Source organism: Strigops habroptila, chromosome Z (assembly GCF_004027225.2).
Source record: "Strigops habroptila isolate Jane chromosome Z, bStrHab1.2.pri, whole genome shotgun sequence".
Lineage (NCBI taxonomy): Eukaryota > Metazoa > Chordata > Aves > Psittaciformes > Psittacidae > Strigops > Strigops habroptila.
The window spans coordinates 42,146,925-42,268,820 of NC_044302.2; the positions used below are offsets into that span (position 1 = coordinate 42,146,925).

General features: G+C 42.8%; 2 protein-coding genes and 1 long non-coding RNA gene across 9 annotated transcripts; 2 read left to right on the forward strand and 1 right to left on the reverse strand.

Annotated features, from left to right (window-relative positions):
• The first annotated feature begins 14,713 nt into the window (after positions 1-14,713).
• On the forward strand, positions 14,714-112,902 carry DGKQ (diacylglycerol kinase theta). 7 transcript variants are annotated; one of them, XR_003995173.1, is made up of 24 exons: positions 14,716-14,946; positions 49,609-49,688; positions 59,536-59,635; positions 63,354-63,439; positions 64,479-64,604; positions 66,005-66,158; positions 68,911-68,994; positions 78,520-78,620; positions 80,130-80,353; positions 81,197-81,287; positions 83,470-83,524; positions 84,353-84,414; positions 84,634-84,784; positions 85,638-85,676; positions 87,329-87,444; positions 94,143-94,294; positions 95,666-95,814; positions 96,389-96,570; positions 98,063-98,163; positions 100,668-100,814; positions 102,055-102,166; positions 103,987-104,139; positions 105,278-108,411; positions 110,250-112,902. XR_003995173.1 is itself a non-coding variant. In XM_030512954.1 (23 exons), the coding sequence occupies exons 1-23, from the start codon at positions 14,739-14,741 to the stop codon at positions 105,368-105,370; spliced, it is 2,751 nt and encodes a 916-aa protein (XP_030368814.1). In that variant the 5' UTR covers positions 14,714-14,738; the 3' UTR covers positions 105,371-112,902. The 7 variants fall into 7 exon arrangements, 3 of the variants coding, with proteins under 3 accessions (XP_030368814.1, XP_030368813.1, XP_030368815.1); XR_003995174.1 differs by having other exon boundaries at positions 105,278-108,383; XR_003995172.1 differs by having other exon boundaries at positions 105,278-107,692; positions 108,298-112,902.
• Positions 23,362-24,836, forward strand: LOC115619932. The gene is made up of 2 exons (XR_003995176.1): positions 23,362-23,595; positions 24,532-24,836. It is a non-coding gene; the product is annotated as an uncharacterized LOC115619932 (long non-coding RNA).
• On the reverse strand, positions 108,276-121,149 carry LOC115619931 (tudor domain-containing protein 7-like). Its single transcript, XM_030512956.1, has 4 exons — positions 120,876-121,149; positions 119,912-120,125; positions 113,988-114,289; positions 108,276-108,338 (listed from the first exon to the last, which is right to left on the reverse strand). The coding sequence occupies exons 1-3, from the start codon at positions 121,105-121,107 to the stop codon at positions 114,250-114,252; spliced, it is 486 nt and encodes a 161-aa protein (XP_030368816.1). The 5' UTR covers positions 121,108-121,149; the 3' UTR covers positions 108,276-108,338; positions 113,988-114,249.
• Positions 121,150-121,896: the final 747 nt, after the last annotated feature.

A 121,896-nucleotide genomic window follows, 5' to 3' on the forward strand; every position in this document is an offset into this window, starting at 1 on the left:
CTTTTTTGTTCCCAAGCTGCATTTTCATTTGAAATTGATTTCTTTTTAAGGACTGAAAGAGAAGTAAAGAAAACACACACATGCACTCATAGTTTGTCTCCAGTAGAAATGTGTGTATGCATTTTGATCACCTGAGATCAGGTGAAAAGACAAATCCTTCAAGTCATATGTTTCTTGGATAATTTGTTTTTTTAAAATGGTGTGGGTACAAACTCTAAAACTTGGTACAATTAGATGATACTTTAAACATAAATATGTTTTCTCTTAGGGAAGGAACAGTTAAAGAAAGAGTGTGTGGAGCTGAGTAGTCACCTGTAGTACATACCCAAGGCAATATGATAAACAGGTCACAGTCTCTTTGCTTCTGCAGTTAGACTTCTGGCAAGACAGATATCAAGAAAAGCTTTCTAAACCTGTGACGACCTGTCTGCTTCTTTGGTTGTGTACAAACAGGAAAACGCAAAAGCAAATGTTAACAAAAGCAAAATGTATCTACAGTTGTGCACTGCTGTGTTCAGTCTACAGTTCTGCAAAGTCCTCAGGAAATTTCAGTGGTCCCAAGAACAAGAGCCTCTGGCTGTGCTTCCTTGCACAGTGCAGACTGCCCTCAGCCTTGTTGTGTGTTTCTGCACAGTGCAGTTCAGCGATGCTCAGGGGTGTACAGAGGGACACCAGAGGTAACTTAGGTGCCTGATACCTTCTAGCTGGGTTTCCCATTCAGAGCTGGCTTGGATGTTTCTCTGCAGTGCTGCCTCGTGCCATATAGGCATACACTGGTATGCCTGGCTTCACATCTGTCAAAAGGAGGTAATAGTACTTACTGAAGCATGGATTGTCCTGGGGATAACCATGAAGCCATTGGATACCACAGTGCGGGGAACTAAATGAACAGAGGAATAAATTTAGATGCTTAATGTAAGATGCATTTATAAATACAACCCTGTGGACCCAAACAAAAATAAACTAAGACACCGGTATAAAACTCAACTATGAAAGTAGAATATTCTAGCCACAATTTTTACCTTTTCTCGTCCCAGAAATCCCACTCATCCATATATTCTCTTAAGAAGCTTTGGAGTGTTTACTAAAATGGAGCACTACATGATAGCAGATAGTTCATACAAGTTAACAGCAAGAGATAAGTGTTTTGTTGCCTTCTTTGGGACCTTAGGAAAAAATCAGACGGTATCTGAAATGTTAACTTAATGGACAATAGTTTTTTCCATCCATAGGGGAACACAGGCACCATGTGTGTATTTTTGCTTTTATTAATAGCATCTGATAGCAGTTATAATGCTTGTCCTTGGCTTGCCTTGACATATCATACTGACTTCACTTATTACAGAATGTTACTTTAGTTTTCCAAGGTGAAATGTTCACAGAGCAGAAACTGGTGAGGAAAATATGCCCAAAACAGTTAGATCTACCTTTATTTTTAAAGTTCTGTTCAGAAGAGCTTGCAGCAATTTTTGCTGATGCATAAATTGACCTAGACAGTAAATTATATATGACCTTACAGGTATCTGAAGTAGCCTTGCTTGAGAATTTTTAGTAGAGCATTATTAAATGTCAGAGTAATTTACACAAGCATAAGCTAGTTTATGCTTTAGCATTCTCTTTCCCTCTTTCTCTCCACCATGCCATCTGAGAAACACAGAAGCTTTAAAAATATTTTACATATATCTCTTTTTCTTTCTTTTATCATAGAGGTTCATCTTATTTTATTTATCACACTCAGAAAATCTAATCAAATGTGAGACTATAGTGTAGCTCACAAAGGCCTGATCCAGCAGAGCACTTAAGTACCTGCATAAGTTCATCATGATGACATTTTCCATTGCTCATTTACTGGCATTTAAAGGAAATTTTCCATTGCTTGGTGTCTGGGCATTTAGAAGAAATTATCAGCCAAAATGGGTGAGCCATTTAGAAGAATTAGGTCAGGCAATGGACAGGCTACAAGTCACAGAGGTCTGTAGGGAGCCCTGGAGGTTCAGGCCCCTTACAGAAAGCTGGAGATTGCCACTGAGAGGGCTTTCTAATGGGTATTTATTATAATGTAGGCTTAATTCCACAGCTGTTCTCCAGTGCTCAGGGTGAACTGTATTGAGGAGATGAGTGATGGTTGTCCAAGGCTGTGGAGACCACTGTTTGTAGAACTTATGCCTTAAATCTTAGCTGAGCCAGTTAGCTTCAGGGCACTGCTGCCTGGAGGCAGCTCAACAGCTTCTTCTTCTTCTGGAACAGGTACAGTAATCTGGGCATCTCTGCACTGTGCTAGCTCGCACTGGGTAGGCTTGCACCAAGGAATGACCAGGAGGAGTCTTGAAGCAGTCATCCCCCATCCACTCACTTATTGCTGCATTTGCCTTGTTGCCAAGGAGCTTCCAGAGCTTTTCACCGTTTTTCACTCCTGTCCATACTATTGTATGTAGATAGTGGGTGATCTTCCCAGCTGAGGTGCACCCTCTTCTACCTTATTGTTTATACATGAAGAGGCGATTTAAATAAGGGCAGGATCAAAACTTGTTCATAGAAATTAAAGCAGCAAGGTTTTCTTTTTTCTTTTCCTTTCCTTTCCTTTGTTTTTTGTTTTGGTTTTTTTTTTTTTAATCTGATGATCCTGCTGTATTACAGCTTGAGGCTATCGATGAATAAGAAATAGGTTTTCTGTTCTGCTCTTTTAGTTTCTGGAATCTTTTTTTATACCTTATAGGAAAACAAGTCATAGGGTTCTTTAAAGAACAGGAAAGAATAGGTTTTCAGCTTGGAAAGCCTGACAAATATTAATCTACTATATATCCTGTAGATTATTTCTTTCATCAGCGACAAAAACTTGACAAAGTCAAGGTATTTGAGACCTTGACTTACCAAAACTCTCACAGGCTATAGTGTAAATCAGTGGAGTATTTTGTGAGCTACCAAACACAAAGCAGTGGATGGCCAGAGAAGACGGCTTTTTGGTCAGGCATTCTGGAGAAGAAAATAGGCACTGCTTATTTATTTAAAGTAGGCTTAACTGTTGATTGATACAAAAGGGCTTCTACAGATATGTAGCAAACAAAAGACAGACCAGGGATAATGTGTGCCCTCTCTGGAAGCTATTGGGAGAACTGGCTACCCTGGATTTGGAGAAGGCTGAGGTTCTCAGTGACTTCTTTGCCTCAGTCTTCACTGGCAAGTGCTCTGACCACACCGCCCAAGTCTTGGAAAGCAGATGCAGGGACTGTGAGAATGAAGACCTTAGGCCCACTGTAGGAGAGGATCAGGCTCAAGACCATCTTAGGAACCTGAATGCGCACAAGTCCATGGGACCTGATGAAATCCATCCGCGGGTCCTGAAGGAGCTGGTGAATGAAGTTGCTAAGTCACTGTCCATCATATTTGAAAGATCATGGCAACCAGGGGAAGTTCCCAACAACTGGAAAAAGGGAAATATAACCCCATTTTCAAGAAGTGGAATACAGAAGACCAGGGAACTACAGACCAGTCAGTATCACCTCTGTGCCTGGCAGGGTCATGGAGCAGATTCTATTCTCCTGGAAACCATGCAGAGGCACGTGAAAAACAATGAGGTGGTTGGTGACAGCCAACATGGCTTCACTAAGGGGAAATCCTGTCTGACAATTTGGTGTCCTTCTATGATGGGGCTACAGAACTGATGGACAGGGGCAGAGCAGTTGACGTCATCCACCTGGACTTGTGCAAAGTGTTCAACATCGTCCCGCATGACATTCTTGTCTCTAAACTGGAGAGACATCAATTGGATGGATGGACCACTTGGTGGATAAAGAACTGGCTGGATGGCCGCACGCAAAGAGTTGTGGTCAATGGCTCAATGTCCCACTGGAGACCAGTAACAAGTGGTGTCCCTCAGTGGTCAGTGTTGGGACCGACCCTGTTCAATGTCTTTGCTGGCAACATGGACAGTGGGATTGAGTGTACTCTCAGCAAGTTTCCTGATGGTGGTTCGGTTAATAGGCTGGAGGGAAGGGATGGCATCCAGAGGGACCTTGACACGCTTGAGAGGTGGGCCAGTGCCAACCTCATGAAGTTCAACCAAGCCAAGTGCAAGGTCCTACACCTGGGTCGGGGCAATCCCAGGCACAGCTACAGGTTGGGCAGAGAAGAGATTCAGAGCAGCCCTGAGGAGAAGGACTTGGGGGTGTTGGTTGATGAGAAACTGAACATGAGCCGGCTTCAGTGTGCGCTCGCAGCCCAGAAACCAACCATATGCTGGGCTGCATCAAAAGAAGCGTGACCAGCAGGTCAAAGGAGGTGATCCTGCCCCTCTACTCTGCTCTTGTGAGACCTCACTTGGAGTATTGTGTACAGTCCTGGTGTCCTCAACATGATGAGGACATGGAGCTGTTGGAGCGAGTCCAGAGGAGGGCCACGAGGATGATAAGAGGGCTGGAGCACCTCCCATATGAAGACAGGCGGAGAAAGTTGGGGCTGTTCAGCCTGGAGAAGAGAAGCTGTGTGGAGGCCTCATAGCAGCCTTCCAGTATCTGAAGGGGGCCTACAAGGGTGCTGGAGAGGGACTCTTCATTAGGGACTGTAGTGGTAGGACAAGGGGGAACGGCTTCAAACTTAAACAGGGGAAGTTCAGGTTAGATATAAGGAAGAAGTTCTTTATAGTGAGGGTGGTGAGGCACTGGAATGGGTTGCCCAAAGAAGTGGTAAATGCTCCATCCCTGGCAGTGTTCAAGGCCAGGTTGGGCAGAGCCTTGGGCGACATGGTTTACTGCGAGGCGTCCTTGTCCATGGCAGGGGAGTTGGAACTAGATGATCTTAAGGTCCTTTCCAACCCAAACCATTCTATGATTCTATGATTCTATAATTGTGTGGATTTAGCCAAAGCGATGTGCTGCTTTCGCAAGTGAATAAAAGCATACACACTTGAAAAATCCTGTGCCTTTTCCTCTTAAGGAACACTGGTTTTCAAAGCAAACATCAGTTACTCCCAAAGTCAGGGAGAAGAGGGAACCTTTGTGGCCTACCTTTAGCAATGCTACTGAAAGCAGTGCCGTCTCTGGGCTTACATGCTGTATTAACCTAAGTTGGTGGAGGCCTAAATGTTTCATCAAATGTTTCTTTCTGCAGCTCCAGATACAGGTAAACAATTGCTGATTCTGCCCTTCCAAGTACCATAAAGTATTTTGTGAGTTAATATGTGGAGCAAATTGTCATGCGGAGTTGAGTGTAACTGAGGTAATTTTTACCAACAGAGGTGATGGCCACACCTCAAATTTCAGAATGATTTCTGCTTTGCAGAGAAGCATTACTATAAAATCTAAATTTGTTGAACATGCTAACTTGAGTGTTCTGAATCAACTGGGATGGAATTTCTAATGGTGTCACTGGTAGAAATTACATAAAAGCAGTTTGACATAAAGTATGAAGGTATTACATAGAACATACAGGTGATGTTAGAACAGTTGTGGTCATTTGCAGTCAAGATAATTCTGAAGTCAATTGCAATAAGATGATTTATAAAAACAAACATGAATGAAGAGTCTAAGAACAAGCCACAAGGAATGCTTTGAGAATAAAAGCAGGTTAGAAAAAGAGGAAACTGGGCCAGAAAGACAATGTGTTGAAATTCAAGACAGGCATTGTTAGTGAGTAGGAAACCATAAGTAAATAATGCTATTATCATAAAAACATGGATTAACTTCTGGATAGATTCTGCAAGGGTTAATACATTAGCCATAAATGATGGGAAAAGGCTCAGTATAATTAATTCAGCAAATATTGAACTATTTTTGCACTGGCTAAATACTTGAAGTCTGGAGGTCAACTTGATCAGATGCACACTGCTGCAGCTGCTCAGCTTTTAGTGGAGCTGTTGTTACTTACATCAACTGAGGCATACTGTCAATTTTCACTTTTATAGGCTGCTCAGACAACACTTTAAGTCTGCACTGAGGTACTTACTGTGCAAAATAATGTGCAAAACTTACTGTAAGCCTCTGGGAGGAGAACAGTGCCTGGTCTCTGGGGCAAAAAGCTGACTTTCCCACTGCCTCTGCACACCAGCAGTGGTCAAACAGCACAAGACTTTGGTAAGCAGAAAGGACAGTGTTCTTCCTGTATTCCTGCTTGCTAATTGCTGAAGTGAAAAAACATCTGGACATGTCTTACTACTTTAGTGAAGGCTCTGCATTAACATATGTCCTCTGGAGTCCTTGTGGATAGTAATTGTACTTAAATGGAGCAGTTAAAGTCTTGCTCTAATAACAAATAAAAGCTACTACATTACTGATGAAAGCTACAAGAACAGCAGCAGGGAGTATTTAACTTTCCTTGTGTGTCATTCATCTATGTGCATATTTAATCCACCTGCTGACATTAATTTCAGTGCTTATTTAGGCCTTATTTGCAAATATTGCCTGTTCTTTCCTCAAATGTCTCTACTAGTACTTTGCTTTTTTATTTCTCAATTTTCCTGCAGAAACTTAACATTCTGAATATAACAGCATTCACAATTCAAGAATATTCCACTTAATTTCTTCCAAGGCTTCTTGACCAGACCAAATCACTTATGATATGGAGCAGTCAGGATGGGTGTTTCTCTGACATATATTTTTCTGCCTCTGAGAACAGAGAATAATGCATCATGAAGGATATAACCTGACTCCTAGCAACAGTGAGAGCACACACACTATTGCCTGGGGTGCTGGCTGCCCTGCACACTTTGAAAGTTTCTAGTTTACATCTCACACCAGGCGCTGCAATACTACTTCTGTTTAGAAAGTTGTCTTTTTTTGCCCCTTTGCAAATAGCCCAAATCTTTCCATACAACTAACCCTTCATTAAGATCTACTTTAGTGGTTGCAATAACGAACAGCACACCTGCTGAACATATAGCAGCTGAGGATAACATAGTGAAGAAGCCAGAGGTCGGAGTTTCTTTTTATCCTGTTCCTTAGCACAATATTTAGATGCCACAAGAGTGGGTAATCCTCTGCTACTGCTTTGTGTGCAAATAGTACCTCCATTGTTGATCTTTCAGTGAACAGACTGCCTCATTCACCACAGACCTTAATCAAAAGCTGTGGTTGTGCCAAGAGCAATCTACCTAATGGGACTTACTGTGAAATGTTAATTTGAATGCTACCAGCCTTTTGATGCTTCATTTCTGTCAGTGAAATCCCATTCGGTTTTTTGTTGTGTTGTTTTTGGTTTGGTTTTTTTTTTTAATGCAATATCTTAATGACCACACCACTGAAAATCAATTTACTCAACACTGATATTTTCAGTCATGCTCCCTACGCTAGCAGCTCCTGAGCAGCCAGATTTAATTGTGTGGTACTTTCACTTACTAAGGCTAAGTCTCTTTTTAAATGTCCACATCCTAAAAGCATTTACTACTGGCCTGATGCAGCTCTTGTTGTAATATTTGCCTTTTAGGAGATTGTGTTAATGTGTTACTTGGAGAGTAATGCTCAAAGGGGCTATTCCACATACAGTCCCATCTGGATGATCTTATTGCACACTAAAAATTACACTGGCAGTAATTAGTTTAATCCATTTGCAGAGAAAATTTACCTAAGATACAGAATCCTAGTTCTGGAGTAAGCATTCACATGACAATCAGTGGAGGAGTATCTGCTGTGAATCTGCTGTTACTTTAACACTGTTATTTCACATTCTTTTTCCTCTGGCTACACCCCTAGGCAAATGGCAAGCTGTCCTAAGATTCTACCCTGAAGTCTGCCTTCGCAACCTGAATGTAATACTAACATATTGAAAGGAAGCATTGAAGGATGTTTTTTTTCCATAGGAAACTAATTTAGGATTAAATTGGCGAACCACAGCAAGGAGTTAATGTGTCTTTGATCTTTGAAACTCTTGTTAATGAATAATTGTGAAGATGCATTCAAGTATTTGTTGGTAAATTGAGCCTCTTAAGCTTTTAGAAGCCAAAAGTCTTGCCAGGAGCAGCATCTTGGGTCAGTGCAGTGGTTTGTAAGGAAATTCCTGGGCTGAAAGGCAACAGCTCTGTTTTGGTGGTCTCTGAGGGAAAGCCAGGCTGGACTACAGTGCTTAGACTTAATGATGCTAGTGGGCTGCGGTGGGAAACCGCAGGGTCCATGCCTTTTCTGTTGCATAACGAGCCTTGTGCCCACTGATACCTGTGAGTGGGTCACTGGGCTAGGGCTGTGCAGATGAGCTCTCAGCTCCTCTTCTGGGACCATCACAGCTTTGGTGCTGGAGGTGCTGGTGCGCGCCCTCATGCTGCAATGTGCAGGTACAGGATCTCTGTTAACTTAGCTGTGGACCGTGATTTGATGTTGGGTGGTCATTTCCCCTGGCCCCTGGGGAATTTAAGGACATCAGCCCCCGCAGGGATAAGTGCCACTGCCACACTGCCTTCCCTGCTTGACCCTCTGAGATGTCACACCATTGCCTGAGGCACTGGCTGCCCTGCATACCTTGAAAGTTTTTATTTTACATGCATGACCGCCGGCTGGTCCTTTCCAGCTGTGTCACAGAGCACGCAAGCAGGTTTTCAATAGCTCTACTTGCAGCATGAATTGGAAAAATCACAGTGTTCCTAGAATCTTGAACTGAGTTACACATTGGGAAGTTTTGTCTGCATAAGAAGGTGATAGAGCAGGTTAGTAGCCCTGCTGGGAGAAAGCAAGAATTGCTTTAATACCATAGTTGGATCTAAATTCGAGGTTGTCCTTGCTCTGAGCTCCAGAGAGCCCTCTTCTGTGAGAAACACAGCTTTATTAAATGGTGTTTTATATACTAGGTTTCTGATACATGATTAGATTGTAGAAGAGAAGATGCAATGTGGTTTTAACAACATCAGACCTGTGTTACATGGAAAATTTTTTTGGGTGTGCAGAACTCTCCAAACCTAAACAACAATCTGCCATTCCATATGTGGGTGTTTCTGCATGTTTTGAAGTTCAGAATGCACTGAGTTAGCTACTCCATAAGAATTGCTTACGTGTTCCCTAGGTTCAGAGACAAAACATGATTAAATAAACTAACAATCCTTTGCAATAAATAAATTAAACCCTAGTTGGGTTTGGGTTTTGGTTTGTTGTTGTTTTGTTTGGGCCTTTTTTCCCCAGAGAAATCATTCCTTAAGTCTGAAAAAATTCCTTTTGTTGTCAGGAAGTTATTTGTGCTAAAATGCAGGAGCTGGAAATAAGCTATTAAAAGTTAAAAATCAGTGTATTTGGAGCTAAAATAGCTTGCCTGTCATATCATCATATTTGCTAGCTGACTGGATATAACACTTCAGCCTCTTGACCTTCCTATGTTGCTACACATAAGGTTTTTTTCTTTCAGCTCTGCTATGATTATTATTTACAAGCCTCAGATTTGTTAGCAGAACCAGAGAAGATCCTGAGACAGCAAGAAGTGTAAATGCTAAAATATGAGTTTTGCAGTTATGTCTCTCTGTGATGTGTCTCCACCTTTTTCTTAAATACTTACTAGTGTTGACTATAATGATTTCGTTAAGATGCAGCTATATTAATTGATGTTATCTCTGTAGGGTTTTTTACCCACAGGACGTATATGTATTTAGACTGAAGCACTTTCTTTTGATCTAAGTCTCTGTATCCATTTGTGGAATGGTATATTTTATATATAAATATTAATATATAATACATGATTTATTTTCTGGAGTTCAAGGGGATAGGCGCTCTAATTTCCCTCTTTATTTTTTTTTTAAGCTTGTGTAGTCTAATATGTTCTTTATTATAAACTTTATCCAAAAAGGTATAATCTCTTAATCTGGCTATATAAAGAATCAAATCGAATATTGAAAGACATATCAGCTATTTTACTGCATAACTTGAAACTGAGCCAGCACTTTGTGTTGGCTATCCATATCTGGGCTTTTGCTTCTCTTATTCAGGGGTAATTGTTAGTGCTTTTAACCAACAAGTCTGGACTTAATTTATTTCTATTGTGACCAGAGCAATTTTTTAAAAGCCTTTCCCCCCCCCTCCCCGTCCAGGAAGTAAGATGTAGAGCTCCTAGAAAGCAAAAAGAAAACTAATTAAATGCTAAGTACTTATTAATACTTTTTTGTAGTGCCGGTATGAGAAATTGCATTTCTCTTTTGCTTTCCATTGATGGCCAGAGAATGCACAAATGTGATCTGATACTTTCCTTGTCTCTTCAGTTGTGAGATTTTGGCAAAAAAACCTACCCCCAAACAGTATCCCACTTAAATGAACATCAAAATTTGCTTTTGGTTCAGACATCAATAACTTAAATTATGAAGAGGCAAAAAGGGTACAAATCTGAAACTTCTTTTGCCTAGGAAGCTCATACTTCTTGAGCCATTTCTACCAGATTATCCCTCAATTTTCAACTACTGATGCACTTGTTTAAACAAACCCACCCACCCTGATAGCCCTCTCTTCCTTGTGGCTGCCAACCAGGACACATTCAAAGCCCTGCCTGTGTTTTAAATTCTTCATTCTTAACTGTGGCTTCTTAAAGCTGCAGTTTATTTTAATTTTTCCTTTTCTACCTCCACATGTACTTTATGTCATGCCTCTCTCACAGTGCCTAGTGGTAGGGAAAGAAACATGCTTAGAGTGAAAAAAGCCTTCTCTAGAATCTTCTCTATTTCAGTCTGTGCCCATTGCCTCTTACCTTTTCACTGGTCACCACTGAGAATAGCATGCCTCCTTCTGCTTTCCACCCTCTACTCCTGTATTTATACACCCTTACTCCTCCCGGTGCGTGGGTCAGACCTGATTGTTTATTGTCAGCTTTTTGCAGCTTGCTTACAAATAAATTGCTTCATGAAAGAGTTGAATAACTGGTTTTCATCGTACTGAGTGTCAAGAAAGCACTGATACAATTTACTGTATTACTTAAAGGATAAAAATATGTGATGTGATATATATGTGACAGCACATAAAAGTAATTTAATCCTGTACATAAACTGGGGGTAATGTACCAGAACTTGCAGTTCTCAGTGGTATTAAAGGCTTTTTATCTGTTACAGTATGTCTTCTCCGTAGACTACAAGAAGGTTACAAAATATTCAGAAGATCCAAGGTGTAAATGTTGCTCGATTTACAGAATGCACCTCTACCAAACCAAAAATTAGGGTTTTCCTGAATTGTCTGCCCTACTGTTGTATTACTTGAGTTTGATGAGGTTATAGCATACCAAGTCCTGAAAAATACTTATCTGGGTATAACACTATGTTATAGTGTTATACCTATAACATAGTATAGGTAACATATACCTATAACATAGTATAGCCTCTGTAAATAATCTTTTCAGAGGCATTACACTTTGACCCTTTTTACTGATCTGGTCAAAACATTTTAGAATTTTGAATTTTAGAATTTTGCCTGTTTTCATCTGTGTGGCACTTCTTTCTTCTAAGAAGTTGTAGTTTGTTCCCCTTTATTCTATCTTTCAATTATCAGTCTGCAAAGCAAGAATTTCTGAATGATCAAAACCCCCTTCGTATTCACTGCAGCTTGGAGGTTTATGCACATCTTTTGAAACAGGCCATTGAGATACGACGGATATCTCATGATTTTATATATACTTATTCATATATTTATATATAGAAAGACTGGAAGAGCTGCCAAGCCTTTAACAAAGGCAATCCTTTGATCTCTACCAGCTCTTTATTTTATGATTGAAGCATAAAGGTAGAAATTACTTCTTCACATATTCAAGGGTATCTGTAGTTCATGCTAGAGTAGATGGGAATGTTGGTTCTGAATCAAAGCCTTACTGGAATTCCACAAAATCTTTTAAACTGAAATGCTTCAGAACATTTATCCATGAGAATATATAATTTTTTTAGGATTACCCAAGATGTTTTTTCCCCATAATGTGCTTTTACTGTTCATGATATCCGGTTATCTGAAACAAGTTCCAAAGAAGATCTGAATATAAGTTGAGTATTGACTACAGTTTCTGGTGGATGACCCCCTTCACATAGCCTGACCCAGACAATCTATCACAGTTTTACCACACTGAGCTGCCAGCCCTGAACAAGGATGAATGTCTCAAAGAACAAATCTGGCTAAGAGCACAGAATTCCATCTAAAAAAACCGCTGGCACTTCTCATCTAATTATAACTTTTGTCATAATGTAGTCGAACTCGGCTTGTTTGAAAGCACCGAAGTAGACTACATGGGAGTTAAGGCAAGCAGATAGCATGGCAACTGTACTATTGTTAGTCTCGGTTTCCTGTTCTCCATGTTCAACAGGGCTTTAAATATACCTGTGGTCTCTGAATTCTGTGAACATTTGTACTCTAACCTGGTGCACACAGAAATAAAACTCAAGGAACTGTATCAGCTCATACCAACTGACAACATAGCCAGATTGCTAAGAGAGATGGTCTTGGTGTGTGTGTTGAGGTCCATTCACATTTGAAATGTCTGAGAGTAACATTTTGAATCCTAGGATCGTGGGATAATTCAGGCTCGAAGGGACCTCAAGAGGTCACCTAGACTAATTGTCCTGCTCAAAGCCACGTCACCCTTGAGGTCAGACCAAGTTGGTCATAGCTTAGCCAGTCATGTCTTGAAAACTTCAAACGATGGAGATGGTGTAAGTTCTGCCCTTTGTCTCCTGTCCTTCCAGCATACACCACTGTAAAGAGCCTTGCTCCACCTTCTTGAAAACTTCTGTGTTGTTACTAGGGGGCTACTATGAGGTCCCCCTGAAGCTGTCTCTTCTTCAGGCAGAGCAAGTCCCACTCCCTCAACCTCTCCTCAAAGGATAAGTGCTCCAGCACTTTGACCATCCTGGTGGCACTCAACTGAACTTGGTCCATTTGTCATTGTGCTTCCTCTATTGGGGGCCAAAACTGGATGCAATACTCTAGTGAGCACTAAGGAGGGAGAGATAATCCCTTCTCCCAGCCTACTGCCTGCGCTTCTGGGCAGCCCAGGATGCTATTGAACTGGTCGTTGCCAGCTTCTCATTTTTCACGATGAGAGCCATTGGAAGAATCTCCCTGGCGAAGTGATGGACTCCCTAGTGCTGGACACTTTTAAGATTTGACTGGACAGGGTGCTGGGACATCTAGTCTAGGTCATGCTTTGCCTAGAAAAGTTGGACCAGATGATCCTTGAGGTCCTTTCCAACCTGACATTCTATGATTCTACGTGCCTAGAAGTGTGTTCCAAGAGGCCTTGTTTTATGATCTCCACAAAGACCAAAGTGAGGTTGAGTTTGTGGGAGATGGGACCTGTCATTATGGGCTTTGGCTCATTCAGCATGCATGCACTCATTTGTGCATTCAGCAGGCACAGATCTTCAAAGGAAGGGGTTTCACTCTGCTTTCCTCTTCTCCATCCTCTTGTATGGAGCTCCATAAAGCCCTATAGTATTTTAGGTATGTTTGCAGGACCAATTAGAAATACTTCAAAGCATTTGTATCTAACTGCTCACTCTTCCTCCAACTAAAAAAGGGGCATACCAAGCTTGCTTTAGTCTCTTAAGTGATTTTTTTTCTGTTTCAACTGGTCAAATCTTTCTTACTCCTGATCATAAATAAGTTCATGTTAACAGCACAGAAAGGACATGTAAAGTGAGATTAGTGGAAACTAGAAGATGCTAAGAAATTTTAGAAGGACTTCAGTGCTGGTCTGCAGGACAACGGGATGGTTTATTAAGCCTTTCACCAAAATACAAACAAATGGGAGTCAGCGATGAAAATTTAAACTGCTTTTTTCTTGTCTCTTGTGGCTTAATGAACACACCTATGTGTGTTGTTTGATAGAACAGTTTGGGTTGGAAGGGACCTTCAAAGGTCGTCTGGTCTAAATTCCAAACAGCTCATATTCTCACTTAATACAAAACTAAGAACTAGGACCTAAGTGGAGATGTGGATAGCATGCATCTATAAATCCAAAGGCATAGCCTCTTCTCATTCCAATCTGCTCCAGCCATGGTACTTTGCATGTTGTAATAACAGTCAATGAACAGGCAGAGGAGGAAACATCCTGGTGTCTAAATGTTTTCAAAACTAGAAAGAAGGTGAAGGGAACATAAAGGACAAAAGTGTTGTAGAGGGGAGAAGACTGCTGGGCAGAACCCTTAATCTTTTCTCATAGAGGCAGAGATGTTGAGAGTAGAAAGTAAAATCACGGCAAACCATCTTCTCCCAGTGCATCGTGAGAAAACTTGAGATGGAGCTTTGTGCGCTCCAGAACTGCAAGGGCCTGGGGCCGTGAGACTGCCCAGCGCAACGCCACGGTAAGAACCTGGACGTCTTTTCAAGCTTCACAGGGCTAACCTGCAAACCGAACCCGCTGCTGTTTGCGATGAAACCCTCTCACAGGCATCTTTTTCTGCCTTGCCTCGACGTTTCCTGCTGCGGGCCTGTCACCACCCAAGGCCCGGCACTGCGGTGTGCGCACCTCCCCGTGGTGCATTCCACCGGCACCGCCGCGGCGGACCCGGCCTTCCAATGCCCGGCCACCTACTTCTCAGTCTCCCGCGGGGTAATTCGCTCCCAGAGGAGCGGTCACCTCAGCGGCAACGCCCGGGCAGCGGCAGCCCGGCGGTGCCCCGCGGGACGGCCGCGGGCGGCAGCGAGCGCCTCCGGACGGGCTGCGCGGGGCCGCGGTGCGGCCGGCAGGGGGCAGCGCAGCGCCGCCCGCCGAGGCCCTCATGGGCGCCGCCCCCGCCCGCCCCTAGCCGCCGCCGCCGCCTCGGGCGGAAGCGAGGGCGAGTGGCGGCCGGTGCCGCGCCGCGAGGAGTGGGCATGGCGGACGGGACGCGTTCGGTGCGCGGTTGCAGCCCGGCCTCCAGCCCGGTGCTGGGCGGCCGGGTACGCGCTGCGGCGGCGGCGGCGGCGGGGGGGAGCAGCAGCCCGCCGGGCCACGGCTTCCGCAGGGTGACCCTCACCAAGCCCACCTTCTGCCACTACTGCACCGACTTCATCTGGGGGCTGGCCGGCTACCAGTGCGAGGGTGAGGGGCGGCGGCGGGGAGCCGGGCGGGACGGAGGGACGGAGGGAGGGCTGCCGGACGGGGACGGGGACGGGGGGACAGGCCGGGCGCCGCCGTGCTGGCGGGCGGGTGTCGTTCGTGCGGGACCGGTTGGGTACGACCGCTGCGTCCTGGGCGAGATGGGGGGGGAATGTCCGAAAATACTGCTGGTAAAAATGGTAGTAATAGTAGCGAATAATATGAAAAGAGCCTGATAATAACAAAATAGCACATTCTGCTAAACTAATCTGACAATAGTAGTACTAAAAATCTAGTAATAATGGTAAATTGTAATAATGGCTAACGACAACTGATGCTAAAAATTCTGTTAGTAGATTACTATTAGTAACAAATGCTAATAATAAATTCTAACAGTACTAGTCACAAGCCTAACAATAATAAGTTATAATAGTAATATCTAACAGTGATAATGATTAAACTTCTGCTAATAATGATTAAAAATTGTAACAATAATAATGAAAGATTGAGGTGTGCCTGCCTGCTCCTGTGTGGTGACATGGGTGTTTGCTGTGATCCAGCACTGCCCTTGCCCATCTCAAGGTTTCCCTTATCTGCTGAAATGGTGCGGAGGAGCCGCAAGGTGCATGGGGTTTGAACCTTTTAAACCCAGGAGGGGAGAAGGGCTTGCTGGGTCTCCTTGCTGGCCCTGACGGCAGCAGAGGTTCCTGGGGACGATGAAATTATGGCTTGTTCTGACACAGCAAAACCAAGCGGTGTCATAGGGACAAGAGGGTTCTCACTGGGGAGTTTTGGGTTGTTTCCTGAAAGACACCTTGATGTCTTCCTGGGCATATGCAGCTCACCTGGCTTGGGTTCCCTCTGCAAGACCACGTCTGGAGGAGCTGGGCTGTACAAGAGCCTCATTGTTCAGGTGGTGTTCAGGTTCTACAAACAAGGCTGTGTTTGTAGAACAAGTGCCCTGCAGTTCTTAAAATAGCTCTTGTCTTTTGTCATCGTCGTGAGTGAAGAGGGTGCGGGATTAAGTTGGGTGGAAGTCATGTTCCTGTGTGGTGCTAAAAAAGTCTGGCAGCAACAGTTTTAAGTTTGCTTAAAACTTTGGCTGAGCGGTGTGGTGTTCTGTCTGTGTAGCACAAAGCCACTGCCTGCCCTAATAGCAAAAAGGCCCCAAATTCGAGTGAAGATTTCTTACTTTGTCAAAACACACAAGGCTAGTCTTTTGCAGTCTTTTATTACATTACTGCCTTAAAAAAAGCAAATCACTGGAGTCACAAAAGTCGGCATTAAGGTGCCAGTTTTGTTACTTGAAGGGCTGAGTGGCTTTGGTATGTTAACAAGTAAGAATTGCCGAGGTGAGTATCTCCAGAGAGGACGCGTTTAACACCGGAGCGGGGGGAAGCACAGCGTCCAGGAGCCTCAGTTCGGAGCGGCAAGAGCGACCGAGGGAGCCTCAAGTCCTCGACAGGACTTGCCCAGGAGCCGGCAGCTCTGCTCACGCGAGCAGCTGACTCACAGGGGGCGGCGCCAGGAGTGACGGTAACAGCCCTCAGTGAGTAAAAACCCACCCCAGGCAGCGCGGCGACCAGGACGTGGCGCGGCAGTTTGCGCGGCAGTTGGCGCAGGCAGGGTGAGCGGGCAGCGAGCGGGATGGTGAGCACTCGCCTCAGGCCCAGGGACCGCTCTGGGAGCTCTGCCCCGGCGGTGGTCAGCGTAGGCACCCAGACAGAGCCAATGAGAGGGGAGGCTGCGGCGCAGACCTCGGAGTGTAGAAGGTCCCTCGACTGGTCTCTTGAGGCGAGGGTGCGCAGTGGACAGGGCTGCACTCGGTGCGCCCTGGTGGAGGTCCTCCTGCAGCAGGTGGCTGAGCTGCGGGAGGCTGTTGGAGAGCTAAAAGATGCCAGGGAAGCTGAGAGGAAGCTGGGCTGCTTGCTCCAGGCCCAAACTGTGCAGGGGCTGCAAACATCCAGCACTGCTCACATAGGAAAGAAGGAGGGCAGCAACCCAGGAAGCTGGGAATTAGTAATGAGAAAAAACATCAAAAAAAGGCGGAAGAGGACTATTAACAACAAGGGGCTTCCTCCTAAATCTGATGTCCCCACCCAGAACTGCTTCACAGTTCTGCAGGGGGCTAATGAGAAAGCACCCACCACACCTAGTGAGTATCCTGCTGATGCACCAGTAAAGAGGATCACTACTGGTGCCTCCAGGAAAAAGCGGAGGGTCATAGTAGTAGGGGACTCTACTTTGAAAGGCACAGAGGCACTCATCTGCCAGCCTGATCCAGTCTCAAGGGAGGTGTGTTGCCTGCCAGGGGCTCGGATCAGGGATGTTGCTGAGAGGCTGCCTGCTCTAGTAAGTCCTGCTGACTATTACCCCCTTCTAGTGGTCCATGTGGGTGCTAGAGATATAGATAGGAGTAGCCTGGAGAACATTAAGAAGGACTACAGAGCCCTGGGAGAGGTGGTTAGGGGCTCTGGAGCTCAGATAGTTTTTTCATCGATTCTCCAGGACAAAGGGGAGGACCTTAAAAAAGCTAGGCGTGTTTGGCAGGTTAATAAATGGTTAGAATGGTGGTGCCATAGTCAGGGGTTTGGCTGTTTAGAACATGGGGCTCCATTTGGGAGGCCAGATCTACTGGAGGCTGGTGGAGCTGGTCTGACAAAGAAGGGGAAGAGCTGTTTTGGTAGGAGGCTTGCCAGGCTGGTCAAGAAAGCTTTAAACTAGATGGGTTGGGGGAGGGGAGCATTGATCCATCCCAACACTCCTGGTCAGTTGCCAGCACCTGTAGAAGTGCTTGGAGCGATGTAGAGATGTTCCAGCTGCCCCAGCCATTGAGTCGGCTGCATTTGGAGCTCGGCTAAGGTGCCTCTATACAAACGCCGTAGTATGGGGAACAAGCAAGAGGAATTAGAGATGTGTGCAAGGCTGCAGGAATATGATGTCATTGGTATCACAGAAACATGGTGGGATGGCTCCTATGACTGGAGTGTCGGAATGGAAGGTTACAGGCTGTTTAGAAAATACAGGCCAGGAAGACGGGGAGGGGGCGTTGCTATCTATGTCAGTGATAGGCTAGAGAGTATGGAACTCTGTCTGGGGACGGGTGATGAGGTAACAGAGTGTTTGTGTGTCAGGATCAAAGGGAAAACAGCAATGGGGGACATTACGGTGGGGATCTGTTACAGGCCGCCTGGTCAAGAGGACTCTGTGGATGAAGCGCTCTACAGACAGATAGGAGCAGCCTCACGCTCGCAGGCCCTGGTCCTCATGGGGGACTTCAACCATCCTGACATCTGTTGGAGGGACGGTACGGCCCGGCACAAGCAAGCCAGGAGGTTCCTCGATTGTGTGGAAGACAACTTCCTCTTTCAAGCAGTAGAGGAGCCGACAAGGAGAGGTGCCATGCTTGACCTCGTGCTCACCAACAGGGAGGGACTGGTTGGAAATGTGATGCTCCAGGGCAGCCTTGGCTCTAGTGATCACGAGATGATTGAGTTTGAGATCCTCAGGACAGTGAGAAGAGCCTGCAGCAAGCTCACTGCCCTGGACTTCAAGAAAGCAGACTTTGGCCTCTTCAGGAACCTCCTTAGTAAGGTTTCATGGGATACAGTCCTAGAGGGCAGGAGGGCCCAAGACTGCTGGTCGATATTCAAGGATCACCTGCTACGTGCTCAAGAGTGTTGCATCCCGACTAGAAGAAAGTGCAGCAGGAGGGCCAGGCGACCTCCATGGATGGACAAGGAGCTACTGAGGAAACTTAGAGGGGAAAAAAGAAGCTTATAGAAGGTGGAAGCGAGGACAGGCGGCCTGGGAAGAATATAGGAGCATTGCCTGGGAAGCTAGGGACCAGGTTAGGAAAGCTAAGGCCCAGCTAGAATTAAGTTTGGCAAGAGATGTAAAAGATAACAGGAAAGGATTCTATAGATACGTAGCAAATAAAAGACAGACTAGGGACCATGTGGGCCCTCTCCAGAAGCTATCAGGAGAACTGGCTACCATGGATTTGGAGAAGGCTGAGGTTCTTAATGACTTCTTTGCCTCAGTCTTCACCAGCAAATGCTCTGACCACACCACCCAAGTCTTGGAAAGCAGGGCCAGGGACTGTGAGAATGAAGACCTTAGGCTCACTGCAGGAGAGGATCAGGTTCGAGACCATCTTAAGAACCTGAACGTGCACAAGTCCATGGGACCTGATGAAATCCATCCACGGGTCCTGAAGGAGCTGGCGAATGAAGTTGCTAAACCACTGTCCATCATATTTGAAAAATCCTGGCAGTCAGCTGAAGTTCCCGATGACTGGAAGAAGGGTAATATAATCCCCATTTTCAAGAAGGGAAATAGGGAAGACCCAGGGAACTACAGACCAGTCAGTATCACCTCTGTGCCTGGCAAAATCTTGGAGCAGATTCTCCTGGAAAACATGCTAAGGCACATGAAAAACAACGAGGTGGTTGGTGACAGCCAACATGGCTTCACTAAGGGGAAATCCTGCCTGACCAATTTGGTGGCCTTCTATGATGGAGCCACGGAACTGATGGACAGGGGCAGAGCAGTTGACGTCATCTACCTGGACTTGTGCAAAGCGTTCGACACTGTCCCGCATGACATCCTTGTCTCTAAATTGGAGAGACATCAATTTGACAGATGGACCACTCGGTGGATAAAGAACTGGCTCGATGGCCACATGCAAAGAGTTGTGGTAAATGGCGCGATGTCCAGTTGGAAATCTGTAATGAGTGGTGTCCCTCAGGGATCGGTGTTGGGACCGGTCCTGTTCAACATCTTTGTCAGCGACATGGACAGTGGGATTGAGTGCGCCCTCAGCAAGTTTGCTGACGACACCAAGCTGTGTGGTTCGGTTGATAGGCTGGAGGGAATGGATGCCATCCAGAGGGACCTTGACACGCTTGAGAGGTGGGCCGATGCCAACCTTATGAGGTTTAACCAAGCCAAGTGCAAGGTCCTACACCTGGGTTGGGGCAATCCCAGGCACAGCTACAGGCTGGGTGGAGAAGAGATTCAGAGCAGCCCTGCAGAAAAGGACTTGGGGGTGTTGGTTGACGAGAAGCTTAACATGAGCCGGCAGTGTGCGCTTGCAGCCCAGAAAGCCAACCGTATCCTGGGCTGCATCAAAAGAAGTGTGACCAGCAGGTCAAAGGAGGTGATCCTGCCCCTCTACTCTGCTCTCGTGAGACCTCACTTGGAGTACTGTGTACAGTTCTGGTGTCCTCAACATAAAAAGGACATGGAGCTGTTGGAGCGACTCCAGAGGAGGGCCACGAGGATGATAAGAGGGCTGGAGCACCTCCCGTATGAAGACAGGCTGAGAGAGTTGGGGCTGTTCAGCCTGGAGAAGAGAAGGCTGCGTGGTGACCTCATAGCAGCCTTCCAGTATCTGAAGGGGGTCTACAAGGATGCTGGGGAGGGACTCTTCCTTAGGGACTATAGTGGTAGGACAAGGGGTAATGGCTTCAAACTTAAACAGGGGAAGTTTAGATTAGATATAAGGAAGAAGTTCTTTACAGTGCGGGTGGTGAAGCATTGGAATGGGTTGCCCAGGGAGGTTGTGGATGCTCCATCCCTGGCGGTGTTCAAGGCCAGGTTGGACAGAGCCTTGAACCACGTGGTTTAGGGCAAGGTGTCCCTGCCCATGGCAGGGGGGTTGGAACTAGATGATCTTAAGGTCCTTTCCAACCCTTACTATGATTCTATTCTATGATTCTATAAGAAAATGCCGAAGGTTTCCATCCAGGTTACCTCATTTTTTTCCCATTCACATACTACGTATGTAAAGGTGTGCACAGCTGTAACTTGAATTTAGGGTCTTTTCCTAATTTGAAAACTGCACTGATGGTTTGTGGTCTGGAATTGTTTTCCCCTTTGGCTTTTCAGGCTGAGTTCTGGGTGAGGATCGCTAGCACCACTGTCTAGTGGCTGTGTGCTAATGAGGCACTTCCAAGCTGCACTGTTAAGATACCTCTTTTAAACCTAGATCTTAAACCTCCATCCCAAACAAGTCATGCGTGTGAGAGTTAATAAGGGAGAGAAAAACACTTTTCATCTGCATAAAGTGTACCACTCTCTGCTCAGTGGAGGGAGGGGAACCCTGTAATGTTAATGTCTACTTTGGTGAAGAACTGATTTTTTTTTGGTTGTTGTTCTTCATCTGTTTGTTTTCAGCCAGTTATGCTCAGTGTCATGTTTGTGTTTTTCAGCTGCTAAACTACAAATCTAAAATAATACCTGATGGGTCACTTGCTGACGGTGGCTGCTTTTGACAGCCACATGTACGCCCTTGTACCTTGTTGAATAGGTTGGCAGCTCCTTCTTTCGGAGTTATTTAATAAATGCTAATATGATTTCTTGAATGATATTTTAAGTAAATTCCGTTTTATAATTACTTCCTTGTCACATTTGCTTTAACTAATGAAATTTGATCATTGTTCTTTAGAAAGTAATAAAAGGGTGATCTCTAGGAGTGCCAGGCTGATTGAAAATAGAAAAATAATCCACCCAGTTTTTAGTGAAAGACATGTTTGCAGTAGACTGCAAAAACTTGGTAGATAATTGCTATCTCCTTTTTCTTTTCCCCAAGGACAAGCATTGCGGGTGTAATTACAGCTGAGCTAATGTTGGCATTATTTGGATTCCTTTTGATAAGCCACCTACAGGCTTCAAGATGAAGCCATTGAGGGGCCTTTTTCTAGGTGAATTTGCAGTGGTTCTATTCCAAGTCTGTGGGTCTGAGTGTTCAGTCTCCTGATGCTGTTTGTGTTGACGTTCCCTGAAGCTGTTCTTGATCAAAACAAAGTTTCCAAACTTGGAAGGGAACTGAGCATGCTGACAGTAAGATTTGTCAGTTGAAGAAAGAGGGTGGGGGAAGCTCCCGCCCCTCATTATTTTGAGTAGTTGTGTGGCCTAAATGACTTGGATTTGAGTTTTAATTGCAATCATGCTTTCGACCTTTGGAAAGTGGCATGTTCTATATGTGAATGATCAGGTCTATGGAGTTTTTCAGTAAGCTTACCAGCCACTCAGCAGGCTGGCACATGCAAAAATACAGGAAAGTATAATGAATTTTTAACACATTTCTGGCAGTGCAGGCCAAGATAAATGGCCCTTCCCTTTTCTTCTTGTGAAGTTTGAAAAATACATGGAAGAGATGCTCTGATGCTCTCTGTACAAGGCACAAAGTGTCCTGGATCTAATCTCTCAGATTTAGAGTAAGGTACTGTTTCCCTCTCCAGTTCAAGGCCAGTGCCGCTGTTGCCAGCAGTTTGTACAGTGCGGGAGGTACTCCAGGGGAGAATTGCAGCTCTCTTGCTAGATTGGCAGGGTGTTTTTGTAAATGAAATTTTACGGGGAAGGCAGTAGTCATCTTCTGTGGATTAGGTGTCCAGTTGGGTCTGAAGATGTCACTGTATTAAGCTTTTGTGCACATATTTATTGTAACCTTTGTCAACCAGGCTTGCAGCTGTGGTTTATATTTTTTCTTCCTCCCTCCTGCAAATTTGTTTTAGGTAAAACCTTTGTAAATGACTATTTTTCTTGCCACTTTACTCTTTGTAGCTGTCACTTCCTTAGATAAGTGTGTATGTATGTGAAAGAATAAGTGATGTTTGGATTGTACCATGAACAGTTACTCTGTTACATTGCTCCTGCTTTCCAAAGCCTGGTAATTTCAGGTTTGAGTGGGTTTAAATTTCCTCAGGCTTGGCAACAAAGAGGCAGTGTAAGAGACTGCATTTCTGTGCATGTATATGTGCATCTTAAAAATGAAAAATATTAAATATTTTAAGTTTGTGTAAGAAATTAAGAGTTGAGTTCTTACTGGTAGTGCACAGAGGAACCAATTCCATACACTAAAATAATAGCTAGCAGATATTTTAATTTGGAGTTTGGGATTTATTTTAGCCACCAATAAATACATTTCTTTTCACAGTGTGTTTTGTTTTGTTTTTCCCCATAAAAGACTTAGAAAATGTAGAAAGAATTATGAATCAGTGCATTTTGGGGACTGCAGATATTTCCAATGCTATAAATCCCTCTAATGTGAACTCAGTTTAGTTTATTTTAGCCAAAGGTAAAATGTAAGGGATTTAAGTTATTAGCAAATTTGCTAGTAAACTTAATAGAGTTGTTCAACCATTTTTATATATATATTATCTTTCATTAGAACATTTATTGGAAGCTGCTGTCGGGGACTTTTTTTGTATGTTTTGTGTCTGTCTCTATTAGGGAAATGTCATTTGAGCAGGTAGGGTACTTGTCTTGATCTGAAGGCACTAAGTTAAATAATGCTTTGGGAAATAGCATCCTTGGGTTTTGTTTTTAAATTTTTGGGGGTTTTTGTTTGCTTGTTTTTTAGGCTTTATATTCTACGCAGAACCTCCAAACTTATTCCAAGATATAGAAACCCTTATTTGTCCTAATTTGGTTTAGATGTTGGCTGACAACACTGCTGCTTTCCAGAATAAAATGTAAATGCTGAATTGGAGTTACATTTATGCCATAAATCTTTGACTGAGCAAGACATCTAAAAAGCTGCTGTGATTCATACAGGCATGTCGCAGACATGGGCAAACCATGTTGTGCCTCGTTAGTATAGCAGAACCTGGAGATCTTCAGACAGCATCTCTGCAGTGGTATGCAGTGCATATTCTGGACATGTTTTGAGCAGAGTCTATTCCATCTAAAGACTGTTCTAAGTAACTGGAGCCAGATAGGGAAGGTGTGTTTTAGTTTAAAGCTGGGCATAAGACTAACAGGGAGTCTGTCTCTGTAGGGACATGGAAATAGTAGCAGGGAATAAAGGGGTGATGAGCAATGCCCTTGAAATCTATCCTGTCTAATTAGTTTTGCTGTTGGGACAGCCAGCTGGAACATCCTTGACCCTGCTAGCTTTGTTCAGCTCAGTTTTGAAGGAACTGAATGGTGTATGAGATTCTCCAGAAAGTGTTAATGCTTGCAGTTCAAAAGGAAAACAAGTTCTTCCTTCTGTTGAGCTTGCTTTGCTTTTGGGGCATTTTGAACTAAAAATAAAAGCTGCAAGAAAGTAAAGCGGCAGTAAAATCTTGCTTCTATCGTACAGTCAGTTTGAATTTTCAAGACTTGCTGGCTTTATTCTTTAGTGGCTTCCTTGTCAGTGGTGGGGCACTTCCGTGCAATTACGAGATGTTTGATGTTGAGATGCAGCGTGAGTTTGTGGTTGAGATGTTGTTCAGTGGAGGTGCCTTTACTGCGTTTTAAATATAGATTGAATCATGTGACTCTGAATCTGTCTTGGGAGCAAGCATAAAGATTGACAAGAAAGGGAAAAAAAAACCCAAAAAAACAACAACAACAAAAAAAACCCAAACCAAAACCCCAAAAAAACCCCAAAACCACCAAAGACCCTCCCTGCAAGAAATCCTGACAGAGAAACTTAGCTCACTTTTGCTCAAGCTGAAACATATGTTGGGAAAAATGTTTGGAGCACTGACTGACATCTTGAGAAGTGAAACTTGGTTACTGGTGTGGATTTGAAGGGTAATCCATTTTGCGGTGAAAAGAACTCACACTTTTCTTTTCCATGTCTCCCTGTGACAGTGCTTCGGAGGAAGATGTTCTCACCATTGGTGATGCAGAGAAAAGGACAGGGCGCTTTGCAAGGATGTGCACAGCTTTTGTAGCTGGAAGCTATTTTGTATTGATAGTGTTATCCTAGATTTCAGTCCAGAAACTCAATTAGGTAGTAAATAACTTACCGCAGAAAGTGCTAAAGCCAGTAATCCAATACCAGCCTTTGCTCTGTGTTACTGCCTTGATCTGACTTGGTGGTAAATGACAAAAGCAATAAAGAAGGTGCTCATCAATTCTTCATGGTGTGGAGTGGCTGTGACTGGTGCTCTGCAGGTTTCCTTCTTAGACAACCTTTCATCTAATATTGCTTAGACTTAATATGTTCAGATGTTCCTCAGCCATCTTCTGGTCTAATACCCTCTGGCTCTTTCCATCCCGCACAAAATTTTTCAGTCTTCCGTATAGGTTTCCTGCGGTCTATATTCTTGCAGTGCTGTGCTAAGGGTATAAAAATCCTTTTCTTCTTTCTTGTAATTGTGTGGGAGATAAATACCAGACTAGTTATTTCTTTCTCATAAACAAAGGACATTGAACTCTACAGCTTTCCCCATAAAACATTTTCTAAGCACCGTATTGAGCCATTTAACACCATTTTCTTTAAAAATTGGCTAGTGTTTCAGTCAGAAGTGACCTCAGTACTTCATGGGTGGAGAAGCACATGCTTATTCCTATTTTCTGTGACGTTTGCATGCATTAGCTGTGTGCTAATGCATCCCCTAGTTCAGGTTTGGTTTCCTTTTGGGAACTAGTACATTTTGGTAACACATCTCCCTTCTCTAGAGATGGTGTGCATTCCTTCTTTATAGGTGTAGAAGTTTGTATTAAAATGGGATGTAGCACATCCAACTCAGCAACACAATCTCTGTGTGCGATTAGTCTCTTCTCCTTCAGTTTTAGTCATAAGCAATTTTTTTGTATAGTGGTGTTACTTTGATTTCAATGCTTTACCTATAACATTAGAAGGTATCCTGGGGTTTTCCATGTGAAATAACCCCTTTAAGCAATCACTTTGCTTTGACAATTGCTTTTTAACAATGTACACATTATGTACAATGGGTCAAGATGTAGATGCTAATCTTGAGGTGAGGTCTCCTGCTTATAGTGCCATGGAGGGTGACATGCAAAGGCTTTGAGTTTTCATTCTCCTCTTGGCAGTTTGTAGTGAATGTTTCTGCTGATTTCCACACCCCACCCCACCCCCAAACTCTAAGTCTAGGGATAAGGAATTTTGCTGTGTTGTTTCCAGTGGGTTCCCCCTGGGCAGGGTCCTTGTTGCTTGTCTGGTTTCTCCTCTTTGATTACTATAATTTGTCCATAATGTTGTTTTTCTGCTTAGTATCCTGTAGAAACCTGGTTCTCATCCTGATTTTGCAGTTCTTTTCTTAGATGGCAGCTTTGAATTATCTTTGAATCAGGCTGTCCCTGGATGAACTTTGCTTTTTGGTTATGTCACTAGTTTCTTCCAGAGTTATTTCTGACACCACATTTCATCAGCTCAAACTGTCTTGCTTCTAGGCTAAATGTTGTTCTTTTGGCCCATCCTGATCTGGCTCAGGAAAATCCCTTTAGCGAAACTGCTTTTGCAATACCTATTGAAAACAGGTGACTAAGTTACATTAATGTATTTAATTTAACTCTGCTCCAGTGGGGAAAGAACAGGAGGTATGTATACCATATCGGCCTTCCTAAAGGATAAAATAATATGTGCTGATCACCTCCTGTTTTGTTTTTGTTTGTTTGTTTTATTGTTTGTTTATTTGTTGTGGGGGTTTTGTTTGGGTTTTTTGGTGGTGGTTTTTTTTTTGTTTGGTTGGGTTTTTGGTTGGTTGTTTGGGGTTTTTTGGTTGGTTTGTTAGGAAGTGCTCCTGAGCAGAGAGCAAAACCTGACATTTGTGTATCACAGTGTGTTTAGGAACTCAGTGGAAGTGTAGGTGGTTTTTTTTCTAAAATGCACCACTACAGTATTCTTCCTTTTAAACCACATTGTTACCTACTGTTGTCTCACTTGTATTAGACTGTTATTTACTAGAGTAAAGTCAACCCAGTATTTCACTTCCTGATTTTATATAAATATTTTTACTCACTTGGCTCTGGAAGAACATGGGTGTGTGCGTGTGTCTATACATGTTCTTGCATATATAGTCACATATATATACATGCATGTGAAAACACATGCATTTGTATTTTTATGTATGTTTGCTGTTTTTTTCCTGTTTAAAATTGAATATGACTGATTTACTTGGAAGTATTGGGATTACAAATGTAATCTATTGCTTCTATCGCTCAACTGCTTGGCTTTGTTTTTAAATAGCACTTGTATGATATAAATGTCATAGAATCAACTAGGTTGGAAAAGACTTTTAAGATCATCAGTTCCAACCGTTACCCCAGCACTGCCAAGTCCACCACTAAACCATGTCACTGAGGGCCTCATCTACACGGTTTTTGAACGCTTCCAGGGACAGTGACTCCACCACTGCCGTGGGCAGCCTGTTCCAATGCCTGATCACCCTCTCTGTGAAGAAATGTTTCCCAATATCCAATCTAAACCTCCCATGGTGCAGCTTGAGGCTGCTACCTTTTGTCCTGTCACTTGTTACTGGGGAGAAGAGACCGACCTCACCTCACTACAACCTCCTTTCAGGCAGTTGTAGAGAGCGATAAGGTCCCTCCTGACCCTTCTCTTCTCCAGACTAAATAACCCCAGTTCCCTCAGCTGTTCCTCGTCAGACTTGAGCCCCAGGCCCTTCAGCAGCTTTGTTGCCCTTCTCTGGATCTGCTCCAGCATACGACTTGCTATGTAAAAATAATGTTAAGATCTAAAGCAACTACTAGTGAGAATAAAAATTACTGTATTTGACCACAATTTCATCTGTCCCTGGAGATTTTGCATACAGAGGGGACTGCTAGAGACATTCTTAATACTTTGCTAAACACATGTGTTTGAGAGAAACTAAATGATTTGAACTTGAGGTGTTAAAATAGAACAGTGTCTTGTCATGCAGAGTAGTGTTAGATTACAGTGGTTAGGAAATAGAACTTCCAGTTTAAGTGCAAGAATATGTAGCAATAAAAAAAAAAAAATCTCTGTTCCTCATTGCATTGCTTTCTCCTCAGCAGAATATGTCACATTTTAATGTCTTGTTTTGTTATGATGTAATTCAGGAAATGAGTCTGTACTTTTTTTGCAGTACTTTCTCTGCAGCACGTGCAGATAAGAACTGGTACACCTTGTTAACCAGTGAGCGTAGGAATACTGCACCAGCCAGTTTCTTCAGTGTTTCAAACAAAAATACTTCCTCAGTGCTGAAATCATTGCATGGTTCAGAGCTTCAAAAGAAGGCAGAAGAATACAAGGAAATTGCTAAGATTCCTCTAAACATGAAGGGGGCATGAAGGAAGGATCTGAACATAAAGTAAAAAGGGTGGTCCTGTTTGAGGCTGTGGATGCTCTCTTTCAGAACAAAAAATGCTTTTTGTGAGATGAAAAATTTTCATCAGAATGTAGTTAGGATGCCAGAGTCAATTATAAATCACAACACATACAAATTTGCATGGGAAACTGATCAGGAGTAGCAGTCCTGTAATGTATCTACTATTGAAAGCAGCCATTAGACTTGAAACAAGGTGTGGGCTGAGTGGCATGACCTAGGAAAAACTGCTTCTTCACATTAAACCTTTTCTCAAAAGAGTGTTGATACGGAAGACTGGAAAAGCTATCAAACTTCTTAGATATTCACAAATATTTAGAGAATTTAAACCTCTCAAGGCACTTCCACAAGTTGATGCACGAATTTTGGGTAGCTGCAGATGCCATCAGTTATATTGGTGGCATAGTACCGCTCTGGGACATTTGTGCCATGAGATGTGAGCAGTGTGTCTGTATTCACTGTGGGAGAGTTGTCATTGGTGGTAATAGTGGTCCTTCCAAAAAGTAGTCCCAAAACCTAGAAGGGGTTGAAACTTGAGGAAAATAATGTTTGCAATTATATTTGATGCTTCAACCCTCTGTCTAGGTGCTGAGGAAACTTAACTCTGCAAATAGAAGATGCTGAGTGAAAAACTGAGTGTATGACTGAAAATGAGGTGGTGCAAAAGAAGAGGTGTAACCTTAAAAGCAAGTGAAAAGATTCCTGTTTTGGTTTCTGTGCCATTGACTTGGATGCCTGTGGTTTCTCTTGTGAAGAAGAGAAGTTAACCAGTGCCGCATATTCCGAAGAGCAGCTGGGGATATTAGACCTCTCTAGCTGAATGCTTTTTTGGAAATAGGCTGAAGTAGAAGGTAAAAATACTGTAATGTTTTAAATACCCTTCAAAACAGCTGAGTCTAGTCATGTCTGTTCTGGTTTGACCCCACTTATTCTGTTCTTCTTGTGTTCTCTTTGTTCCAAATAACTGCTGTCTGACAAGTGCCTTGAGATTTCTTGAAGCTATTGTATTTTCATTCAAGCACTTCTTCTTCAGGAGGAACAAATAGATAACTAAAAATTAAATCCTCGTCACGTTCCTTTTCACAAGTCTGGAAAGATAATAGAGGTATATTACACTTACTCAGTACTTTCGCTTAGTGTAACTATTTTTCTAAATATGGTCCCATGGGAAGCCTTAAGAACCTTTCCGTGTGCTGTGGTAAGTATGGAATCATAGAATGGTTAGGGTTGGAAAGGACCTTAAAGATCACCCAGTTTCAACCACGTTGCTGTGGGCAGGGACACATCCCACTAGACCAGGATGCTTAAAGCCCCGTCCAGCCTGGCCTTGAACACTGCCAGGGATGGAGTATTCACAATTTCCTTGGGCAGCCTATTCCAGTCTCTGCTACTGCCTCATCATTCTCACAGTAAAGAACTTCTTCCTTATATCTAACCTAAATCTCACTTGTTTAAGTTTGAACCCATTACCGCTTGTCCTATCACTACAGTCCCTGATGAAGAGTCTGGTGTCTCTGGCATCCTTGTAGGCCCCCTTCAGATATTGGAAGGCTCCCCTGAGCCTTCTCTTCTCCAGACTGAACAGTCCCAATTTTAGACTAGCTCCAACAGCTCCATGTCGTTCTTATGTTGAGGACACCAGAACTGCACACAGTACTCCAAGTGAGGTCTCATGAGAGCAGAGTAGAGGGGAGGATCACCTCCTTTGACCTGCTGGTCATGCATCTTTTGATGCAGCCCAGGATACGGTTGGCTTTTTGGGCTGCGAGCACACACTGAAGCTGGCTCATGTTCAGTTTCTCGTCAACCAACAACCCCAAGTCCTTTTCTGCAGGGCTGCTCTGAACCTCTTCTCTGCCCAACCTGTAGCTGTGCCTGGGATTGCCCTGACCCAGGTGTAGGACCTTGCCCTTGGCTTGGTTGAACTTCATGAGGTTGGCACTGGCCCACCTCTCAAGCGTGTCAAGGTCCCTCTGGATGGCATCCCTTCCCTCCAGCCTGTCAACCGAACCACACAGCTTGGTGTCGTCAGCAAACTTGCTGAGGACGCACTCAATCATAGAATCATAGAATAGAATCATAGTAAGGGTTGGAAAGGACCTTAAGATCATCTAGTTCCAACCCCCCTGCCATGGGCAGGGACACCTTGCCCTAAACCACGTGGTTCAAGGCTCTGTCCAACCTGGCCTTGAACACCGCCAGGGATGGAGCATCCACAACCTCCCTGGGCAACCCATTCCAATGCTTCACCACCCACACTGTAAAGAACTTCTTCCTTATGTCTAATCTAAACTTCCCCTGTTTAAGTTTGAAGCCATTACCCCTTGTTCTACCACTATAGTCCCTAAGGAAGAGTCCCTCCCCAGCATCCTTGTAGACCCCCTTCAGATACTGGAAGGCTGCTATGAGGTCACCACGCAGCCTTCTCTTCTCCAGGCTGAACAGCCCCAACTCTCTCAGCCTGTCTTCATACGGGAGGTGCTCCAGCCCTCTTATCATCCTCGTGGCCCTCCTCTGGAGTCGCTCCAACAGCTCCATGTCCTTTTTATGTTGAGGACACCAGAACTGTACACAGTACTCCAAGTGAGGTCTCACGAGAGCAGAGTAGAGGGGCAGGATCACCTCCTTTGACCTGCTGGTCACACTTCTTTTGATGCAGCCCAGGATACGGTTGGCTTTCTGGGCTGCAAGCGCACACTGCCGGCTCATGTTAAGCTTCTCGTCAACCAACACCCCGAAGTCCTTTTCTGCAGGGCTGCTCTGAATCTCTTCTCCACCCAGCCTGCCATCAGTTCCGTGGCTCCATCATAGAAGGCCACCAAATTGGTCAGGCAGGATTTCCCCTCAGTGAAGCCATCTTGGCTGTCACCAACCACCTCGTTGTTTTTCATGTGCCTTAGCATGTTTTCCAGGAGAAGCTGTTCCAGGATTTTTCCAGGCACAGAGGTGAGACTGACTGGTCTGTAGTTCCCCGACTCTTCCATTTTCCCCTTCTTGAAAGTGGGGGTTATATTTCCCTTTTTCCAGTTGTTGGGAACTTCCCCTGGCTGCCATGATCTTTCAAATATGATGGGTAATTTGTTCGTATAAATTAATAACTGATTATGTTACATAATAAGTTAAGAGCACGAGCTACGAGAACTTGCCCTGCCAGTCTGATTGATTAAAACAAAACACACGAAACAACATCAAGACAAATAAAAAAAAAAACCTTGTGAACATTCAGTCCCTCTTTAGGACCGATTTGTTTTCTCATGGGTAGACTGAATTTTACTGTGTTGTGGGCAGAGCTGCTGCACCTCTGAAGTTCTCATGTACACATAAGTGGTGTATGTGATGACACTGCAAGCTTCTGTTTTCCAGGTAGATGTAAACTTTCAGCTTCTGTGAATTATATATGGTATAACTCATGTGAAAGACCCTGTTCCTGAAGTTCAAGGTAAGTATAGTCCTGAGTCTCATCAATGTCTCAAGCTTACGCGGTGGAATTGAAATACTCACCCTTTCTAAACAGGAATCCTATAATGTTTGAAATTCATAATAAAATTAAGAATGGTGATTTAAGAAAAAGTGTATCACAAGATATTAGCACCTTCAGTTTGCTAGCCTTTCTGGAAATAGTGCCTTGCGAGTGTTTTACTTTCCTCTGATTCATCACTGTATGAATCATTTGCGTTTGGTTTCCTGACCATGTCAATACCCTCATAGCAACCACATTGAAGAAAATACTGAGTGCACTTATCCAGCTGGCACAGGACCCTGTTACTTTGCTTGTTGCCTCCTTCCCTTCCCCCCATCCCTCTCTTTCCAGCTCTGTTTTTCACTCAAATTCTATAGTTTTGTACAGTTCTGTCTGTGATGCAGCTTGGAAATGAAGCTCTATAGGAATGAGAGATAGAAGTTGCCATGGCAACTGGGGTATTTTGGTTTTTTGTTTGTTTTGGTGGTTTTTTTCCCCTTCACTTGTTTTATTTTGTGGCCATAGAAAATGTGGAAATGCCCTCGATAATGCTGAGATTACCCAAGTTAAAAGAGCAAGAATACTTACCTTGAGATTACACATACTAATAACTTGCCCTACGTTTTAATTGTACTCAGTGTTTCTTTTGAAATTAAAACTGTGCTGTGGAGGTATGTGGGTGCTATTGTAGCTAAGCTTAGCAGTGGTTTTTATTCTAGTCTCCTCAAGATTTTTATTACACTTTTATATTCTGTGTTCAGCTTTTAAGAGACAAAGTGGAAAGAAGTGTACCTCCAAGGGATTCCAACCCTCCTGCTTACTGGTTACATAACTGAGTGGAGGAGGTTGGTTTTATGTAAAATACTGCCTGTTCCTCCTTTCTTGGTCCATTCAAGGACTTAGCGTGTTTTGGAGGGAATTCTTGTGGTTTTACCCCCCTAAAGCATGCATGCACGTGGTGTACGTTGTGTGCCCCTGGGGCAGGACTATATCAGAGCTGCTCTGAATGCTGTAGTGTTGAGAATGTCTCCAAATCTTTGAGTATTGTGAAGGATTCCAGGGAACTGTGTCAGCATCAAATTTTTCTGCCAAAATGCCATTGTGGCTTATGAAGTCCTACCATTCATTAAATTCTGCTATGGCCCGTCCTGTTTATTTAAGTGTAACTCAGATTCTTTTTCAAAACTGAAGATATGCTGTGGTTATTTCCCTTTTATAAGTGGGGAGGCATTTTGGCTTGAATATAGTTAAATTGCAGAAGTGTTAACAGGACTGATTTTTGCAGGAGACATCTGTGTTGTCCACCTGGGTTTTCAGAAACTAGTTACTGAAGTATGACATTGACATTGTGCTTGTGAAGTTATATGCATTACCCTGGGAAACTAGTGATAGTGATGCAGAAGGCCACATATATGAGGGCTGGAAGCCTGCAGTGTTTGTGTGGGTTGCATAAGCATGATAAAGTTTTAGTTTCAAGCATGCTTGCAGTAAATATTAAATTGTTTTGGTGGATTTTTCCTTGAAATTGAGGGCTGTATCAGACTGCCTTGTGGTTTTTGTTGTGTTATTCTGTTCTGAATACTGTAAGCTATAGCTCTTTGTTTTGACCAGTCGCTGTGAATCAGCTGGAGAGTGCTGATAAACAATTGACAAAGTTACCCTTTGTAAAGCATCGCCCTGAAAGCAGTGGATTGGAGAAGCTGCTGCAGACAACAGCTGCAGGGACTTAAGTACCATGTCTTTAGCATTCATGACACTGGTGTACATGTCCTGCTGCAGTAGGTGGTTCTGTGGTCCATCTGGGTCTTTGTCGTGGTTTGAGCCCAGCCGGTAACTCGGAACTACACAGCCGCTCGCTCACTCCCCGCCTTCTTCCTCCCCCCGCTCCCGGAGGGATGGGGAGGAGAATCGGAAGAATGTAACTCCCACGGGTTGAGATAAGAGCAATCCCGCAACTAAGGTATAATACAAAACCACTACTGCTACCGCCAATGATAATAATGATTAGTGAAATAACAAGGGGAGAGGATACAATTGCTCACCACCCGCCGACCGATACCCAGCCCGACCCGAGCAGTGATCTGGACCTTCCGGGTAACTCCCCCCGGTTTATATACTGGGCATGACGTGTTGTGGTATGGAATACCCCTTTGGCTAGTTTGGGTCAGGTGTCCTGTCTCTGTTTCTTCCCGGCTTCCCCTCCTCCCTGGCAAAGCATGAGACTGAGAAAGTCCTTCGTTGGAATAAACATTACTTAGCAACAACTGAAAACATCGGTGTTATCAGCGTTGTTCCCAGGCTGAAAGTTAAAAAACACAGCACTGCACCAGCTACTAAGAAGGAGAAAAATCACTGCTATAGCTGAACCCAGGACAGTATCCACCCCTTATTCCATACCATTCACGTCATGCTCAGATCCCACATCTCTCAACACACCATCGCCCCTGTCCCATATATACACATATATATACACCCACACCCACACACAGAGAAAGATATCATTCCCTAGTCCATGGACCAATCCCTGTAAAATTGCTGAACTCATCCAGTCCATGATGTCAGGCTCCATCTCTTGTAATAGTCTTTCAGGGCAGGAGGGACGGTGTGTAGTGTTGGGTTGTTGCCTGCTGATAATACCACCGAACTCGTCTGGTCACTGCTGAGCTCGTCTGGTTTCCGCAAAATTCATTCTTTGTTGAGGTGATGATCGGAGGGAAGTCAGGGTCAATTGCTGATGACCTGAAGATATCTAGCTGGTGGGCTATAAAAGTGTTATAGAGCAGGCAACAGCGTACAATTGAGTTCATTGGCTGTTTTCCCCCAAAATCAAATCCCCTTGAGGTACACATCGGACTTCCCCATCTTCCCGCATTACCCACCAAGTATATCCAGGTCCCTGCGTAAAAGCAACCCCACGAGTGGGTTTGCCTTTACCTGAAGCAGGAATAACCCAGACTGTCTTCCCCAACAAATTCTTTATGTGCACCACAGGAACTTTATCCCCCTCTACAGTACGTAAAAGTTCTGATTGGGCTGGGCCAGCCCTGTTGGCAGATCCCCTAGTGTTGACCAACCAGGTGGCTTTTGGTAAATGTGTATCCCAGTGTTTGAAAGTCCCACCACCCATTGCTCTCAGTGTAGTTTTTAACAGCCCATTGTACCGTTCGATTTTCCCAGAGGCTGGTGCATGGTAGGGGATGTGATATACCCACTCAATGCCATGCTCTTTGGCCCAAGTGTCTATAAGGTTGTTCTGGAAATGAGTCCCATTGTCTGACTCAGTTCTCTCTGGGGTGCCGTGTCACCACAAAACTTGTTTCTTAAGGCCCAAAATAGTGTTTCGGGCAGTGGCGTGGGACACAGCGTATGTTTCCAGCCAGCCGGTGGTTGCTTCCACCATGGTAAGCACATAGCGCTTGCCCTGGCGGGTTGGTGGGAGTGTGATATAGTCAATCTGCCAGGCCTCCCCATACTTGTACTTCAGCCATCGTCCTCCATACCAGAGAGGCTTTAACCGTTTGGCTTGCTTAATTGCAGCACATGTTTCACATTCGTGAATAACCTGGGCAGTAGTGTCCATTGTTAAGTCCACTCCTCGATCACGAGCCCATCTATATGTTGCATCTCTGCCTTGATGGCCTGAGGTGTCATGGGCCCACCGGGCTAAAAATAATTCACCCTTATGTTGCCAATCTAAGTCCATCTGAGCCACTTCAATCTTAGCAGCTTTATCCACTTGCTGGTTATTCTGGTGTTCCTCAGTGGCCCGACTCTTGGGTACATGAGCATCTACGTGGCGTACCTTCACCACCAGGTTCTGCACCCGAGCAGCGATATCTTGCCACAATGCAGCAGCCCAGATGGGTTTACTTCTGCGTTGCCAGTTGCTCTGCTTCCATTGCTGCAACCACCCCCACAGGGCATTTGCCACCATCCATGAGTCAGAATAAAGTACTGGCCATTTTTCTCATTCAGTAATGTCCAAGGCCAGCTGGATGGCTTTCAGCTCTGCAAACTGACTCGATTCACCCTCTCCTTCAGCAGTTTCTGCAACTTGTCGCAGGGGACTCCACACAGCTGCCTTCCATCTCCGATGCTTTCCCACAATACGGCAGGACCCATCAGTAAACAAGGCATATTGCTTTTCACTCTCTGACAGTTCATTATATGGTGGGGCCTCTTCAGCACGTGTCACCTCCTCTTCTGGTGACATCCCAAAATCTTTGCCCTCTGGCCAGTCCATGATGACTTCTAGAATTCCTGGACGACTGGGATTTCCTATTCGAGCTCGTTGTGTAATTAGTGCGGCCCACTTACTCCATGTAGCATCAGTTGTATGATGTGTAGAGGAGACCCTGCCTTTGAACATCTAGCCCAGCACAGGCAACCGGGGTGCCAGGAGGAGCTGCGCTTCAGTTCCAGTCACTTCTGAGGCAGCTTGAACCCCTTCATAGGCTGCCAATATCTCTTTTTCAGTGGGAGTGTAGCTGGCCTCGGATCCTTTATATCCCTGACTCCAAAAGCCAAGGGGTCGACCTCGAGTCTCCCCTGGAGCTTTCTGCCAGAGGCTCCAGGTAGGACCATTTTCCCCGGCTGCGGTATAGAGCACATTTTTCACATCTGGCCCGGCCCGGACTGGTCCAAGGGCTACTGCATGAACTATTTCTCGTTTAATTTGTTCAAAGGCTTGTTGTTGCTCAGGGCCCCATTTGAAATCATTCTTCTTCCAGGTCACGTGGTAGAGAGGGCTTACAATCAGACTGTAATTTCGGATGTGCATTCTCCAGAACCCCATAACACCTAAGAAAGCTTGTGTTTCTTTCTTGTTAGTTGGTGGAGACATTGCTGTTATCTTGTTGATCACGTCTGTGGGGATCTGGCAACGTCCATCTTGCCATTTTATTCCCAAAAATTGAATCTCCTGTGCAGGTCCCTTGACCTTATTCCGTTTTATGGCAAAACCGGCCTTCAGCAGGATTTGGATTATCTTCCTCCCTTTCTCAAAAACTTCTTCTGCTGTATCACTCCACACGATGATGGCATCAATGTATTGCAGGTGTTCTGGAGCTTGCCCCTGTTCCAGTGCAGTCTGGATCAATCCATGGCAGATGGTAGGGCTGTGTTTCCACCCCTGGGGCAGTCGGTTCCAAGTGTACTGGACGCCCCTCCAAGTGAAAGCAAACTGTGGCCTGCATTCTGCTGCCAAAGGGATTGAGAAAAATGCATTGGCAATGTCAATTGTGGCATACCACTTGGCTGCCTTTGACTCCAGTTCATATTGAAGTTCTAGCATGTTCGGTAGGGCAGCACTCAATGGTGGTGTGACTTCGTTCAGGCCACGATAGTCTACTGTTAATCTCCACTCTCCATTAGACTTTTGCAGTGGCCATACGGGGCTATTAAAGGGTGAACGGGTCCTGCTGATCACTCCTTGGCTCTCCAGTCTGCGGATCAGCTTATGGATGGGAATCAAGGAGTCTCGGTTGGTGCGATATTGCCGCCGGTGCACTGTTGTGGTCGCAATTGGCACTTGTTGTTCTTCAACCTTCAGCAACCCCACAACAGAAGGATCCTCTGAGAGACCGGGCAAGGTGGACAGCTGCTTAATTTCCTCTGTCTCCAAGGCAGCGATACCAAAAGCCCATCTATACCCTTTTGGGTCTTTGAAGTACCCTCTCCTGAGATAGTCTATGCCAAGGATGCATGGAGCCCCTGGACCAGTCACAATGGGGTGCTTTTGCCACTTCCTCCCAGTCAGGCTGATTTCAGCCTCCAGTACAGTCAACTCTCGGGATCCTCCTGTCACTCCAGAAATATAAATGGGTTCCACCCCTTGATACCTTGATGGCATCAGAGTACACTGTGCAGTGGTATCTACTAGAGCCTTATACTTCTGTGGGACTGATGTGCCAGGCCATCTGATCCACACAGTCCAGTAAACCCAATTATCCCTCTCCTCCACCTGGCTGGAGGCAGGGCCCCTCTAATAGTGATCATAAAATTCTCCACTTCTGTCTTGTAGAAAGGGATTAGTATTCCTTATCACAGGAGCTGGAGTAAAATCAGCTCTTTCACTCCATCTGGGAAACTGCTCGCCAGAGACTGGAGCAGCAGCTTTCCTGGGAGGATCATCCTTGACCATTGTTCTCCTCTTCAGTTCACGCACCCGTTGCTCCAGAGCTGAAGTAGGTTTTCCATCCCACTTTCTCATGTCTTCTCCGTGATCCCGCAGGTAAAACCATAGGGTGGCCCGTGGCGTGTAGCTCCTATATTTTCTTTCTCGAGCAGTAGGGCGCCTTCTGTTAATAGCTGAGACATGGGTTGGTACGCGTGGGGAGCTGGATAGATCGGATAAATCGTCTCTCAATTGTTTGAACTCCTGGGACAGTTTTTCTACAGCTGAAATGATGGAAGGGGTGAAATTGTCTTCGAACTCTCGGAGTTGACGAATCAGGTAATCCACTGTTGGTGATATTCCGTCATTCCAGGTCATTGATGCCAATGAGTGGGCATATGATGATGGTGCACTCCATATAAGTTTCCGCCACATGGGTCATGTACATTCGACTTCATCTGGATCTACGGATGTGTTCCTGGCATCCGGCCTACGATAGATCATCTCTAGAATGGCTGATTCCCTCAGGGACTGGATGCCTTTCTCTATTGTGGTCCAGTTGGCTGAGCGACTCGTAATATCGTCTTTGTAGGGAAACCTTTCCTTCACAGCTGCCAGGAGCTGCCTCCAAAGGCTGAGGTCTCGCTTCTTTCTTGCAATCGCTTTGTCAATTCCTCCTTCCCTAGCAAGTGATCCCAGCTGCTTGGCTTCCCTACCTTCTAGTTCGTGACCGTTGGCCCCATTGTCCCAGCATCGGAGCAACCAGGTGACAATGTGCTCCCCTGGAAGACGGGTGAAATCTTTTCGCATATTCCGCAGCTCGGTTGAGGTCCGGGGTCGAGAAGTGACCTCTTCTTCTTCTTCCTCTTCCTCTGATCCACGTAGTAGTAACTTTTGTTCAGATGCTGTTGCATGTAGTAATGGCATTGGGTCTTCATCTTTCTTCGATTCGCGGGTTGCTCTTTGTGCCTCTCGTCTGCTTTTGCTTACAGGGGCAACAGACATTGTCACAAACTGGCCAATTGGTTTAGCTGCAGTGTTTGTCACTGTGGTTGGAGTGGCTGCAGTGTCTGCCACTAGGATTGGAGTGGTTGCAATGTCTGTTGCTGGGGTTGGTGCAGCTGTTGTGCTTGGGAGTTGAGTAACACCAACAGCTGCATTGTCTGTTGCTGTCGGGGTTTGAATAGCTACTGTGCATGTCACTGGGGTTGGTGTAGCTGCGGTGCTTGGAGTAGCTATATTGTCTGTTGCTGCCGGGTTTGAGTAGCTACTGTGCTTGTCACTGGGGTTGATGCAGCTGCTGTACTTGGAGTAGCTGTGTTGTCTGTTGTGGTCAGGGTCTGAGTAGCTGCTGTGCTTGTAGTTGGCATAGCTGCGTTGTCTGTTGCTTTGCCATCAGATCCAGAGACATTTTTTTCCCTTTGAAGGTGCTGGATAGTGTTGAGCAGGGCTCTGTAGGCGTAGGCCAAGCCCCAGCACGTTGCCATGATATGTCCCTCTCTGGTACAGCCAGGACAACAGCACACCTCGTTTAAGTGTTTTACTAGTTTTTCCGGATGTTGCACTTGTTCAGTGGTGAAGTTCCAAAGCACTGGAGGGGCCCACTGGGCTAGATACTTGCCCATACTATCCCACACTCCCTGCCACTAATGACTGTCCAGCCTCAGGGAAAATCTCTTGGTGGTCCTCCTGTATCGTCGTCTAACCCTAGACCAGATTTGAACCCAATACTGCTTAACTTTCGAGATTAAACGAATTAGGATGTTCTCAAGGCGGGATGGCTGTGGGTAAAACACACTCCGTATGTTTGCCAACATGCTGATCCCCAGCACAATCAGCAGGCAGGTTTCAAGGGTATTCAAAGGCCATCCAAAACCTTCATAACTCTCAACTGCTGCTGCAAACAGGCTGGTGGGGGAACAGGGGGTGAAAGAGAATGCCTTCTTCGTAAGTTGACCCCCCGAGGAGAAAAAAAAAGATATGCAATTGCTAAAATATTTCATTATATACCTCCCAATATATAGAGATGATGGCCACGCTGGAAGCACAAACCAGACCAGTTTCATGATCAATGAGTCTATTGTATTACAAGTCATTACCATGAAGTACAGTGAAACAAGAACCTTAGCCCAGGCCCCCCAGCTGATAAACACTAAAACAGCAAATAGTGGCTGTAAGTAAGGTACAACATGCTGAAACTCTGAGATCAAGCGCAACAAGTCTGAGAGCCAAATAATCACCATTGTGACGAGTAGTAACAATGAATGCTTATCACAAATATGATTAGACACACTCTGGTCAGATCTGTCGTTATCTCAACCCTTCGTGCCCCATGTTGGGTGCCAAAAAGAACTGTTGTGGTTTGAGCCCAGCCGGTAACTCGGAACCACACAGCCGCTCGCTCACTCCCCGCCTTCTTCCTCCCCCCGCTCCCGGAGGGATGGGGAGGAGAATCGGAAGAATGTAACTCCCACGGGTTGAGATAAGAGCAGTCCCGCAACTAAGGTATAATACAAAACCACTACTGCTACCACCAATGATAATAATGATTAGTGAAATAACAAGGGGAGAGGATACAATTGCTCACCACCCGCCGACCGATACCCAGCCCGACCCGAGCAGTGATCTGGGCCTTCCGGGTAGCTCCCCCCGGTTTATATACTGGGCATGACGTGCTGTGGTATGGAATACCCCTTTGGCCAGTTTGGGTCAGGTGTCCTGTCTCTGTTTCCTCCTGGCTTCCCCTCCTCCCTGGCAAAGCATGAGACTGAGAAAGTCCTTCGTTGGAATAAACATTACTTAGCAACAACTGAAAACATCGGTGTTATCAGCGTTGTTCCCAGGCTGAAAGTTAAAAAACACAGCACTGCACCAGCTACTAAGAAGGAGAAAAATCCCTGCTGTAGCTGAACCCAGGACAGTCTTCCTTGTCAGTCTCCTGTTTTCAACCATTACATGTTTCTCTGCCCTTTCAGATGCAGCAGAGCTGGCATCTCTCTGCTCTAGCCACTGTTTGTTATTGTTCAGTTGACTGCATGGGTAATCTGCAGCAGAAGACAGAAGAGGTTCCAGCTTAAGACAGAGTCAGGGGAAAAGGCTGATGTTGAAGTGGTCTTCAAGAGGGTTGTCTGTAGTGGTATCTGGTACTTGATTTTCTTTTTACCACTATGGCATCTTGCTGAAATTGAGTTGGGTATGGTTGGTGCCCTCTCTTTTTCTCCCTTCAAAGATGTTAGGAGCTGTAGGCTTTCACTGCAGGTACAGTGAGGGTGATAAGAGGTTTTCTGTCAGACTTCAAACTGGCTTGACCCTTTCTAGTGGTGGAAAGGCTGCAGTCTGGAAGATCTGGCAAGAAAACCATGATTGTGTACCATGGTCTGGCATCTAGTTTGCATGGGCAACCTTCATCCTCTAGCCTGTACAAAAGAGCTACTAGAGTGCTTAATTGTTTGGGCTTAGATAGATTTCTGTGGTTCAGAGATGATTTCTTTTCAGGATTCCTGCCTTCAGGATCACTGAGTACCCCTGCTAGTCCCCTAAGATTCCTCTTTGCTGGAAGGAGAGTCACAGCCATCCCAATGGTCTGTGGCCTTTGCATCATGGGTGAGACTTCACTGTAGTGTGCTAACACACACCAGTAGTGTGTTTAGCAGTGGAAAGACAAATTGAATCGACAGAGTGCAAAAACTGTGTTCCTCCAGGCTCCTTGTGCAACTCCACATTGTGAGTGCAATGCCTCTTGCTCTGGAGGATCTTTCTGGGGAAACTGTCAGGAGATGAGTTGCTGAGCTCTCTCCTGATGTTGTAGCCCTCTTCGAGATTTCTAGATTTCCATCAGTGAACCAGTGCCTTGTCACAGGGCACAGTCCTGTCTTTGGCCTAAACCTCAGGAAAAGAGAAGGTGCTGGTGCCTTCTGGATTTGAATGAAAGTTTGGCACTAGCTATCTTCCATCTGTCTGAGGAAGAAAAAGCTCTTCATGTCTTCATGCTAAAATCACATGCCTTTGAAATTCTGTGCCCACCTTCATTTCACAGGTGATGGGAGGATGGGGAGGGTGTTTTTCTGACAGGTGGAGTTCTGTTAGTTCGTTTGTCAGTTCTGGGCTTACTGTACCATGGAAAATGGGATAAACAAGATAGAGTTTGTCGTAAGACATCAGAATATTTACAGCCTTGCTGATGAGGGAGTGAGAGGTTCTTAGTTTAGCCCAGGGACTTTGTAAGACTAACGACATTTTAGCAGACCTGTTGTAACCAAATGGGTGATGATTGACGATTCAAGTATATAATTGAATTCATTTGACTCTGTTGTTTTTCAGTAGCTTGTCTTGTTTTCTCTTCACTTGTTGCTTTTGTATTTCCTAACAGCATATCTGAAATACAAATTAATAGGAATTCAGATGTGTTGCCTTGAAATTACAGAGCTCAGATGTTACAGAAACATTATTTTGGGTATCTATACCTATAAATAGAGCTTGCTCTCAAGTAGACAAGTCTAGAAATACAAAGTACAATATCATCCACATTATGCAGGGAAAAACTGCATTTTTATCAGACAGGGTGTATGCTGGTATCTCCATTTAAAGCAGAGGCAGGTATGGCTGGTTAGCTGGCAAGCCCGGAGAGTTCTGGAAGGAGAAAGGGCCTAGTAAGTACAAATAATCTATAAGGACACCCAGTAAATATTTGGAAAACCTTAACAGGTTTCTTATTTCTTCTGGATTTTTGGAGGAGGAAGATCCACAAAGTGTCACTGAAGTCCACTAAAGGCCCAAGGTTTCTCACGGCAGTGAGAGAGGAGCGTGGTTTTGATGCCTCACTTATTAAAGCTGTCAGAAATTTTTCCATTCCTGTCTTGCTCTTGTTTGAAATGTTTTGGAAAGATCAAAGCTTCTAGTGACAGCTTTCCTGGTGACATTTAGCAAGCATTGCACCACAGACTTCTAAACTTAAACTAGGTTGTGTTTTTGTCTGAGAGAGCACACCAGTATTGCACACAGGTCTTTGCATGTTTCTGCTGAATTGGGAAATAAGCTGGCAAGGTCCATGTACTGTGTCCAGCATTCCTTTCAGTGAATAGTCACAGTATTCAGGCTGGCCTGTGGTCACGGTTCTAAACAAAAAAGCTAAGTGTGTCTTGTGTTGGCAAGCTGCTACAATGGAAAAGGGGCTCAAAGCTGTGTAGCAAATGTTAAAGTTAAGTCCCACAAACTTCAAGTGAAAGGAGAGCATTGCTTTTAAGTTACTCATGAAAATAGCATCTCTACCAGTTTGAATGGTCCTGCCTGCATAAGCAGTTTGATAACAGTGTGTTTTATATAATAATTTTAAAACATTGAGATTAAAAGTATTTTTCTCCAATGTATGACTACTTAGCCTGTGGGTATTTCCTCAAAGCTATTGTCTTCTAATTATCAATGGATCTCTCCAGTGAAGGCAAAGGCAGTCCTGCTGAACTAAATAGCCTGCTTGCAGGACTTCAGAAGTGAGTGAAAAAGCCCCTAAAGGGCAGAGGCACTCTAAGATCAAGCCTCATATGTTGGCTTGTGTCATGTCAGTCACATGCTATGGAGGAGCAGAAGAGAGGAGGAAATAATCTACTTAGTTTTGACCAAAATAAAACTTTGTTTTGATAGTGTTAGACTGACTTGGCCTGAATTCTCTTGGTGCTGATATGCCCTTTAAGTCCCACTGATTCATTGTTTGGAAAGTAGAGACTGTTATTGTTGTCTTGCATAACAGCTTTGAAGCTTTGGTTTACTCCCTGGCTTTGCTAGATGTGGTGTTTGTTTTGCTCTGTCCATCCATAGGCAGTTGTCCTTCCTCCTTCTGTCTTTGGGGCACGCTGCAATAGCTATGCCTTCTGCACTGAGCATCCTTGCCATGGTGTGCCTAGGTGTACTTTCATTAAACTAATTTGAGAAAGCTGATTCTTCCATGTTCAGCTTTTAGGTACCCATCTTCCTTCTCCAAGCACTCATAACCAGCCTCTTTATAAAACACTGCTGCTGTTTCATGACTGTGAGCTCTGGCAGAACCAAGGTGGAAGCTAAGACATCTCTACGAGTGCTGGCAATCAGAACGGGAATTTTGGAAGTCTTTCCAGGACCTGGACTAAAGCAGTTTGGTTTGGCGATCCCCAGAAGGCAAAGGGTCCTGCTGTGTTTCAGGGTAACTCTGGGTAAAGCGGCTGGACTGAACAAATGTTTGCATCCTTTCATTAGTAAGAGGGATAATAAGAGGACACCTTGTTTTCACTTAGTCTAGCAGTGATTGCCAGTGCTCTTAAAAAAAACCCACCACCAATCCAAAAAACATTAAAAAAGATTTTTTTCACTTAATGAGCATGATCTTCCCTCTCCCCACTTCCTTCCTCTTTATCCCCCATTCCCCTCCCCTTTCTCCTCTCCCCCCCCCCCCCCCACCTTTCGTCCCCACCTTTTGTCCTCCTTTCAGGACAGACTACCTGAGCTCTTGAGGTCAGTTGCTGCCCAGCTTTCTGTAAAAAAAGGTAAGGTGTTACCTATGTGCTTTCATTACAGTTATCTCTGGGACATGCTGAGATTTGTGCCCAAAGTAGTAAATATTCTTGTAGAGATTATTTTGACAGTGTATGTGGCACAGAAATAGCACACTGTCTAAACTATAATGTGAATGATTGACATCAGTTGAGCAGGGTTGTTACTACTCTTGTCTTTCTGCTTGGAATGAGTTTTGGTTTACAGATCTGAGAAGAAAACGGTGGAAATCCCAATGCTTCCCACATGGTTTGAGCTTAGTAATGTCCTCATCTCTTCCTTCCCAGCAGGTGTCTTCTCAGGAGCAAATGATGCGAGACCTCTGAATTTTCACAGTCATTTGTTTTGATAAATGCCAAGGCTTTTCTGTTAATTGCTGAAGTTGTAACATTCTCGGGCTTGGTGTCTGATGTAGCAAACGTTTCGTAATGCTGAGGAACTTTTGTATTCTGAAGAATAGCTCTGACTTTGGGGAGAGGAAATGCCTCTAACTACAGAACAGGTTGCCATGCTGGCATGATGTAGCATAGGAAAGTTTAAATACTCCCTCTTGTTCTCTGTTGTTGATGCCTTGTGTAAGTTGGTGTCATATGGATTATATTTGTATATGGATTATATTAGATATGTAGTAATTGTGTCCGTTTAAGAGAAATATTTATGTTTCTAGAAGTACTAATGTAAATCTCTTCTCATGACTAAACTTTACAGGAAGCCTGGGAATGTTTTTGAGGGTATAATTTACCCCTAATTTATTCTTTCAGTTTGATAAAAACAAGATGTATGTTACATGGTGTAATTTATGATCTAGTGTATTGATTTAAAGTAAAAGAATCTTGGCTTCTGTAAACTGTTGTGCTTTAGCAAGCTGAAAGAAGTCCTGCTGTTTCACAACATGAGAGCCTGACCTTAACTCTTCAGACTACGTACTCAGATGTACTGCACTCTAATGCTCTCTACTGGAGTTAATGAAAATGAAAATTACTGAAAGTATTGCAAAGGAATTGAAAAATTCACCCTGATAAAATTAATTACCCCTCTGGAGTAAACGGATGAGCTGTTATTCTTTCTGTAGTACCTGCTGCATTTGAAACATAGTCACGTTTGCTATGAAGCACAAGGCTTTGAAAGTGCACTTTGTGCTGGCCCTGAGACTGCTGCTAAACTTGATGGCTCTGATTTCTTGCCGGGGTTGGTTGTCTGTTGCACCAGGCATGTGGTAATGAAAAAAGTGCCTGTGCTGTCACCTTTCCAAGGAGCCCACGTAACCCCAACAGTACCCTGGAGAAACAGCATCAGGGTCATACTCCGGGTGCTCACCACCCTGGAGTTTGCAGCCAGGAGACTGGTGGTTCTTGGATTTATCCACTAGCAATGCGGGCTCTGACCAAAGTTATCACAAGGTACACATCTGTGATCTTATCCTTTTGCCACCAGTAAGGAGCTGGATTTTTCATGTCCCCCTTCTCTTCAAACAATTGCTCCTCTCTAGGGGCAATTAAACTTGTGGCCTTTTGAAGTCTTTCCACTGTTAATTCTGGAAACGTGTGGTGGGAAGCATTAAGGGACATGGACCTGGTTTTTCAGAGATCTGCCCAGCTTCAACAGGCAGAAAATGTTGCAGAAGAAGCAGCTGGGATTTGTTCAGATGGAAAAAGAAAAATTTGAATACAAATGAGTTTTATTTGACACATAAAATGCAGTAATGAGTTGAAGCTTGTAATGTGAACAAGGAGGAGAGAGAATCTTGGGGTGTGCAGGTTTATGATGAAGAATGGAAGTTGCTGTAAAGCTGGAGATGGGGAGAATGTAATTGTACCACCTGCATGTGGTCCAGGAAGCTATTTATAAATCTGTTTAATTGCTGAAATGAATACTTCAAATTTTTAACCTAAAAATATGTGCAGAGTGCAAAGGCACATTCCAGTTCAGGGTAGGAGGAATAAAGTTGCACTTCAGATACCTCATGAGGACTCCGTATTTCTGCATCTACTGTGTTCCATCTTTTTATAAAGATAACCTTTCAAGGTTGGCACATTTGGGTAGGCAACATCTATACACTTACAATATTTGCAGACACCTGTCGTGTAGAAGGTTGGAGGTTTTTTGTCCTGTACAGTTTCCATGTGCTCAAGAAAACGTAGGCAGCATTCCCCTGGCCACCCAAAGGGTGGTCCAGTGCCAGAGTCAGTCGCTAACCATAACCACAGCCTTTATTTTTTGTCTTGTTTTCTGAGCATCTTAGCAGAAGACAGACATAACTGAGGGTGCTGTACATGGGAGTTTCCCTCCAGAACTGAAAGTTGGCATTCACGATGTGTGAAATGCTAAAATAAAACCACACTGACTGCAGGCCTAGGTTTGAGTTGCAGACAAAAGCAACAGAGGGAAGCAATGAACTCAATCGAGGTTGCAGGTGGAGTTGAGGCAGAGACCTTAGTAGGGTGTATGCTACTCAACTGTCCTGTTAACAGCCCACGCAAAGGGCCAGTAGGGAGCTGAGAGTTCATGTTGGACATCAGCTGCTGAGGATTGCAGACAAATCTTTTTAAGTGAATTAATTTTAATCTACCATCTTACTGCCTAATGTTGATGAATGTAAAGTGATGTGTATGAAGCGGGGGACAGATACTTTTACAGGTTGATGAGCCTTGAGTCAGCTTTTACAGATCAGGCGAAAGGTGAAGTTAGAGTTGTAATGGTGCGTCTAGGAAAACAGGTGCCCACTGTAGAACTGTCAAAAAACCACACATGTGTATAGGTCCACAGTGAGTTGTGTGTTAAACTGATCACACTTCCAGGAGAGGATCAAATCTATTTTGGTCTTTGTGTTGACATTCCATGATCCTCCTTGGAGACCAACTTGGTAGCTCTACTTTAGAAATACAGTTCTTAAAGTTAAAAAAAGTAGACTAACATGTTAAAATACAAAATTACAAATGAATTTATGTTTGAAAACCAGCAAAACTGAATTATGGTAAGTATTTCCTCAAAGAGGAAACAAAACTAATTTTCAACACGTAGGATTTTGTTCAGGACTGGGTGTCCTTTCAGCTGTTTAAATCACCAAGTCAAGCAAAATGTGTCCTGGGAACTGAAGGCTTATGGGCAGAAACTGCTGTAAAGCCATGCCTCATGCCAGATGTGGAGCAGTCCTGTGGTGCCTGATGGCCATTTCTCTGAATTCCCAGAGGTGTTTGTGGAGGGCTTGGTTAACTTGTGTATTGAGTTACTGTGTGTGCACTTGAAATAAAAGCGAGTAGCCACTTGGAGATGCTTGTCGTGTGGACTTAAATTGCCTGCTGCTTCTGCAGATCATAGAATTTCTGGGAGCAATATGCAGCACATTGCTCTGTTCTTTCCTTTCGGTCTGCCCGCTTGTGAACCAGAAAAACAAGGGAAAGCAGTGCCATTTCACTGGATTTCATTAGTCACTGATGCTTTCTCCTTGACTAGCTCTCCTTTATGAAGTTCTTCACAGTTGCCTGTTTATATTTGAAGCTTCATATTGTCACCAGTTGTGGGTTGGAGCCATGGGAGCCTTTGTCACCATGTTTCTGCCTGCAGTCCCCCTCACCTAGCCAGGTTCAGCTGAGCTTCAGGTAGCACCTCTGAGGCAGTGAAGAGGCTGCCTAAACAAATGGCTTGGGCAGATGCCTTCTGGCAGTGGCAGGGCATATGTGGTAGATTGCAAACTAGCTGGTAATGGGCAGGTAGGTATTCTCCTGCAGCCTTTGCAGACCTGCTCTTACAGCAACCAGCTGACTCTCCTAAAAGTGTCAGTTGTCAGAAATGTTGTGGCGACCTGAGGAGAGAGTAGGCCATGTCCATCTACATCCATGTTGTGATAACGTACATAAGTGTGGTAAGAATTCACCAGTTCACTGTGTGGGCTTGTACCTATTTTTTAGAGTAGAAGATGCATCTTTCCTCTGCCCAGGCAATCACTTGTTCTCTTTGGTCTCCTCTATGCTGACGGGCTCTGTGCTTCTTCCTACATAGCGACCACCTCCAAACATGTTGGACATCTGCCTTTGCAGCTCTCAGAATCTGCATTATCATCCTTTTGTTAACTGTTTTTACCCATTTAGTGAGGAACCCTATCAACCTTAAAGATGTGCATCACACTTAGTAGCAGCCAGTAAAAGGTTTGGATTTGCTCCATTCCTATTTTCTTTAATCAGTGCAGTAATAACTGTGTTACACCATGGGTGATGAATAACATCTTCGTATGCAGTAGTGACTTGCAGTGCTGCTTCTTTTTCTGACTTGCAGGCTAATGAAAAACACACGTCTGCTTACTGCTCACATTAAGATGAGTGCCAGTGTGAAAGGGGTCATCCTTCTTTTTGTGCCACCAAAAGGAAAGGTTACCTTGCATGGTCTGGCAGTAAGCCACATAGAGAAGTGGACTTGGATTTTAGTGCTTGAGTTGCCATGGGAGAAGCAGGGATGTGAAACCAGAAGTCACTGAGCTGGAGAAGGGAAGACGGAGAAAATTGCCTGGTTTTGATGTCACTAGCACATGCATTCAGTAATGGCAGTGGGCTGCAGCTGGGACGCTTGAAATGCATGTTTTTTCAGTTGCTGGTGAAACTTAGGAGGTGGTAGGTGTGCTTCTGAAAAGCAAAGATGTGGGAAAACCTCCTGTGTACAGCAACAGTTACTGCTGGCAAGTGATCTTCTGCCCAGGCACTGGCAGAGGTCTTAAGCATCTGTGTAAGGCTTCACGCTTGAAACAGTAAGAGAGTCATTCTGAAAGAAGGAGGACTCTAAAGATATAGCAGCATGTGTTACAAGTTCCTAATTAATGCGAGGTGGTGGGAATGAAATAAAGAATCCCTTGTTTTCTTTGCACAGCTTAACATCATGTAAATCTATGGTAAGAAGCTGTGGAAAATATCACCCCCATGAGAAATTATTTTTTTCAAACACTGTCTTGCTTGAAAGTATGCTTTGTGGAGCTTGGGTGGAATTCTAAACCTGTTGCTTCCACAGTGAAAGAGATAATTAGTTGTTCTTGGCTTTCAAAGCTGCATGCAACCAGTGACCTTTAATTTCATCTCCTTCATCCATTATGCTCAGTGTGTAACAATACTGTTGTTTTCTCCCACTTATTCCTGTCACATGCACCAGCTTGTAGAATAATTCACTTTCAAACATCTCTATCTGCTCTGGCTACATCAAAGAGCTGGTTTTTTTACTTCAGAGTGTTTAAAATCTCTTTTGAAATTTAAGAGCTCAGTCTGGTGCTGATGGAGAGGGATTCTGGGAGGGCATAACTTGCTGTGGTCCTGTGGTGCATTAGGATAAACTCTCCTTCCTTTTCCGCAGCCAAAATGAGCTGGAGTTTATGCACAGCAAGAAGTGTGACAGTCGTGTACATTCTCAAACGTAGGGGAGATAAAATATGATTTAAAAGATGTGTTCGTAGCTGTATTCGATTCCATATTATTTTTTGTTTTTTCACAAAGTCCCTTGCTTGTGAAGACTTGCTCAAGGTTCTTATTTTATTTCTGCAGTTTGCAACTTCATGTCTCATGAAAAGTGCCTCAAGAATATCAAGATACCATGCTCATGTATTGCTCCCAGCCTTGTGAGGGTGAGTAAGCACACACTGCCTTGTCTTTTTCTTGGGATAGTAGAACAAATTTATTACTAATGAACATGATGTAGTACCATGGTGGCTTGTTAATAACATAATGCTTAAATCAATTGTGTTAGTCACTACTGAGGCTTTTATAGCTGCTCAAAGGCAAAGTTACATTTCCTTTGAAAAGTCCCTGCTATGGGGAGCTGTGGGTAGTCTGTCTTTGAAGAGACAGTTATTGACATTCTTTAACTGTTACTTAATGTTCTTGTATGTAAGACTTGTGTGTCATTACCTGGAAGCCTCACAATAACGGAGTGGGGTGACTGATTGATATCAGTGCTCTCAGAAAACCATACTGTGTGTCATACTAAAGAAGAACTCTGTACGTACAGTCACCAAATTTTTTACAGTGATTTCATCTTACTGGGAAAATACTAAAGCTTCTCTGCCCCCCTAGTGAAGGGGCTATGTTTGACTTCTATTGATTGCTGCATCTTAATAATTTGCTTGTTTGTTGTGTCCAGAGAATAAAGTCACTGCATAGGATTTCACAGCAAAAAAGTCAGAGGGCTTCAACCGATGGTAATATTTCAAATTTATTTATTTGGGTAATTAATAAAGTACTTGATTTCAGATGCCCTGTGACTTTTTCCTCTCATAAGACATGAAGCTTAAGAGATTGCTTTTAAAGGATGTGAAAAATAAATTGGATTTAAAGAAGATAATAGGATGCAACTAAGGTATTAAGAAGCTAAATTGAGGAAAAAGAAAGTGTATTATCCACTTGGGAAAGGATAAGAGAAAAGCAAAAAAAGGGAAGGCGATGAGAAACTTATTAGAGAAGTAGTAAAACACTACAAATACCTTAAGTAGCCATATGCAAAAGCCAAATGAGACATGGCAGAATCATGTGCATTGCAGACATTGCTGATTAAAGGCACATTTATGGGAACACATTCTGTAGACCTGGGAACCTGTGAAGGGGAGCTGATTCCTTTCTTTGTATCCTAAAAAGCTTTATAAGTTCCTTTATGTTGTGGAAACCTATGTTGGGAGTGAGACAGGAAAGTGTAACTCAAATTACAGAAAACTGGATAGAAATTAGCTACTCATTTTTACTAAATTTCCTTTGTCTAGAAAATAATGCTATTAGGCTTTGCTGCACACTTCATCTTCCCCACATACTTTTCATCTTGAGAGGTATAACTTAGGTGGCAAAAAGGTATCTGATATAACAGTTGCCAGTGAAATGGTAATAAATATTGCTCTAAGTCTTAGAACCCGTGGCACAGGACATGTAGATAGTGAGAAATGCTATTACTAAGAACGAGCCATCAGTCACTACAGCATGGGAAAAGGAGTGGTAAGTCGGATGATATAGATGTCTTTGCAAGGGCCTTTGGTGGGATGGTAAAAATCCAAATGGGAAACATTCATTTAACTCACAATGTCACAGTTGTAAGCTTTTGTGACTGCTTCTTTTGTGAATTTGCTTTAACTTTAATTCATAGTTCAAAATAGTATTTGTGTATTTGCTTTTGCGTGGTAAAAAATATCTAGCATTTAAACTTTAGTGTTTCCACTTCCATCAGTAGTGGATGACAGTGTAGTTCCTTTGCCAGTCCTCATTCTCTACCTGCCTGAACATGTGAATTTTATCTAACTGTTTATTGTTTACACATAAAATGTAACTATGACTCCTGCACAGTAGAATTTCTTTTATCTGAATGGTGTTATCAGCCCTCAAAGCTGTTTGGAGCTCAGTGTTGCTGTATTCAGCTGCAAAGCGTCTTCTGCGTTATCTGTGTCAAGCCTGTAATCATTATGTTTTGAAAATACAGGGTTGTATTGTTCTTTTTGGACTGTCTTGTCCTTTACATGGTCATCCAAGTTGCATTAATCCTTGTCTACTGTGCAAGTGAAGTCTGCCATATGGGAGATGTCCTTTTGCGTGCAGGCTCTCTCGAAGTAAATATTGAACTTGGCATTTGCTTAAAAAACATAACAGAGCAAAAAGCAAATTATAATAGTTCATAGAATGTATAGAAAGTTTATTTTTTTTTAATCTCCCTGTTCTCCTTTCAGATTATTTATTATTTATTTATTAAAAGGTCTGACATAGGAGGAAACACTGGTGGGACTTTTTCCCTGATAGTTCCTTCTAGGATGTCAGTATTTAGTGTATTACAGAAATGAGATTTTTTTGGTTTTAATGCCCTGGATTTCATCTAGGGAAGATGGCAATTGTTAAAGCTCATTAGAGCATGTGTTATTTGACACTAAGTCAAACTGTCAGAGAATAATTTTTCAGCAGATATTTCATGGAAACTTTTATTCCTGAGAGTAGGGTTTCCTTCCCGGGGTCAAGAAGAGGCCCAGAGAGTCACAAGCGTGCCATGACTGCATCCAGCCTGAGATCGTTCTTGACAAGTTCTCTCAAGGCTGCCCTAAGAATGTTTTTGCACTATTGTTGATCATTATCACTTGTGTTTAGTATTCCAGACTGGATCCAGGTCACGATGTTTCAAAACAAGACTTCGTGGATCAGTCTTCTGAACAAGTGGTGCTTTTATGGTTTGCAGGGCATATGATTTGTTTCACTGCTAAGGTCTCAGCAACTTGTCTGAATTCAAACACTCTCTTCCCTACATTCCCATAGGTACTTGTCTACAAAAAACAAAATAAAAACCACAAAAAAAAACCCCAAAAACCAAAAAGGAGGTGGTGAGAAGGGCAAAACACTCCACTCCTGAAAAACCCAGCACAAACCAAAATAACAGTGAAAACAAAACCTCTTTGATTCCCTGTGAAGTGTGAAGTTTTATTTTCCCTTGTTAGGTTGGAATTGAAGCTGTATTACAAGTGTGTGTGTATTTTCTATATACCTGTTCTTTGAAAACTAAATGGAAATGAGAGTATATTACAAGTGGCTTTAATGAAGTTAGGCATTTGCTGTGCTTGTTTTTCCTCCTTTTTGTGTTGGTGCATTGCTATAATGGTTTCTAAACATTTCCACTTCAAGAAAGGTTGATGGGCTACTCATGACACTTTCTTCTGTGCTTTCGTTGTTAAAGCCCAGTTGTCTAGAATGAAAAACTGCTCTTTTAGGTCATCAGCTTTGCCTGGAGCTTTCTATGCTAAAACCAAAACTTGGCTTTGTAGTTCAGAATGTGGGTAGCCTGTGTTTGTGGGTTGTGATAGTGAATGAGAAGGTCGTGGTGCCTGCTCGGGCAAGCAGGTGTTGCCCTTGCCTACTGACCTAAGTTTCTCCTTCTGCCTGCTGGGTTCAGCTATGTGCTGGTGGTTAGTTGGGTCGGTTCCTCATGAACTGAAAATGGATGAGAGGAAAAAAGGATACTTTGGGTTGGGGTAAGTCCCTCTGATCCCCTCTGATAATCTGCTCTGTATCGGACACTTCATGCTTTGTATGCGCAGTAGCAGCATATCATTTTTCTGCAGCTGAAGGACTTCTGTACTGCGACACAACCTCTCTTTTGTTTACTTTCTTTCCCTGCCCAAGAAGCAATGGGAAGGTCCAACAAAGTGCAAGACAAAGAGCATCAAGGTTTGGTTATTGCTTCACTTGCCTTGGAATAATAAATCCAGTCTCATTCAGCTGTCACAAATGTCTGTTGGATTTTTGTGTGACTGCCTCAGAGAGTTAGCTTTTAAGGAATGTTCTTGCAAATGGCTCATAGATGTTTTCACAATAGGGAAAGAACTTGGCAAGCAGGGAAGGAGAATTTGATGTTGTTGGACTGGGTGGGAGTTCTGGAGAGGTTAGGGAGAAAAAAATCAGAATCCAATTTTGGAAAATCATTCCTTGGTGGTAGTTGCAGGTGTTGGAGGTTTTATGTCAACACAGCCTAAAAAATGCTGCAGTGAATGCTTGCTGAACTTTTACTGCTTCTCCCAGCAGACTGTCACAGAAGACGGGCTGAAATGCAATGTAATGAAAAGCTGGTTGGCATATTATGGTTACATCTTATCTTCAAGTTACTGTGTATTTGGTGTACATCAATCAAGGGATGTTTCATCTTGCTGCTCTTGTTACGTCTTTTTGGTGGTTGTGGTGGAGTTAAATCTGTTTCACAAAATACATTCTTAATATTTTTCCTTTTTATATTACATATTATAAAAACAGGTTTGGGAAAGTTCGTTCTCTCTCCATTTTATTTGTTCATGATAAATGGGCTTTGCTGCTGTGAGAGTTTTTCACAAGGTGGCCTAACAACAGATGGATCCCAAGCTGAACTTTTTAGCAGGGTTTGTTGTGATAGGACAAGGGATAGTGGTTTTAAACTAAAAGAGGGGAGATTCAGGTCAGATACAAGAAAGAAATTGTTTACTATGAGGGTGGTGGAACACTGGCACAAGCTGCCCAGAGAGGTGGTAGATGCCCCATGCTTGGAAACATTCAGAGTCAGGTTGTACAGGGCTCTGGGCAACATGATCTACTGGAAGATGTCCCTGCTCATTGCTGGGGGCTTGGACTAGACAACTTGTAAAGGTCTCTTCCAACCCCAGCTATTGTATGGTGCTTGCTGAGTAGCCCTGACCACCTTCAGCGAGAGGTCCATCTCTTGACCCCTACCAGTGTTGTTTCAGCAAGGCAGTTGCTTGGAGTGTACCAGTCGCATGGCATAATTGAGAAGCCAAATGAGGTGTAACAATGCTTGCTCATAATCTTGGCACTGCACCAAGGTTTCGTCCTTTTCCTCCTCAAAGTGATAATCCCTTTAACCCCAGGGTTAAAGGGAAGGGCTAGTAATCCCTAGTTCATAAACTCAGGAGAGTTTATTATGCTTTATTAAAACTTGATGCAAACTGCCTAGTAGCCTGCAAACTCCCAGACGAGCTGTATCAGTGACTCTTCAGGTTCAGAAGTGGTATGGGATGTCACAGTGTTTGTTGCTTTAAATTTTTAATCTTTATCTTGGTAAAAGATGGACATTGATTTCCTCTGTAGCAATAAAAGCAAGGAGTGACTGTCTTTTACGTATTGCTTTCTTTTTCCAGTACAAAAATTCTAGTCCAAGCAATTTGTAAGTGCAGTGGAAAGCTCTTACACAAGTCTCGCTTACTAGCACAAGCATCAGATATTCCTGATTTGAAATGGTATTGAATGCACTGTATAGTTCCCGTCACAAAGGGTTTTTGGGAGCTTGGAGATAAGCCTGATAGTATATCAGAGAGATCTGTAGGATGGAGAAAAACATTCCTGGATATAGGGAGGTCGCATATGGATGTGTGCATTATTTCCTTGCATTAGCCCCAATTAAAATTTTGATAACTAAATGTTTGATTTTCTCATCCCTTCTGTCCGGTAGTATATTGAGACACCATTTAACTTTCTATTCTTATCTAATTTCAGAATTTCCATATGGAATGTGTGCTTAAAGCTGCTTTTTAACAGCAAGTGATATATCAAGTGCTCAGAGGAAGAATGTCAGTTTGGACACAACTGACGAGTAATTGACAGACCTTGTCCCTTAAAGGAAAAAGTAGAAATAGAGTTTCTACTCAGGTGCATGCAGTGTATTTAAGTTGCAGAAATGTGTTGCTACTAAAGCAGAGAGGTTTCAAGCAAATAAAAGGGCTCTTTGTGATTACTGAGTAATAAGCAATTGAAAATATGTCAATACTGGGAAAACTTGAATCACAGAGTTGTTAGCTTCTCTCAGAGAAGAGGGTGTGGTCTAGACCCTTGATTAACCTGGACAGAATAATCATGGGGTGTATTCAGATGTCATCACCGTATCTACATCTCTAGAGCAAAGGTTTTTGTGTCAGAGTGGACTTTAGGAACATTAGGTAAGGAAGTACTTTTGCACTGGAAACATCAGAATCCATAGAAGATGTTCTTATTTCAGAAACACCATTTAAATTTGTATCAGCATTTGTTTTGGCCTTATGTTGAGAGCCCGTGTGGTTGCTCTTGTGGGTATTTCATGAGAATGGTTGCTTGCAAGCGGGTTGTGCGTATGCTTAAAATGCCTCAGTGTTTTTGAACAGAACACTAGTGACCTTAAGTTAAATTCCTTTTGCTCAACCTTTAGAGTCTGCTGTGAGAGTTTGTATCCTTATTTCTATGTGCCCTTTCCTACTTGCAAGGTGATTAGCCCCACAGTGCTGTAGGTCCTGCAGCCCTGCTTCCTCAGACTGTCCAATGTGTTTTACAAAGTCCTGCCAAGCTCGAGTCTCTCTGATGCGATTGAGAAGGAGATACATGGGCAAAATATGTAGACACAGGCCTAGGAAAAGTTTTTAGTACATTATTCTTTTTTTAAGATTGCCCAAGACAGCAGCTCATAGACTCATATAATGGTTTGGGTTGGAAGGGACCTTAAAAAATCATCTAGTTCCAGCCCTGTGCCATGGGCAGGGACACCTTCCAAGCTGTCACTCTGTCATTTGAATATATATGTATTCCTCTCTTTCCTTTTGAACCTGGAAGTCTTTGGCTCCAGATTCAAGCTAAATCTTTCTTCTGCCTGAGTTGGTAAAAAAGCAGCAGCAGCTGCATGAAGAATAGACCTTCCAGAGCTTGTTTTTCCCTGTTGAGGTATACAGGCTATTGCTGACCAGTAAGACTGGGCCTGACCTGACTCCATCCACAAACCAGAAGGTTTAGGTGGTAGCTTAGCTGCTTTGCACATCGTGATTCCACCTTAGTGGACGAGCACTTAAATTTATGATCTGCTGTTGGCCACGTGTTTGATACCCTGTGGCATTTCAGGGTGAGGGACAATTTTAAAAGGCACTACCAAAAGAAAACAATTATGTTGTTTCTTTTCCCAAGTGTGGATGTTAAGAGCAGTTCATTGCTGGATTTTCTATATGATTTAGAACTGGTACGCACTTGCAGATTGCACTGAAGGGGTTGGATTCTAAGTTTTAGGTTTCTGTAGGATCAAATTTCATTACAGGCTGATATGAACTTTTACGGAAATCTGTTACATTCTGTAACGCCCTGAGTTTTCTAATGGTGGCAGGAAATAAGATAGGAACTAGGAGTATCTTGTCCATGAGCGCAGAGTCATTCTGGAGCTTATGCTGGAGTGTTACCACTATACTTTCTGTCGATGTGCTTCTGATCAATACTCTAGGGGCACTTAGATGTTATTTAATGGTATTACTAGCAGAAATTTTCTGTCTTTTTCTTCAGAAATCAATTTTAGTGGTTAGCATAAAGTAATTTAAGTAGCTGTACTGGAAAGGCAGTTTTAAACTCTCATCAATTATTAATTTTCTCTCTGTAGGCCACCTTACGTGTCTTTGCTGTACTTATACAAATGGATCTGAACTAGAGAATAATATGTAACATTTCATATTCTCACATGCTGCTTCTCTGGCTTTCCTGGTCTGAGTTTTCTTTTTTTTTTTTTTTTTTTTTTTTTCAATCTACTGGGTACTAAGAACCCTTCTTTTGTTGTTCAGCAGCAAAAGAAATGTAGGTAGCTGCTGGGGTAAACGTGATATGATTGATGAGTTTGTTATGTTATATTTGCTCCTTACCATTTTTCCTCTTCCATCTTATTCCCATTCAGTTTTCCACCAGGCTCTGCAGTGCTCTTCCACCAGGCTCTTGTGCCTTCTAAGGCAATTAGACCAATCATAATAAACAAAGTTTCTTTGGCTTGCTTCTGAAAGGAAGATGTTGAAGGATCAGATCTTTTCTCTGGTTTACCCCCTTTTTTTTCTTCCCACTCAACATTTCAATCATCCCGTTATTCTCTTCTTTTTGGCAGTGACTTGAGACTTCAGAGGATTGCCACCAGGGTCTGAATGACTGCAGAATTTAGACTTGGTCTCCTTCCCTTGTGTCTTCTAGATAAGTACAGTCAGACCATGAGTAAGTCTGACTCCTTCCAGTCCTTTCTCAGTCCTTCCCAAAATAAACACAGGTTTTCACAAAACTCTACTTTGATCCTTTCATCTACAGTGTCCTTTTTCTTCAGCAGAGTCTTTCTGTGACAATAACAGAAAGCCTGCATTTTCATGCCAGGTGTAAGATAAAATAGCCAAACTCATGGCCAGGGAAAGAAGAGTTCTCTATGTTTCAAACACAGGTTGTTGAGTGGGTCGGGTACTCATGCTCAGTGTCCAGAGCAGGTTATTCCCCTCTCTAGAGCTAAAGAAGGTCTTCTCTGTGTCTGATCTCAAGAGGGGATGGCTGGCTGCGCTGTGGTGGGAGTAGGGCAGGCAGATGACTTGAAGATGATGCTTGAAAACTGAATGCAGGCTGGGATGTGCAGAAAAGCTTTCCTGAAAAAAGTATCACTAGGGCTTTTTAGTACTCCTCACAATTGCTGTGTCTGGCTGGGGCTGTGTGCACATAGCCATTCTCATTATCTCTTTCTGCACTTGAACTCATCGTGTGGGATGAATTTTAGGCAAGTGGCCTTCCCCCACCAAGCTGGGAATTGCACTTCTCTCTTATTTTTGGAGTTGCTAGAGTGAGAAAACAGCTGTGGCACTTCACCTCCAGAATAGCTGAGCCAGCTAACCTGTATGTTACTGTACAGCGAGGTCTGTTTTTTCCTTTCATCTGAAGAAGTAGCATGAAAGTGCAAGAAAAGTGGTTAGGGATCATGAGCCTTGAACTTAATCTGAGACAATTCAGTTAAGTTCCCCAGGCTCTCCAGTACACCCCCCCCTCACCCCCCAAGAGATACATATTCTTTTTATAAACTTGTATTATATGACTAGAGTACTCTGGTTAAAAAGAATAAAATTAAATAATGCAAGCCAGCCATGAACTTTGTGTCAGTCAGTCAGAGTTGGAGGGCTGCAGAGATGGAAATTTCTGATTGGGTTGCTAGGAGTAGGAGATGGACCCCAAAGTTTTGGGGTAAATACCAAACTCGTACATAAAGTAAAAGTTCAAAGATTTTGGAGGCAAGGATGTTTTGGTAGGTTGGTTGGCAGCCGAACATGGTGAGGATCCTGGGATCTAGACAGGCAGTTTCCTGATCAGTTGGGTACCAACGGTTCTTCCAGACAACACAAGTCTGCTGGGGAAATGAGCTGGTGACTCTGCATGATTGGTCAACTGCTCTGAGTGATCTTCTCCATGTCTGATAACACAGGCATATTTTGTACCTCTCTTCATTCTTTTTTACCTCCCAAAGATTAATCCTAAGGAGGACTACAGGAACCACATGCTTTGCAGTTGGGTGTTAGTGATTTTTCTTGATTAAACTTTCAGCAATGTTCCTTTGTCCTTGTGTTACATCTGGCAGACTTAATCTCACTTACTTCATTGTGCATTCTTGAAGTACAGGATTGTTTAGGACGCGGCATGGGGGAGACCATTGCTTTTGTCCTGATCAGCAAGTTGGCTGAGGTGAAAGATACAGTCTGACTGTGGCAGCACTGAACTTTTACAGATTGTCTTGAGTGTGTCTTTAGGGTATTTTGTGTACACATGCAACCCTTTAATCATCCTTGATTCAATTAAGAATACTTAGGAGAGGAACTGTGATTCCAAGTAAGTCTCAGAGCACTGAACCCAAAGGAAACCTCTGGATTCATGGCACTGTGAATCATCAAGAAGCTGACCAGCACTTAAAAATATATACATTACATATTAAACCCCAAGAATTTTAAACAGACTTTTAAAAATTATTATTTAAAATAAAGTATTAAGCATTTAAAATACATTTTGGGGGGGAGGTGTTGGTTAGTTAGTTTGTTTTTAAAGGATGATATGCCTGTATATTCATTTTCAGGTTTAGTTAGTTTACATTGTATATATACTGTTCTGTCTTGCAAGATAAAGCAGTTTCTGTGAATTGTAACTGGCACTGTGAACGCTGTGGCTGATGATATCTTATGCATTCTTCATTGGCAGGTTCCAGTTGCACACTGTTTTGGGTCTCCAGGACATTACAAAAGAAAGTTTTGCACTGTGTGCAGAAAGTCACTAGAGTCACCTGCCCTTCGATGCGAAGGTAACGTAGAAAACCTTTCTCGTTTAGGCATCTATGTGTTAGAGGGTAGTGTACACTTTGCTTACATTGCATACCTTGAAAGTATGTGTGTATACACATGCACATATGAACTCACGGTGTTTGAGAGATTTTTGGGTTGTTTATCATCTATTCATTGATCATGGAAATGTGTATGTCAAATCAAGGAATAATAAATCAGTAACATTCAGTAAACCACAGTCTTTGTCAAACCTTGCTCTTTATCTTTCCTCCAATTTACTTCTTGGTGTTGATGGTGTGCAATGAATCCATGCCCCAGATGTGCAATGAATGAGAGGGTATTATGGCAAAAGAAAGACTTCTCCTGCTGAGGTAATTTATTTCTGTTTCCAGTGGAAGCTTTTGGTACAGGGGATCATCAGGTATTCATGTTTCTAAAACCTCCCCCTTTCTTCAAAAGAATGGGATATAACTTTTTAGTGTTACTGGTCTCAGATATCTGTTGATTGTAATAGGCATGAGGTGCCTTCAACTGAAAACTATTTGAAAATATTATCTGTCAAAATAGCACTGCTCTGAGTTCTGACATGGATTCTGTGAAAAAACAATAATTAAAGAAATCACCTAAACACCATAATTTTTATTTGAAATATATGTTGGCATCAGTACTTGACTGATTTTGACGTGGGGCAACTCCTTAATTTTCCCTTGTTTCCCCTGTCTTGAATATCTAGTATTTATTATCAGTTTATATTGTGAGGTTGAATAGAATTTAGTATTTTAAAGAAATATTACTTGTAAACTGTTCAAAAAAAAGGATAGTTTACTGAAAGAAGAACCAATTCTGTAGGGATTTGAGATGCTTTTGAAATTGCTATTGTGCTAAATATAATGTCTTATTTAATATGATTGCCTATGTGTATGAGTAGCGGAAACACTTCTCTTTGATTAGGGCATTTAGACTTTTAATGGTGCAGTGGTTTTGTTTCTGCTTTGTCTGGTGAGTTGCACAATGAATCTAAACTATGTTCTTCTGACCAGTGGGAATCTGTCACTTAATATAGTTACATGTGAGTTGGATGATACGGTGGCATGGTCAAAGAGCTATAGATACCAGACAGTCTTTTCTGATGATCTGTCATAATAAGCCTCAGAACTTGTGTGGCATGAGAAAAAGGATTTCAGAAGAAAATTTTTGATAGCTGTGTTCTCTTAAACTCTTGAAAATAGCTTAAGTGATCTATTTTAGTTGAAGCTTTCGAAATTTCTCTTTCATGTTCTTACTCTCTTAATTCTTCTGTATTAGTGTTGTATCCATTGCAAGGGAATATTTATCTTTTCAGGCACTTCCATTTAAGTGTTCTTAAACAAGAAACATGTGAAATTGCTTTTATATTTAGTTACTACAAATGCCCAGACATTTTATATCTTTTCTGGTTCAGTGAAGGTTCTGAATTACACTCCTCATATGGATTAAACAGTTTTCTTGTTTTGTGTAGTGTGACTTGTTAGGTATCCTGTTTTCTGAATACCAGTAAGTCTACAACTTGTTCCTCTGATACTTTTCCAATATGGAGCTAAAAAAAGACAGTTAAGGTTCGTACAGTGCACAAGATTCTTCCTTGACTCTTAAAAAATAATCTCAGAATTTGTTTTAAGCTGTAGAGCTTTAAAATCCAGGTAGAGATGTTGAACTTTATTTTTTTCTTACTTCTAATGACTTATCTTAATAGTACAAGTCTACTGTTGGTTATGATGTTGTCTTCTGATACTGAAATTTAAAGAATTTTTCCTTAAATCTATGCCATAATTAAATAGAAAAGAGGGTTAAGATGAAAATACCTTTTCTAAGCAAATGCTTGACATCATTAGATGTACTTTTAAAATAATTTAAATAACTTGGTTTGTACTCCTCACATCTTACAATAGAACAAATTTTCCTGAAAGGAAATTGAAAATTTTCAGGCAAGTTCTAAATGCTGTGGGTGCATGGTGGGGCATCTGTTCTCAGAAATAAGCATGCATGTACGTTAACCCCTGGTGAGACAAGTACCTACGCTTCATCAGCAGAAATTACAATATTTGGACTCCAAATGCTGCTGACAGTTACTGATTGTTTTAGAGAGAGATTTTTTCCGAAAAAAAACTTTCTGTGCTCTTACAAAATACAGCAAAGGGCAGCGTGTGCCTGTGTTAGCAGAAGTAATGATAAAAACCCCAATGCTTTTGTTGACTGCTTGAACCCATAATTCGGTCTATAGAAACTTTTACCATTAGTGAGGATATAACTCAAAGCATCTAGCTTGTCTCGTAGCTGAATTGGCAACCCTGTAAAATACTCCTGTTATGTCTGTGAATATGGAGAAATGTGAGCAGAGGAGGGACTGTGTCACATCTCATACAGAAGTTCTTCAGCTCAGTGAGGACACGCAGTATGGGGAGCTGTATGTGAAAGCTTGTAGCTGACTTAGTAAGCCCTGTTAAAACAGGCTTTGCTTTGGTGTGATCATGGTCTTCTGCAGGGTTAGAATAAGACAGTGTTAGTGCTGATGGCCTTTTCTAGAGCCCAAAGAGTGATTTCAAAATAAAGTATTTTTCTCTATGTAATGTAAGACTGTTTTAAACATGCTTTCAGATAATGTGTGTAGTTGCCACCTCCCAATTTTCAGTTTACAGTCTTCAAATTTTTGTGATGTGCTTGAAGCAATAACCTGTTAGAGCAGAACAGAAAATAATATTTGAAGAATTTTATGTTGTGTCTTATTTTAATGTACTCAACAAAAAATCGGATGCCTTCCCAGAGTACTTGTATACACAAGCAGCTGGGGGAGGATCTTTTTCATCTATTCCTGTCTGTGTGGTCCATAGAAAATTTTCCTAACTCTTGCAGTGGTGAAGCTAGGTATTGACATATTTTAGTTGGTGTTGGTTTGGTGTTTGTTGGGTTTTGTTTGTTTGTTTTAGGGTGGTTTTTTTGGGGACCGTGAGTGAGGCAGGAGTCCTCACTGTGAGCAGGAGGGGTGCGCTACCGCCTCGCTGCTGTTTTGGCAGGCATGTCCCGTGCTTTGCTGGGCCTGGGGACTCGAACTTGTCTCTCGTTTCCTTGTGCTTCTGACAGCGCCAGGGACATAAAGAATGGGCGAGGTAGCAGCAAAGTGTCTGCTCTTTTGAACCCACTCATGAAGTGCCTGCTTGCTCTGCAGTAGGGTTTGGAAAAGGGTTTGTAAGAGGAATGGAGTATTGCTTCAGGAAGACTATTACTTTACACTCAAGACTTGATGGTATTTGGATGTAGAAGAGCTTTCTGCTAGTGCTTCTAACATTCAGGTTGTTTTGGATTTCATGAAATCGAAGTAGACTTCAGGCACAGCTATATTTGAGTAGGCAGCGGTTCCTGTGAAACTGTGAGACAAAGCTGTAGTAAGCCAAACAGTTGTTACAAATCTAACATGCTGTATTGGAGGAAATATGGCAAGTGCTTACGAGCAAAATTAGTTCAGCCTTTCGTTATACTTGCTGCTTCACTTTAACACAAAGGAAATGGAGCAACACCCAGGACTGTGCTGATAAACGTCCTTTATTGCCTGTCTTTGCTGAATGGAAAAGAGCATGAAAGAAAGCAAGTACGGTGCAAAAAGGTAGTGGAAGAGAGTCTTGGAGGGAGAGAGGGAGGGAAGGAGGAGCTGCAAAAACCAGAGGTTTCCAGCCTAAAGAAGTTTTCTTGTTTTCACGCTTCTAGTTTGTGAGCTGCATGTGCACACAGACTGTATCCTGTTTGCTTGCAGTGACTGCCGGCAGTGTCACCAGGATGGGCACCAGGACCACGTAAGTGTGATGCCTCCGCAGCAGAAAGTGGTCACACGTTCTTGGTGTGAAAACATGGGCTAGAGGAGGGGGAGGAGCCTCGGCATTTCCTTTCAGATGCTGCCCATTGTGAAAGCGCATTTGTGCTTATTGGCAGGCAAAGGAAACTGAGGATGCAGAATTTATCACAGATAGTGAGATAAACTTAAGTTCTGACACATTCACGATGCTTATTGAAGATGTGCTGAAAAGTCTGTGTGATATAGAAAATGTCCTAATTAAAAATAATTAAAAAAAAAAAAAATCAGCATCTTATCTAAAAATTTGCCTTGCAGAAGCTGTTGTGAAACTTTATTTTCTATATGTTGAGCTGTTCGCTGCATTGCATCCCTGGCAAACATTATCATGTTCCTCAGGCTTCCTGCAGTCTGTCGGAGGCAAGACTGCCCAGCTTCTCACTGTAAAATATATGCATAATACTGACCTTTCAGGATTTTTTTTTTTTTTTTTTTTTTAAATGAATATTGGTTTTGGTGGACTGTGAAGAAAAGCTCTATGTGATAAACTTTTTGATGGTTGGATAAACTGCTTTTGGGTGAAATTTAAGATTGTTCAGGTACAATTTAGACTGAGAAAATACTTAATGCCATAGTCTATGTTGCTATTTCCTCAGAGCTGTTTGAATGGCTGATTTTAAAGTTAAGTTGAAGATGCTTCTGTATATATCTTTTTAGCAGGGCCTGTTGTGATAGGATGAGGGGTGATGGTTTTAAGCTAAAAGGAGGGAGATTCAGGCTGGATGTGGGGAAGAAATCTTCCACAGTAAGGGTGGTAAAACACTGTCACAGGTTGCCTGGGAGGTGGTGGATGCGCCATCCCTGGAGACGTTCAAGGCCAGGCTGGATGTGGTTCTGGGCAACCTGATCTAGTTGAAGGTGTCCCCTCTCACTGCAGGGGGCCTGGATTAGATGAGCTTCGAAGGTCTCTTCCGACCCAAACTATTCTCTGAGTATGATTCTGTGTGTTTTGTATAACACTGAGTTGTGATGTGTTCCCCCAGGATACCTATCACCACCACTGGAGGGAGGGAAACCTTTCTTCAAGTGCCCGTTGTGAAGTCTGCAAGAAAACCTGTGGCTCCTCTGAGGTGCTCTCTGGCATGAGATGTGAATGGTGCGGCATCCTGGTATGTTGTGCTGTTGCATATATTTGTAGGAACTGTATATATATGTTTGCACATGCTTATTTAAACACTTTACATAAATTTACTTTATTTGTACACTTTATAGATATACTTTATATACGCTTTCTAAATAAAGCTTATTTATACACTTATATTTGTGAGTTAGATGGAAAAATATGATTTTTTTAAAATCCCCCCCATTTATCATTAAAATGAGCAATTCTCAAAATTACAGTTAAACTTAATATAAATCCAATGGAATTAAAATTTATGGGAGATTAATTATTACAGATTTCTGCTTGGAAGCCTGCAGTTACTTTTCCTGTGTGAAATTAGAATTTCTTTCAAATCACACAAATTCTGCAAGGTCAGAGGCTTATCACTCTGATATGCTTATTTATCTTTTAGTGTAGAATAGTTCTTAACCTGTATGGCTATGTTTTTTTTAAGGTATCAGTATTGTTTTCTGTGCTTCTCCTTTCTCATGATGCATATTTAATTCCTGTGCAACATGATGGTACCCTTCAATAATCCTCATGAAAGTCACAGCTTTTCACATGCTGATACACACTCTGCAGTGTAGGTAACAACTGGTCCATCCACTTAATGCTATCACTTATTGAAATATGATGAAAGTGGGAAGTAGCACCGGTTGGGGTGGGAACTGAAAAGTGTATGTAGTAAATCATTAATTTGTCACTTTATGCAAGATGGGGTACTGTATGTAATAATAATCTAAAATGAAACTCTGAGGTTATTCAGTATTTCAGGTATGATTTGAACAATTTATTTTTAAAAATATTATGGGTTTTGTATTTTTTTTGATGTGATTCATGATTTCTGAGGTGGGAGTGGCCGTCTTTAAGAACAGTCTAGCAAATGTAACATGGTATGTGTAGTCACTAATGGCAGAAGATGTCGCAAAAGTAGAAAAGCAGAAACTAGCCATTCATGTTTTGGAATAAAACTGCAGTGTTATCTCTGAATCTGCAAGTGAATACAGCCGTGTGAGAGGATATTGCTATTTTCAAGCTTTTCAGTATAACCTTCCTACCTGTCCCACCTCCTCCTCCACCCCCAGTAAATATCTATATAGAATGGAAGATCCAGGGTTTGAGACCAAAACTTTAAACTTCTCCACATAGCTGTACAAAACCAGCTCTATTTTTAACAGAGCAGGTTTGCGGTATTTGGTGTTCCCTTGTGTGTTAAGACTTCCCATTGTTGGTTATACAAAAACTGAATGGAACAAATGAAAATGGAGGGTGAAAAATGGGTCACACATTTTGTGAAAGTGATTTACAAAAGGTCTGTATGTGTCCTAGCCTGAGCTTTGCAATTCCAGTGCACGTTTAGTTATAAACCTAATTTGCTTTCTTTGTGTCTCACTAAATTCTTAACAGGCTCATGCTGCTTGCTACGTAATTGTCGCACCAGAATGTACTTTTGGAAGATTAAGGAATATGATTCTGCCTCCAAGCTGCGTGCAGTTATTTTCTCGCAACTTCAGCAAACTGCATTGTTTTCGAGTTACAGAAAATTTGCAAACAGAACCAGGTAAATCTTTCAAAGTTGCAGCTAACTGACAGGCATGTTTAACCTAGTGTTGTAATTCACTGACACACGTGGTTGCTAATTTTCACTGGCTTTGGTGGCAATACTATAACTTCTTGATATTTCTAGGACAGGACAGAGATTTTTAAATACAGACTGCGTGCAAAATGCTGAAACTTCTGCTTACTGGTGCAGCGCAATTTGAAAACTGTTCTTTAAGCAGTAAGCATGGTGTAAGTGAAAACCTAATATCCAAGCGTTTGTGTTATTAGTGTTATCATTGCTTGATATGCATGTTGGTTTTTATTTGGCGTATCATGTGTACAGATGTTTTTATTTGCCTCTTTGATTAAGCATCTGCCCATTTAAGATTTCTATGCTGAAAGTAGTTGTGTCTTTAGCAGGCTTTCTCTAGATGTTCTGCTGCCATCTAGAGTGTATGTTTGTTTAGCAGCTCTTTAGGAATGCGAATTTTTTTTAAGCCACTGAAGTATTTTCTAATCCATATTTTGATTATTACATTCTTGTAAAGCCTTTCTTTTGGTGCTTGAATGCAATAGGAAAGCAAATAAAAGGTAGGCAAGATATAGGTCATGGAAGTTAAATATTTGCAGCTGCGCTTTTCTCAACCTGACAGGTTGTTCTTGAGCTTTCTACTTGGAACATGTAGGTTTGCTTGGGGTGAAGGCAGCCAGTCACTAGCAGGAGCCATGCATTCTTGTGTGCAGAAGCTACAGCAGGAGTTCTGCTACTGCGTAAACTGCTTGATGCTGAGTCTATATAATCTAGATACGCTGAAGTGACCTGTGAAAGTGTGAAGGGGGAGAGGAGACATTACATGGCCTTCGTTGGTCGTTTTTTTACAGCGAGTTGTTTTTCTTTTTAATGAATTGCTTTTTGGTGGGGGAAGGTGAAGTACAGCATGTACTTGAAAGTCTGGGAGTTTGTAATGCTTCCAACATAAGAAATACCAGAAATAAACAATCTGGATGAACTTGGTTGTTCTGTGTCGTGCAAGCATGGTCCTTCAGCAGTTCTCACACTGCAGCAGGCACACCTCCTGTTGCCACAGCTGGTGAAGGACATTGCTCGTCAGATTGTTAAAAGAAGTCTTGGTGGTCGCCTGGGTGAGTTAACTGCTGCAGGCACAGCTTTTCCTAGGCTGATGATTGGGAAGCGGCAGATGACTTGAGCTATACAGAGAATGAACATATCATCATTGATACGCTTCAGTGGAGATGATTGGAGAGCATTTGTCCAGGTTAGCTTTTGCCACTAAGTAAATGCTAAGCTTCACCACCAACATTCGGTGAACATCTCTGTGATGAGAGTGGCTTTTCAAAACTAGTGGAGATTTCCCTACTATCCCGACTGCAGGAGAAAGAGTAGTGAAAGATGTCAGCTGCTTCCCATCTGAACTTGGAAAAGTTTAAGAGCAATCAGGAAATCTTTGATTAAAGATATTTACTTACTCTTTTTTTAATTTTATTTTGTCTGAAGAGAAATTCCAGCAGGGATTCAGCTTCCATTTATTTCAGTGTCTTTAAAGACCGCATTAGCTAAATTTCTCTCCGGCTTGAAGCTTAATCTGTTTGTCAACTGTAACAAGGAAAGTATTGCAACCTGTCTTTTGTATTTTAAAAACCCCAACTCAGAAACATTATTGTTGGTCTTTCTTGTGGTCAGTTGAAGCATTACCCAAACATTCAGTAAGTTGCCTGGTCTCCAGTTTAGGATTCCTGCTAAGTACTGTTCTTGACATGCTGTGATTCTGCTTCTTGGAAGGTTTTGCTGCATTAGGATTCTGACTTCTCTAGTACCTCTTTTGCTGTGAAGATCTGTCTTTACTGATTTTATTTTATTTTTTCTCTTGTTTTCTGCTTTAATTTCCTGCTTTCTTCCTCGATTGCAAGGCATAGTTTTTATAAAGCAGTTGCCTGGCTTCCATCTTCTGAGAGCTTTCTTTGCATCCCAGTCAGGAGTGTCAGAGAGTTCTAATGGGTGGGAGTATTTGATCATCGCATTGGGTTGGCTTATGCTACAAGGTACTGCTACCCTTGGAGAAGAAAAATTTACCCTGTTTGGGTTTGTACCAGTATTTCCTGTGTGGACCTGACTGTCAGGAATGAGAATGCAGTCAGGATGTTATCTTCACAGAAGCAAATGTAAATGTTAGTAGCTTTTATTTTAATCTTTTCTAGGTATTTTATGTGTTATTATCTGACATGTTAGCTCCTAGCTTTTAGTGAGAGTGATGAACTGCTGTCAAAGTCCTCTTCTGGAGTGCAGTAATTTCTTTCTCTTTGGAAGTCAGCAAATCTGTATTTCAGTTACTGAAATTATACATATTTATTTAAAACCCATACTTCTGACTGGAAGGCTGTTACTGTAATTCTTAGACTGATTTGTGTTTTAAAACTTAATGGAAATCATATATGCTTTGGTCATAGGCAAACATCACAGCTTGAGAAAGGGATGTAAAGCAGTAGCTGCAATATTAAAACGAATAGTAGAAGGACTTCAGGTGTGCCTTCACTGTAGTTAAATGCCAGTGCAGGTTTGGTTTTTTAATGCTGTTTTTGTGGTATGTATTCTTACCAGAAAATAGGCAGAAGAAGAAAGTATGCTTTTCTGACTGGATTCTTTTGTCTTAGCTTCTTTGATAGTAACCATCCTTAAATGACAAACACTTCCCTCCTGCCTCCCGAATTCAAATTAACAAGAATCCTTTCTCAGAATTTTTCTGTTTTCACAGATGAAGATGATGATGTTGATGGGTCAACACAGGGCTCAACAAAAGATGTCCAAATTTCAACAGATTCAAGTAAGCAGAATTTCAGTAAGTGCTAGATAGTCACCTATTCTAGTCTTTATTCATATAATCTTAACTTGCTTTGCCTTGTGAAAAAATATTAAATGGCTGTTTTTCTAATGCTGGGTATCAGTTTGAAGTACAAAGTTTTGGTCCAACACATTTATTCAGGGTCTTACAAATATCACTATTTTCTACTGGCAGATTGGCATAAGTGACAATTTGTTCATAACCCTGACAAATAGATCATTTCTCTTAGCTTGGTAGTCAAAGAAAGCAAGCATAGTGTTAATAATCCATAAATAATCAACCAATTTAAAGAGCAGACAAGCTTGTCTTTTCAAAGCCTTTTTCCTGTAAGATAGCTGGATCCCAATCTTGCTGAAGACACCAGGTGATACTGGGATGGTTGCTTCTTAAGCAGTTAAATTCTTATGCGTGTGGAGTTTTCTCGGGTTGATATTAGCCAAACTGTTACTTTTCAGAAGATGAAGCCAACCACAGTTTAAGGGCATTCAACTCCCTATATCCATATTAGGAACTAGGAAAACATGCAACAGCTGTCAGTCTGGTTTCTGGCACTATGTACACGCGGGTCACAGTGACCTGCAGTCCTTCTTCGGTTTGCATGTGACCAGCTTCCTTTATCTCCTCTTATCCCTCCATTTTCCTATATTTGATCCTCTCAAACCACCCTGCCTTCCCCTGCCTCTGGTTCCTCCCCTAAACATCCTCTAACAAGTCTTGTGTAATCCTAGAATGCTCTTCCCATGCATCTCATACAGTCCCACAACCTGAGTGACCACCTCCGTTGGTGAGGTGACCCACAGAGCTTCTCCTGTGGACTCGCATAGTGGTGCCACCCCCAGCTCATGGGGCTGATGCCCTTGCCTGAGGTCAGGTCATGGCTTCTCTGATAATTTCTCTGACAAAATTATTTGGGTTCTCCTGCCAGCCGTTGTGCTTCTGTGCTTCTCTGCATGTCATAACCTATCAAATTAAACATGTCAGAGGCAATGTTTTAGCATGCTGGACTCCTTCCACCTTTCTCTAGTTAATATCATTTATGTAATAGGAGTCAAGAGTGAGCTGCTCATTATCTTCTGTGTGTTGACTCAGTTCATGTGCCACATCTTTTGGGATGTTAACATACCCTCAGGAGTATCTGAACTGAATTATATTCCAGAATATTGTAGCTTTCCTTAATTTAAGCTCTCCACATTTTACAGATGCATATTTTTAAAAACAGTGGAAGCAAGTCAGAAAAAAAATGAATAATACTGACTTGTAAAGACATGCTTTTCTGTAGGGAAAAAAGCCAATAGGAAAGGATGCAAAGTCTGTAGATAATAACTAGGCGAAAATTAGAATTAAGAGTCTGCATTCCTTTTTGTTTCTTCTTTATTGTAGTAGGCTTGTTCAGTGAAGTGTAAAGTTAGAAGGTTTAAATCTTAATTCTAGAATCTGAAGTATGTTAAGTCAACCATGAAACTTAGCCTACCAAGATACTGAAGCCAAAGGCATAAAATGACCATAAAAACAGCCCTATACTTTCTGAGATAATAGATTTAACAGATGTACAGAGCAAGTTTGGAAAATGACTGCAAATCTTTGTGCCTGAGGACACGAGCCAGCTTTTAAGGACTTGTCTACACTGTGAACAATTAGAGGGGAACTGAATGTTACAGAGATAGTAGGATAAATATCGTGTGGATGATCTCATTAGTGTAGTTTGTTGTGTTGCCTGGGGAAAGAGTTGAGCCCCATGTCCATTTTCATACTGAAATAATTCTTGGGCATACTAGGAATATGTAACTGATAAAACTGTTCTGTATTGACAGATCTCCGATAGCTGGGGGTGGAGGAAGGCAATGCAAGGCAAGGCAGGGGAAGGCAAGGCATGGCACGGGAAGTCAAGGCAAGGCAATGCAGGGGAAGGCAAGGCAAAGCAAGGCAAGGCAGGGGAAGGCAAGACAAGGCAAGGCAAGGCAGGAATTCCTTTCTTTAATTCCAAAGAAAGGAATTAAAAGTGCTTTTTAGTGGTGTCCCTCAGGGGTGTGCATTTTCTGTCCATTCTGAGATGTGATGTTCAACTAGGTTTCAACCAGCACAGATTATTCTTGTTTTCTTGGAGACAGAATTCATTGGTCTCGGCTAAGATGCAACCACAGATGTAATCTGTCAATCTTGAGAAGTCAAAGGCAAACTTTTGAAAATCATTTCTATTATTTCGTGGCAATATGAAGACTTAATGCAGGCAGGAAGGAAAAAAAAAAAAAGGTTTGTTGTATGTATGAACAAAGGAATCCCAAAGGAGCTATCCCAGTAATTCCTGAAATAAAAGAATGAGTTAAGAGCTCTTACTTGTGTGTTGATCTGCAGGGATCTTGGTACATGAAAAGGCCTAATTGCTTGCCTGGGAACATGATTCTGCCCTAATTGCTTGTCAGGAATCAGTAGAAGCTGAGGGTACTTGACTGCTGTATAGTGAGGCTTAGGCAGCTTTTACTTATTTTAAAGCTAATCTGTCATAGATCGTAGTTGAGGGAGGTTGTCTTCAACTTCTTTCCTCAAAAAAGCTTCTGTTCAGTGGTACTTCAAGATACTTATTTATAAGTTGAATTGCTGTACCTGTTGTCATGCTGAATTTCTCCTGAGACAGTTTGCTTCATCTGCATTTGAAGATATTTTAGAAAAGAGGATTATGCTCGACTGTATTGAATGAACTAGTGGCTTAAGTGCTGGAAGAGTTTGTGTATTTCCTTTTTTAGTTGAAATGCCTGTAACTACTGGGAGAAGAAAAATTAGTGCTCTGAAAAATCACATTACTTTCCTTTTGCTTCACTTTCCCCACTGTGTTTATCTTCTTTTCCTCTACTTCCCTCAACCCCCTACATCTGCCTTTTCTGACGCTTGATGTTGCCCACTGTTGTTCTCACTTGTCACCAAGTTGTGTTTTGTGCTCTTCCCCAACTTGTGTCTTCCAGTTCCCTTCCTTCCTCAAGCACAATATTTACTGCCCAGTGTTGCTACCCCTTTGGCTTGATTCCCTTTCAGCCTGCCTGTCCTTTTCTTGTTCCCTGAATCCCTTCCCCCCTCATCCTTGATGTCTCATACCAGTAGTCAAAACATTGGCTGCTCTAGATGCCTATTTCAGGGAAGGTAATCACCTCTTCTTAACTACTTCCTGCAAAATATAAAGAGATTTTATGGAAAATCTGTTGAAGAAGAAAGATTGCAAAAATCTGTCTGTTGTTCTGTAGCATTTTTGCCATAAGGCTATGGAGAGATACTCACAAATATTATTAGCTAGTCTTAATTTATTCTCTGCCTTAGGTGTCCTTATGACAATGCTTACCAGATTAAAAATTTAACCATGGATGCTTAAGAATGACATGGAGATCCGTGCTTTGTGAGTTATTTCTGCGATTGTGCATTCTCTTTGCTTTAACATCCTGCTAGTCTTGATGCCTGAGTACAGTTTCTCCATAGCAGCCCAGTGGAGATGTGTACAGACATATTTCAAGAGGGGTATTGAGGGCTCAACAGCCTTTCTGGTTCTCTGTGTGTGTGCAATCCATTTATCAGACAAGGACACACGAAGAGCATGGGCCTGTCCTGGGAATCTCCCTGCCCTGGGTGTCTCTCAGCACTCACTGGCTGCACGTGAACTGTCCACTCCAGCATGTGCCTGTCCTCCTCAGGACAAAATGCAGCCATCAAAAGAAAACCCTCTTGGAAAGAGGTTTTAAAGGAGCCTGTCTGAGGAGAGCAGTGAGGGCTGTGGTGCTGCCAGTAAACATATTTTCCACAGCCCCTCTTTTGCCAGGTCGCTGTGCACCTGCTGAGAAAGAAATATGAAATGTCCTTGCATTAGATCAACCTGAGGCGTCGGCTTAGTGCTTACTTACGTTTTGTCCAAAACCTGCTGACGTTATGGAGGAGATCTTGCAATTCTGCAAGCGGGAACAAACTGTTTTCAGGAAGAAGCAAGGACAGCTTGTGTGAATTTGAGGGTTTTATCCTCTAGAGATGCTTACAAAATATTCAGCCTTCATAAAATGGGTCATTGTACTCAGCTAAAATGGGATACAGATAACTAAGCATCTGAAACATCACTTAAATTAATTTGGAGCCCTAAAGCTAGAGGGGGAAGCAGGTGAAACCAGATCAAGTGGCGATACATATGGCAGATGTTTGGAAAACAAGTTCAGAGAAGTGAAACACCTGCAAATGGCTCTGTTGGGTGAGGAACATCTGGAGAGAGAACAATCTGGGATTTTGAAAGATTCTCATCAAGACCAGTAAAAGAAAAAATAAATTTTTACCTGTTTAATTGCTGCCTTGTAGGTTATGAATAGTAATACTGAAATAAACCAAAATTTGCCAGTGGTAATTTTAAGTAACACTAACTAGAGAAGGAGAACAGAAAGCAGAAAGGGATAGCACAAGTTTTCTTGGTAAGAATGGTCCTTGGTAAGCAGTGTGGCTAGAACTTAGTCTCTTGAGAGTAAATTCCACCAATATGTTTGGTGTAGGCCTCTAGCTTTCTTCAGTGGAAAAAACATTCAGGACAGCAACATTTTCCTCTCTGCCACAAGCCGCACGTAAGTCTTTTCAGAAGTTATGTCTTGTCTGTGGGGATTTGGAAGTCAAAGGGCATGAACTTTGGACTCATCAAATGCTGCTGATACTTTTCCCAGGAAAATTTGGTATCTTAGCCTCCAAAATCAAATTCCATAGTTCTGTAAATTATGCCTGGAGTTGACCTTTTTGTAGTTGTTTTCCCCTTGAGTAGCATGAGCATGAAGAACAGGTTTTTTTTCAAGTCAGTATCCCATGATAAGAAAAAAAGGGTATTCCAGGAGAAAAACTGATACTGTGTAGTCTAATTCAACAGGAAAAGGTAAAATACATTCAGCAATGAATTGTCAGTATTATGAAACAGGCAGTAACTCCTTTAAATACCAAAATTTTTATCTGCATCTGGTGCATATTAGCAAATTTTTTTATACTAAGTAGTGGTATGTAGACTTAAATTCAAGTAAGTAGTTGGTTGTTCTTTTGTTAATGTGTCTCCAGAAGCTCATGTGCAAGAAAGCCATCATCTTTCATCAGGTTGCAGTGTAAGTAACCCCTGTGAGGAGGACAGTGACAAAGTTAAACGTGATTTTTGACTCATAAATTGAGCTTGGTTTGTATGAAAGACAACCAGATTACATTAAGGAAAGCAGGACTGGGCATACTGTGTATTTAGCTGAGGAATATATTTGAGCTGAGGATGTTGCTACTGGTCTGTGGATCTAAACTCCTCCTTGCAAACCAGTTTATTTTAAGAACCAAGCCAACTTTTTGCAACATTTGGCTGGTCTTAAGAAGCAAATTGCTCGTAAAAAATTTTCCAGTTAAATTGCTAGGGATTCTCTCAGGCCTGCTAATATCTAATAAGAGCAGACTACAAAGGCAGTTCAAATGAAAACAAGTACCAAAACTTGGATGAATGTTTTTATTCTCAGATGGTTGTCTACCCTCTGGATTGCTAGAGAAAACAGTAGAGATTTTGATAATGTTATGAAAGTTCATACTCAATATCAGCTGTGCTGTCAGTAACCAGCATTTGCTGTGCTTTCTCAAGTCATGTTAGCCCTAAAGAAGGTCACTCAAGACACAGTATGTCTTTTGGTTAAAATTTGTCTATGCTAAAGTCACCAGGGAGATCACTCTGACAGAAACCTGCTTCTAAAAAAATTGTACTTAATCCAGCAGAGTTTAAAGGAATGGAACAGTTTCTGATGTGCGTTACAGTCTCAAGGCAATGGTGGTAGAGTTTCAAGTGTCCTTCAGAAGTGAGAGTTGATGATATTTAAGTGTTCCTAATGACTAAAAAAAACCTGACAACAGACACTACCACTGAGTTGGTAATTGGAAAATTGGAAAGGTAAATCAACTTGGTAATACTATTTTTCATATTTAAAAAAATACTTGAAAAGTCACAATGTATCATATCTTGTATCCCAAGCTCACTTCTCCAGTAGAATAATTCACTCTCCAGTCCTATAAAGAGTATACATTGCATGTGGAAATTGTGTAATTATTTTTCTTAAACAGATGCTGTAAATAGTTTCAGCTAACGGCTCTCAAAAGTGTACTTGAGGAATAGTCATATAGGAAAGAAAAAATTAGAGCTGTGCTTCCAAAGTTCATCCTTCTTGACAGGAGTCAGAAATAAACCTTCAATACCAGAAGCCTGAGGATCTGTCATGTTGTAGATACTGTTTAGAAAGGAAGTAACTTTTTCAATGTGACTTTCATCTAGGATTTTAGTTCTTTTCCTTCCTGCTTAAACCAATTATGCTTTCATATCAATGTCCAAGTGGAAACCAGTAACAAGTGATGTCCCTCAGGGGTCTGTACTGAGACTAGTACTATCTTCATCAGTGACAGACAGTGGGATTGAGTGAACCCCCAGTAGGTTTGTGGGTGACACCAAGCCGAGTGGAGCAGTTGGTTTGCTAGAGGGAAGGGTTGCCATCCGGAGGGACCCTGACAGGATTAAAGAGTGGGATTGTGAGACCTGACCTGGAGAACTGCATCCAGCTCTGAGGAATAAAATGCCCATTCCTTCAAGAAAGGCTGAGAGAGTTGGGTTTGTCCAGCCTGGAGAATAGAAGGCTCCAGGGAGACTTTATTGCGGCTATTTAATACTTCAAGGGAGTATATAAGAATGCTATAGAAAGATTTTTTACCAGGGCATGTAGTGACAGAAGAAGGGGCAACTGTTTTACACTGAAGGATGGCATATTTGGACTGGACATAAGTAATAAGAAATTTTTTACGATGAGAGTGGAGAGGCACTGGCACAAATTGCCCAGAGAAGTTGTGGATGCCACATCATTGGAAGTGTTCAAGCTCAGGTTGGACAGGGCTTTGAGCAACCTGATCTAGTGAAAGAGGTCCATGTTAGGATGTTTGAACTATATGATCTTCAAAAGTTCCATCCAACCCAGCTATGCTGTGAATCCATGATCTTACTTACTCTGTCTTTATCTTCCTTTCTTTGTACAAGCATCCCTTGTACAAACTTTCCTTCACAGCCTGATATTAGAGGCAGTATGGAGATTATCTAGGCCAACCCCATGCTCAAGCAGGGTCAATCAGAGCGGTTTGTTCAGGGTCATGTCCAATTGGGTTTTGAGTATCTCTGAGGATGAGAGTTGAGTACCCTCCCTGGACAACCTGTTCCAGTTTCACAGTAGAAAAGTTTTTTCTTAGGTTTAAACGTAATTTATTGTGTTTTGATTTGTGCCCATTGCCTCTTGTCTGTTCACCTTTACACCCTTCATTAATTACTTACACATATGGATAAGACACCCCCCTCCCTGATCTTTCATTCTCCAGCATGAACACTTCCAGCTCTCTCAGCCTCCCCTCATCTGAGAGATGCTCCAGACCCATCATCATCTTATTGGGCCCTCCTTTCATTCCCTCCAGTACATCTGTGTCTGTCTTGTACTGAAGAGCATAGGACTGGGTAGAGTTCTCCTGATGAGGTGTCAGAAAGCTTCAGTAGAGAGAAATAATCATCTCTGTCAGCCTGCTGGCGGTGCTGTTACTAATGCAGCCTAGGATGCTGTTGGCCATCTTTGCTGTAAGGCAGAGCTCTGAGCATCCCCACTGCTCTCACACTTGGAGGGGCTTAATATGTGGACAAGTCTAAATTGAAAAACAAAGTCTAATGTGTAGCTGTCACATCTAAAAATAATGAGAAATAAAGGTAACGAGAACAAAGGTAGCAGGATTTTATTTTGAGGGTTAGAGTCTCACGTTAAAAGACTGCTTTCAGACATAGTGTTGAATGAACCTTTAGTTCTGCACCAGTCTGCCTTTGTTTGAAGTGACAGAATATACACTGAGACAGGAATAGGTGGATTAGACACAGCATACCTGAGTTTCAGGCTCTAGGCAGCTTGCAGAACATCACTGAAGTGTCGTTACAAATCAGTTACTCGCTGCAGTCTTTCCTTGTCATCTGTCACCGCAGCATTGAGATACCAAATGATGCACTTTTCTGCCTGGGATTCTAGCTTGCTTTTTACAGCCATCACTTAGGAGTGGTTTGGTTTTTCACTTCTCCAGCTCCAGCTCTCCTTTTTAATCCTTCTGTGACAAATGGTCATTTGTTGATGTGGTTCTTCAACCCTAGATGCCATTATTTGAGAGCAAAAGTCTTTCAGTACTTTCTGCTATACTTCAAAGTATTTCCGAGCTCTAAGAAAAAGATGGAAGTAGATTCCAGCACATGACATATCTCTCGTTTACAATGTGTGTTAACAAACTGCATGACTAACCTGTTGCGTGGACATTACATCTGGTGTACATAGCTTTCAGTTAATACTTCTAACATTTCAAGTCCTCAAGTGATACCTTGTAGTGATTTTATTACTTCATGATGAATGCAGCTGTACAGATTTGTTGTGAGATCAGTCTGCAACATTGTATTGCAGTAAACAGTTCATTGTGACTTGTAAACAGTTCAGTCCAACCCTGCAAATACAAAGGGCAAATTCTGACCGTGAATAACAGTCATGTCTGTTGTAAAGCATGGGCTCTCTGGGAAATGCATGAAAGAACCTGCAAAATTGAAGAGCTCATCAGGCCTCTTCATAAACATGTGATCAGAAGAGGACACAAGGTCTGTCTTGTTGGAATCTCCTTTTTGGTCTGGATTGACTAATTCCTTGCCATAGGCTGAAAGGACACACATATTGGACTGATAACATTCATTTGTTCCTAAAACCTCTCTAAAGTTGCCTGTTCTGTGAGAATTTTGTTACACTTTGCTATTGCTCTTAACATAGTTGCTTTTATGAGAGAAACTTGTCATACAGTGGATTGTTTCAGACTTGAGTCTTAACTCATCTTTGTGAAAGGTGAACCTGAAATGCTTAACTTTTCACTCTTTGAGAGATGTCCGTGCAACAACTTGAGCTCCGTGGTTTGAACATGGATTTGATAAGGCTTTAGTGAAATGAAACACAGCAAAGAGTTTGGTTCTTCATTTGCTCTACTTTCTTTCTTGTAGTTTTTCTCTTGTTCCTGTATTTTCTCCTGTTTCTGTACAGTTCACCAGCTATTTTAAGGACTTTCTTCGGAAGGATGCTCTTAGAACTTGCAGTGCTTTGGGAGCTGTTCTGAAGGTGACAGCACTCTGTCTTGGTTTTCATGTTGTTGAACTGGTCAATAATAAAAGCAAACATGAATGGTGAGGATGAAGAAGTGATAACATAAGCAGTATAGTTATATATGAACAGTTACATCAAAGGACAGGATAAAGCTGTGATTATTTGAAACACTTTTCCTGCTTTCCTCCTCTGTTCTAAATGAAAAGTAACAAAGCAAAAATGAAAATATTCAGCCTCAAAGCTTGTAATGAAGAAACAGTTCAGTAGATTAAATGCAGGGGGTTTTATAGTTCCATTATATGCTTCCTATTCAGGTAGCTTTATGATTTGAGGGGTATGTTATTGAAATGCAATAATTGTTTTCATTCAGGTAAACAGACATTAAAGATATTTGATGGGAATGATGCCGTGAAACGCAACCAATTTCGGCTGATTTCAGTTCCAAGGATTGCAAAAAATGAAGAAGTTGTGGTAAGATAGCCGGTGAAGGTCAATATACCAGTGTGATAAAGGGTCATATGGTTGTATATTACAATAGTCAAAAGCTAAAAGTTTTACAGATGTAACTCAACAACAACAAAATCTGTAAATGGGCTATAATGATACAATCTAATTTGACTTCTGCAGGTAGCACTTTTATTTAGACCATGTGAAGAAGCGGTGGCCTGTGTATCTATAACATAATTGGGACCACAGCGTATCACACGTTAAGCAGTCATTCTCCTTCCCTTTGTGACTCTGAAGTCTTATTTTACTGATGTGAGCAGTACTGGATAATCAGCTGCTTAAGTCTTGCTCTTCTTCTGTAGTATTCACTTGTCTGACGTTTATCCTGGACAGCCACTGCTATTGCACTTCAGTTAATCCGTTTTGAAGACTGAAGCATACTATGGTTACCTCCACTCCTTGGTTATGAAAGTAGTGAATTGTCAATCACATTGTGGCCGCTCCCTAGCTTTTCCAGTGCTCTGTCTGGGGGTGGAAACATGACTCAGTACTAAGTCAAATGTTCTGTACAGATCTTAATTTACTGGGCTAGGCAGAGACCCTGTGCTGTGCAGAAAGGAAGCCTAGAGAGCGTAGGGGGTGGTGCACAGTAGAATTGAGCATGGTGAGAACTCAGAGTCATAAAAGACTTGGCCCAGGAGTGTGAAGAATTCATTACATCAGAATTTGACAATTTAAGCATATGGGTCATTGAGATTTTTATCCTGATACTGTGTTCAAAATCAACAGGAGTTTTAGAAAATGTTTGTAGTGTTCTGCATGTCAAAGATCTTAAAGTAAAATGGTAAACAGTGCTGAAAACACTTTTATTTAGGAGTGCTATTTGCTTTTCAAGCCTATTTTACCAGATTGCTGCTTATAATACCAGGGCGGATTAATACTATTTCTCACAGCTGACTTACTGGGCTGTATTCACTGTAGCATCTCTGTTAGCAGAAATGCTGCAGGCATGGGCCAGTAATGGATGTAAAATTCCTGTGACTGCTTGCATCTTCCAAGGACAGCCCTTACCTTTCTTCTCTACAGGTGTGTGGGTTCAGGCAGACATGTGGCTGAGAAGCCCTCTAATTTTCAGCATCCCCTTAGTGCACAAAGATTGTTAGGTGTAACCAAGTGTAATTTACCATTCTCCTTGTTGAACTAATTTTGCATACAGTGAGTGTAGCTTTATTGGTGCTGAATTTTTACATTCAATCTGTGGTGTAGCACTTGACTAGCACTTGACAAAAATACCATGGGCTGTGCTCAAATCCACTGATATCTCAAATTTTCTTTTCATATCTGCCACTAAAATTTGGTTTTAAAACTTCGTTCTTGTTTTGTTTTCTGCTATAGCTATTTATCCATTGTACTGTGCTTAAAACATGCATTAAAGGTGCATTCCATAAGTAAGACATTTATAAATGTCTGTGGTTACACAGGTATTAATGGTGTCTTCTCAAGAAAATGTTAATTTGCCTTGCTGTGTTGTAGGAGGCTGCTTTGAGGGCATACTACATAAATGATGACCAGCAGGAGTATGAGCTTCAGACCTTTACACAGCAGGCGCTGCTGTCTGATGATGTTATCAACAGGAACGATGCTGCAGAGGACAGCAACTTGAGCTCGGTATTCCGTGAATCCGTTCCTGAAGTTTGGATCATCAGAGCTAAACCAAAGGACGAGGAGGTGATCAGAATCTATCCTGCCTGGCTGAAGTGAGTGTTCTCCTCTTTTATCACAAGGTTATCCTGCTTGGCTACACTCGTCCTCTGTAGTCTAGCCCAGTGTGTTTCAGTTATTGAAGTCGCACAAGTGTAACAGAGAATGTACTTTATTCTTCTGTATTTCAAGATTCTTCTGTTTATTTTTCTGAATGAGTAATATACATACTATTCATTTCCATGCGTGGAAACGTGTTTGTGGGTTTCTTTACATGCATGGAACATACAGCTTGTGCAGTTCTGTTATCGTGCGCTCAGCCAAGAAGATGCAGCTTTACATGAACTCCATCTGTAAACAAATGATGACACACACATGCCACTTGAAAGCTCGAATTTTTTTTTTTTTTTTTTTTTTTTGAAGAAACATTAAGTAGGAAGAAGTCAGTGTAAACTTCTGATGTGAGAATAGGAGGAAGAAATCAAGGGAAAAACCCCTGTTCCATTTACCGCTGAGACAATATACATTTTAAGCATATTTAGCAGTGGAAACAAGACTGGCTGGTGACCAATTCATTTCTTAAGAGCAGTGGTGTAAAATTTAAACATTTGTTCGTTTTACTAATGCAGCTACGTTGCCAAGTTTTTATGAAAGACTTGCAGGTAATTTTGTGTATAGAAACAAACTAATTGCCACAACTGTAATAATCATTTCCTTGAGATGAAAGTCTTTGCTTATCTGTGGGATGAATACTGCATCTGCCACGAGCCTCAGTGAACAACTTCTCTTCAATACAAATTTCTGCCTATCCCAATAGACAATTTGCCACTTAGGTAAAAAAAGCACACACAGGATACGTCAAATGATTGTCCTAAAGTAAGTATTTCTTTTCTCTTTAGGGTGGGAATGGCATATGTCTCTCTACGAGTAAATAAGGATAGCACTACACAGGCTGTCATCAAAGAAGTGCTTCCATTACTTGGAAAGCAGGTAAATGAAAGATTATAAGCATATCCGTATACCAGCTGAGTGATCCTGAAGTGGGATGTGTACGTTTTTTCTCTCTAGAGAAATTATAATCGGTCAATTCACAGTTAATGGGAATGTTGTAATGTTTGGTAGATGATCTCTTGTAATTGGTATGATGCTCAAAACTTTCTGCAATCTCAATGGTACATCTGGTTGCTCTGTACTGGAAGTTACTGTCAGTCTTTCTGGGTCAAGCGGATTTACTAGCATGAACACAATGTTTCTTGGCATGCAGTGTATTTTCTTACGGCTTTTTATGTCTTGAGATATTTAAAATACACTTGTATGTAACTACACTGCTAATCTTACCTTGTTGGGAAACTGGAGATCAGTATTAAGATGATCATGCTTGTCTCCTACTTCTTAGCACTGCTCTGCAAAGGAAGTCTTAGACTCCTATAATATCTCAAGTTGGAAGGGACCCATAAGGCTCACTGAGTCCAACTCATGCTTCTCACAGGACTACCTAAAACTAAGCCATATTGACCAAGAGCGTCATCCAGGCACTCGTTGAACTGTAATAGGCTTGGTGCCACTTCCCTAGAGAGCCTGTTCCAGTGACCAACCACCTCTCAGTCAAGATCCTCTTCCTAATGTCCCATCTGAACTTCCCCTGATGCAGCTTCACTCCATTTCCCTGTGTCCTGTCAAGGGTGACCAGAGAGAGAAGATCAGCACCTCCCCTCCGCTGCCTGCCTTGAGGAAGCTGTTGACTGTGATGGGGCACCCCTCAGCCTTCTCTTCTCCAAAATGAACAAAGAAAGTGACCTCAGCTGGTCCTTCTCAGTCTTACCCTTGAGACCTTTCATCCCCTTGGTCACCCTCCTCTGGACACACTCTTGTTTGATGTCCTTCTTAAACTGAGGAGCCCAAAAGTGCACAGAGGCCTCGAGGTGGAGCCACACCAGTGCAGTGTAGAGCGGGACAGTCACCTCCGTCGACTAGCTGGCTGTGATGTGCTTGATGCAGCTGAGGGCATGGTTGGTGCCCTCCTCTGGCCTCTTCTCTGGCTGCCATGTTAACTCATACTCAATTTGCCATCAACCCACATCCCCAGATCTCTTTCCGTAGGGCTGCTCTTCAGCCTCTGCTCCCCTAGTTTGTATTTATAAACAAGATCGCCCTGGCCCAGGTAGAGAATCTGGCTCTTGCTGTTGTTAAATTTCATGTGATTGATGATAGCCCAGCTCTTTGGCCTATCCACGTCTTTGTGAAAGGCCTCCCTACACTTGAGGGAGTCCACAGCTCTTCCTAGTTCAGTATCATTGGCAAACTTCCTTAATGTGCATTTGATTCCTGCATCCAGATCATTTATAAAAACATTAAAGAGCAGTGGCCCTAAAATTGAGCCCCGGGGAACCCCACTGGTGACTGGCTGGCAGGCTGATGTAATCGTATTTATTATAAGCCTTAGCGCCTGACCCAGCAGCTCACTGCTCACCCATGTATCATGGACTTGTCTAGGTGTGCGCTGGACAGGTAATCCAGAAGAATACTTTGAAAGGCGGTACCAAAAGCTTTGCTAAAATCCAAACCCACCCTATCCCACTGGGTTCCCTTGGTCAGCTAGATGAGTCACCTTGTCATAAAATTCAGTTAAGTTGGTTAAGCAGAAATTTCCCCTTGTGAACCCTTGCTATGGGCAGTGACAGCGCTGTCTCTCAAGTGTCTTTCACTAACTCCCAGAATACCATCTCTCTAATGTTACCAGACTCTGAAGTGAGACTGATGGGCCTGTAATTACGAGGGTCTTCCTTCTTACCTTTCTTGAAAATTGGAGAGCACTTACCAGCTTTCAGTCTACTGGACTCTACACTTCCAAGATGGCTGAAAAATGATGGAGAGTGGTCCTGTGAGGACATTGTCCAGCTCTTTCAGTACCCTGGGATGAATCCATTGAGCTTTGAGGATGCCAACGTAGTTAAAGGCACAGGAGTCTGACGCCGTGTGTGGGGATGAGTGTGTAAAATGACGATTGTTCCTGGATCAGGAGGAGTGGGTTAGGAGAACATCATGGTTGATTTAAAACTAGTTAATTTTTCATGCTCTGTGTGTGTGCAGTGTAACCATAACATTAACGTAAACATCTGACAAAATTATATTTCATTCAGAAACTACATTTACATGTTGCATCTTTTGGCAGACGGAGTGCCTCAAGAATTTCAAATTGGTGGAAGTTCTTATGGGCAGTAAGCAAGGTAAGTGAAGGAGCATTGGCCAAAAGCATGTCTGTAACTGATCTTCTTCTAGCTGCTTTTTTCCCCTTTTAACACAGTCTCAGTTATTTTTTTACAATAAACGCCTTCACAAATGAAACTTCAACATCATGTTGAAATACTTCATCAGAAGTGATGTTTTTTCTTTCCAGTCTTGTGTATCATCTGGGAATATGGTTCCTTTTTATTTCTTCATCATCACCTAAAAGTTTATTAGTGGTTTCTGGCAGGTATTGACCCTTTGGCAAAGAGTCCTGTTCGGGGGAGCTGCCTTTAACTGACATAATTTTCTTAAGTGCAGTACTTAGTAAAGTTTAATTGTAAAATTCAGTTGGCTCCCTTCTTTCTCTTCTCTTTCCCTTTGACACTGCCGCGAAACAAGAGCGAATTCAAGTCCCAAGATAGTCCAAGGAATATGTGCGTGCACTATGAAATACACTGCACTCAGTCCTAGAGTTGGTCAAGAGGTTTATGATCCTGCAGGAGCTGAGCTGGTGTTCTCCAAGTTCACATCCCTTTGTGCTTCATTATGTGTAAGGCTTCATGGAGGGATAAATAAAGCCACTGAAGTAGTCTGATGATGCCCTGGCCACACTCAAGTAAATATCTTTGTAGTTCAGATACTGGCCTCATACTTGGCTTTCTTTGTCAGCGTTATCAAGGAGTTGTTTTATAAGGTTAGTGTAGCCTTGTGAATGTCCTACCTGCTTGGTTTCTGGTGTTCTAATTTTTTTAAATGGTTTTTGTTTGTTGAGCCTCATAATAACTTAGAGTGCTTTCAAACATGATTAATGTTCTTGCTGTCTCCAGTTCAGCGCATGGTGTTGGACAATCAGGAACTGATTCTTAACAGACTCAAGGACATAAGAAAGGTAAATCTGAAAAAGTAACATGATGGTTTTTTCTATCAAGGAGGTAGTCCCTGTTATTACAGAAAAAGCAAGTAATCAGCTTAGATTGAAGCTTGTTTCTGTTCATAATATCCTCCAGGCTTAGAGGACTTGATTGCTGAGTTCAGAACTGTTTGGGATTTTGTTTCACAGTATCTTTTGGCCAAATGTCACATCATTTATTTTTCTTTATTTTGGTAGACTTCAATACGTCAGATGAATCAAACAAGGTTTTACATTGCGGAAAACAATAAATCCATCGTGCGAGTAAATTTACTTGTTGGTGGCCTTCCACCTCAACTTTCTCGTGAAGAATACACCAATATTCTCAAAGCTGAATTAGCTATCAAAAGTAAGTATGCGTTTTGAGATATATTCATATGTATAAAATAAAATATAGTAGCATCCATTGCTGCTTTTTATTTCTTTTCTTAATGTTTTAACAGTATTTTGAAAATCAGTCTTTTTTATATGCTCTCACAGGGGGCTTTCTTAATTCATTTTAAAATGCTCATGCTTGCATGAGAGATGTAACAGCTCATTATTCACAGAATTATTAATACATTACTCGAGTTATACGTGAGCACACCATTTTTTCTCTAGTGGAAAGCATCACTTCTTAGAATTGAACCATGCATACCTTACACCATTCAAATCATGGCAGTGCAGTTTAATTCCCTGTGCACGAACATTGCTCGCCTTTGTTAACCTCTGACATTTTTTGTGTGGGCTGTTCTCTATGTTGTTCATGAGCTCTGTGCCTGGTCACAGAGAAGAATGAGCAGTGTGTGCACACATACAGACAAGCACTCAGTGAAGAGAATTTATTTTTCTTTTTGAAAGAAGTGTAACTGATTTTCCTTAATACTCTTTCAACCAACATAGACTGTAAACAGTGTCAGGAATGCGTCATGCTTTTTGTTTCAGGAAGCGAAGCATTTTTCCCAATCTTTTATGTAACTTCGAGAGGAATTAAACTTCAAATGCCAGAAAGAATTCATAGCCACATTTTATGAAAATCAGTTTAGCTTTTCCAGCTTGCAAAGTAAACTTAGGAGAGGGAAAGTGTTAGCTGGAGGTTCTCCCTATATTTGTATAACTTTTAATATTTATTTATGTTATATTTATGTAACTTTTAAAAATATTTTAAATATTTACTCTAAATGTACCAAGGTTTTATGTGTTTGTATTTTTACCCTTTGCAGCAAATGTAGTATCTGTGAGTCATGTTTATCAAGCACAAGGTAAGCATTAAGATTTTTGGTTTTGCAAACAATGTCTATTTTCAAAACTGCGGCCTAATTACTAGAGTCTCTAAGTTTGGAGTTTGTTAGTCTCAGCCCCTCAGGTAAAATGTAACTCGTATTTACAAAGACCAGTGGATTAGTGTTACCTTATTAAAAACAGAAAGGTTGGCTTTATGCCTCATGTACCAGAAAGTGGTGACATTTCATCATAAAAAAAGTTGCTCTTCAACTGAATAGTCTACCACCAAACAGTTAAAAGCCCATCGAGTGATCTCTCTTTATTTTGACTTCTAATATGCTAAAATTAGGTGCTGCTTTTGAACTTGATGGTATTGTTTCACAGTCACCGTTTCCTAGCGCAGTTTGAGAGGGAGTTCAGTGGCTGGTCTGAAGAAAATCAGCACACTCCACTCTGCATTCACCTTTTGAGCTGTTGTTCTGCTTTTGCTGTACTAGCTTTATTTCAGCAAGGTTGAAGAAACGGTGAGGTTTCTGAAAGCCAGAGCAGCAGTGGCTCTGAGCAGCTTTAGTGCAGTGGTCAGGTGGAGATCTGCATCTGGTAAAACTTAGAAGTGCGGAATTTCTTTTGTACGTTTAGGTGTCCATATTCAAGACGTTTTACAACCTTTGGCAGGCTTAATTTTCCCATGACTGCTAAGTGAATCTTTCTATAGCGTGGTTTTGAAGACTGATGCATGCTTCTTTTGTGTATTTGCTATCGCCACGTGGCTAGTAAATATTGACTTGTCATAAAGAAAATCATAAAGCTTTCATATGTGCCTTCTCCTTTTCATACGGCAGTGGAGAATAGTTGGTTTTATGATACTCTTCTCATGTCACAGCTTCCTGTAATCCAGATAACCTGCATGTGGTTTTTAGATGTTTCTGCTCGTGTGTGATTTTTATTGTTCTTTGTGGGGTTTTCTTTTTTCACTTTCTGAGTATTTTTATGCTTCTGATAACTTCCTGACTCTCGCTTTTGGTTGCAGCCAGGTTGTGGTACCAGCTCACATCTCATATGCTGTCCGTTATGCACTTTGATCTTGTCCGGTTTTCCTCCTACCTAAGTATCTTAATTTAAACTAACTTGTCAGTATTTTATTTTCTTTCATTTTTCCCTTTTGTCTTCTCTTCTTCCGCGGCTTCCCCATACAGGTCGTAAGCCAACATAAAGATCTTAAAGTGATTCTCAAACCAAGTCTTAGCTTGTAGTAATTCTTGCTGGAATACTGTCAATGAATGGAACTACTGGATTTTTAATAATGAGATACAAAATGAAACCTAATAGCTTTGTCACTTGTACATGATGAGAACAGTCTGTTTGTTATGATAGAGAGTAATAGGCCATACTTCTGAAGCCCAAAGGAAGTCTTCAAATATGCAACAGTTTTGTGCTACAGTTCCTCTTGTCCTCAAACTGCTTTGCTTTGACAAATACCCAGGTTGTGCTTGGGGGTATGAAGGAAGGATTAAAAATCAAAACTGCCCAATTCACTGATAACCCAACAACCACAAGTGTTGCAGAGTAACTTGTACTGAACAATGTCCTGATTAAACTGAGTAAACTTTTGCTGTGATTGATTGATATGCAGATTTCCTAATAATAATAGAATATATAAGAAAAACCCAGTTCTGATGCCTCTTTACAGGTGCTGTTGTACTCGAAATTTCATGTTTTTCTGAAGCTGAAAGAATATATATGCTAGTTAAAGATACAACTGTCAATGACAAGCCTCTAAACGTTGTGGTGATTCCTGAAGTTATGGTAAGAGATGGGTTTGTATTTAAAATATGTCTTTAAAAGAAAAACAACTACCTTAAGACTTTTTCTGCTGGAAGTAAATGAAAATACATTTTATTCAAAGGAGCAATACAGTGAGCTTCTGTAAGTAAAGTGATGAAAAAAAATACTTGAGAGCCTGTACTTTGTGTGCATGATACACTTCTGCAAGTTAAGTAATTTCTGTTACTGTTGAGTTGTCAAGAATAACTATTCAATACAACTATTCAACAGCATAACTATACAACTATAAAGGGGAGAAAAACATTTATTTTTTTTCCCTGTTTATTTCTTTCAATGATCAAAAAGTTAGGTGCGGTTCTAGTTACAGCTGGCATGTCTTGAAATGCTTACAACAACTTTGTTTTGGGGACTAAACATGTTTCCTCGCTAACCATGAGGTAAAGTGCTGCTGCTAATCTTCACATCTACAGTATCTTCATATCCCCCGTTCTATTGCAGAGGGAGTTTGACCTTGTTTAAATGCTGGATTCCAGAGGAAAAACAGTCTTTCAAAAGATTTAGTGGAAGAGTCCATTCACAAATTCAGGCTTGATTCTGATTTATTAATTTTTATGGTTTAAAGTCACTTTCCTATGAATCAGTTGGTTTTGCAATAGGTTTCATATTTACAAAGAAGATTCAGGGTGAAAAGAGGGAAATGGTTCACTAAGCAAAGTGATTCTTACCCAGCATGATGTAGGTTCTGTCCAAAAGAGGGTGTAGCCATAGTTACTTTCTGCTGAGCTGTTACCTTGCAGTTACTGTCTTTCTGGAGTTGCATTACGGCAAGTGAACTAACTGGGAGTCTCGGTTTGGCTTTAGAACCTCACAGAAGGTTGAAAACTTAAAAACAATTAGTCGGAACTATGAAACAACTTTAGAAGGCAGGATCTGAAGTTCAATAGTCAGAGTTGCATATTTACATGTCTGCTTTTACCATTTAAAGAGTCCTGTGATTGTCAAAGTTTTCTGAAGGCAGAATTATTTTTTAGTATGAGCAGATACTAGTGGCAGTGCTACATGAAACTGGCAAGATTAAAAATTATCCCCTCTCCAAAAAAATGAGAGCCGCCTTCTTATGCATATGTAGGCATTATGTTTTGTGAGATCCGTAGAAACAAACATTTCACCTCATTCAAACTACATTTTGGAGTTTGTTACCAGAAACAGAAGGCAGCATGAAGATGGCAATGCTTTTGGATGCTTGTTTTTGGTCGCTTTTAGGCAAAGGCATTACGAGCCTGGACTTGGTACACGGTGTGTGACGTTGAACATCCTCCTCTCTGTTGACTATGTGTGTCTGGTTTTCTGACGCTAGGTATGTTGGAAGTGAACTTCTCAATGGCAGGAAAATACGGTTAATTATCTGATGCCAGGTATTTTTCAGAAACTCGTTTCTGAACTGGGGGACTGCTAGGGATGAATTCATGTAAGCAGGAGAGGGAGGGGCTGTACATGCACACATGCATTTTGTTTCTATTGCATCATGTGCTGTTTGTATCCGGTCATCTCACAGCAATAAGCCAAGAGTTAATCTAAATAGTATTTCAAGTGCTGTTTTTATGTGCTTTGGCCACACAGCTTACGCCATTCACTAATTACCCAGGGTAAACTGATGTGTGATTGTTGACCCTACTTTGGACAGCAATTAGAGTAGATGACCTCCTGAGGTACTTTCCAACCTAGATTATCCTTGTATCCTATGATACTATCAGCCATTGTTTATACTTTATATATGTAACCTTTTAAATACAGCACCAGGAAATACTTATCAGGAGCTGAACACAATATTACCTTTATGCTTTGTTTGACATTCCTCTTGTGGGTGAAATACAAAGGAATTGGGAATGAAGGGCTAATGTGTAGTCTTAAAAGAGAAATGGGTAATAAAACAAAGGCCGCAGTGTTTTGATTAATGAATGATTTTTCCAAATTGCAGCTTATCTTAAAAACCAACCAACCAACCAGAACAAAACACCACCCCAAACCAAACAAACACAATCTTCTCTGAACACAGTAAAAGCACAAAAGTAAATCCATGGTTAGCAGGTTGCTAGTCCTTTGTTTTCTTGAGGTGAGATACACTTGCTCTGTGTCTGATAAACCTTTTAAGGGCAGGCACAGTTCAAGTCTGGCATGGTCAGCTCTGCCAGAAGCAATTCATCCTCTTACTGTCATTACTGAAAAGTTTGAATGCAGAATCAGTTTGCACTAACTGCATATTAGAAAGTCAAGCAATTAGCGTGATCAGATGTGTTCATCTGTTCTGCTGTTTCATGATCTTGGGCCTTTGAGAATTTAAGCAAACACTTTCATAATATTCAAGTAAATGAAACTACTCACTTTGTTGGAGTGTGAAAAAAATACAGTCTCTTAGAAAGCTGTTTAGCTGCTGGGTAGTTTGGTGTTTCTCTTTGGTAAATGTCAAGGTGAAAGACATTGCAGGGCTGGATTTTTGAACTGAAAGCTAAGTTACCAGGACTGCTTGTTTGCTGGTACTGCAAAAGGAAACGAGCAGCAAGTTGTATGAGACCAGTATCATCAGGAGGGTGACAAGTTTTTGTGGTTTTATCACTAATGCCACTTACTAGTGGAGTGCCCTCTAAGGTACTGTGTTTTGGTTCCTCAAGAGCAGTAGATACGAGGGTGGAAGTTTCCGTTTCATTCATTCTACTGATTCTTCACACAAATGTGTTCAACTTAAAAATATGATAGTTTAATGACTCTCTTTGCCAAAACGCCATGAAAGGTTGCTTTCCACCCTTCTTCCACTGCTGCAGTTCCCCTCCTGCTGTGTTAACCCAGCTACTGCTCTGGTTGCATTCCTCATCAGATGCAATGACTCCTTCTGGCCAGGGTGGCAGAAGTTTGTGCTTGGGGCGTTATGGATCCTTGCACATGGGAGATGCTACAGCCAACTAGTTTGCAAATGTTGAATTCTGCTTGTCACAGAGGTATCTGCTGTTCCTGGAGAGAGCCCACCACTCTGGAAGATGTGCCATGGTGGTTGCGCCAGCAGGCCTGTAGCACAGAACACCTTGTTCTGCTTCATGCCCAGATGTGATTACACAGTACACTCAAGAGAAAGGGGATTCATTTGGATACTGACTATCTTGCCCCAGCCTGAAGCCATGCTGTGCTAATCCTGACAAATTAAGCAATTCACAGTGACTGTCAGCATGTCTAAATCACACGGCCTCCTTCAGCTGTCTCTAAGAAACGAGCAATAAATTCCTTCCTGAACACCAGCCAGCACAAAACCCCTCTGCACATTTCACTCCTCAGGCAGAGCACTGAAGCCAGGGCTAAAGGGGGAAGGGAGCCCTCAGGCAGTGAGTCACACATCCGCCTCTGCCTGGTAACAAACTCATTCTGTGTCCCCACTGGGGCTTTATTGAGGGATTAAAACATATTCAGCAGCATAAGAGCGCTACCCTTGTGGCCATCTGTAATTGTAATGGAGCGTCTGCAGAAAGCAAAGCCCTGCTCTGCTGTACAAACTGTCGCAGGGTTTTTAACCCCCACTGGAAAATAACTGCTTTCTTAGAAGCTGGCCTTCATCTAGCAGCTTAGCAGTGTTTCTTAATCCTTTAAGTGTAATTAAGTGTGCTGGTGGGAAGGAAGTTAACTGTAAGGTTTAAGCATTTTCTAGAATACTTCTGTTTAGTCTACATAGACATGTTTAGTCCTAAATAGGTATAGTTAGGGATTTACATTAGAAGATACTTGAACAAGGATGGGTTCGAGTGTTAGGACTGCTCCGTTTACACTACCGACATACATTTTGTTAGCTCTAGGCGTTCTGCACAGCTGCTTGTGAGTCTTTCTAGCTTTCAGGGCAAATGTTTCACTTTTTTCTGGTACAATATTGACACTGACAATTAGGAAATTTAGGTGGCAGTTTTGTAGAAGCTGTAAATACATATTTACAACAATATATATTCTAGTAAGATTCTAGTAAGATTCTAGTCAACTTTCCAAAGCACAGCTGTGCTTTTGAATGCCTTGGAGCTTACCACATCTCAAAATCATTGCGATTCCCTGAAGTTCCTTGTGAATTATTTTAGTTACTTGGTTTTAAACCCAGTGCATTAGAACTTGCCTGTAAAAGCAAGTAATATAAAACATGTGTTCAACATGTCACTTCTAAATGTCCAAAACCAGTATTTTTAGAAACTTACTTCCTGAAGAAGGTCATCATGTTCTTGTCCACATTCAAGTAAGGTATTTGTTTGACTGGAATGTTGCACTGGTTTCTTTTCTCTTGTTCTTCTTTGAAAACATTTTCATTTACTTTGAGCTGCAGAACTGAGTATTGTTTCTTTCTATTATCCTCTTACTTCCTTTTCTATTAAGCCCCACAACTTTCCAGGCGTTAGACCAAGCCTGAGGGTTCAGATAGCTCGTGTTGTTCGGGAACTTGAAGTGACTGCAGATGAAGCCTAGGTAGTAAAAAAGCTTTGAAGAGGAAGAAATGGGAAGTGTTTAGGTGGGAATATAGGGCAGATTAGAAGCTGGAACAAGGAGTGCAGAAAGGGAACAGGTTGCCCCATTACCCCAAAGGGACATGGTATTTCCTTTCAGAGCTGCTCAGCCTTTCTTTGCTTGTGGGATTTTCAAAGGAACATTCGTAATAGGATATGGCAGATGATGGTGCAAGAACAGATGGAGTAATAAGAAGGGCTTTACTTTTGGAAAAACTAGATCTCTGCTTACTGTTTTTATTAATATCTGTGATGGCTGCAGAGGAGGAAATCCACTTCTCTCATTGGGATGTGTGCATCCTTGAGCCACACAAGACTCAAAAGTCCTTCCTTTTTGTGACAGTGGCATGAATTGTTTTCCTTAGACCTCCCTTTCTGGCTACAAATATCTTTTCCATGTGCATAATAGAAATAAATATATTACCCTTGTTGTGTGTTGGGCACACTTTGAATAATTGCTTCCCCTTTTCCAATACAGCCTGAGCATGGAGGTGAGAGGTGTTTTGACCTAGCAGCCATCACAGTATAGTATGAAGTTGGTTCCTCTGTAGAAAGCTGCGAGGGCAACTTTGCAGCCTATATCTATCCAAGCTAGTTATTTTGACAGCAGCGAAACCTTTCCAGTAAAACAATCATCAGCCTTCTTACCTGCTTAGGGTTCCTCCTTCCACTGTGTTTTCCGTTTGTGCCTGCAAGTCATATCAGAGGGCATTTCTCATGCAGGCAGTGACACAGAGGAGAAGGATTTTTATGTGTTCACAGGTATCTTGACATGCCTGGCAGGATGTGGCTTGCAGAGGATTAGCACCCAGCACTTTTAGGAAGGCGAAATTTGAGGAAATCTCTCAAATACTGGAAAGCCCCAAATGAACATTTGGTTTCAGTCATCCAGATCACATCACAGGTGGACAGTGGTCTGAGCTATCTCAATATCAGGCTTCATTTTGCTTCCCCACAAAGTTACTCGTTAATTTGCCCTGATTTCACCTTTCTTCACGATAGTTCAGGCTCTCCTGTGGTTGCTCGCAGGCAGGGGGCGACAGGCTCTCCGGCTGCTGTCTCCTCCCCTCTGTAGCTGTTGGTATCTCTCCGCGTGTTTGCACGCTGCAGTCATGCTGCTGCCTCACTGCCCCCTGAATCATTCTTGTCTAAATTGACTTATATTTAGCACTGTTGTTCTGTTCCCTGAGTCCATCCTGTCAGCTGCGTGACAAATTGCCATTCCCTGAATGCTGTCCAATTTGTAGACACAAATTACCATGACTTAGGGACTGTGGCAAACATTTCTGTTTTGAAGTGTGCTCATTGAAATGGCTGATGGACTTTGCTGGTGCGTACCTGCTGCACAGCTCTGTGGCAGGGTGGATGAAAGGTGTGCTGGCATTCTCTGATCTCTGTAGAAGACTTCCAGTGTAATTTATGGGCTGGCTGGCTGAAAACCAGTCCTAAGGGGGTGCTTCTGGGGGCTGGAAGTGTTGCCCTCCAGTGAGGCTGCAGGTACCATTCCCATGCAGTCCATGTAACACCTCAGGATATCCTTCCTCTGCCATGTGCTTGCTTTGGAGTGGTCTCTGGATGGGCACCAGGCTTCCCTGTCACACGGCCGTACTTTGAGAGCCCTTTCAGTAGAAGTGTGAGGATTGTAAGGTATTGACACCAAATCCTCACGTTTAAAAAGTATAAATACTTACTTTTAAAAGAGGCTTTCGGCCTCTTACTTCATGGAAAGAGGCATGCCAGTATCTGCCCCAGACGCTCTGGTTTTGCAGTGTTTTGTCCTTGTAAATTCACGTGTATTCTAAGATGACCACAAAACTTCACACAAATGTTTCAATTCTTTTGGAGAGAAGTTCCCTCTTTGCAAGGAAAGTGTTTGAATTGTATGTGACTCTGTAAGGTACCTTATCCTTCACGCTATCCTTTGGCATGGAGTTTACTGTCAATATGTGGGAAGGACTACTTTGGTTTTAATGTTAGGATCAGCTGTGTAGTTGGAGTGGTTTAAGGAAACTTCAGTTCCCAGAAGAATAAGATCAGCAGCGAACCTACCCCTTGTCTAGACATTGAATTCTTGTATTTATCAAATCTGTATTTTTTTGCTAAGCATCAAGGAAGCATCAGGAGATACTTAGATGTAGTAGTAGTTTTCCTGCCTAGTAATGGTTTTGGCTAATCTGTTTTCTTGTCTTCTTTTAGGCTTCCAAAATACCACAGAACTGCTGCCCAATTCTTGTATTTGTGAATCCAAAAAGTGGTGGTCTAAAAGGTCGGGACTTGCTGTACAGTTTTAGAAAGCTGCTAAACCCACATCAGGTCTTTGAACTTACCAATGGTGGCCCATTGCCTGGGTAGGTCGTCATATTTTTGAGGGGTTTTTAGTTGTTTTGTTTTGTTATTTTTCTAAAGGATGGATCAGATTCACTTGTCAAGAGAGATTTAAATTGCTTCTGTTGTGTGCCTGAAGACCAGAGCAGTGGATCATTTCTGACTGGTTCTCACTGTGAAAACAGATTTAAACTTTGAGGTTCTGTAACAAAAAGAGAGCACAGTAGTTCCTGATAGATATGCTTATGTCAGTTCCAGTAGAGCCCAGTCCTGGGAACATGATGCGCACTTTACAGCAACACAGATTTAATCATTATTAAAAATAAAAATATTTTGTAATTGAATGGGGATGGAAAGAGAAATGTCACACTGCCCCACGAGGACTCATTTTTGCTTTTATTTCCTTTGATGTTTCATGGGAACTAACAGGAAACTATAATAAAATTTTCTATCTGACTTTTGAAACTTGGCCACAGTTGCAGAAGTAACAGGGCCTGCCTGGTCACAGCTGCAACATTTCTAAATACAGGGAACAGAACATAATGCACTTGTAGGGAGGCAGGAACCAATTACTTGGTTTAATCAACACCACTTGTTACCAGCTTCATAAAACTGAAAGTGATGGTTGTGGCCTACTCAGAGTAGCCTCATTCCTTCAGCACTGCTTTAACAAAGAGCTCTCATGACAACTCTACAGAACAAAAGCTTTTGTGGGAGAAACACAGATTATGCAGAAGGCAAGAGAAAACAAGTTTCGCAAACTAAGCTTTTTGTCAGAACTGTATAATTCTGTTGTCTTTCTAATACAGTTCAAGCTGCAACTTCAGTAATTTGTTCATTTTGTTTTGCACATGGAATCCTTCTGTAGCTTTATGGCAAAATGCTTCCTCTTGTTCACTCCTTGTGCAATGGGAAATAAAAATTACTTTGCAGCATATGTCGGTATATAGGATGAAAAGCCACAAAAGGTAAGAGTGACCGGGAAAATAGGGCTGTGGGGAAGAAAATATACTATAAGTCCTATGACCACATAAAAAACCACCACTACTAATCAACATCTCTGCTAGAATTTAGAGAGTTATAGATGTTCACATTGAAATTATGAATAGTTAGATATCTGTCTTTGGAGAAGAAGGAAGTGAGTAACGATTTATCTCTAGCTGTGACGAATCTTAGAAGAATGTGGTTTTCACTATTTTTAAACAGCTTTATCTAAAAGTTCCTGTTGTTCCATTGACTTTGTTGAAGTTGACCCTGAAACTGATGGTGGTGGTGGAGGGAGAAAGAGGGATACAGTAATAATCTGTTATCTTTAGTGGCATATTAAGAGGATTTGCTTTTCCTGTACCACCCTGTAACATTTATTTTCCCCTCTGCTTTGTTTCTCAATGGAGGTTTCATACATTCTGTAAAGTCCCCTCCTTCCGAGTGCTGGTGTGCGGAGGGGACGGCACCGTTGGCTGGGTCCTTGGTGCACTGGAGGAGATCAGGCACAAGCTGGCGTGCTCAGAGCCCTCAGTTGCCATCTTACCTTTAGGGACAGGTGAGAATCTCAGCAAGCATCATTCTTCTTCTGAGGGCAGAAGTACTCCAGAAGGTTTATTTATCCATCTGACAAACATCTCAGTTTTGCAGTAGAGATGCCATGACTCAGTTCTGGCTGGTGTTTGAAAGGAAATGCAGTATCAGCTTTTCAAGGAAATGTTGTCAGTCATGCTTTGTGAAGGAAAAACGAGCAGCAGGAATGTTGGTATGGGTGTGTGTGAGTGGGGAGGAGCTGGAGCGGGCAAAATATTCTCCTCCTGACAACCATAGGTGCATCAGCCGCTGCTATAAACCAGTGAACTCAGCTGCTCCCTGACTTCTCAACTCCGTGACATACAGTTTTTTCATGTTTTGTGAAAGCTTTTCTCTCTGTGATACGAAGCCCACATGCAACACAACTTTTAGGTGTTTTTTCTGCTTGTTACCTCTTCAGTCCAGCCTGACTACTTCCGTGACTTGTTTGGAGCATCGTAATGCAATCTGATTTGTGAAACAGAGCTGATGCACTTTTTGATGCTTTTAGCTAACTCATGAAATGCAGTCATATTTTGGAGTTCTTCGTTGTTCCCCAGGTAATGACTTAGGGAGGGTCTTGCGCTGGGGAGCTGGCTACAGTGGAGAGGACCCCTACTCCGTTTTGGTTTCTGTGGATGAGGCAGATGATGTTCTTATGGATCGCTGGACTATTCTTTTGGATGCAGACGAGCCAGCTGAAGGTGCAGAGAATGGTGTTGCAGAACCTGAACCTCCAAAGGTGAGCTAAGCACCATTCAGATTTGGCTCTTAGGAATGCTGTTCTGGTGAAAATCAGAGAATAGATAGATACGTAGTTTAATCTTTTATTGCTCACCTGTCTTTGAGCTTGGACCTTACAAAAGGTCCAAGCTAACTAAGCTGTTCCTTAGTGAATACAGCATACATCTGGAGCTAGTGCTTCAATTCTGGTAGGACTGGTTGGCTGTAGAACACACTTTATAGCTGCTTGGCAAAAAGTGTCTGATAGAAGATTAATGTAAAGATTCAAGTGACAATGGCATACCTGTTTGCTTCAGCTGGAAAGAAATTCATTTCTCAAATAAGAAAACCTTTTAAAACAACACCAAACACTTCCCAGAACACTCGTGAGTCTGGAGTGTTGATGAAAAAGCAGTCCCTCCCCCCCACCAAAGTACTCTCATCTTTCTTTGTAATAGTTCAAAAAATGAGTAGGAGTTGCTAGCAAATAGAGGCAGTAAATCCTTATGTCATCCTACTCCTCTTGTGTGCCTGTGTATATGGCACCTGTTCTATTTTTTTTTTTTTTTTTTTGAATGAAAGTCCCTGTACCTTGGTTTGAGTTTTTTATTTCTGTTTAGGAAAATAAAAATGTTGGTTGTACATGGTGACTTCAGATCTTTGTGTGAATTGTGGTTCTGTTTATCTTCAGACAAAACAAGGAAATTAGACAAGGGGTGGCAAAAAGAAAGTAGGAAATAGTAATATGGTAGCAGTTGTCCAAGATTTTAATCCAATCACTGGAAAATCCTAGGCATTATGTGCCAATTGGAGGATTCAAGTTGCTCAGGTTCCAGCTATTTTTCATGTGGTCAAGGCAGGGGTTGATTTGCCTTGACTGCCTAATCTGCTTTTTAAAGGTGAAGGGTGGGCGAGTCAAGGACTAGGACAGAACAGCTATGGAATGAGCTGGTATGCCAAGAAAGAATTAATTGCAGAAATGGCTGAAATCCATAGAAACTTGAGATTGGCATACAGGGACCTATTTAAAAAGCAGCTGAGTAGGTGAAGTCAAGTTCTTCACTCACCTGGTGTAAGCTGGTTGCCTTCCAAAGTAAGGAAGAGCATCTTCCCAGTGATGTCATGATAAATCTATGGCCAGTGCCAAAACAACAGTGGCATTAGTGTTCAGCAACTTGTGCAGTTATTGCATAGAATCGCTTTGAGAAGGTGGGTTGGTTTTATTTCTGCATTTGTTTTCATTTCTGCCTTATTATGCTTATTACTTGCAGTTGAGATTAGATTTAGAAGTTTCAGATACTTTGGAAATAATGACTACACACGTCAACAATTGTCCATACAGCTTTGCTTTTAGCACAGTGTTTCTGGAAAATGTGTTCCAGAATCTGTCGAGATGCAAGTGACTCGGAAGGGTTATCTACAAACCTTGCTTTTGTTGGAAACTTTGGAACTTCTTCATTTGTGAACACAATGAGGAAATAATACAGATATTTTATTTTTTTTTTCTCCAGATTGTACAGATGAACAATTACTGTGGTCTTGGCATTGATGCAGAGTTGAGCTTGGATTTTCATCATGCTAGAGAAGAAGAACCAGGGAAATTCAACAGCAGGTAATCCTGGGAAACCAGGGGTGAAGGGCAACTCTGGTATTGCATAACTTCCAACTTACACTACGACTGATCATTTTGAAATGCTACAGGTATCCACAAACAACATTGCTTGAGGCAGAGCTGGCACAGGGAGGGATTAAGTTAGCCAGGAACTTGCAGACACAGAATTTGGGGGCTTTGTTTGGCTTTCTTCCTTTTTCTTTTTTTTTTTTCCCCTCATCCCCCTTACCAAGAGAGAGAACCAAAGCAGTTTTTGGAAGCCCTGTCATTATTATTCCATATACTTATTTGCCAATAACTGCGGTGTTGAGTTCAGTGAAATTCTGAGGTAGTGGAAATATCTCTTATTCAAAGCCTTTAGCAGGGAGGAGAGCAGTGCTGCTACCAGAGCAACACTGGTCAGAACTTCTTTGTCCCTTTCCCACCCTTGCTTAGTGCTGTAGTAGCACCTGTGTGCTGGTAACAAGAATAAAAAAAGATATCTCTATCTCAAGTGAGACTGTGATTTTAAAAGGTGTGGAGAGAGACCTTCCTCCTTTCTGGCATGCAGATCAATCAATAGTAGTACTTTTTCTTCTTCCCATCATCACTGAAATTGATGAGAAAAAGAAGTCACATATTTGTACTCTAGGGAGCCTTCCAAATAGTTCTGGGATTACATAATGGTGCAAGTGCTGCAGCCCAGCTGATGCAGGGATCACTGGCTCCATGGGGATGGATGAGCTTAAGGTAACACCCTGCTATCCTCTCTCAGCCCCAGCATTGTCATTTACAGCAGTGACTGCAACGTGGGTCTTACCTAATACAAACCTTGTTCTCCTTCAGCACAAATAAGGTGTTGGAGACTGCTCCAAGGACAACTTCCTCCTCCCTGCCTTGCCAGTTGACTATGGTGAAACTGCTGTCTGCAAACAGCAGGGTTTGTTTCAGGAGTTGACTGTTCTTTCTACCCAAGCAGACAAGCTAGTATGTTATTGATTACAGCTAGCAGTAGACTGACAACTTGCACTGGCACTTTCTCCCCAGATCATGTCCCACATGTAGAGGTGCAGAGAGGGCAGGTGATTCTTTCTAGTGCTGGATATGCAAAGATCACCTTCCCAGCTCAGCTGGCCATGTTAACCAAAAAATCTTACAATCGCTTTTGAAACCATTGGGTAGAAATTTGCAGGGTAATGTTACAGAAATCAGTTTGTTCTTACTTGATCTCAAGACCAGTAAGATACATAAATGGAAGGGAATACATATGCAAGAATGGAGTGATGGGATTTTAGCTCTGACAGATTTGTCCTTTGTTGTGGTATCCAATGTCTCGGATCCTGTGGACCCCAGTGGTCCCTAAGTGTTTCTTAGAAGTCATGTAATTCAGGACTGTGTCTGCAGTTACAGTACTGTGTTGTATTCTTTCAGTTTCTGCAGGCTTCCTTTTCCATGCAACAAAAATTAATACTTCTTGGAGCTATTTATGGTGTTTCCTACTGATACTCCACTATTTTTCAGTTGCATCCAAATCAGACAAAACCCATCTTAGCATAGGCACATCTTACTGTCTTGTCTGGAACAGAAGCATATGTTAAATATATGTTGAATGGTTCTACATCAGGTCCCTTTAATTCAGTGATGTTTAAAACTGTTAGCATGTAGGACTAATCATTCCCAATGTAATAATTTAAAAGAACTGGACAGTCTCTGTCTGAAAAGTTGACTGTAACTCACATGCTATGGGAGTTACAGACAGACATAAGTCTGTCTTCCTCACATGAATGTCTATAGCATTTAGACATAATGTTACAAGAGATTTTGCAGAGTTGGATTCCAGTGACAGCCATTTGCTAGTAGGGTCAAACAATGGAAATATACACTTTTTATTTTTAGGTTGCCCTAAAGGCTGTGTATCAAGAGGTTTCCATTAGAGAAGAAAATAATGTGTGTGTTTAACTAACATTTGTTTATGTAATTCTTAAAATATTTTGATATTTCTGGGGATGCCATAAAGTCTTCCCCATCTTTTTTTACTCTAAAATTAGAGCCGGTAGAGCTCTGTCACAGGTTAACATGTTTTGAGTTTCTACAGCTGAGTGTATTTCAAATGAATGAGCAGTACGTGAAGCAAAGACTTGCAAGGTTTTTGTGCCTAAATTATTCTAGCATTGCTTGAGAAGACATTTTAAAATGCTTCATTAAGATCTCTAGATCTTAATTAAAAATGCAGTTTTCCCATAAGTTTACATTTCAAAGAGGCATTGCACTCAGGCAACGCTTTAAGAAGGGATGATTTTTCTGTAGTAATTTCACAGATCTCCACATGCCTCGACAGCACAAATCATCCCTTAAGTAAAAGGTGTATAAAGGAGCAGTTTGTGACTTATGCTTTGTTTCTGCAGTAAATTCTACAAGAATGTGGAGAGGGTTTTAACCGAAAGTGTCCTCAACCATACCTCGTACAAGGAAGAGTGCTATGCTGGGCCTTACGTTTTAGTTACAGGACGCTTGTCTGCTCCTAGGTTCCACAACAAAGGAGTTTACGTGAAAGTTGGGCTGCAGAAGATAAGTCATACCAGGAATCTCCACAAAGACATAAAGCTTCAAGTGGATCAGCATGAGGTGGAGTTACCAAGTATTGAAGGACTCATTTTTATTAATATACCCAGGTAAAAAGGAGAGGAAGGATCCTGTGTGGGTGCATGTCTGGCTGTATGTGCAGAAATGCTGCTTGATATTTGAGTATCAAATGTCAAATGGTTAGATAAATGTTAAGTGGTCTAGATTAATAGATTATTATTACTGGTATTTTTGATTATTGCCTGACTTGCTGCCTTTGCAACAGTGCTTAAGGAGCTAGCTCTAAATACCATTTTGACATAATTTTTCTGACCTATTGAAACTCACAGTCTGACTCCACATAAAGTTGGTACTATCTTGTTTTCTCAGTGCAAACCCCTGTATATTTGCTGTTTCTTCTGTGTCCTAACAGTAAGTTGGAATGATTTCCTCACCAAAGGTCTTCAAAACTCTTTTGGAGCAGTTTTCCCTGAAAGCATGAATTTTCAGGCATGGTTGTAGGCCTGTGGTTTCTGCCCACTACCTTTTCCCTTTCTCAAAGGGAATAGTCTTTTCCCAAACTGAACAGTCCGCTGGATTTCACCAGGACTTTCAGAAGGCTCAGAGACAATCACTTGTACATGCTTTCTGGCATGCTAGAGACCAGGTGCCTGAGCAGGATTCAACTGTCAGACACTGTCTGGGCCCTACAGCTAGCTGATCAGTGTGTGTGGAGCCGGTGATGCTACTCAGGTAGCTGTGGAAAACCCACAGTTCAGGTACCTTTTGCAGGGTTGTGGGGCTGCCCTGACACCTGCAGGGAGCTCGAGTTACTGCTGTAGAAGGAAGGCAGGCAAATCTGCAGGAAACCTGGCTTCTTTAGATGTGCTGTTGCTAGAGGCAGGGTTTTTTCTGCACAAAACCAGCAAGTAATTAGTGCTGCCATACCATTCTTTTTCCAAGGACACTCTTGTCTTAAACTGCCTGTACCTCTTTCCATTTTAGTCTGAAAATGTTTCAACTTTTTATTCAAATACATGTATCTTTACATGTGTACATATGTGCATACACACAAGTGTATGCTGCATGAGAGAACTGTGGAGAGGAGAAAATCGCGATTGGTACGGAGCAGTCAATGCACTAAAACCATAAGTGATTTGAGTAAGGAAGGTCAGTACTCCACAAAAAGCAATGTGGTGTTAAGTTAGAAGCATTTCAGAGGATTGAAGTACAGAAACACTGTGGAGTGTCTAGCTTTTGAAGCCTGTGGAACCAGCCACCCCCAGCAGGGAACTAGAGGCAGGGTGCTTGTGGTGGACAGCAGGTCAATGTGGTGTGCTCTTCATGCAGCTGGGGGTCCGGAGCTGACCTCTGGGGGTCCGACAGTGATAACCGCTTTGAGAAGCCACGCATTGATGATGGGCTGCTGGAAGTTGTTGGTGTGACTGGCGTCGTTCACATGGTAAGTTGGCATCCCACTAAGAGCTGAGAAAACATACATTTTCTCAGGCAGGTTTATTTTTGTAACAAACGGTGCATTGTAAGAGCTTAGTCCTAAGAAGTATGCATCGGTGTTAATGTTACATCGTTTATTCAGGTACTTGTTGTGTCACGCAGAAGTGATTACAGACCATAATCAGAATTGATGGGCAGTGTCGGCTGTCTCTGAACAAAGCGTTGGGGTGTCTGGAGTTTGGCTGCAGCTGGAATGCCTGTTAAGAGTGCAGTGCACTCTCATTGCCTGTATACTGGCCTGCCTTGAAGGTCCAGGTTGAGGTGCTAGACTACAGTGGATAGAATGGAAACAAATCTGTAGTTGGATAACAATAAGTAATAAGAGTGTGAAGAAAAAAGTGCCTGGGGAAATGCTTCATGATTTAAGCAGGTTTCAAACCAAGGCCAAGGCCAGAAATATACATGTATACATACATGTGAAAAGCAAATACATATATCTGCATATGTGTTATGGAGTGCATAGCTTTCTCATATCATGGTGTCAAAGCCAAACAGTTCATGGATGAAGAGTTTATTTTGATATTACAAAAACAGGCATTCTTCACTCAGATGATGTATTTGTGAAACATCTTGTCATACCTGGTCACAGTCATTCCCTCTAGACAGGTGGCTTTGTAATTATCTGCCACAGGCTTTCCAACACCTGTCTCTGAGAATGTGATACTGCTCTTGATCCCGATGCTTCGTGAAGCAGATGGTATGCCCTTCTGCACAGATGATTATGACTCAATTTGTGCAATTTTAATTTTTCCATTATTACATATTTTTACAATGGCTTGCTATTAGCAGTGCAGTCTTGTGAGGTGGTGGGTTGTTTTTGTCTTCATATTTCTTTCATTATATTAAGAAAACTGCTGCTGGAAAAAGTGTGTGTGATCACGTAAGTAGAGACAACTAACCCATACAACCAGCAAGATGGAAAGGTAGGTGCTTAAAACTGTTTGTGCAGCTTGATCTTTGGTGTTGGCCAACTTCACCATTTTGTAATTTAGATCTTTTAAGGAAGACAAATATAAAACATTCTATTACAAGTAGTATTTTGGCAGAGATCATTAAAATCTGTGTGAAATGAGAAGCAACAAGGTGTATGCCCATTGCTTTGGAATATAAATGTTAACAAACGCATGCTCTGGTTTTGTGATCTTCTCTTAAGGTTTTTACCCCATGTTTAGTGTCTGTACACATTCCCCAAGAGAATGTGTAGCAGGAAAGTTCATTTTGCTTTGCTTTTTACAGTCAACACTGAACTGTTAGTTGTAGTTGAGTATATGTAGTTGAGTACGTAGTACATATAGATAGATTAGATATATAGATATAGATATAGATACGGAGTTGAGTTTGGCAAAACTCTCTCTCCCTGTTTGATAAAGTGCTTTTAGACCCCTGAGTTTCACATGTATGTGCTGGTCTGTGTGTATAGTTAGGTGTTTTGAAACTGTGTTTACTATGTTATGGATGGGGGAAGTAAAAGCAAACAAGACCTTTGTGAGTGCATGCTCCTTGGCCAAGCTGAGTGTACAGATGGCTTCACTGTGTAAGTTACTTTGCCAGCAACAGCCCGCAGGGGTATCTGCATTCTTCTTCATGCACCAACTTAAAATAATTCATGCTGCATCAGTAAAGGCATCCTCTACAGGTTTTGCCTAAGCAGTAAAATAACTTAAAATGTCAGGTGACAATAAAATTCTAACCACCTAGAAGTGTAGCTAATATTTATGCTTCTTGTTTATTGGGGTGACTGATATCTTGGCTTTTACTTCCTAACAGGGTCAAGTCCAAGGTGGTTTTCGATCAGGCATCCGCATAGCCCAAGGCTCATATTTCCGTGTAACACTCCTAAAGCCAATTCCAGTTCAAGTTGATGGAGAGCCCTGGATTCAGGCCCCTGGACAGATTATAATTTCCGCTGCAGGACCAAAGGTACTGGCTGTAGATCTCTTTTAGCAAGTCGACTTTGTTTCTCCAGTGGATATTATCATATTATCTGCTTAACTGTAAAGCTAGGTGTCATGGTGTGGGAACTGTTGGATAGATACATAGCAGTTTCTACAGAGCACAATTTGAGGACCCTCTCCACTGGCTCAGATGAGGCTTGTGTTTAGAAAAACAGTTCAGCCTAGTGACTTAAATTTTTTACCCAGATTTGAGATCTCCAGGCAGTGTTGCTTGCCCTGAGGCAGACCACAGTTATGAGGGCCATGGCAGTATGCCATCTGTGAGGTAGGAAGCAGTCTGCTGGTTGTGCTGGAGGAGGGAAGGTCTGTCAGAGAGCAGCAAAGACGACGACTGAATAACAGAGGAGGAGGGCCTGAGAAAAAGAGAATTCGGAGTAATCAGTGCCTGATTGAGATACAGTGATATCTCAATGTATATGTAGAAGGACAAGAGCATCAGCTACTTAAGAATTTAACTTCTCTATTGACACTGAAATTGTGAAATAAACATTTTGCAGTAGCTGACTCTGGTGCACAGCAGTGTACACATTTGCCTGCTGCCTTAAGGGTGCAGGCCTTTTCAACTCACAGAAATAGGTTGCTACTGGCAATCTTGGAAAATATGTAGCCCTACTGGGAGGGCTACCAGAAAAACGGCCTTTGCAGAGTCAAAATGGGCGAAAAAGAGAGTCATACCTCAAGTGTTTTGCAGTATGTTAAACTTTGTTCTTTTCCTGAGAGAAAAAGGGGGGAAGAGAAAATGAGAGAGAACAAACCTAACTTTGTCCTTCCAGTGAGAAATATTTCAGTCTATCAGGTTAGTGACTGATAGTGTTAATCTGTATATAATGGGTATGTATATGTGTGTACATGAATATATATACACACACATACGTACACGTATCTATATACATACACATACATGTGTATATATGTTTATGGGAAAAAAGGCACTTAATCCTATAGCTTTTTAAGGATAGGTGGTTCTGATAGTTGTGTATTTAAATGCTTTTTCTGTTGCAGTTCCAACATTTTACGTGTGTATTAGCTAGTTGCCTTAGGTCTGCTTACAGCTGACTACAGATACGTAATTGCTCACTTTCATTTAAAACTTTCTATTTTAGGTCCACATGTTGAAAAAATCCAAGAAACAGAAAAAAACTGGAAGCGTGAAAGAGATGCGAGGGGATATGTCCGTCTCTGAAGGAGGACGCTAAGTGGAGACCTGTGCTCAGAAGAGATGCAGCAGACCTACTTTAGATACCAAGACGGCTTAGTAAAACAGAGTGCAGACAGCTAGTGAAGAGAGTTGCTTATGAGCGTGCCTTTCATTACATTTTGATAGTATCAAGTTCTATTTTGTCTTTCAAAGATAGTGCCTCATTGTTAAAAATAACTGTTATATACCACTTGTCACATCTGAAATGTTTACTTTGGGTTGCTTTTCCATAAGCTATTTCCTACTTTTCCATGTATATAGAAACTGAGGCCAAACAGAAATTCCAAGATGCTGAGATTTTTGATCTACCTTTACAAAGACTCTTCCCCTCCTCCCAGCCTTCTCTTAAAGAAAACCATTCCATAGATAAATTTTGGTGCATTGTTCCAGAAATCAATATGTGTTCCTCCCAGCCAAAAAAGGGCCAAGACATGAGCTGCTGAAAACTCCTTGGATCATTCCAAACAGCAAAGCTGAAACAGTACTACCGTAAAGAGAAAAATACAAAACACAGGAAAGATGATTTCTATTAAAGGAGCCCTTTGCTCTGGGAGGACAGGAAGTACTAGAACAGTTGAGTCAAAATATTTCAGAGTTTAGTTCAACAGTATTTGGACAGAATGAATGAAGGGGAAACAGTTTGTAGAGCAAGTTTTCAACTGCAGCTTAGTTTCTCCTATATTATTCAGCCAAACCCTATTTTAAAAGGCATTCGAATTTCAGCAGCTACACTCTGATACGAAAGAGGAACGAGAACACATGAGGTGGTATTATATTCTACTGATGGTTTTCTATCATTGAAACCATTACCTTTGACACCAGACTTTTCTTTTTGTCTTTACTTGTGATTAATTTGTCACAGTTGGACTGTTAGCTAACAGCAAGCTAGAAGACTAAAAGAATAATCACTGATTAGGGTAAAAGAAGTACCATTTAGCATTCACGTCAGTAAATGAGCACAGTCATATGTTAGAGCTGAACCGAAGTATAGCATACCTTCACTGAGGAGCCTGAGGAGGTACTGAAGCCTGTAGTGTGTGCATAACATGCTGCAGGTTCCAGGTAACTGGGAATGCAACAGCCGTCATGAAAACTCACTTACCTGGACAGCCTCCTCAAGGCCTTGGTAGATTTTATCAGTGTGGGCCCAGGGACACAGTGGCTGTCTTTTCTCACTTGGTGTGTGTGTGTGTGCTTCTCAGAGGCCATTCCTCCGTCATGTCCTGTGACATCACCTCTCTGTGCTTACCATTTGCTGAAGATGTGGGGATCCAGTACTTCTTTTTTGTGGGGATCTAGAATAGCTTCCTGCTCGAGACTGGCATTAGAGCAGACATGATGATCTGCCATGCACTATTATACATCTGCTGTCCATGGCCGTAGTCGTGTTGGCCTTCACTTGCATCTCTGCTGGTCTCATCTCACTGTGGTTCTCTAGTGACTGAACCTTTCACTTCAGGTCAGCATCATACACAAGGGGCCCTCTGAGCCAGTTGTGCTGCTTGGTTTTGCCACTTGTGTGCATCTGCTGCTTGGAGATACTTTAAGCTATGTTGGCCAAAACCCCCTTTGCTAGCCAAGTGGGCTTACTTGTCCTCTGCTGCATGGTAATAACTAATCTATCTATGGATGGTATGAATTAATCACTCAAGCTTTAGGAGCGTTCCTCTTGCCAATGCCTCTAGGGAAACTTCTCCAGCTGCTTCAGGGGACTGTAGTATAACTTTGAAATACACAAAAGCTGTTTTGTGTTGAAGCCAGTCACGTGCTTAGGCAGTTCTTGGTGGGTCTTGCTCATCAGTATGTACTCTAAGCACTGTGCCAGCTTCAGCTACATCTGATCAGTACCTGCGCTTTCTGCTTTCCAGTCATAGTGCAGACAAGCGTGTCAATGTGGGTGCTGCAAGACAGTCATCTGTAGCAACAGAATGATACAGCTAAAGCTATGAACAAACAGCCATGCAGAAATGGCACCTGCCTGCAGCTTCTCCCTCCTATTCAGTGATTCCTTCTATTCTTAGTGTTCTAGTAGAGATGCATTTAGAGGACTGACTCGTGTTTTCAGTGAAGCCTGTTAATTGTTAAAATTGTTCATTTAATTTTAGGGATGTTCTTCATGTTCACCATGTGGATTACATGTTATCTCTTTATTCAGCATGCAAACTGGAGTCATGCTATGAAGGAGATAGTGTGGATAGTAGAGATAAAATCCCCATCTCCTGAACATTAAATACAGGGTTGTCTCTGCTTCAGAACCTGGGCATGAAGGATCAGCTGAAGCTCTTCTGACATCGTGGTACCAGCATTACAAATAAGAAGGGTAAATTGTTGTATTTCAGGGTATGCTCTCTCAGGATGAAGCTTACAAATTAGAGAGGAAATGTGAAATTGATTGCTGCTTGTAGTTGTCCAGAAAGCCAGAGAAATTGCTTTGTGCCCTCAGAGCAGGAGAAAGAATGCATGGTCTTTTTTCCAGTGGCTGACTCAGTAATGGAGAGGAAAACTTGACTTTTTGTTACAGAAAACATGTGTAAGCTTTCAGCTTTCTGGTACTGACCATCTTCTGCAGCCTAAGTAAATCAACCTGTCTTACTGTTTTTCCAGACGTACAGAATCCTGCAGCTGACAGTGTTTCATGTTCTTGGCTCATTAAGGATCTGTCTCTCTCTTCCTCTTGCTCAGTATCTGTTATCTGAAATAACATGAAACTCTCGGGTCACGGTATTTTAATCAGAGGGCCCCTTACTGTGGCATATCCTTCCATGGGGATTTTCCAGCCCTGGAACACTGCACCAGCCTGTGTTAGGTAATGTTGTGGTAGCAAGGTGACAGAATGTGTTCTCCTCATGACTGTCAGAGGGGATCCTGGTGCAGAACAGGAAGGCTTTGAGTTTTCTTTTTTTTTGACTTTTTCTTTTCTTCCAGAACCCAACTCCTATGTGTTGTTTCAGCAGACAAGTGCCACACTGGAATGAAAACATGTCTTAAGAAAAATACACCTAGCATTTAAGGTCTCTGTGCATCATAAAATAATGCTTGGTATGTTTTGAAGACAAAACAGATTCCTGGGCAGTTTAGATAGAAAAGCTGCTGTACAGCTTTTAAAAAGGAGAAACTCAATGTTTAACCCCTCTATTAAGATGTTCCTGTTTTATCTGTGTGTGTAAAGGCCTGCATATCAAGATACATTTTTTTCTTACGTTTTCATCACACATAGTATCTGAGAAGGTCTAGTATTTTCTTCCATAGTATGTAAGACTTCCTTGAAGAGAGTAGATAACTCTTTGCAGTTAATATGAAACATTTTGAGTTATTTTGACTTATCCTTTACATTGAGCAAAACAGTGCCATATAATTTACATGGTAGTGGGCAGATAACTGATTCTTAGCACTGAGTCTTTGAGTGCTGTGAGAACCTAGTGGTAACTTGTCCAAGTGCTTTAAATAATTCAGTAACAAAAGTGTTGGGAAGAGGCTTGGTTCTGTCAAAATTAAGTGTCAATCAACATCAGGGACACAGGACCAGGAACCGTCATCTATAGACAAGGAGGAGACGCGGGCTCATTACTACTCTGAGCACACTCTCTGCACTGCCCTGCCCTTTACCTTGCCTGTAAACCATGGCAGGCACAGACAGCAAAGCTAGCATCTCTCCTGCCGAGATATGCGTTCCAGACCTTTTACTAGTGTCCTACAATTCTTTGCCAGCATGGGGGAGAGAAGGGTCCTGAAAACCATGCTTCATTTCAGATACCCCGCTCCTGCAGACAAGAGAAGGTGGTCAGCTGGTTAAAATCTGTTTCGAGGGGTAAAGACATTACCTCTGTCTTGAATTAGAACCCAAATTCGAAGGCTCATCCCTAGGATACAGGTGCTACTTCAGAACATTTGCTGCTTTTCCCCCATGGCTTTCACACTTGATTTGTATAGTTAAAACTGATACTTTTAATTGCATTGATTTTTAAATGAAACTGTTATTTTGCCAAAAACTTTTTCACGTGCACATGAAACACACCCTTTAAAAATAAGCCTTATTGTATTTCCTTTCACAGTGCCTACCTGTACAGCTTTTGCTGTGTTACACCATTCTGATAGCACTCACTTCTGGATCTTTCTCTTACCAATTTTGGACAGGAGGCAGAGCTTGCTCTCTTTCTGCTCCCTCTGAGTTTCCCAGCACATATTTCTAATGGGCATGTGCTTTACAAGAAGACATGATGCCAATATAATGAAAGCACAACTGTGTTTATAGTACAGTCTCTGCACAGTTTGAGCTCCTCTTGCTCTTTTAGATTTTAATGAAGTTTGTGCATGTCTAATGGCAGTGGCTATTTCAGCATTTTAAAAACTAGAAGAAGCTGTAGCATAGTTCACTGCAAGACTTAAATAAGGGAGAAAACTAAATTAACTGGTATAGACAATTGTTCATTAATCTTCACAGTTACCCTCTTACAAGTATTGTGCAGATTGCATTTCTTTAAAGAGCAAACAATATACTCACTTTGGAAATATCAGCTGTTTGGAATTGTTAAGCATTTACGCATGCACATTAGTCTGCAGCAGTCTGTTGGCATATAAATGTGACATTATGAAATGAAGCCTCATTTTGTGGGAGCAGAAGGTAAGAGGAGCTGTTGTGACACATAAAAAGGACTTAATGTCACTCAACAGATTTAGCTGCATAGGTGTTTTGTAATGTACTGACTGTGTGCAGGTACACCCTGTGTGGCACAGCCAACGATCCATACTCCAGCACTGAAACTGGGGATGCGCTGGAGGGGTGAGCTTGAGTGACCTGGCATTAGATACTCTCAGTCTGTGCCTCATACCTCTTCCTTACAACCTTCACAGTAACTGTGCTTTTCCTCTTCCGCTAGGCTGCCTCCCTGCCCTTTGGACCCCACTGAAACTAGTAACAAAGGCAGGAGTCTGTGGTGGTGAAGGTGTGTGGAGAGCAGGGGAACGGACATCCTGCTCTAGAACATGGCCCTGGCTGTTGGGCTTAGACTGCTGGTTAATTTCTTCTTCAGCTTCTACTTCAGCCATTTAATAGCTCTCCAGTAAAGACTCAGCAACTACTGAACTACCTTGGATTCATGGTGACAAGCGTTGCCTCATCTTTAGGTTTTGATCTTATATGTACCAGGGCATGTATCACTTCATACACGTTTTGCACTTAACAGAAAATCCAGGTTAGACAGGCTTAGAGTGTGGCAAAATTGCAATGTTTGTACTTTTTTGTAGATATGGGGATGATTCTACAGATACAAAGATGCACTTTCAGGTAACGATGAAAACAAGTTTGTAGAATGCAACTGTTTAGGAGTCTTACTGCAGCATTCCTTGCTTTATACTGTGTCCTCCTTGAAAGCCTGCTTGGGAATGAGAGATGGTATCTTCCTCCCATTGCAGTACGTATTTATAGCTGACTGACTGAAAATTCATATATATTTTTGAACAGTTACAATTGGCTGCTATTCTAAGATTTAGTTTTATTAGACTGATTTTATAATGCATAAAAGCAATGTTAAAGTTTTATTTATAATGTCAACAGATACTGATTTGACACTTGGCTTGTAGGAGTGATCCAGCTTAAAGCCTTCATTCCTTTTGCTAGTTAATGTAATTAACAGTGTAGCCATTGTACGTGTGCAGTGAAATGAGTGCAAATTACTAATCTTATCTTGCAGTTAGACCAGCAGTTTCAATGTTTACAGGACAGTGACTATTGATTGTAAACCCATACATGCTTATTGAAACAGTGCAGTCTTTCAGTGTTTTGGAAGCATTGTTTGTGCTTTCCATAACAATTAATGAAAAAATCGCCTTCTGGTTTAGATTCCTGGTTATGTCCCTTTGGAAAGATTTAAATGGGGATTATGACTTTTCTGCCACCCAAAGGACAGAATTTCTACTGATGCAAGTGTTGTACTGAACATGTTTTCTGAAAGATTGCCTTTATTTTTTGTGAAGATATTTATGAGCATTCAGTGTTGTTGATAAAGTTGGTCTGAAGTCTTGAAATAAATGTGTAGTTATTAAAGATGTATCCCAAAGCAAAGTATTTTTTAATTGGGCACAGTTACTGGTGTGGTTATCCTTCTGAGCTCTCCTAGCAACACACCCACTTAACATTCACTGTGCACAGCTCCTGTGTGTTACTTAGGAGATGACTTGATTGAAGAAGATGTGGGTTCGCTTACATTGTGCGTGTCCCATATCACTCCTCTGGCAGCAACTCCTAGTTACAGACATGGGCTGTGAAGGCAGAACCTCTTCCCCATGCACATCACCGCAGATGAAAGAGCAGAGAGTCTGCCTGTGTGCCTGGCTGCAGGGCCGTTTGGCACTTGCAGTCCCCTCCCTGTCCACACACCGGGTGTGCCATGCATTAGCCCTTTTGTTTTCTGACAGAAGGAAGCTGCAAATCTACATGTGCCCATGTGAGTCAGTTACCAGCTTGCCTCGCTGTGGCATCCCTTTCTTTGTGCTGCTGACCTTGCCAAACTGGGTAGCAAGAGGTGCTTGAAGAATTACTATCTATTGTGTAATTTTTAGGTGCTTATAAAGCCTTCACTGCTATTTTAAAGCAAAATTCGGGGGATCTGTAGCATAGCAATAGCTTTATAACTCCAGCTTTCTGAACATGCCAAAAGCAAGTTATCCTTGGAATAGTTTAATTAGCAATGGTGCACATAGGAGTAATCATTACCTTGAAGCTCTAAGTTCTGATTACTGGAAGACAGCATCTCTGCTTTGAATGTAAAGCATCACAGTTTATAATTCACTATAACATCCTGCATACTTTGAATCACCCATCACATCTTAACTCTTCTCAAACTATGGTTTAAGTATTGCTTAAATAACTGTGTTTCTCACCTCTGGTTATTTAAATAGCCCAGCTTTAAGCAGTTTTATGAATGCTATTTCAGTATCAAGATATTCTGTCTTAAAGCATTTCCTGTGAATGTTCTGATACATTGGTAGTAAGTCATCTTGGCCCAACAAGATAAGGTAAGCTGACCACAGAACAGTTCAGTTATTGTCTAGTGCTTATTCTTTGCGCATCTGTCTAATAATTCTCAGAAAAAAAAAAAAGCCTAAGTATAAGCATTAAAGTGAAAACTGTTCCCATATTGTGTGCCTCAAACCAGTAATGCATTATCACACGTTTACTTGTGGACTGGTCTCAGAAACAGGCTTTTAATGATGTAACTTGTTTCTCAATGTCTGCCTTGCAAATGAGACACATCACTATGCTGTGGTAACTTGTCTACAAATAACATACTGAGTGTACTAATTGGTTTAAAAAAAGTAATTTATAAAAGATGAACTCTTCTATTTAAACATCTGTTTGTCCTTGGGTTATGTTCTTAGCACAATTCTGTATATATTTTGCAATATGTGTGTTGTGTTTAATTTGATTGTACATTTTGCACTTGAAATTCTGTATTCTAAGTAATATTTACAAGTTCCAGAGATCTGTAAGTAGAGTTTGTGTGTGAAAAATACAACATCTCTTCTATCCTGGATGTTTGTGGAGTAGTCGTGCTGTAAAAAACAGTGAAATACACTTCTGCAGAGACAAACATTCTGTCAGCTGGACTTTTATCAGTCTTCTGCAGCCCTAATGTTCAAGACTGGGTCATGCTCCCTGAGGAGGAGCATGTGTTATGTCATAGGTTTTCATTTTTAAGATGACTTCTACACACTAAGTTTAACCCCTACAAGATTCAAACACTTCTTGAACCCTTATTTCTGTAGGTACTTACAGTTACTTACTGTAACTGGTAAAATCTTTCTGTAATAGCACCACAGTGTGTTTCGTGAGTTACTCTAATGATGATACAGATTTTCCAAGGTAGTTTTGTACAATTGCTTGCCTTATTTGCGCTCCTCTGGAAACACATGACCTGGTGTTTTCAGGCTGTTTTCAGGGAACAGGACCATGCATGTTCCCCACTGTGCTTGGCTCAACTGAGCAGTGGTGGGCCTGGCCTGCACAAGCGAAGGCCCAGACCCTGTGGACCTTACAGGGAGTCAGCTGGGGCAAGAGGAATAGCTGTCCAGGGAGCTGAGCCTGGATGGAAGCTCAGCCCATCACTGCAGGTGTACATCCCACGCCTCCCTGGAGGGCAAGACCCATCAGCCCCGGCCCTGCCTCTTAAGGCTGATGGGTCTGTCAGCTTGACACCTCCATATAGGATGTCTCTGCTGCAGTAACCATTCCTCTGCCTTGCAGCAATTGTTTTTTCCCCACCCTGTTAACAATCGATTGCAGAACAGGGGTGGGCTTGTTTTTGCCCTAGCATCTTGGGGTACCTTACTGTTCCTTCTTGGGCTGCAAATCAAGAAGTTCCAAAGCAGCTATAACCACATTTAAAAACATATCTAGCAAAACACTTCAAAACACTTCAGAACTACTATTCTGGGAGAAAACAGGAAGCAAACAAAATACTGACCTTCATGCAGAGGGGAAAAAAATCCCCAGCACTATAGATCCAAACCTTGAAGTGTTCATGATTTAATCAAGCTTTAGTTGTACCAGCTTGCCTTAAAAATGGAAGAAAAATTGCCCTTTCTTTGTTAACCAGGAAAAGCAAAGTGGCACTTACTCTTTTTTCAGGTCCTAGTGGTGTTCCATACTGCTCCTCACATTGAATGCACTTCTTTTCAACTTTCACACGTTGCAGTCCAACACCTATTTCAAATAAGCAATTACAGGAGCCAGCCAGGCTGTCCAGTGGGTAAAACACTGCAGGTCTTCGGATCTCTGTGGGTGCAGAATGCGGTGAAATCCTCCCAAATGCTGCAGGTGGGCTTCTGGTGCACCTTTGCAAGACAACAGCATGCAGCGCAATAGGTAAACTTTGTTTTTCAGGATACATGACCAAAACATTCGTCCTTGTACACAGTCCTGAAAGAGAAAGGGAGTGTGATCTATTTCTCCAGTACCTGGGAGGAAGCAGGCAGTGATGAAGCTATGATCCTCCTCCTTAGTAGAGCACTGTTAGATCCTCTGGCACTGACATCTTGAAGTGGTGTGCATGGCACCCCAACCTGCCCACAGGAGGAAGCCACTAGATGTATGCTGTGGGGCAGATGCCATCTGAGGCCTCCTGAAAGTTGCTTAGTGAGCATAAAGGCACATCCTCAATCCTATCCATCTTAGGGAGGCCTCAAAGCCTTTACCCAAGCCTAAATGAGAGTGCTCTGACTGTCAAAGGGAAGAGGAAAAGAAGGAGAGAAACGCGAGTGGAGGAGCTTCCTAGCTGGGGCTCCAGAAATTCACTGTGGGAGGGATTTGGGGGACAAGGGATCGTTTGAGTAGCCAGAGGGTTGCATCCCATGTTTAAGTACACCTGAAGCGGCCTGTGGTGGAAAAGATACCAGCTGAAGTAACCTGACATGTCAGGGTGAGGCACCATAGGCTTCAGTGGAGGATTAGTATCTCCATAGTTCAATACGCATCCAGGAACACAGGTGCTGCCAAGACGCCATGACGTTCTGCCTATATTAATGATGATCAGCCAGAGAATTCTACCCTTGCCCTCTTCTGAGCTGAGGATCTGGTTTGCAGACAGCGTGGACGATTTCCAGCAGTCCCTCTCCTACTCCTCTAGGGTTGTGCCTTGCAATCTGGCCATGCCACACTCCCAACAAGGGAAACTGGTGTCTGACAAAGGGAAAGATGGTTTGGCCACAAGGAATCCCAGTTTGACTTCCAAGTGGATTTAGTCACCAGTTAGACAAATACACTTTGAAGCACAGCTAAGCAAAAAACTTTGAGACAAATGATTAAGTCAGAAGAAAATTACACTGAGGGACAGCTGGGGGCATTCTGGGCATCAGATTGGCCATCAGAGGACAGCTCTGGCCCCCTGACACAGATGCGTTCTTCTTGTGGAGAACTCGTGGGCAGTAGCACATGGGATTCCTCCCGCCGGGGCTGCATGACCAAGTGCTGGGACACATGGTGGCAGTGGCTGTGCTTCCTCATTCCCAGGACCAGCCTGCTGCAAACAACAACCCAGACACAGAGCAGCCTTTGCAGACACCCACACACAGGCAAGCAGCATCAACATGAATAACATAAATGGGCCAACCCTGTGCCTTCTCACCAACTAACTAAGCTTGAAGTTCACTACTGAATTAATCTCTGTCTCTCCATTCCTCTCAGTTTTCCCAGGCCTCTCTTGTAACTGGCACTATACTCTTGGTCTGTGCAGAAGAAAACCAGCTTAAAAGTCTGCTAAGGGATCACAGAGCGAGAAGGAAAACAAGAACAACAAAACAGTTATAGACAAAGTTTAATGAGGTAGAACAGCCTGCAAGGATCAGGCACAGAGTCTGGTCAGACAAACACCCTGACCAGGAGCCTGCTGGCTTGTAAATACAAGCCTGCCTTTGTAGTAAGAGGGGGTCAGGGCGGGAGCCAGAAAACACACCCAGAGAAACTGCACACAGACAGTGCCTCATGCCAGACTGGGACACGGGATAGGGACAAGCTCTGCCTCCTCTGGGGTTCCCTCAGCCAACCTGTGCAGGAAATCAAATTGATTACTTACCACAAGCAGCCACTCTCACATCAAGTGCTAGCCCTGCTGCTGGACCAGTGCCCTGGCTCTGTGCTGGCCACCTACAAAGCTGGTGTGAGCCCACCATTCCCAGGGATGCTGCTCACATATCCATTCATCTGCACACTGCTTTGAGGTCAGGACCTCCTGGCTCAAAGTGGCCTTCCCTCCTGCAATGCCCAAAACACAGGCAACTATAGCAGCTCTGGGAGCACAAAACATCCCCAGCAGCAAGGACATGAGCCATGGGTCTTGATAGTCCTGCTTCAAACTGGCCAAGTTGAAATAAACTAACCCAGTCTCATGCGCCACTACACAACCTTGTATTGAAGGTCCTGTTCGCACAGCTCTCTGTCACAACAGGATGGCTTGGCATCCTCTCATCTGCATGTACGAAACATGGAGCAGAGGTGGCAGCAGGTGTCCTACAACTCTGTCTCATAAGCCACAGTCCCCACAGCTGCACCCTGACATCTCTGGTCCAAACAGAACTCCTGGACACTGAGGGGACTGTCTAACAGAGTCTCAGCACATCTGCAACAAAAGTGTGAAAACAGACCTCACATAGGAGATGCCAGAACTGAAGAGCCTCCATCAACCCTGTTACAGAAGGAAGCCTGCTTCAGTTGACTGGGAGATGCTTTTTGTTCTGCACTCTTCCCCCTCAGCTTCCAAACCTTTGATTCCTGCTGGAGGACTTCCATCCTCCTCCTAACTCCTCAGCACCCACTCCCTTTCCACTCCTATGTGCAATGCTCTGTACAATGGCTTGCCATATTTGCTATCCCCTAGAAACATTTAACTCCTTTATTTTTATTTTTTTTTCAGGCTTTTTTTGGGTTATATGTGAACATTGTGTAGATTTCTTTGCAATCTCTTCATGGTTTTAGCTATGGTGTGTCAGCAGCTCTGGTCATAAACTTCAAAATGCAACCTGCTAAAACCTGTCCAAAGTCTGAGTTATATCTGCCTGTTCCAGGGAGCTGCTTTAGTTTCTGTTAATTATAAATATCTTTCCAGGTGTCTGCCAAGTTTCATGCTAAGTGCTGGCACAAGACAAATCAGTGTCATTAAGGAATCACACTACTAAAACAGGGACCTTCATTCTGGCAATTGTTTTTTATATACAAACAAAGCTATTCGCTGCCGAGCACAGCTTTATGATTTTGCTGTCTAGTTAATTGTACTCGCTCTTAAACTGGAGGTTGCTGCCCTCTCGCTTTCAGACTGAGGATAGAAAAACCCACCTCTGAATCAGGAAAGGCCTTCAGGAACCCCTGCCCAGCCGCTCGATCTTGCCATTGCTGCAGGTTAAAAATTACTGTAAGAGAAATGGTGTGCTGTAGTTATGCAAAAATGCTTATGCTATAACTGGTTCACGGATAAAAAACCTTGTTCTGTTTCTTTAAAGTCATCCTCCTCCGAAACTATCATCAGTTCTGGGAGGACAAGAAAGGCAGTAAGGCGTGGTGCTGGGGGCACAGGTTCCTGTAGCTGCTCTCCCAATGTTTCCAAAGCTTTCTTCGATGGTCCCTCATGCTGCCTTCCCCATGGTGCCTGCCTCCATCCCCACCATAGGGTGTTTCCCTACGCCAAGACATGATGCTGGACCCAGACACCCACCACATGTGCTGGGAGCAGCAGTGGTGCAATGCCATGCTGCAGCATGGAAAGCGTGGGGCAGCCAGCTTCTTCTGCTCCTACTCAAGAAGGAAGCAGGCAGTAGGGCTGTGCCCTGATGGAGACAGAAAGCTGAGCCTCGTCCCGCAGCAGTGTCCCCAGAGGCTCCTGCTTTGTCCTACCCTGCCAAGGACTGCTGCTGCAGGAGCGGCAGGAAGGTGTAGGTGCCATTCCTCTCTGGAAGGGGGCACACACACTGGGGAAGCATTGGCAAGCTGTGCCCTGGGGGTGACCCACCTGTCCCTGTGGCCACAAACAAAAGGGCATAAGAGACATAGTCCCTCGTGGAGCATGAAGAATTTGGCTCTGAAACCTGCCTGCAAAGGGACACAGGGCAGCCCAAGGCATGGCCCAGCAGCCAGGGCCCACGGTGCTGAGACTGGGGTGAGCTGGGGGAACAATGTCTCACAGAGCAGAAGGGTCCAGGCCCCGCAGCACCCACCACATGGAGGTCATGGTGCGTCACAGTGTGAGGGCCAAGCCTAGTGGTCAGCAGTGGGGAACAAAGCCCTCAACAGACCAAGGGCCAAGCCCCAGGGTGCCCAGACATGGGGAAGTTGGTGGGGCAGGGTCAGCACCGTCTCAGTGCTTAGTCTCACAGTGCTTGGCTCAAGAGGGATCTGAGGTGGAAGGACCTGTGGAACAAATCTCTCCTGCACAGCTGGGCAGCTTGGCCCTTCTCCCCTCTGCACAGCAGCCTCCTCAACCAAGCAGAGCTGCTGACAAGTTTCTCCCCTGCAGCTTCACCCAGGAGCAACAGAAGGGGGGCAGCTCGGTCCACACTCGTGTCATTAGGTGCTGTGCTGCACACAGAGAGGCCCATCCCGAGCCTCCAGACGCCTCCTGGGTCCCTTGTTCCCCTCATCTGCCACACGTGGCACATCTCTCTTCTCTGGCCTCTGCCTCCCAACCCTTCACTTCTCACAGGGCCGCTGCCGGCTCCTCTGGCTTCCTCCCTGCTCCTGCTCCTGCTCCCCTCTCGCCCATCTCAGCTCCACAGCCTCTGGCTCCTGCCGCCACCACCACCCACCTCTTAACTCCTGCAGATTTCTGCCTGGGCACGTCCAAACAGCGTCTGCTGCAGCCACGGCCCAAGTGCTCATGGACACAGGAGCGTCTCCCGCCCTCGAGAGCAGCCCTGCTCCAGAGATCCCCCTGGCAGCCGCACGGCTGCTCCCCATCCCTGGAGTTGGCACTGGCCAACTCCACCAGCACCAGCGCTCCCGGGAACTGCCCAAAGAGCACCACCAGAGCTCAGCCACAGCAAAGGGCCCTTTGGGGAGCAGCAGGAGGGTATGAGGCAGTGCTACCAGACAACAGTAAAGCGAAAGCTGACGTGGTTCTGAGCACATCCTCATCTCCCCCCCGGCACCCAGAGCCCTGACGCACACGGGGCACACGCAGGCCATGGGCACAGGACACGTCTGCTTTTGAGAGTGTTCCAGAACGAGCGGCACCGCGGCAGGATTAACCCATCGCTCTGCTCCGTGCCACCGCACAGCTCCGCCGTGGTTCCCATTCAAGGCAAGGCTGGAGGCTGGCTCCCAACCCAGCCTGGTGACCGGCACAGGATTACTGCCACAATCGTGGCTCCAGCACACTCAGTGCAGCCCCAATGCAGGAGCAGCAAATGCTTTCTCACCACCATCAGCTGATGGCCCCGGGTGGCCCAAAACAACACAGCAGAGAGCTGATGGGGCAGCGCTGGGTAAGCCCCCGGGATTAGAGAGGCTCAAAGGGGCTGAAAGCAGCACGTACCGCTAACCCAGCACAACGGCAGCTCCCGCTCTCACCTCTTTCACCCAGACATGGACAGGCAGCTGCTGGCTCCCAGTGCCCCGACAAGGGCCCCAAACACCAGCGCTGCCACCGAGAAGTCAGGCGAGAGGTAAAGAGCAGCCACCTGCAGACAGCCCCGACCCTCACCACGCAGCATCGCCTGTCACTACACACAAACCTCCTCCTGCTTTCCATCGCACTGGCCACAGCAGCCCCCTCCCGGGCCTGGGGAACAGCAACCTGCCCTCTCCCTCGGAGTGCCACCTTTGGCCACGTTGCTCCCCAGAAGACACGGGAGCAGCCGAGAGCACACGGTGGCTACGGCAGCATCCAAAAGGCAAAGGCCACCCGCCTCCCTCCTGTGTACCAACCCACAGTCAAACTTCAACTTCCACAAGGCAGGTGCCTCGTTTCCACATCCCAAACCACACTGCTGGCACGGCAGCATCCAGAGTCCAGCACACTTCATTTCACCTGACACACACCCGTGTGCATACACTGACCTGTTGACCACAGTGACGTGTCTCTGCATGGGCGTTTCTTTAGGTGATCCGCTCCCGGCAGCTGGTGACAGGGCGAGACGGGCGCTCTCCACAGTGGGCTTCACCACACCACACGCCACTCCTCTGCTTCGTGGCAAGCGAGGAACAGGCCTCTTGCTGCCTTCTTCTGGCACGCTCAAAGACCTGGGCTGTCTCAAAGTTCCTTTGGGCTTTCCTAAAGAGTTTGCAGATGTAGCTGTGAGTTCGTGTCCTCCTCCACCCAACCCAGAGGCTTCAAGCACAGCAGGTAACTCTCCCCACAGAGTCCATACTTCTCCAAAACACAGTTAGAAAGGATGCTCTCAACCACAGTTGTGGGTCTCCTTGCTTCAGCACTGTGGCTCGCACCCAAGGACTCACCAACCACAATCTCCACTGCTGCACTGCAGCAGGGAAAGAGACTGCAGACCCACCTCCCCTTACGCTCTCAGAAAAGCCACTTACTGTGAGATGCCACAACATGTCACCTCTCAGGTGGGACCCATGGTCACGCTGCTCTTTCCCAGCCCTTTCCTTCTGTAAGGAAGCGAACCCCTCCTTACAGACAAGAACAGAGGAATACAAACTCTGAGGCCCGTTGTTGCTGCCAACAAAGCTGCCTACTCGCAAGCAAGTGGGGCCTTGTCCGCGCCTGATGCTGGGAGATGCCACTGACAGCAATGCAACAGCAGCAAGGGAAACCTGACCCAGAGGCTCTGGGAACACACTGCTGCAGCATCTTCCTTGCTCAAGAAGGGCTTCCTGCCGATCCCGGCTTGCAAGCACAAGCGCCCTTGACAACAACACTCCCTGCTCCCAGGAACTCTTCACCAGGACCACACAACTCGTGGCCACCGGTGACACAGCCTCATGGGGAAGATTTCTGCTCCAGCAGCTGCACACCTCTTTCACAAAGGCAGACCCTCCACAGCTGCCTGGGGCTCACCTGCCAGCTTGACTGGAGACGTGTTCTTCAGCCTCATCTGGCAGTTCACTTGCCGTCCCGTCTTCCTCTTGGAACTCCTCTGCCGGGCCACCAGCTGAGCAATTGGCTCGGTCTCGCTGCAAGCAACAGCATGGCAAATGACCTGGTGGAGCAGGAAGGGGACAGGGGGGAAACAGTCAGAAAGGCCCAAGCTCAATCCACAGCCTGCACAAGGATTTGCAGCCACCTCCATGCCTCTAACTGCTGGGTCATGCCAGCCAAGGCTTCAGCTGCCAACAAAGACTTGGCGACCTCCCTCTTCTTTTGCAGCAGAGATCAGCACAGCAGCCAGCACAGCCTCTCCAGCACCTTCCCACATCAGCTTGGGCCCCACTAACAAACAGCCTGCTCTGTCACTCCCATCCTACAGGCTGACCATCTTGCTTTACAACACTGGCAAGCCACAGCCTTCCCTCCTGCCATTGCTCCTCCTGCAAAGGCTCGCCAGGGCCCCGGCACCACCCTGACCCTGAGGAGCTGCCTCTGCCCCGCTGACCCAAGAAACAGCGCGGCACCCCTGGCTGCACAGATTGTCCTGCAGGCACCGGGATGGGCCCCAACAACAGCTCCACCTTGAGCAAGCCCACATCCACCTCCCTGGCATCCTTCATGGTCTCTTGCCTCGACTTCCCCTTGCCACGGCCCAGCATTGCTGCCACAGGCCACTCCTTGAATGGATGCAGGAATCCTGCATTGGCAAGCCCCCAAAACACACACCCAGTGTGCGCTTTGCCTCACAGAGGAGATGCGAGCCCAAGCTTTTGGGCCATTCAACTACTAACAGCCTGCAAAGGCAGCTAGATGTGGTCTCCTCCAGTTCTCCAAGGACACAAGCAGACACCCAAAAAGCCCTTGTGAAAAATGGGAGACTGTGGTCTCAGGGCCTCTCTCTATGGTCCTCAGCCATGCTCGGTGGTGGTGGTTCAGGCTGAAAAATGGGCCCTCAGACTCAGCACTGTTACCCTCATAACCACAAACTCCA

What these genes read in the sequence shown, in the direction of transcription:
- DGKQ (XM_030512953.1), top strand. Translation starts at nt 14,739, where the DNA reads ATGGCGGACGGGACGCGTTCGGTGCGCGGTTGCAGCCCGGCCTCCAGC. An exon ending in GACTCAAGGACATAAGAAAG is followed by an intron (nt 84,415 to 84,633) that starts GTAAATCTGAAA and finishes TTATTTTGGTAG; the next exon opens with ACTTCAATACGTCAGATGAA. An exon ending in CATCTTACCTTTAGGGACAG is followed by an intron (nt 95,815 to 96,388) that starts GTGAGAATCTCA and finishes GTTGTTCCCCAG; the next exon opens with GTAATGACTTAGGGAGGGTC.
- LOC115619931 (XM_030512956.1), bottom strand. Translation starts at nt 121,107, where the DNA reads ATGGAGGTGGCTGCAAATCCTTGTGCAGGCTGTGGATTGAGCTTGGGC. An exon ending in GTCTCCAGTCAAGCTGGCAG is followed by an intron (nt 120,126 to 120,875) that starts GTGAGCCCCAGG and finishes CAAACTCTTTAG; the next exon opens with GAAAGCCCAAAGGAACTTTG. An exon ending in CACGTCACTGTGGTCAACAG is followed by an intron (nt 114,290 to 119,911) that starts GTCAGTGTATGC and finishes TTTCTCTTTCAG; the next exon opens with GACTGTGTACAAGGACGAAT.